This window comes from Oreochromis niloticus, linkage group LG11 (assembly GCF_001858045.2).
Source record: "Oreochromis niloticus isolate F11D_XX linkage group LG11, O_niloticus_UMD_NMBU, whole genome shotgun sequence".
NCBI lineage: Eukaryota > Metazoa > Chordata > Actinopteri > Cichliformes > Cichlidae > Oreochromis > Oreochromis niloticus.
In genome coordinates this window covers 11,397,999-11,540,662 of record NC_031976.2, presented here as the reverse complement: position 1 = coordinate 11,540,662, position 142,664 = coordinate 11,397,999, and the positions used below count along the sequence as shown (strand labels likewise).

Here is a 142,664-nt window from a genome sequence, read left to right as displayed (position 1 = left end):
ATATATATTGTATATTTTTTATGTTTTAGTTTCGAGCTTAAGGCCTATGAGTCTAAAAAAATTTTTGTTTTAGCTAATAGCAGCTACATTCACCTAGCGAGCTAACATGGTAACCCTGGCTAATGTTTTGAAGTAAAGAGGCAAAGAAACAATCAACTCTAGAATTTTTATAAAAGACATGTTATGTGTTGATGATACAGATATGTTTTTTAAGAAAGGACTGCAGTTATCAAGCAGTTTTAGGCTTACTGCATTCATGCCCTTAGTCACTAAAATCTAGGTTTTTCTTTTTGTGTGATTATGGATGAAGCCACATCCTGTTGTTCTCTATGGTGGTTCGTTTTCAGAGACACCACTATTAATGTTTGAAACACTGTTTTTTTTGCTGTAACAAGTCAAAATGGCTGAGAATGATCTAAAATATGGCTGTATGGAAGGATTTTGGTGCACTGCAGCAAGCAAGCTACACTTGGGTATCATCTATTAAGTCTTTTTCCATCAATGAAGTTTATTATTTAGTATTGATCGGGTATAACTGACTTTCAGCTTTTTATTTATAGTTGCACTGCTTTTCCTGTCCGCTTGCCTAATTGGTTGATAAATCACAACTACAGGAAGCAGTTGATTAAATTGGATGGTAGCTCACCAGAGCCTTATAGTTTCTTCAAGCTGTGATCCCTCTCTGCGGATGTCTACCCTTGTTTATGTGCGTTTAGAATAGTGGAGGATTTTATTCTCTACTGTACTTTAAAGTTAGCAAAATAGCACAGAAAAAAAGAGAATGAAAGCTAGAATCAGAACGTCGGAGAAAAATAGGACAGTCATCCAGAGGTGTTCTGTTACTCAGTAAACGTTTTTCACAGAGGACATTTTGACATGTCGGAAAAGCACAGGTGAGGATAAAAAAAAACTTTCAACCATTCAACTTCCTTGCTTTCAGGCGTCTCGTCTGTATTCAAACTCAAAAGTTTTCTTGACGTAAATGTGTGTTGTGTAAACAAACACCAGCCACACTCTACAAATCACGGCTAAATGCAGCAATTTCCTATTGTCCAGAACATGAACTGTAATAATACACAGCACACAAACCACAGCCTGCAGGCATGGAAAACATGTACAAACAACTGTGAAATTAAACATCAGTCGAAAAAAATGGCGGTAATCTAAACAATGTAATTACAGGTGATTCAACAAACTGCGTGTGTGCCATCTGTTTGCAATATTAGAAACGTACTCTTTTGAATAGTGTGGGATTTTTCACACACTGATATGATTTGGCTTTGTGGCAAATACAAAAAGGGGTTTAGATGCATGTGGGTGTACTGTGCTTTGTTAGGGAGCAGTAATGTCAGACATGTTTACATTTAATGTACAACTGAGCCACAACACAATACCTGTCTGTTATTCAAAGTGCATTCAAATATGCTTCTTTTTCTAGAAATCCGCTCCATTAAACAATCCTTTTTAGAGTGATTAATGAGTAAGTAAAATTAAGTTACAGTTTTATTGTCATTTGCATTTTTAATAATATGATTATTTTTCTTCATCAATTAATAGCTTATAACACTTGGTTAATCCATGAGAAAATTTAAGTATTGTGCATAAGTCTTGAGTCTTGTACTTCCATTGAGCCAGGCTTTCTTGTAATTAAAAAATAAAAAATAAACTTGAGTAACAGTTCTTCAGGCTTTCTCAGTGTCTTTCAAAGTTTTTCTTTGGTCTTCGGATACCTTTTCACTCAGTCCAGTCCCTGTGCCTGATCTTTTTCATGGGAATCTTGTTTGGACCACTTGAGACTGACCTATGAATCATTCAAGTATAAAAGCACCAGAATGAAGAGATAACCGGTGTTGTCTATCCATTACAGACATAGTAGTAAAGGCCTGATTTTAATTAAATTACATTTTTTTGTATCTTTAAGCACTTACTAGTTACTAGCAGGCTTTAAATTTATTCACATTTCTCTGTTTGAACCTATGAAAAATGCCAAAAATAATATAGTTTGGCAGACATAAAATAGTATTTTTGCAAAAGCCGATTCTCAAAGAGCCATTAGATTAAAAAGCTGTCGTACTTCAGCATGGTGTACAGTGGGTTTTTGAAAAATTTTAAGGAAAATTGACAAGTGGAAGACAATAGAAGAAGATGAACAGTAACTGAAACTCATGCCTTTAAAAAACAGGAGAAAACAGCAAAAACCTGGTTGGGTCACCTGAAACGACGCCTGTCCAGAAGCCATTCTCAAGGAAGGGAAACAGATAAAAGGCTGCAGTATACTAAATTACCCCATAACAAACAACAACTGGACTGGGAATCAGTGGTGAAGGGCGTGATGGAGTGGTGGTTCAACATTTGTTTCTTTGATTTTTTGTTCAAGTCAATGTCAAAATATACAGAGGAGGTCAGGAGAAAGAGCAACATCTAACCATAGTGGAGGCTCTGCTGCAGTTTGGGACTAAATTTCAGGCAGTGGTGTTGGAGATCTTGTCAAAATTGAGAGAAAAGTACCATCACACATTGATGCACCATGTAATACCATCTGGAAAGCATCTGACTGGCAACAGCTTCATTTTACACCATGATAATGATCCTAAACAGACAAACACATAAGGGAAAGCAAACTTGATAGAAAAACACACAATGGAGTTAAGTGAGTGGTAGTTCTCATATTTTTAATGTGACAGTCTTTAGATGTCTACTAAGCTTTATAAAGACTCAGTTTGTTTTTATTTTAGAGAAACTACTATAGTTTCTCTAAAGGATGAAGATTTAAGTCCTCACTTTATTCAATAATAGTCCTTTATTTTACTTTTTACGTACTGATAAAGCAGACACGTTTCATATGGCATCATCCAGATAACATAACATATTTTCACTACTACAAAGTTACCATGTATTTTATGTATTTTTACTATGTACCCACAGTTGGGAGCACATGTCAGAAGTTAGAAAATAACTGGTAAAGTTAACAACAACGCCAAATTAATTTAGAGGTCTTTTTTGTGTGTGGCCATTTTAAATCATTACTAACTTGTTTACCTTTCGGCTCTCACTCAGCCTGGCTCAAGTCCATCTTACGTTCAGTCTCCTCACCTAACAGCTGATCCGGTGGACTCTCCACAGATTCCTCGAGCCAACTGAGAATATTTCACAGACACCTGAGTGTGTTTCAGTGTGTTTCAGTGTGTTTCAGTGTGCCTGTGTGCGTCAGGTGCGTTAGTGCTAGCCTAGCCAAACCAGTTTGTTCAATTCTGAGTAAATCCGAGAGTGAGGAAGCGTGTGTGTGCATGTGTGTGTGTGTGCATGTGTGATTAAGCGTACGTAAAAAGGTAACCTTTAGTCTTGGCACTGCACAGCCTGGGAAACAACAGAGTGGGGTCAGGTGTGCTACTCCCCTGCCTAACTAGCTAACCTGGCTAGATATCTGTGTCTGTGTGTGGGGGTCAGCTGGGGTAGATGACCTTATATTTAGGGATTAGCTCAGATTTGTCTGGAACATTCACTGCTTACAGCATGGGGTTGACAGATGATGACAAAATGGCACCTAAGATCATGTCTTGTTCACAGTGAAGATGAGGTAGATGCTAATAACCGTGTTTTGTATCTCTCGTACTTTGTGTGGATGCTCGAGGGTGGCCGGATGAATCACGTTTGCACCGAAGAACCAATACATGACTGCTGTGTGACAACACAGTGATTGAACAAAAGTGTAGCCTGGAGTAACGCTGTGTACATGTGAGTGTGTGCGTGTCTCACAGACTGCATCGCTTGTAGATAACAGTCTTTTTGTTCCTCTTTCTGTTTAGCTGCCCAGTTTCCACATAACCTGAAGCCTTGTTGTTTTATCTCCTTCTTTCCATTTATTTATCTTTCTAGTTCTCTGACACACACACGCACACACACACGAATAGTTGTGTTTCCATAATTTCAGAGAACATTATGTTGGCTTACATTTATTTCCTGGAGCCTATAACCTTAACCATAACTCCTCATTGTTTGGAAAGGGAAAGGAAGTGATGTAAATGTATAAACAGATTTAGTTCCCCGCAGCATGTGGGATACACGTCCATGCATCCATATACACAGACACGCCCACACAAAGAGAAACGCACATTAAAATCCTTTCGTGTTGTCCTGATTCCCAAACAAAGTCCTGAAATTTAATTTAGCAAAATTTCCTGTCAGATTTATTTTGTAAAAGTCGACAAACTTGACCTGAACTAGCGTTATACTTCAACCCATCACCATGTGTGTGCTTGTGCGTGCATAACTGTGGATATGTGTGCAGTAAATCCTCGATAATCCAACAGCCCTGCCTCACTGTACTGTTGGCAGCACATCTGGATTGGCACATGAACTGGCACAATGGCCGATCCACCCTGAAACACCAGCCCACATCTGCTGGTTTCCACAGCTGTCAAAAAGAACTGATGTTAGCTGTGTTTTTCAGGGGAATCACTGTTTTATTCATAAATGCATTGGAACTAACCAAGCATGGACCATTATTCACAGCGCGTACAGTTACACATATGCACACAGAAACACGTGCCACACCGACTATAACAGCACACAACATGTAGGGTTATGAAGCAGTTAGGTTGCTTAACTTTTGCCAATGAAAGGAAAATGATGATATGTTCTCTCTTGGCCAAGCATACTTTGTGTAGATGGTTTTATATTAAATAAGCAGATAGTATTTCTTACAGAGGTGGTATAAGCGCCTCAGAAATAAAGTAACATGAATTCATAACAGATTGTTGCAAACAATCTTGGCTGCACTACAAAGCACCTAGTCACAGTACAAAAATCCACGTTTCATAATATGATTTATACATTCATACAACCTCTATTTAATTTTGATTGTTATTACCATATATCGCTATGCCCCTTAGCCTTGTGACATATTACACTAAATAGTAGCTGTTGCTAACTAACACTAGCAAAAAATTTCTAATAAAGTCCTGGCTACAATATTGTTTATAATATGATATTGCATAAATATCAAAAATTATATTTATATTTTATACATCAAACCTTTTAAGCATGCATTTGTTGCATTGGTATAGTGAAGACAAAGATAAATATGAATGAATTCACAAAGCTTTAAAATGTAAGACACAAAGGAAAAAAACTCGAAAGAGCAGGCAGCACAAGCATTAAGTATGAAAATCTGTGTCATCTGGGATCTTTTAAGGCAACTTTGTATCAAATAAACCATCAGATAGGCCAGTGAACTCACTAAGAGGACAATATGATGTCTGTGATTCCCTGTCTGAAACTCTCCCCCACGGACACAGGTGCAAACTGAGAGCTAGTGTTTCGGTGTGCATGTGTGTATCTATGCGTGCGAGTGTGTGTACGGGGAGCTGGAGAGCTGCTGTGGGAGAGAGTGGCACAGGTGGCACGGAGCCCCGGCAGTGCCGAGGGCATCGGATCGGCATGTGGCGCACGGCCAACCACACACAACATATGCCAAGGGAAGGCGAGAGAGAGAGAGCAAAAGAGAGAGAGAGTTAGGGAGGAAGTGTTTTTCTAACTACCACATGGGTCCACAGGTCTCCTGTCTTGCACCATATGCTGTCAGCGTGTCTGTCTACCTGCCTGTCTGTCTCCCCGTCTCTCTGCCAACAGAACAAAGTGCTGTCAATGGTCAAACTGTCAGTGCCAAGATGATGGGGCATGTGATGCTATTGGGGCGTTGTCTGCCTTAGCCCTGAACATCTTATACACAAATGCATGCACACACACACACATATATACACAAGCGCACATAGCCCTACATCTGAGTGTGCACACAAATGCCCATATGAGCACAGTGCCAGCTTGTGTCATTATCATATTCATCAATTATGTAAACAGTTATGTGAACAGAGTAGTAACACGCACATGCAGACGCACGCACACATATTCCCCATAACACATACATTTTAATGAACTGCCGTCGGGCTTGACATGACCTCCCTATTGCCTCTGCACACTAACACTCACATACATATGCACACACACACACACACAAACACACACATGCACACAAATACACAGGTGTTTTAAAGTGCATAGCTGAGGGAAGAAAGTGTGTCTTTGTGTTTGGATACAGGCAAAGGTTTCCAGTGTGAGCATTGGTGTGTATGCTCTTTATCTGTATATACAGCATAGAACAAGTGACAAATTAAAGGGGAAAAAAGCTCGCCATAAAGTGTCTTTTCCTCCAGAAGCCTGGAGGAAATTCTCAGTGTGTTGATTCTTTAAGTCTCTGCTGGAGAAATGGAAGACCATTCCAGCAGAAGATATGCCCTTGTGTATTGTTCAAGGATTCAAGGATTCAAGGAAGCTTTATGTCATTCTCATTGCATGTTTACATGAGATGGAACCCACGGTCCATAAAAACAACAGAATGACAAGTAATAAAAATAGTACTAAATAGTAATAAAATAATACAAATAAGTAATAAATAATACAGATAAATAAAATAAGATGGTGGTGGACTTTTTCAACACATCAGTTCAAAAGGTGATCCTCTGGGTTGAGATCTGATGACCGTAAAGCTTATAGCTTATGATTCCTATTGTTTTTAGACTCATCACATTATTAAGTGTATTGAAACATTCCCGTCCTGGCAGAAAGTGACTTTTCCCTCTAAGGGGACAAGTGTATCCCCCAATTTCTTTCCTGTGTGGACTCAAAGGGTCAGCTTTTCTTGTTAATTTGTCTCCTCACTTCCTCTTTTGATTTCGTTATTCACTCTTCTTCCATTCTGTTATAATGGCTTCTTCAGGCATTTTATAAAAGGTCTGTACAACTGATTATTACTTAAATCTCGTAATACACATATTTATTTGTGTCAGTACAGGAAAAACATCACCAGAGTGACTAAAAACCTGACATACCAACATGCACCATGAGTGAAAAACAACACCTGAGCTGGAACAATAGAGAAGTTTGTATCATTTGGCATGTGTCTAGCTGTGGTAGAAAAGTGCAGTGTCAGTGAAAAGTTGCTGTCAGATTTGAACTGGATGTGAGGGCTACTCTGACACCTGATCTTGCATCTGTCAGCTGTAGGTCTCGACAAAGTTTCAAGCTGACTTTGGCCAATAACTTTTCAGCTGTAAAGCAAAGACCGGTGTTACTTGGGGATAAAACCTCTTACAGATAGAGGTTTATCCTTTACGTATTCCAAGTAATGGCTGTTGGCCCTGATGCTAACATAACAACACTTATCTTGACATCAAAGAAAGATAAAGACAGGATTCCTTGAAGTCAGTGTTTCGGGGTGCTGCAGTTGAAGGTGTGTAAACCCTTTTAACCAAAGCTTGGAAGGTTAGATGACTGAGAACAGTCATCTCAGCCTAGATGACTGTAGATGACTGTTCTCAGTATTTTTTCCTTAACAGTCCCCCCCCCCCCCCCTCCGATGTTTCAGTGTTTTAAAGATCTTTTCACTAAGAAGCAAAAAAGGAAGTGTGTGGACACACCTGTCTGCACATCTACAGAAGCTGCTAAACATACATCAACAATAATCTCAACAGAAACTGAAAGAAATAAATCACTATCTTTTTGTTTTAGCTTTGTTTATGGTTTATCTTTCCTACGTTTATGCTTAGCACTTCATAGCCATACATATAAATACAGGGGTACCAGACTCACCTGTGCAAACTGCATTTTCACACCAGATAAAGGTTTTTAACATGGGGAGTTACAAAAATGATAAAGACTGTAGGACAGGGAAGCAATGTGGGAAGGAACAAATGCCCCTCGAACTCCATATTTCCAGCAGACTTCACTTGATATCGGGGTGGATCAAGCTAATCTTCAAAGCAAACCATTGTGCTGACCTTAACCACACACCGACAAAGTTTCATAACTGACACTTGCATGATTGAGTGACTGCCAAAGTACTCATAACTGCCTTTGTGGTAACTCCTGCCACAGTAGGTATCGTCAAAACCATAGTTTGATACGTACACATACACACACACAAAGACAGACTCACGGGGTGAAAATAACACCAGCTTCACTATCACAGCTGGTAAAATAACAGAATCGAGGGCTATAATTGAAGAGGCTGTTCCTCAGAGGGCCCAGACACATGTAGACCCTTTCTGTCCATCTACCCACTGAATTCTGTGGGGTTCAGTAAACCATGCCAGTGAAATGAGTAGTGGCCTCTAATGGGGAGCCAACTTAATAGCAACTATTTCCACAGGCGGTAAGTCAAGGCTATGGCACCCAGACAACATTTGGAGCCAACGTAGACAGGCAATTTAGCCAGCCATTATGACCAACAGAATTTTTCCATGATAGTTTGCTCCCTTACAGCTCACTGCGTTATAGACATCGATTTTGTCTGAGTTGCCAATCCAGTCCTTGCTGAGGGCAATACTGTCTAGCTATATTCCCCTGAATGGTAGTGATGGTGTCAAAGAAAAAGCAAACAGAAAAAGCAAACAGACAAATAGGACTTGATTTTTGGCAGTCTCCCAGTCCTGTGTGTAAAAAGGGAACAATGTGTGTTTTTTTTATAAGGTTTAGAGCCATCAGATTGTGCCATCTAATGTCTTTTGCAATGTTGACATTTAAAATCACAGAGATTCCCGAGATGCCGCACTGCTCAAGTCCAAGTTGGAAAACAACGCTTTGCAAATAAAAGCCTGAAAATGTAATAGGTTCAAAAAATGACCGGCCAACGAAAAAGGACAAAGAGATAGATGCGCACATAAGCAAGCGGGGAACACAGCCTTCAGCGGTGTCTCCTGCTTGCTGACTAATGAGTGAATAATTGAGTGCCGTCAGTCCTGCGCCTCCCTGATTAGAGTCAGACCGGGCCCCTGAAAAGACAGGAGTCAGGTCTTTCTTTCTTTCTGTATTATCTTCCTATCTCTGCTATCCCCTCCATCCTCCACTGCACAGATACTTATCGCGTCAGACACTAAATTATACACATTCAGATAATCCCTTACACATACAGTCACACGGTGGTACTGATTGCTGAAACAATATGCGGTCCAATCAGACAATACACACTGCATAATTGGCCCAGAGGACAGCGACAATGACATTAGCAGCGTGAGAGAGAACAGAATGGCGGATCAGGACTCGTGGTTTTGTTTCTGAAATCATATTTGAACAGCAAAAATGGTCTTGTTGGATCAGCAGACAAAGTCCTCGGAGGTTGAAGTGTCCCTGAAGAGTAAAAGTGTGGCGCTGAAGCCGAACGTGGAGAAAATAGCTGCCAGCTGTTATTCCACTGGAACCTGTTATGGCCCTGTTATGAAGGACAAGCTGTGGATGTGAATTATAACATAGTGAAATGAGCTAATTAACCAACAACTACAGACTTGTTTTTAGCTCACTTGCTAGGCCATGCACGATTATGTCAAGAATCTGCATACCTTTACAGGTTTACTTTAGCTACGTATGTGCATTAAAAGTTTAATCTTAATTAATTTCATTTCATGAGCAGAGGTAATACACTGGCTTGTGAGCGGTGTCAGCTTCATATGTCAGATGCCAATGGAAAAAGTTGATGTTTGAGGATCATTTCATATTCAGTAATTCCTGTAACTTCATGTGTCCGGCAACCTCTCTGTTTCCTGTCAGTACTGATGAACTCCTGGAGATGATTGTTTAGTTAGTTAGCATTTACTTTTTTGTGTGTGCACGAGGCAGGATGTGACAGGATTAAGACGAATCTTTAATCCGTTCGTCGTTCAGTCTCAAAATGCAGCTGCTCTTTGGTATTGCTTTCACTGTGTGCTGAAGAAGAAGAAAAAAACCAACTTCTTTATCTTAAGCGAGAGACTTAAGTGTGAACCACAACCTCGTGCAGTTATTTGAAGCAAGTCAGTTGCATCTTCCATGTGTGTGAAAAGGGCTGCGGTGTCTTTCACATGCTCCCAATTCTTCAGCATTTGACTCTTGCGGTGTATGAAAATGGAGAGAAGCAGAGGCAAACAGACACAGGCACAAATACACACATGGGCAAACACACATACAAAACCCTGATACAGCAGTGCCTGCAGCCACAGTGTAGTAACCGCGAAGGTTTATGTGTGTGTTTGCGGGACTAGTGCCAGTCTTGGCATGGCTGGATGCCTGCCTGTGAGCCTCCTGAGAGGGGACCAAGGGCACAACAAATTGGCACACTACACTCCTTTGTCCCACCTGCGTGCGTTTGTGCGCATATGTGTATATGTGTGGCGAACAGGCTAATACAGTATGTTTGTGTGTGTGGTTTTTTAGAAACCCTCTGGCTGAGAGTAGCATCAGCTGTGGAGATGAGGAAGCATAGGCCTCATCTTCCTCTCTTCCCTGCTTCTTGTCTCCGAACTTTCTTTCTCCATCTTTTACTTTTCGGATCACCCCTCTCTCACTTAGCCTTCACCCCCTCAGCCTTTACTTTGTCTCAGTTTGAGCCCTTCCACATATTTCTATTGCATAATAATTAAAGAATAAATTGGACATTTCAGCCAAACTAGCAGCTTTTATCTTATTTCCAACAAACCGTTGAAGAAAATACATCACTGTATATTTTTGGTTCACAGTGAAAGGGGTATAGCAAAACAAGTGCACATGTCCAAACCATCTCAGCCTTGCCTCTCACTTCCTGGGAAAATAAACAAACTTTTTTTTTTACCCATCATAACATTGGCTGATTGTTGTATGGTTTGGAGATGGTGGCACTAACAAAAAAGACAGGAGGCCGAGCTGGAGGTGGCTGAGTGGCGGTAAGATGGTCGTTGGGAGTTTGTGGGATTAAAAATGTGTTTATCAGAGGGACAGCTCAGGCTGAGCAGTTTCGAGACAAAATTAGAGAGGCAAAGCTGAGATGATTTGGACATGTGCAGAGGATGGAAAAGTGGATACACTGGGCACAGGATGTTGAAGATGGAGCTGGCAGGCAGGAGGAAAATGGGACGACTCCAGGGAAAATTCATGGATGTAGTGAAGAAGGGCATGCAGAGGGTTGCAGTGACAAAAGAGGATGCTAGAGACAGATTGGATGCAGATGATCTGCAGAAGAAGGAGAAGAATAATAATAAGAAAAATAATGTTTAAACAGTATGACATGCCTCCTTGTTTTAACCTTGTGGAAATACGCTGGATTTACTGGTAATCCTAAATGTAGGATAAGCTGTGATTCTATAACTGAAACTGAAATGACATATTACAGGTGCCCCAATCATACTGATGAACAACATGGAAAATACTTAATGGTACTTAATGGAAATTTTACTTACTTTACAGTCTATACACACTGATTGATGAACATAAATTTGCACATGTAATTAAGTATTAATTTTTCCTTTTTGGTCTGTGCAAAGAGCAGAGCAGCGGTAGATACTCAACGAGGCGTCAAACTACTGAAAACCTGTGATACCACTTCCCCACTCATACATGACCCTTTAGTGGGCAAATGCCATGAAATTAACAGCAAAGGCTGTTGGCACACTTCATGTTTCCTCTCATCCGCCATAATCCTTCTAAACTCCATCAGTCCTTCACCATTCCCACTCTCTTGCAGTCACTACTGTCCGATAAAGCCCAGGCACCGTGAAATGACCTTTTACTAAAGGACAGTCACGTTTCTTCATTACCACAAAGGTCAAAGTTGAAGATGCCACATATCCGCTTCACTTGGAGACAAAAGAAAGAAGTGAGTGTTTGGATTTAAACTGCCCTTTTTAATTCTAGTTAATGTACAGCTCGTCTAAAGTGAGGCTTGAAGCAAGTCAGTGTAGACGCCTCGTTTCCCTAAAGGCGGTTTCCATTAAAAAGGATTCACAATGTTACATTGGATGTTTCATCATATAGGTGTTATACAGCTGCTCTAGCTAGCCAGCGCATCACTCTTAATCACACGGTAATACAGTTTTTTTTGCTTGAGTTGACTGATCTCAACGATCCACTCCATCTCAAGATGACTTTTATTTTTTGCTCCAGTGACTTACAAAGAAGGAAAAGATGTTCAACGGCACATTAAAGTCAGCTGATCGAGAGAAGTTGGTCTCTTAAAGAGCCTCTGTAAATTATAATGCAGTTGATTATGTGTCCAGGCTCTGCATACTGTATGTTCAGTCAGCTCTGCTTGTCTTTATTTGTAAACTAACTGCATTTTCTTCTGTAGGGTATCGTAACATTAGTTTTCATCTTCCATGCAATTCAGAATGTCAATACCATGGAGTATGCTGAGTCCTTGTTGTCTACAAGGTTTTTCAAGCGTATGACTATCTTGGGAAAGAGTTTTTCACTTAAGCAGACGGGGAGCAGAGGGGGTAGGCAAGTGGGGATTTGATCCTCGAGGCAGAAGGAGAACACATGTGGTTGCAGAAGCAGGGGTCAGAACCTCTCATCTATCTCTTAGCATCCATGTCAGTAACTTTTACAATCACTTACTGAGCCTGTGCCAGCAAAGAAGTAACGGCAAATATTACATCCCCCACCAAAATAACAAACACTTCAGATCTCGTTCACCCATTATTCTTCCCAGAGTAAAGCGGCAGATGCAGCTTTAGTTCTGTCTGACTTTAGGTGTGTAAGGTGTTGGGGTCATATTTTGATATATTCCTTGGAGATAACGCCATTCTTCTCTGTTTTTTTTTTCTTTTTCTTTATCATTATTGCAAAGTCGCAAGGGGGTGCTTTTGCTTGCCTTCACTTCTACTAAAGTGAAACAGATCTCCTTGAATTCAAAGACAATAACTATCAACAAATAGTTGAATCAGCTCATTCATTAAGAGTGGCCTTGTGTGTGTTAAGTTTTAAAGCGTCTTCCTGAAATTCTACATTTTGATGAACGTGTGGTGAAAGAAGGCAAAACGTTAAAAGCACAATGAAGGACCGAGGACCGGGGAGCTGAGGTGAGAAAGCAGGGCAGGCTCACAGACGGAAAGACAGACAGAGTTTCAAGCAGGCAGACAGATAATCTGTGGACTCAAAGGAGGGGAATGTCATTGATCTCCCAGAGGACAAAACAATACACGACCCTCTATGCAGTGCTATGAGATCCACGCGCACGCACGCACACACATGCATGCACACACACACACCCTGAGGTTAGACCTTTCGGCTATGGCGGTGAATAGAGGTCCAATTCCTATTCAGTCAGTTGAAAGCTGTCTGAATCTATAGAGAGTCATTGTCAGGAAGCATTACCCAGCATGCCACACATCAGGCTATAGATAGACACGACACCTTCCCTAGGATCAGAAAAGTGAGAACTCCATCCCTTCCATTCATCCATTTACTTATTTAGCCCTAACCAATAAAAGAAATCAAGTTATTACAAGATTTTTGTTTATCATTTATTAATTGATGTATGTTTTAACTCCTAAAGGAATTAAAACATGTTAAAAGAAACACTTTCTAATCAATTTGTGTGTATTCTTTTAGATTTTTTTTTTTCTAAACTGTGTTCAAGGTTTTAGAAGATCACAAGACCACCAAGTTTTGGGCGGCACAGTGTTTGAGATTGTAGCCTCACAGCCAGAAAGTTTCTGGATCTCCATGTGCCTGCGTGGGTTTCCTTTGGGTTCTTCCCGCTTCCTCCCACAGTCCAAAGACATTCATGTTAGGTTAACTAATGGTTCTAAATTGGCCTTGGGTGTGAGATAGTTAAAGTGCTTAAACTATAGAGAATAAGGCTCTGAATGAAGGATAAATGTGGCTTGTGGTGCTTTATGAGTCCCATCCCATTCCACTATCCTTGTGCCACCCATCTTCAGTCTTCAGTATCGCTCTCGTGATCCAGCAAATTGACCCACTCTGTGTATCTATGTCACTGCTGACAGTCACAGTGCGTTTTAAAATAGAACCACTGCTCATATTAGTGATTACATTAGTTGGTGTTTCATTGTTCCTTCACAGGCAAGTCACTGCAATACAGCCATCATGCGCATGTACAGCGGCTTTTTTAATCCATCCATCCATCCATCCATCCATTTCCTCAACCCCGTATCCGATTCCCAGATAACCTAACCCATCTGCTCTAATGTCCAGAAACCATATTAGACTGCTAACACTGCAAGCAAATAATTATATTTAACCGAATAACCATTTACAGCAAATCAAACGCACATTAACTCTGACACAAGTTACGTTACCAGCAGTCTGTGAGCTCTCTTCACAGATAAGCATAACACTGATTATGCAGGGCCGCACTGAGATGAGATACAGTACTCTGGTCTGTGCAGACCTGTTTGATTAAAAGCTTTCTAAGTGCCGAAAGTCCGAGGGTATATCTCGACACGTATGTGGGCGTGCATTTCAGAACAGAAATTAAAACAAAGAAAAGCTAAAAAATGACTCTTTCTGAGGAGACCTTTAGACCTTGCACTGCGCATTCAAAGTGAAACCCAAAGACAGATTTTAAATGTTTTATTTGTATCTTCATGGTTTGTGACACTGATTGATGAATGGAATAAAATCAAGAAGGCCAAAAGGAGCAAAACATCCAGACTGTCTGCATGTGAGGATTTTTATGTACCGTAGCTGGATGCCTGAACAAGCCTACAGTAAAATGAAAAAATCAGACATGTTCCAGAAACATCGATTTTCTGCAGAAATCATGGCTTTCAAAAAAAACGACCCACCCTAAAAACAACAAAAAGATTTTTTCTTTTCTCCAGCAAGTAAAAAACAAAAAACAAAGTGTCTTTTGACAGCCATGTTTCCATGCATTATCAATGGTTTAGTCAGGCCCCATGTTGATAAAACATTTGCTACACATGAGAGACAATGTTGGCTGTCAGTTATTTAAAAGAAATGTTAAAAATCGGAGCAGCGGTTCTTGGAGACACTGATGATATAAATAATGAAAATCAGCTGGAAAAAAAAAAAGAAAAAGAGCCAATTACAGAGAGAGCTGGGAATGTAAGTGATCCCCGTCAATGGGAGGCAGAAATGGACAGAGATCGATCGGTGGGGTTTCAGTACATGTAAATATTTACAGCCTGTCTAGTCAATACAGAGGGAGGAGGAGGAGGAGAGAGGCAGTGGTGAGGAGCAGGAGAAAAACAAAAAAGCAGCAAACAGAGGAGGGGGGGGATGCAAGAAATGAGAGCTGATTGAGCAGAAAACAATGAAGTGATTCAGCGTGCACCCACTGAGACAAATACACACACTCGTGCACAGCCTACTGTGATAATGGTGACATTTTCAGTGTGCCCGTGTTCGCGTGCGGCTGGCTGATGGCCCGCAGAGATGGCCTTTAGAAGAGTGACAGGCCAGAATTACCATTAAAAGCTAGCAGCATTAACCCTCCGTTTTACATACACAGCACACACTCTGTCACACACGGTTCACTGCCATCTATTACACCTCTGTATGAGTTCAATAGCTTAATAACCTCTGTGCTGGAAAGATTTGATTGCTCCCTCCTTGTGTTCAGCTCACCTATCTTTCCTTCCCTCAGCCGCCCCTGCCTCCATTTTCTGTTCCATGCGGCTGGACATGCTCCACCTCCAGTCTTACCAATCCTCCAAACCATCCTCTTCCCTTATCTGTCTCTCTTTCTTACTGTATTTCACTAAATCTTTAAGTAGGAGTAAATTATGGGCAAAGTAAGTCAGTCGGTTTAAATGTGGTCTGCCAAAATGTAACTGTCTTTTTTATGCAACAGTATTGAGCCACATATAAAGCTGTCACACATTAAAGAACCGGCAGTTTTTGGACACAGTTTAGTGAAAACACACACACACACACACACACACACACACACACACACACACTTAATAGGAGCCATGTTGCTAGGCAGCGAAGGGGTTGTTTCCGGCCTCTGCTGGACGGAGACAAGCGAGTGTGTTCACAGTGTGGGCAGTAGTTAGTTGCAGAAGCTCTCTGGTAGTTTCATGTCATCCCCTCAGTAATTCAAGCAGTTCCACTTTGTTTTTTGGGTTTTTTTGTTGCCATTTTTAGATGAAAGGAACCTGAGATGTGTAGATTATCATATTAACGTTGGTATCACCAATTTAAATCTGATTTTTCTTTTACTTTTATAAAATTCAAGATATGAATTCAGATGGTTGGAAGAACCTTAGTCTGAATCTCTGGTCCCTAAAGCTCAATAAACATTTCAGTTTAAACTCAAGTGTAACATAACTGATGATGTAGAAATAACACACGTTACTCAAAATGTGTATCAAAATGAAGATGATTACAGAGCAGGGAGCGAGGCACAATTGTTGCTGTCTGTGAAGCAACTGGTCCTCTGTGACTAACAAGAGGAAGCACTTTGGTGTAAAACACTTCACTTTCTGTCATCAGAGCTCAGGGTACGAATGAAACCATTGTTTATCATAAAATGTGTTAGAATAGTTTTTTTTTTCTCATATTACTACCACAGCAATGATACAGGCTACTTCATATATAAAACATGTTAAAAAATGCTAACTGCTTTGCATTATATTAGCAGATTTTTCATGCATCACAGCACAAGAACTCTGGAGCAGTGCCTCAACTGGATGTTTATATGGTTTTAGTTGTTTATTAGTAGCAGCATGGGTGTGTTTCAAATTTATTTATTTTTTCATTTTTGTGTGCTTTTGCAGCATTTTTCAGTTTACTGGTGTTTCTTAAGTTGCAGTGCATTTGACCTCTCAGCCCCGCCGTATAGAAACCCTGTTTACGCCCCTGGAAACAGCAGCTTTGTAATGACAGCCATAGCATTTGCCACATACTTGACCAGTGTGTAGATCAAGTGAAAATGGTGGGATTGCTCCTCACAGCAGCAAAATCATGATGAATGAACCTTCCAGACCTCAGGCTGAAGAAGAACCCCACTGGTCATGCATAAGCAAGTTATAGTGATTAGCAGTGCTAACCAGATGCACGGTTTTACTTGTGTGCCACTGACATTCCTGTATCTTAGTATGTTAAATTTCTGGTTTATGTAGGACCTGTGAACAAGTTGGTGCTGTTCGTAATAAGCTCGGCTGAGAGGCGTTTCTGACTTTCTCTATACTTGATTATGCTACATGCTGCAGTGTTGTTTGGTGTGTGATTTTAGTCTGCTGTTAGGTGCTTGCTAGGCAACACAATGGCATTGTAATCTATAACACATAACTTAGCAAGGTTTGTGGACCTAAATTAGATGTTTCTGCCTTCAAATTAAAACAATACAATGCTATTATAGGGTGTTACTGGAGGATAGATACTACAGATGGGTAATTTTAGCCTGTGGGTTGCTAGGCACCAGGCAACATGAAATTTCAGAGTTAAATGTTTCAGAGTTGATTTATACTCTCAAACTGTAACTTTAATACATCCAAAGTTAGATGGTGTTCAGTTTTGGAGTTATTTGACAGAGCTGATCACACTGTTACTCCATCTCTGGAGGAATGTCATTAAACTCTACCCGAACATTTAATTTCTTTGGTAAGAGACGAGGGACAAAGTTGGTATTTTTACCTTTTATGCTTATTTTTATCCTTTCTTGTCTACATGTTTAGTGTAAAGTGGCCTTTCTTTTCCTACAGAGACCAGGACTCAATAACAAGGTAGAGTTTAGGTGACTTTTCTGTTATTTTATTGTATATCTGTTACTTAATTACGTTGATGTTGTATGAATGGCCATGAGGGAGTTGGAAAAGCTACAAAAAAGGGCAGATTCTGGCCTTATGTTTGATACCCTTAGATTAAGTAGTTAGCCAGCTATGGGGATTTAAGCTAAATCGCTAACTGAACAGTCTGACAGTTCACATCCAAACTCACAACAAAAACAAACAGAGCTTTATTGTTGTATAAATCTGGGTGGTGCTGGGTGTAATGTGTGTGTCTATGGGTGTGTGTGTGTGTATTTCATTTCACTGCAATTGAATTTGAAATGAAAAGTGTTCGAGTAGGCAGACAGCCCTCCACTTTAGGACGGAGCAGCCTGTTTATTTATTCATTAAATAAATTACTGCCCAGCCCTATAGCCCAAAGTATGCTTTTATGTGTTTCATATTCCTTTTATTGTCTGAGCCGAGCATGACAAGTTGTCCAATTTTTCATTTAGAAATGCTTCTATGATGCTGCAAGCCCACAAGAACATTTCCCAGCATCTAAAAACACTCCAGAGGAGGACACGGTGAGGCTCTGCAATGCCACTGATACTTCTCCTGGAGGTCCAAATATCCAGTGGAGCTCCAGGTCCGGTGCTGAAAGTTAAACATCTTGGATCAGACACAGCATGAGAGAGACCTTTCAGCACCATCAGAAACTTGATAATGAACCAGGCATAAGTGTCGATATCCTTTTAAACTTAAACCCAAGAATCCGGAATTCAAAAGGATCGGCAAGTTCAGAGCAAACATTCCGAAAAGCATTTCCTCAAATAGGAATTTAATATCTTCTTTCAGAAAGGTGGATCATAACTTCACTCTCCCGTTTGATGATGAAACATCCTCCAGGCTGCTTCAGAATTGGGACGTGTTCTTCAAGTCAAATGTCATAAAAGAGGCTTCGTGGCTCACTTCAGCACCAGAGTCATGTCGCTTGGTGTAGTCAACAGAAAGTCCCACAGGAGCGGGTCCAGATGAAGCAATAAGTGAGTTGTGTTTGTTCTGCTTGTTTCAGATCATTTGCTTCGACTGCAGTTGCATTCCCTTCGTTTGTTACTTTCTCAACTATTAGAGTGAGGAAAATAAAGATCACCTTTGCTTTGATTACTCAATTTAATTCGTTTGTTCTGTTCCTGTTTGATCTCTCTTAATGTCTTAATGCCTCCATCTTATAATTGAAATTGATGAAAGTGGAAAAGTTTTCATTTCTTGATTAAGAAATGGACTCCCTTCTTTTGCTACTACTAAGAGGACTGAAATCCTCAAAAATAGTGGATCTGATGTGGTAGAGAGATTTGTAGTCATTTGTAATTCTATTATTAAGGTGTTGAATTCGTCCTGTCAGCTTCTTGTCAAAACGTGGATGAAATCAGCCAGTGAGAGGATGTTTGTATAATCTTTTCTATGATGTTTTCTCTGTGGCTGCACAGTATTCTCACAGTTTTCTTACTTCGCTGGAGTCATGCTGCAGTTTGGAGCAGGGCTGGCAGCCATACCTCTTCCTCTGTCGAGCCTCAGAGAAGCCAGATCATCGACGTCTACGTGTATGTGTTTAAGCATCCCAGCTCATTCACTTTGAACAGCTGATGAATACTTAGAAAAAAAAAATCTGTCTCACGATGTCACATTGAAGTAGAACAATGATGTAGATAAAAATGAGTGTGCAGCTATTTAAACCTGGAAAAAGTGCTAAAATCTACTCTCTGAAAGTTGATTTCAACTCTCAAGTTTTTGCTTGATATAGATGAGAACCTTTTTAAGATTTACCTGAGTGCCAGTTTGGTTGTGTCAACCTGTAATTCACAGAAAGACAGATTTTGTGTATTATTGTAACGCACATAGGACACATGCTATCTGATCTGATTTCATTGTAGTTTGAGTATACTTTTTATCAAGGTTTAAGTCACCAAAACTAGATTCCTACCTAAGGTTTTGCAGTATTATAACCAACTCACATGTCCGAAACTGCTCTAGGTTTCAGATTTTAATCACTTTAATTCTCAGCACAGATTATAACCAGGCCACCACGCTGATCTCTATGCAGTGCATCAAGCAAAGCAACAATCAACAAACCATTTAACTTGTGTCATTCCCTGTCACCATTTAAGAAGAAAGCTTGATCATTCCTGATTAAGAGAAGAGGATTAGACAAGTTAAAGACTTTGTAATGCTCAGACAGCTCTAACATTTGCTTCTTCTACTTTTACTAACTTCTACTAACCAAAAAAAAGATGTCAGTCATTTGTTTTGAGAATCACTAGTCAAGCTTGGTGTTTCACTTTTTTCATCACTTTAAGGCTCATTGTGTCAACCTACGATTAAAGTGCATCATATTAAATGTCCATAGAGTTTCCTGTTTTATTTATTTATTTATTTTGTATATTTCTTTCAGGGAGCTTGTATAAAATAAATTAATCATAAAAAAAGGAAAACAAGTACCAGATTTAGCTACCAGCTAATTTCCATTTGCATCCCTGGGCAGGTAAAAAAAAAGAAAAAAAAAAGTAAGATGCATTTAAATAAATAAATATATAAATTTATTTATATAAATAAATTTACGCAGTTCGTCATTTTTTGTTTTATAGATATGTATCTTAGTTTTGTTTCTTTCCTATATCTTTGTTTTTTGTGTGCATTAAACTTTGAAACACTGGTTTTGAGAAGAGCTACAGAAATAATTCTGTTTACTGTGATTTGGACTGAGTGCTTTATATTCATTAAGAAAAGTTACTTTCTTCCACAATCACGTATACGACTGCCTGGTGAAGCAATACAGTATTTATTGGATTAAAAAAGAAGGTAAGCTGTGTTTTAGCCTTTACATTATATGTGCTTAACCCCACCCCAACTGCAGCACAAGGCTACAGGGATCTAGAAGCTTTGACTCTTACTTTTTACAAAACTGACCTTGGCAGCTGGGGATACACCATCAGGGCAGTAAATGCACAGACAGACAAATAGACTGGCTAATACTCAGCGGGCTGCAATATTTACTGGTCTGTAAAGTCAGCCTTGGAGAGAGAGGTTGTGTGTTGCCTCAGCATGTGTATCTGTGTGTGTGTGTACATGCATGTGTATGTACAGTTAGCATTTGTCTGTGTAAAAGAGTGTGAGAGTGTGCTACTGAATGCATGCATGTGTGTGTGTGTTTTATCAATCTAGTGCAGACTGTGCTGTCCAGCGGGGTGTGAGATGAGACAGAACGAATGACTTGCTACAGTGAAACACTAAACAAACTACTAATACACACACACACACACACACACACACACACATATAGGCACACAGGCAAAGGAGCCAAAGCAAAAAACCACGTATTACCATCCTTTCCAGTTAAACACCCATTTTTATTCTTATCTGTTGTGCCACACACACACACACAATCATTTAGCAGGACTGTGGTGTTATCAGAGTTCACTATTGGTCTCTATCTGGCAGGGGCCAAGCCAAGGGCGTCGATTTGGCATGGACGGAGGGGACACGTCCCCACCAATATCCAGCGATTATTGAATTGTCCCCACCAATAATTTGATCGCTTCTTGTAAAAAAAAAACAACAAAAAAAAAAAACGATAGAAAGAAAAAAAATCGATCTGTCAGCGTCTCAGTCACCCAGCGGTGCAGAAAGAGTTAAATTACGTTCTCTACTGGAGTCCGACCTCATGTGACAAATATGGCCAATGTGATTGGCTGAGCTTTTCAGGGAGCTCTGTTTAGTTTCAGCAGCGGCAAACCTGCGCTGCGAGGAGGAGAGGAGGATGGCAGCAACGAGGAAGAACGTGCATATAAGAAAGTATTTTTCAAAGAAACCTGTAAGTCACTTAAAGCCAAGTTCACTCATGAAATGTGTCCGTCATAATAACGTTACAGGCTATGCTAGGCTTTGGCCCACATCAGTCTAAAATTGTATGCAACCATGAATTACGTGTTTTGGACACTAACTGCACAACAAGCAGCTCTATTAGTTATCTCAGTCTCAGAGCAACATGTCTAATTTTGATTGAAACTGTAAGAAAAAACGGCAGCCTCGAGCAAGCCAGGATATTAGTTTAAAGAGGCTGTTAGAATTATATGTCTCTACGTTAAAATGTTGGTGACACAATAATTTCATCCTAGTGGCACTGACATATTCATAGGGTTAATTTTTGAGACAAAATATCATGAGGTAGTCATGATTTTGCAAATATTCCATACCACTTATTGTAGTGCAGTTTGCACTACAATTGTTTGGCTGCTGATGTAAATTGATTGATTAGTGTAGATTTGACAAAGAATCTGAATTGTCTCACTTTTTATATGGCACGAATCAATGTGTTATTTTATCAATATGTCCTAGTGCAGTCAGAGGGGAAAAGCCAGGGCCAAAGGTGAGGCACATCAAGCACAGAATAATAATTTTGTGGTCATCTTAGATGAGTTTTATGGACAAAAACCACCAGTTCATTTAGTGTTCTCTTAGTGCTAATGTATAAGAGAAGTTGGTGTACTATAACTGAAGTAATCGTGTTAAGATAAGATTACCTTTCATTTTGTCACAGCAGAAAGTGGACAGTGCAAAGTTATATAGCAAAAATTAGAATACAATAAGAATAATATACTGTACACAACTGTAAAGAATAGAATAAAATAGAATAAAATATACATTAGGATAAAAATAGAATACAAATGTTATATACACCTGAGTAAAAATACAACTTACAACGTCTTATGTGTGTTTGATCAGCTGCAAAAGTCTTTGTTGTGGAGTCTGACAGCAGTGGGGAGGAAAGACCTGCGAAATCGCTCCATCCCACATTTAAGTCCTTAAAGTCATATTCTTTTATTGTCTTGACTGTATTTGAAGCTATTTTTATTTTTGTATGATACCTGATTTATGTGGAATATGGCTGAAGTAAACTAAAGTCTGAAATACTTAGTCAGTCATTTGTTTAATAGTAATTTAACATTATATAATTCACATATAAAACTATGAATTGTAATTTTACATGTTTTAATAGCATGTAGAATAGCATATGTAGGCAAGTATATTTGTCCTTTTTTATCAAGAAGCAAAGACGAAAAGGAGAAAAAAAAAGAAAAAGGGCGGGGTTCGGTGGTTGAAACACCCGTCCCCACCAATGCCAAAACCAAATCTACGCCCTTGGGCCAAGCACTTGGACGTATAGGATGACAGAAATATCTGCAAATGGAAAACTAACCAGTTAGTAGCTGACCACTCAGCCTCACACGGTACACACTTACACACCACACGCTGTTAAAACTGAGTTAGGATCCAGTGTGGGAACCAGTAAAGAACAAGTCTTTAAGCCTACACAACTTCAACACACAGCTAAGGGTCAGACAGTCATCTGGAGCAGCAGTCACACTCCTGCCTGATCTGATAGCTTTGCTTTGCAGTGCATTTTGCTGCTGTGGTACAGAGAGACAGGTCACTACAAATTATGGAAACATAATGAAATTATGGCAACACTCCCTCACATGGTGCATGAAACTTAAATAACAGCCAAGTTGTTTTGGTGGTCCAGCAGCTTACCAAAAGTCTTTCAGGCTTAATTTAAGACTTTAATTTGTCATTTGTCTACATGTTTTTCAGTTACTTCACATTTTTTTTTTTTTTTACTATTTTCAACATTTATTGTCATTTCTTCTAAATTTTGGAACACTTTCTATCAAATTGTAATTACTGCCTTTGCACTAATTATTTAAACTGTGAGAGTTCTGCAGCACATCTGCAGATTCCTTTGAGTGTTTTTGTTCGGTATTAATGTGAGAAGCAATGTGGGCCTTTTCATTTTGCATGATGCAAACGCAACATGTTATTAACTATGAATCAGAGAACCAAACTGGGAACAGAGGCAAGAACTGTCTAAATGATATTCATTAAAACTGGCACATGATTCGCACAAAAACAAGGCCAGTGCAGCCAAAAAGAGACTACTGCGCCGCTGAAATCTGAAGCCCTTTCGCCTTCATGTGGTTGTATATGAAAAACAGGCAAATAGCAAAAAGAGCAAGGGAGGGTGTGTTGGTTAGATGTTAAAGAAATCAAAAACATACATTTTTTTAACAGTCAAGAGTTTTGTAGCAGAAGCAATTGAATTTGAACTCAAAGAAATCAGATTTTATTCACAGATTTCAAAAACGCAAATGGAAACTGTGCCTCTGCGCTGGTGACCAGAGATGTTTTGGGGTTGTCCTTCCAGTCTTTCCATTTGTACCTGATATTACTTGTCAAACTTCCGATAATTCTACAAATTTGGCAAAAATGTTCACCTGTACTCAGGTATGCACTTAATGTCAGGAATGCTCAGAGAGAATCGGAATATCTCTACCAAAAAAAGGTAACTTAGACTTAGAGGTGAAATGTTCTTTTTCTTGAAAGGTCACTGTGACCTCATGAACCACCCAATTATGACAGAACTTCACATAAATGGTGCAATATGACAGAATCATTATTCTGATACTGTTTTTAAATCCAAAAGGTCAAAGGTCAGCTACATGTAGCATCATAATTTTCTGCAGAAACACTTTGCTGGCTATTTTCAAATTTTCAACTCAGGAGCAGAAGGGGACATTGTGATCATATTTTTTCTGATACTGAACTAGTAACACTAATCTTTGGTGCCCACCAATGAAATTCCTTCAAGTTTCCATTATATGAGCGCAGGTTTGGCTCAGTTGGATGAGCAGGTGACCTTATACCGCATGGCTGAGAGCAGCCGGCGCGGGTTCAAGTCTGACCTGTGGCCCTTTTCCACATGTCTCCCCCTCCGCTTTCCTGTCAGTCTTCAGAGCATCTATCTAATAAAACTGAAAAACCCAGATATAAAAAATGATTCCATTATTACACATATATTTATACACACACTGTATTATAGGAGTTTACAGAGATCAGTGTAACTGCAGCTTTACTGATTGGAACAAGCATTCAACCTCAAGGCACCAATCCTTGTTCAGTATCATCATTAAAGACCTTGATATAGAAAGTGATGGAGAAAAACGCAACAATACAAATAATAAGGTTGCATTGATACACTACATCAAGGATATTAACTGGTTGTCAACACATCTGTTTAAATGATGTTTTCTGTCACCATTAAAATAGACTGAATTGCCACATCCACTTTCCTTTATAGGTTGAAGACATTGTAGAAGTCAAAATTTCTCCCAACTTGAAATAATGGCTCATCTTGCAACAGCCATACTGAGGAGTATTCTTTCATTAGTAAATAATCATAAGGCTTTTCAAATAAAACTGAAGGACTCAAGGACTGTTTTTCAATTGGATGAATAAGACATTCATTCATTCGCTTATTCCCTAAAAGTTTCTGATTGCAGACTCCTGCCACCCAAGGGTTTTGCTTATTTTGGATTTGATGCCAAAAATATGAACTCGACGGTGCTACACAGATCAACTCTGAATATTATTCAAATATATTTGACGTTCTCAAGTGACTTGTTTTAGTCAGGCTTTAAGTGTACACTTTCTAGACACATTTACAACAGTGCTTTTAAAAAAACCCAACTTTTTTGTTTTTTGCGTAGAAAACCAGCGCAGATCACACAGACTGCACCTCCAGGCAACAGCTCACCTTCACTGTGAGCTGTGCATCCAAATTTTGCATCGTAGCTGTGTGCAGCTTCAAGAAACACGAGTTATTGGTGATCAAGGGGATATTCTGGTGATCAGTCATTAGTGTTTATCATCGCCCCAATACACAGACCAGCTCTGGAGTCGCATACAAATCCACATGCGCTAATTGAAAAGATAAAAAGACGGCTAAAAAGAGACAGCAGATAAGGAAAGAAGTCGTTAAATTATTGACAAAAAATAGCAGTGTCTGACTGTTAAAAATCTATTAAGGTCTCCAGAGAAACTGTCTGCCTGCTGATATTTGTTTTGCTCCATTTGTTCTGTTTTTATTGCCTAACTACCCCGGGCCAAACCATCACAAGTGTCTAATGGGGGAGGTTGGGGAAGCGGCCAAGTTCAGTCAACACTCTGCTGCTGCCTTCCCAAATTTACATTCAGGAGCCATTTTCCTGGCTACCTAGAATTCAGTCCGAAGAGGTCTCTCTCTCTCGCCTTCCCTGTCTGTCTGTCTGTCACTCGCTCCATCTCTATCACTCACTACCTTATCACAGTCCACTCCATGGTAGAGTAAAAGGAGAGAAGTGGGGATGGAGGCTTTGGAAGGTTTCGAGGGGAGGAAGTGGAAAGAAGGAAAAGGTGAGAGACAGGGAGCGAGAGACTGACAGACTGAGAGCGAGGGGGTGGGGGGTACAGAGAGCTGTAGCTATCTGCTGAAATATTCATGTCGGTGCCAGCAGCTTTTCCATTCCCTGCTCAGCAGGGGGCTGCTGTTTGATACATCCATCGCCCTCTCTCTTTCTGCCTCTCTCTTTGCTCCCCCACTCCCCTCCTCCCCTCCCACCCTCTGTCTCTCTTAACTAGTGGGGCTAGTAGATAGTAAATGCTCTTTAAGAGATGGAAGGTCGCTCTCGCCGCCAACCTGGACAAAGCTTGCTTTCCTTTTGGACATAAACCAATCTGCAGTGAACAAAACAATCCTTCAAAGCGTAGCTTTCATACCTGTCTTCCAGGAAACAACCACAGTCATGGAGGAAAACATCAATTACATCAAAATGGTGCCGTTTGCTCTGCAGATTATAAACTCCTTTGAGGCAAATTAAGGATTTGTGTCACTGGGCTACATGTGTAAAACTGACTCGACATAGTCTGAATGGAAAAAGGTCCCAAAATGATGAGGTTTTACAGGCTAATGCTAGCTGCTACATAGCTGAACGATACATTATGACAACTGAAACTGAACAATCAGAAATCAGAAACACTGATCTGCTTATTTTATTCATAAAAAAGATTCTAAATGGATATTTCAGTTAATTTATGTTCATATAATCAAAGCCTTAAGCTTATATATTTATGACATGGGATTTTATTCAAGCTGCTCTCTCTTACTAGCTGTCTCTTCAATATGATCACTTTTTATGCCATTGCAGCGCTCCCGGCAAAAGAAGGCCAAGACAATATCTTAAATTAAAATTGTTTTTGACAAATATTAGAAGAGAACTTGAAGTTTCAGCCATTTTAAACAATATCACGGTCCCTTGTTACACCCTCACAAGTAATTAACATCGAGTCGAAAAGGTGAAAAGCAGACATGGCTTCCTCTCAGGGATTTTCTAATTAGGGCCGTGCATTTATTATTTCACACCGAGCTCCAATCTCAAATAGCTACTGGCAAGTTGAGCCTCACGTCTCAATTATTTACTGAAAAATTACTGTCAGAGCAGTTTTTACTTTAGCCAAACACATATGGACAGCAGCGCTCACAGGTGAGGAGAGAGTGAAAACTCGAGGTGGGGCCAGTGGGGAAATCAAGTCTTTAAAAGACAAAAACAGAGTGATGGTGCTAAGAGTGCAGAGGTGGATGAGATAGCTGAGCGCTCTGGTGAATCTCAGACTAACATTTGTGTCAGAAGAATATGTATGAGAAGGAAAAAGGAAAAATGTTAAGATCGAAATGAATTCTGGTAGACGGACGAGTCACATGACAGCCGAACTTTTTGAAAGAATTTAATTAATACAGTGCAAGTCTAATTAGAAATGTTTACTGGCACATGATCCTGTTCTGGAGGCCTTTCCACAGGGAAACACTGATGAAGACAAAACCCCCCCCAAACCCAGCAGTTACGGTCTCAGAGGGCGAGGTTGTGCCTTTCGGGGAATAACCACATCATTTTATTTAGAACTGATGTCAGGACTGGTGGTTAAACAGGGAGGGGCTGCTTTTATGGTTACACCGGGTATGTGCGTGTGCATATATGTGTGTATGAATGTGTGCATGCATTTCACCATAACATGTGTTGGAGGATGTGGCAGATGTTGCAGAGGCAAGGATTAGTGTGCGTGTGTGTCTTTAAGTGTGTGTTAAAAATATCTTTCCCACAGCGGGAAGCCACAGTGGCCAATTACAGCGCAGCATCTGGGCTAGCACACAATTATTAGTGCACGCGTGTGAGTGTGTGTGTTTCTGTGCATGTGTGTGTCTGTTTACAGAGGGGTTGTGGAGGTTCAGGCGGAGTTCAGGTTATTCACATCTCAGGATGTAGAGTTTCAGTAAATGGTGCAGCGTGTGTGCAACAGTGGTGCGGCTTTGTGTCACAGCGGCAGAACCTAAACACACACCACCACGAGGACGACGGAGCTGGGGAGAATTAGAGGCACGGAGATGAGTAAATATGGAGAAGCAATGGAGACAATGATGAGAATGGAGAGGACACTGCAAGGAAGTAAGGGCAGGAGAGAAAAACCAAATAAAAGCTCTAACATCTCCAGCAGAGATATGATACATTGCTCTCTTTTCTCTTTTTTTCCCTTCCACACTCTCAAAAAAGAAGGCAGAGCGAAAATACAAGCCCAGCAACAAAAGGTACAACTCTGCACATTTTTAGTGTGTTGCATAATTCCCTCTGGAGTCAGTGGAAAACTAATTCTGTTTGTTTTATTTTCTCATTTTCAATTAAACCGCTCTAAGATTATGATTACTTTTCAGACTGAATGTTTTGGATGCAGGTAAGCCGGTTGTAGGCCAGACTTCACCTGAATTTCATTCAAATTAATTAAATTGCTAGAGGCGGTTGAAATGAAACAGCAGTTGCAAAGTTTCTGCCCAGATATAGTAGCAAATTAATATTTTCCTTCAACAAGTCTTTTTAAACAAATTATTTATGCTGCTTTACTTCCATTAATTATTGCAGTCATATTGGGTGTTTTTTGAGTACTTAAGCTTAACAACACAAAATCTGATAATAACACGGATAGACTTCATTCTGTCTCCACAGCTAACACTGCCATTAATTAAACGAGATAATATCCAAGTCTAAGGTGATCAGAAACCTCCTAAAAGGAGGGAAGTAATCAATAATCACCTGTGGCCTTGTGGTGTTTCAGGGAGCTAAAGGAGAAGCTTTAACAAATTTAACTGAACAACTTTCAAACTGACTAATCACATCAGCTTATTGATAAAAAGAAATTATTATAACGCTGGCCAACTATGTCATATAATTATTGATTACATCCAGTGCATGTGTACTAGCTTTTCTGGTATTACAAGGTTTGTAATGTGTAGAAGATATTAATTAAATAATTACAATTTTTGCTCATTTTGCAAAATTCTTACTCACAAAACATGAAAATTAAAATTCACCCAGGTAAAGAAAATCCCATTCATGCTGGTCAGTACATTACAAGCAGTGTATTGTGACAATGTGTTATTACAAATGCTAGTAGGGGGACAAATGGGGGTTTGGGATGCAGAGTATTAGGGGAACGGTAAAAGAGTTAAAGCAGCAAATGGAAGTTGGATAACTACCACAAATACCTTTAGAGCAACAACAGCTGGTCATGTCACCAGTCATGGTTTCCCCACGTGTGTGGCTGAGGACAGTGTCCACTCTAATGTGAGCACATTGACAGTAGCTTCCATTATTCAGACATTCAGTGCAGACGCTGTGCTGACAGCACATTTTGCAATGCACACCTTAGCTCCAAAGCTTGCTTTTTGCATGCTGTATACAAGAAAACATTGGCTCTGTGGATTCACGAATACATTTCACGTGTGTGCTATGAAATGGGGATAAACTCACAGAACTAAAGTGATGATGCACTAAAATAAAACCATTTGTGTAAGTTTTTACTCATGTGCACAACAATATTCAAGAAATAATTGAGAGCATAACTTGAAATTAGTAAATGACATTCTGATTGTATTTCCATTTTTAATTAACAGACTGAAAGTGAAGTGACCCCAAAGCTATTGTGATAATTAGCTCTTAGACAGCTCATATAGAAAATCCATTGTCCTCAAACAAATACTAATGTGCTTTTGTGCCCACATCTGTCAATCCTACAGTACACACAGAAAAAGCCTCCACTCACTGTTAGTTTTATTGTTGTACTGGCTACATGTAGTCAGTGACTAGCTCAAAGAAGAAAAGAAAAGCTGCCCCATTGCTTCAGTAAACGTAGATAGACAGAAAGAGTAATGCAGAGTATAGATTGCTGCAGTGGATATATTGCTGTTCGGAGCAGAATGTGCCCAGCAGAGCAGAATTAGTCTATCAACTAGCATAAGATAAAGCTTGAAAATATCCAGTCAGATAATGCACGGTCCCAGATATTGACTGCAGCAGAGCACCACAAAGCATCCTAATGTGAAGGTTATTGGTCGATCTGTTTGCATCGGATGTTGGGGAGGGAGAGCTTGGGATCCAACCCAATGAACCTCATCCTCCTCTCCCTCTTTTATTCTGTTTCCCAAGAATCTCGTTGACTTGTTATTAATTTTGGCTTCATTTGAAGCCACCTGGTTATTCCAGTCACTTCTCTCCAATCACAGATTCCATTCTGGAGGGAACAGCTGCAGGAGCCAAAGACAAACATAAGGCGTACAGTGTGTACGCTTGTTTTATTTGGACAAAGTAGAGTATAGAATTGTTGGTAACATTTCCATTTAATGACGCTGGTTAGAAACTTTATTTGCTTTCCTTCTAAAACGCAAGCATGCCTAAGGGGTGCATGCTTCTGTGGGGAGAAAGCATTCATTTAACCAAATAGTGTTACCTTGACCGTACGACACAATAACGACAACAAAGAAAAATATGTGTTGAACAAGAAATCTACACACTCAACATGCAGACAATTAACCAGCCCAGTGAGCCTTGTTGGAGCTCCACCTTGTGCCTTTTGTCCCTGTGCTCTGCTATTTCCTCCGAGGCAAGGTTTTCTGCCTGTCTATGCATAACTACTGCCCCCCTGTGGTCAAAGTCATTCACTCACTTGTTTTACTGCACTGCAGCAGACCCACACTCAGTGTAGAATAAAACAGGTCTAATTAGATCCTAAACCTTTCTTCTTTCTGAAAGATAAGAATTTAATCAATACAGCTTCAAGATTTCCTGTTTAAAAGCACCTTCTACTCACTCGTGTACTTATTGCTTGTACATTTCAGCATTTGTGCTCTCCTGTGCTCTATGTGCAGAAGACACAGGAAAGAGTTTTTTTCATTAATTCATTTACAGGAAGTTAGTCTCTGATAAGTTTTGTAGTATATTATTGTGCTTACTATGCACTTTACATACTTTATGAGACCACAAGGAATTTGCCACTGGTAGAATTGCAGTTCTTTTTTGGTTTTTCTAAGATACTTGAAATTGTCTAGTGAACTAGCAAACATTTTAAGCATTAAACTAATCCTTGTTTTCGGTTGACGAATATCGAATATTTATGAAACAAAAAAAAAAAGATTATTTTTTTGTGGTTGATCAGTTCAAGCAAAAACTCAGAAAGAAACCATCGATTTGTAACATAATGTATCACGACTTAATATAAACATTAACATGCCTGATGTCTGGGGATTAAAGTGGGATAAGGCATGTGGTGGAACCCCAAGTTCAAGTGCAGCAGGGGAAAAGAATTATATAGAAATAAGTCACATAACTTGTTCAGTGAGCTCCAGTAAGTTTTTCATTGTGTACAGACTCATCTGCACAGCTGATATGTGCTGCGACTGCTCGGAGGCTTCCTGTTTTTTGTGGATTGAGTGAACTGAATTCAACAAGATATCAGATGTTACACAAACTGTGTGACTAATTTCCAAACCCCTTAACCATGAACATCACAGCTGTCCTGCGAGTTCAGGATTGTGCATCACTGTAAACTTCATCACAATGCTGCAGACCAAACAGTTCAGCCTGGCCCGTAGTGTACTAAAGTGCTTGTTTACTTAGTTTCACAAATCTTCAGAAACACATTGTGTTTAGGTCCAATATCTGATTTAAGAACTCTAATAATGAACTGCAACTTTATGAGAAAGATTTACATTTCTAGTTTATAAAATGTTACTTGCTCAGCAGGCCTTAAGTTTTGAAAATAATCTCCCACCTTCCTTACCTGTACCGCCTTACATGTTTCCGCATCTCTCTGTGCAACACATTAACTTTAAAAAAAAAATTTCTCTCTCTCTCTGGAGTCCTTCATTGGAGAACTCATCACATCAACTCATCTGCCTGCCCACCCCCTGTGACTCTGTTCGCTGGCGTAAAAACAGACTAGTGGCCATCATCCAAGGATCCTTCCTGGATAAACAGGAATCAACCTTAGTCACGTCAAATTTTATCCATTAAAGTGGTCTTCCAGTTTGCTTTAGCCCCTGATGACAAGACTTGTCAGTGCCCCCTCTTTCACCCCCTGCACCACCCAACCATCAGCCCAGCAACCCATCATAAGTCCCATTAGGATATATATTCCCCAGTTTTTGTTTTTCTAAATTACAAGAACTGATGAGCTTGAAGCCTAAATCACAAACTCTAGCTGTATTCTGCTACAGTCATTTCAGATTACAGTTGTCTGACTGAAACACACCTAAGTGACTAGAACAGTGGTCCCTCACACTGCTCTTCTTGCTATCAGCATCATATAGGCTGGGTGATAGTGGCTCAAGAGTTGGCAGTTTGTCTTATAATCGGAAGGTTGCCGGTTCGAGCCCCAGCTCCGACAGTCTCGGTCGTTGTGTCCTTGGGCAAGACACTTCACCCGTTGCCTACTGGTGCTGGTCAGAGGGCCCAGTAGCGCCAGTGTCCGGCAGCCTCGCCTCTGTCAGTGCGCCCCAGGGTGGCTGTGGCTACAATGTAGCTTACCATCAGTGGGTGGATGGGTGGATGACTGAATGTAGTGTGAAGTGCTTTGGGGTCCAGAGGGACTAAGTAAAAGCGCTATACAAATACAGGCTATTTACAATATAGTATCATCAGGACAAAGCAGTCGTTATCAATATGTCCTAGAGCACATTTCACACAGTTTTAATCACCTTAAACTATGAGTTATCTGTTTCCTTCCAATCTACACCACGTCCTTTTTTTTTACTGGACACAACAATATAACGACAATTAAAACCATAAAAAGAATCTTACTCAGCACCAGTGTAAACTTTTAAAAAACCCTAACACAGAGAAAAAAAGTCTTTCTTGAGTCAATCAGATGAGAAGAGACAATGGCATGCTTGTTTATAGTATTGTTTCATAGATGGGTGTCCTTGCTGGATTCCGGGAAAGGAACAAAACTTCCTCTGCTGCAGTCGCAGTCTCAGTGAAAGCAGACAGGCTCGCTGTGTGAGTGCATCATGGAGAGACCTGTTGCCGCGTCGGTGCGCAGGAGTCCCTCACTACCAGATTACAACACCTCAACCTCCACCTTGGCCTTTGACCAGCATTTCACTACAACTCTCAAAGGAATTCTCCTCCAGGCTGAGATAGTAAGTGTTACTTTTGAGTTTATGATCCTTGCAGATTGTACCATTATCAGCAGTGCTAAAATCAAGCTAATGACCAGAAGCAAGTGATTATTCATTCAGGAATCCTTGTCAGGAAGGGCGGTAATTTGGATGTTAACAATAGACATTAATAGAAATATAAAGCAACTTACAGTTATGGTAAAAGTGTACATTAATAGCACAGGCAGCTTGAGACTATAGACAGCTTGATAAGTGCTTGTTTTAAGACTCGAAAATGGGCCATATAAAGACAAGTCTTGAGTTATGTTTTAATAATGATTGTTTTTCTAGAAGTTTTTCTATTTACACATTTTAAAGAAAAGCTATATTTCCCTTGAATGTTTTATGCACAGTGAAAATAAAACTGAGTACTGTTTCTATGAAAATCGGAAGTTGACCAAAAAACTTCAAGCAAATCAACTCTTCCTCCTTTTTCTCCCTCTTTGTCCCTCTTCCTTTCTAAATCAGCTGAAGGAAAAAGTCAGGATAGCCTTTCTCTAAATACAGTCTGGCTGTCTGCCATTCAGAGGCTGGGAACGCCAGAACTAAAATAATCTGATTTGAAACCATTGCAACAAGGTTGTTAAAAAAAACCTAACAACATTCTGGTTGGGTTTATGTTTGCAGATTTAAGAAACTGTTCCGTGACCATACAGATTGGCATATAAGTTGCAATTTTAGATCTATTAGTTGCAGATAAAACTTGAAAATGAAACCATAGGAGCTCCTCTTTAACTTCAAATCCTGACCTTTGGCTGAGTGCAGCAGGTGCACTGAACCATTTCAGTAACACAACAGGTTATTTTGTTAAGTTCCCGAGAACTAAATGATTTGATTTCAAAGGAAGCCAAAACAGCTCACAGTCATGCTTCACACCAGAAAACAGTTTCTTCCTGTGATATGAAACATCCAGCAAGAATCTTTTGTCGTGGAGGGGAAGGGTGGGGATTGGAATAGTGTTGGGAGGAAGGAGATTTAGTTACTCACAACCACAGCACTCACCCACTCACTGAGATGGAGAATGCTGGGTGTTGAATCTTGACATTAAAGCGATTAAAGTGACATGAAATACAGTTAGAGTTATGGGGTTTAATGATTTTTGACTTAAAAAAAGCTGAAAGTCTACACATCTTGAATCCATTGTGGTGCTGTAACGAGACAAAACTACAAAGCGTCATCTTTGGCCAATGAATTTTCAGTCCAACTACACGCAATTTCTGGGGACATATCTTTATCATACATGAATTCAAAAGATACAGAGAAGGATTTGAGCTTTAGCCAGTATTGACTCTGTCTGCTCTCCTCCCCTCTCTTCTAGATATGTGGCATGTTAGTGTGGATTCTGGTTGGGGGTACAGATTATTTCCATCTGCCTGCTCTCTGCTGGGTGATGTTTCTTTCCATCTTGTTCTGGATTCTAACAGTTAGCCTGTTTATAATTTACCTCACTGGAGTCCACAACAGGATACCACATGTCCCCTGGACCACACTGGTAACTCACAAACACATGCAAATACTGCACAAACGAGCTGCTTTACTCTTTTTGATAAAAACTGTTTTCCAGAATTTTGTAAATAGTTTTTAAAACCTGTAATTCTCTTTGTCTCTATCAGTCACTGTGCATTAACTGCATTGCTACTGCACTATATCTCGTGACGGCAGTAGTAGATGCTCTCTCCGTCAACCAGGACGTCAGGGGGCGACACAACTATAACTGCTGGGCGGCATCAGCGGTAAGAGCACCTACTATTTTTTAAAGACAAAAAAGAAAGAAAGAATAGCAGAAAGCTATAAATGCAGCATTTCTACAAACACAGCGACTGTAACTACCATGGAGATTATTGGTCTAAAGTCTTGTTTTGTTTTGATAAGACAAAATACACTTTTATATCTCAAATGTTAGAGCTAGATCAGTAAGCATAACTTAAATAAAGTAAATTAAATTAATAAAATATGACAAAATAAGTAAAAATAGAATAAAACGCTGTGTAAAAAGTCAAATATGATACAGTACAATGCATTATTTTACCAAAGTCGCTTTAAAGATGGCAGCTGATTGTAAGTGGTCACATGCCTGAGCCGAGTCATCTCAGCAACCATTTCAAAGGCACCAAAATTACAAGTTCAATACACACAACTGCTGTTTTCCCCAGTGTGACTGTAGCATAACCCCACTTTTAATCTGTACATTAAGTCACCTGGACGGTGTGTTAACTTGGTGCTCAGCACTGAAACTGATAAGAAAGCTTGACCTGAAATTTTCTTGGTATTTCTCCACCAGAACTTTATATTCCTAAAATGGAAAGATTTTAAATTTACATGTATGTGGGAACATAAATAATGGGCTGTACTGTAGACTGTTTCTGGGTGCTGTAAATGGAAGTGAAAAAATGTATTCATTATATATATATGTATATATATATACACACAAATATTATATCCAAATCTAACTTCAGCCTGTTTTTGTGTCTGTTTTGTTTTCCTTTTTTTCTCATCTCTTCGTTCACCTCTCAGTTCTTTGCATTTCTGACCACACTTTGTTATGCAGGAAGCAGTTATCTAAGCTACCGTACATGGAAAACCACAGAAGAAGAGCAGTAGCGTCATTGCCTCTTTTCTTACAGCAACATCCTTCTTTTCTCTGTCAACACGAGCTTTTGTGAATTCTGTGACCAAATTCTAACGAAGTAAAGTTCAGTAGAAAAATGAAAAACTTGCTGTGACGGAGCAGCCACTTGTTTTCAACATGTTTAACCTTGTTTGTGTGATGCAGCCGTGCAACCAGTGGTCTACATACAAGCAGTTTGAGAAGATAAAGCAGTGAAGGACGTAACACAAAAATGAACTGAACCATGTGTACCCATGTGTACAAAGTGCGTTTGTTCTAATACCGAAAATGCTTTTTATTTTGTGTATTGATTTTTTTCTTGATTGCCACCAATTCCCAAAAAGATCAAGTCAAAAACCTGCTGCTCACAAAACACTGAACATTATACAACTCTATCCTTCAACCATTAAGCATAAATAAAAATGGTAAAATCATTTGTATAAGCTTTGTGTGATTTTGATTAAAAGTGCAAAATGTCACAGCTTCTTCACTGCTGCAGATGCAAAATGGTTTTCACTGATGTCTTTTCATTCAATACCCAAACCCCCCCCAACTGTCATTAGCACATATTATATATTTAACCCCAGCAACAAACTAAACTTAAGTTTGTTCACAGCAAAACAGTAAACCACAGACCTAATCTCAAAAAAGAAAAAATACAGTGCACCCACTCTGCAATTTTCTTAAGAGATTTTTTTGTTTGATTTTTAATCAGTTCAGTTTTATTTATATAGCAACAAATCACAAAAAGAATAATCAGTGTTTCTGTCTTTCATTAATAACTTTATCTGTATTGCTGCCTTAATGAGTGAACACCACTCCCCAGTGAGCTCCCAGGGATGTAATCCCATTGCCATTGAATCGTCCGCTCAGCAGTCTGAGCTCTGCATCAGGGTGGTTCGGGTAGAAGTTAAAGGAGCCCTGCAATGCAGAACCAAAGGTCAACACATGATGATGAGTATTAGCATTGCACATGTCAACAAAGAGGAAATGTAACCAGTAAATGTAACCAGACCTGAGTGGGCTGGCCGACAATCAGAGAGCGCCCTCTGGAGGTCCCAAATATCACCTGATAGATGTAGTTGTTATCAAATTTCCCAGAGATCTGAAATGTAGGCAAATAAATAATTTAAAATGGATTAATGATATAGGTGATGATGAAGCGAGTAGAGTAGAATACAAAGTAATTAAATTAAAAACTATACACCACAAAAAAAATAAAAATCTGTCAATAAATATCAAATTAAAATAGGTTAAATGATTAAAGAACTCTTCACATGGTTATAATGTGAAGCTAATATTTTAGCATCAAATGTCTCTGACCTGATCAATGGCCTCTCCATCAAACAGTTCCATCTCTTGTGGCGTGTCATAGATGCGACCGACCACGTCGGCCCAACTATTATCGTAGCGGAGCTGAATCCTGGAGCGCAGAAACAAAAACAGTGCTGTGACGCATACGTTACAGAAGAGGAAGAAAGCGCTTTTTAATTTTGACTCTGTTTGAACTAGAAGTTTCTTTGGTCTGTCCATTCCCCATATTCTCCCTAAGCATATTTTCATTTATTAAAAATAATTAACCTGCAAGAATGCAACAAGTATTGTATGTCTAACTGTGTATGCAAACAAATACTAACAAATATGACAATTTTACAGTTTCAAAAACGTAGGTATAGCCTCAAAATAGAAATGTCACGTATTATTCAAGCCACAAACTAATATTTAAGATAAAATAAAAAAGAATGAAGACTAACCCTGTGATGTAGGCACCATATATCTCCCAGACCCGGATTGCTGTTATCCTGCCCTCTCCTTCTGTGGAAAAAGAGCTGCCACTGCCACCTCCAACATCGCGAGAGTAGGAGTAGTGGATAAAAGTAGCTAGACAAGAAAAAAGTAAATAACAGGAAACAATGGAAAATCTATTACAGTCAAAACTTAATTTTTTAAAGTGAAGTTTTATGAACAAATGCGTCAGTAGAGTTAGCAGAGTTAACTTCTTACGTTTTGCCAGACTGCTGACACAGAGCACAGCAAACAACAGAAGGGAAAACATTGTTGGTCCATCAGGTAGCCACAGAGAAGAGCGATGTTGTAAAATACAATGAGTTGAAGTGGAAGTGAGTGTTAGAAACAATGAAAAAAATGCAATCATTATCGATAGTTTGTTGTTTTTTCTGTATACATCTTCCCACTCTGTTCCAGCATATGAAAATAGCATAGCATCTTGCACATATAGCGCTGTGCAGTTGAGATTTTGGAGGACTGCACAGGAGCAAGGCTCTCGGTAGGCAAAGACATGCAAAACATACACAATGTCATATTTTGGAATGTAGCAAAGGTGATACCCTAAATGCAAGAAGCTAAGAGGCAGAGGCAGGAACAAACGAGAAGCTATTTGTTTAATATGGACTGATTGTAACATACATAGAAGTAAAACCAAAAACAAAGGGAACAACACTGAGGAGCAGAAAGAAAGCGACAGCCAGGTACACAGGAGGAACCAATCAGGAATAACCAGACAAGGAAGTAAAATCAGATACATGACACAAAGGACAATAGATACCAAAATAAAACAGGAAGTAACATGACAAAGGAACATCTAACAGAGACAGGGACACTTGTCATGACATGATACAAGAGAACATGGGGAGATAATAAATTGAAACTCAAAGAAATATAAATATAAAAATAAATTTAAATATAAATATAAATACATATATAGCACACAGCAGAAACTAAATTGCAAAAAGGCAACAAGATTAAACCTAAGAAACATATTATTATCATAATAAAACAACCAGAAAATAGCTGCTGTGTATAAAGCTGTGTATAAAATAGAAATCTCAAGGCACAAAACCCACGGTCCATGACACACAATCACAGCACCACGGCTTCTGGGCTCATGCCTGCTGGGCTGTTGAGTCCGCGTCCGCAAAGGAGTATGATCAAGGCATTACATATCAAAATACTCTGATTTTTAAGGAACTCAGCAATGATGAAAATTTTTTGCATAAATAAAAATAACTTCAAATATTAAAAGTCGAACCTTTTCTGCTCTAATAAATCATAAACATGCAGATAGTGGCTTGAGTCTCCTGAGGCTGTCTCTCTCCCTCAGTATATATTATCTCTCTCTCTCTCTCCCTTTCTGTCACACACACACACCCATCCACACATGCACACACACACACACATGCACACGTTCCTAACTGAATACCACAAAAGCAGTCTTGCTTCTATTTTCTACCTTAAGGTTCCAGGAAGAGAAAAATATTTGATCATTACTGGAAAGACAGTTACTAAATGACATGAATATGTGTTTCATAACCATTTTCACTTACATTCACACTTATGGACATTTTAAAATCACCAGTTAACCTAACCCCACTAACTGCATGTCTCTGGGCTGTAGGAGGAAGCCGTAGTACTCAGACAGAACCGAGTTTGTAAGTTCTAACGAGATTAAAAGTCAATATTTTGTGTGACCACCTTTATTCTTCAACATATCCTGAACCCTGGGAAAGCTTTCTTGTAATTTCCTTAAGTAGTCATCAGGAATAGTTCCTCCTTCTTCTTGAAGGACATTTAAAGCTCTTCTTTGGATGTTGGCTGCCTTTTGTTCTATTCTCTGTCAAGATGATTTCACGGTGCCTCTGTAACGCTGAGGCTTTTCCTTTGAGAAGCAAAATATAAAGAAATGAGAGGTAGCGCAAGACTTTTGCATAGCACTGTAGTTTTGAAAGCAGATCCTCTCATGTGCTCCAGACAACTCCAGGGTGGCAACCTCAGTTTTAGATTCACTCGTCTGACTCCCTGCTCTCAACTCTTCCTTTTACCTGTGTCTGGGATGGATTCCTGGATTGGCCTCAACCCGACTCGATTCACCACTCTTGCTGAAATGACCATCAGGGCTGTTTTCCACTTTTCCTTTTCCATCCTAAATGACCTTGGGTCCAGTGAAGCCAGCAAATCTGTGTCTTTTTCATATGATTTATTCCATGTTAAACTGTTGGTCCTATCCTTGCCTATAAAGATTTCTGTGGATTGAGAAGTAAAAATAGTTTTTCCAGTAGAACCAGTCAAAAGCATGCCTCAAACCTGTGGAATTTAACTTGTGTTATTCCCTCATCTTAATGACGGTTTTTACATATGCTCAGCTCATACTCTATTTCATCAACTCACTTATTATTTGTATTACGAACAACTTGTTTGTAATACACACAGGAGCTCATGGCTGTCACTCAAAGGCAGGTTGTAGATCACAAAATGCCTTTTGCTATTCCCACACAGGGCTCTTTTCTTAAAAGTAATGCAGGATGCTACTCATTTACCCCAAGGAGAAACTACTACTTGTTACATTACATTTGGGCCTGGCTGCTGGGTTGGGGTCGGCATTCACTCAGCTTTAACATCACTCTGGGTTCTTGGCTAGTTTAATGTTAGCATGCTCGCTGTGTTAGCAATAAAATTATTATTAGCAATAAAATGTGGAAAATGTAATTCCTGTTTAAGGAATTCAGGGCAAATCTCATCCAACCCTCAGGCGCTGCCACCAAGGGGTTGTTTAATTTCCTCACTGGCCTCATCTGCAGTAATGAGGGATCATCTCCAGACTCTGCTTCCTCTACAGGAGGTGTGTCAATGAGACTGAGGAGATTCTTGAATGACCGTAAGCACAGATGACTGTCTGAACCCATTCGTGACCCAAAGGCACAGAGAGACAACCGTCTCGTCCACCAGGCAACACCCAGACATACAGGCGGTGAGCCAAGACAATCTCTGAATCTTTTTCAAATACGCATGAAGGAGTAAAGCCAGTCACACTGTCACGACGGGGCTCACTGGGGTGTATAAGAATTGGACCCAAAAAGCAGATACGGATATTGTGGCTGAATATCATAAACATAAAACAAGGGAAAAAACTAAACTAAAACCTATACTGGGATAAACTAACATTATTCATGAAAACTGTGACAAAAACATGAACATGAATCAGGAAGGAGCAAGAAATAAACCTGAGACCTGGAGAAGACAGATGACTTAAATACACAGAAGGATAATCAGGGAAGTGTAAATACCTGGGGAGACACAGCTGACACAAATAAACAAGATGCCACAGGGGAGAGTAAAACAAAACACACTGAACATGGAAACACTAGACTCTTCAAAATAAAACAGGAAACATGGAGAGACGTAGAGATGACAACACAAGCTTGACATTTAGAACATGAAACACAGACCGTACACACACACTATCAGTGATAGTAGTGAAAGGACCCTTTATTCGAAGACAAGTAGAAACACATGTTCTCAGTCTTGTATCACAGGTCACGGGATTGCTATCTTCCAGAGATGGGCATTAACGCATTACAAGTAATGCATTACTGTAATCCGATTACTTTTTCAGGTAACGAGTAAAGTAAGGGATTTCTATCGCAAAAAAAAGTCATTAGGTTACTGTTACTTTCCCGTAAGCACACTAAACCGCGATTTTGTTTGTCAGAGTGGCTCATCAAGAATGGATTATATGGAGTGCGGGAGAGAGTACGACCATGCAGCATTTAAGCTTGGAAGTAGTTACATTACTTTGAGTCTGATTCCGTAAAAAGTGACAGAAACATTAGTGCCCGCTGTACATTCTCTATATGGAAATAAAACTGCTTTCTACAGCGAAAAATTAAACTTCAAGTCTGAGCAAGGACCTAGCATGCTGCCACAGGAATGTGAAATTTACAGAGAAACCCCCGGATCCTCCCACTGACATGACCGCTGCAGCACCGGGGAAACCTCCACCTGCCCCATTCCTGCTAAACAGATGAAAATAGATTTAAGAGCGACAGGACTTAGTGCTGCTGAATCTTTCATTTTATTTATTTTTTGCTGTGTTACACTTGCATCAATTTGAAAAAAAATTATTTTATTTTATATGCTGGAATATGCAGAAATGTTCAACAAATTTCTTCAAGTCAAAGACTGTTGTATATAATGTAAATTTTAGTTGATGCAATGTGCATAAAGTTAACAGATTAAAACTCATAAAGCAAGTTTTCAAAAGAGACTTTTTCATTTGATTCAATTTAATATGATGGATTATGCAGAAAAAAACTAGAACTGGGCTGAAAGGTCTATTGCTTTATTATGTATTCAGGTTGTGTATCATTTTTTTAAAAAAGTAACTAAGCAATAAAGTAACTAATTACTTTTGAAAATATGTAAACCACAAAGTAACAGGATTAGTTTTTGGAGAAGTAATCTGTAATTAGTAACTAAATATTTTTTTCAAGTAACTTGACCAACACTGTTAACTACACAGAACAATATTCTAATATATATGCTGTCCTCTGCGTTTGCATCTTCATAGTTTGACAGGAGCTTACACTATGCACTTTTCTTGACTTTACTGAAGCTCCCAAAAAGTAATTATCATCTTACTATAAAACTGCAAAAAAGCATAAACATATTGCAAACATCATTACTGACAACACTGTTTCTCCACTTGGCACAGACCAAATGGTTTGACTTGAATACAAAAGGAAACAGATTTACTTCACACCTAAACATCAGTCATTTTGGCTGCAGTTACATTTGACCAGAACTAAAATATCAATCTTAAAAAGATTAAAAACACAGTTACTCAGTTTACTCACGGACAGATAGTTTCCAAGGCAAAAGTGGAAGAAAATAATCCACAGCAGAACTAGCTAGTCACACCACGTGATCTGCCATGGGTGACTACAACTGACTGCCAGAAGGTGGCACCGTGGTTCACAAAACCTCACAAACATTTAAACGCTCTCAGACTGAGAGCAGAACACTACATATGAGTGTGACTTTACTGTACGACACAATAGTTGATATACTTTGACATTATGCTTTTTCCTATGCATATGGTGTCAGGAATGAAATGCGACAGGAAGAGAATGAAATGACAATTTTCAAGACAGTAGTAAGACGTAAAATGAAAGTGGCACTGACAGAGATACGTAAGGCAGAAAGCTGGAGGTGGTAGAGTTGAAGCTATGATTTTTGTCAAGCGTGGACACAAGGGACTCTGCCAGAGGAAATGCTAATTACACATACATATAATACACATACTGTATACATCCTCTGGCCACTTTATTAGTTACACTTAATAATGGGTTGCACCGCGTTTTTCCTTCAGAACAGCCTTAATTCTTTATGGCAGAGATTCAGCAAGGTTCTGGAAAAATTCCTCAAAGATTTTGCTCCATATTGACATGATGGCATCACGTCCTTGCTGCAGTTTTCTCAGCTGCTCGTCCAAATGGATGCAAGTTTTTTTCCCCCATGTGAATCACTTATCTCCCCAGTAGATGCCCTCATTGAGCTTCTAAACAGAATATGAGCGGCTTAGCACATATCTTCATACACTGATGAGCCGTGTATAATGGTACATATTAAGGTACAGCTTTAGCCTGAATTTGTTAAATTATCGGAGCTAATTCAGCTTTGCTTTTGCTATTGTTGCTCATTAGATGCTGATATCCCACTGCAGAGGACTTATTTTTATCTCATGTGTGCTGAATTTGTTTAAACTACAAAAGCAATAACCCCCGTTATTTTTGATAATCATAATCAAACAAACCTTTTTCCAAGAAATAAATTTATTTAACATACAAAAAGTAATGATATTTTTTTATTTCATGTAAAAAAAACCAAAAAAACAGCACTTTTTTCAATAATTGGTCTGAACAGGTTTTTGTGCTGTTGCTAAGAAAACCATCTAACATGGAATAGTTTTAGAATATACAACATTAGATTATAATACATAGAATCTGCAGACATTGAATCAAGGAATCTATGTTATGAAGTAAGTGATGATTCATTTTAAACATATATTTTAAAGCCATCTCTCCATTTGTTAGTTTATGGTAATTTGATTGCAGACACATTTTAGATCCGTCTTGACCTTTTCAAACAACAGTGTTACTGCTCCCAGCACCACTGCTTCTCAGATAGGTGCCAGTACTTTACCAAATCCATTGAAAAACCCCAAATGCGGAGCTTAGTTATGAAACAGCGTCTCTCCTTGTGTTCACTTTGTAATAATCTCAGTTGGTTTCTGGGTAAGTAGGCCCTGTTCTTAGCAGTGAGCAGAGATTTCATAATTGCTTCCTAATTGTTTAACTGTTATTAAAAATATACCTCCTCGGTGTATATAAATAATGAAATGTATAAAACTGTTTGATAAAACTTCTATATAGGGGGTTTTAGTTAAACAACAAATTTATTGAAGATAAATGCAAACAATAGCATTGTCTTGTGAACTCCACATCCTTTTTTAAAGACAAAAATTTAGGGACTATTATGTTCAGAGTTATTTTTAATAATAATATTTCCCAGACAGGAAATTATGCAACAGCTTTCAGAGGCTGGGAACTTCCAGTGGCCTGAAAAATAATCCTCGTTCAGCAAGAATTTACTGGGAATAGATGTGTCCCTAAAGCAGCTTCATAGTGGACGGTGACCAGTATTTGCCAGTAGTTTCAGTCTCACATATGTTTGAAAGGAATCCCAGCAAAACAGAGTTTTATTAGATGCTGGATTCAACATGCATATTTCATTCTTGCTTAAAATTTTTGAGGTGTATCTTTTCACTTTTCTGGCAAAACATATTGATTTGCAATCATGCATCTGGATGAACACATCATACTTCTGGAAAGGCACTGTGCAGTACTGGAACTTAAGCAAGGATGATGCAAAAATGAACTTTTGCATGTAAGAAGACTTTCTCAGCTGTTTTTTTTTACTCCACATAATGACACACTTTTCCTCTGATAAGCTTTTGTGAGTTTAAACTGAGTGCAGTAACACCAATACTGTATGTGAACTGCGTGCAGTGATAGTGGAGCAGAATGAGCTGGCAGGATAGTGAAGCTGGCTTTTGACTTCGAGTCTGATACGGGGGATGTGTGTCCCCCACACAAAGAGGAATAAATTTCCAAAGTTTGTTCAGCTCTGAGTCAGCGTTACAGTAGGTCACAGACCCACACAGATTCCAGACCACATAACCCTAGGACATACACCTTTAAACTTTAATATTAAATATAGTATAGTATGTTTTTAATGTTTAAACAAATTAAAAACACAATTGCCCTGCTTATTAAACTTTTATATTTGAGAGGTTGACTCTGTAGTTCTAGTTTCATATTACTGTTTTACTGAGCAAATGACTAAACAAGTACGTTCTTTACATATCCATGCTGCACTTTATTCCTACTGCATTTTAGTCATTAATGTACCTGGCCTTCTGCGACATTGAAGCTGTTACTTAGACAAAAAAACCCCTTTAGATTACCTAACTCACTTAACAATGTAAACTGTTGCAGCACTTTTCCACTGGGTCATTAACTTGTAGAAAGATGCGTGTAGTTTTTATGGCTGTCTGTAGAAGACTGTACTGTGACAGCAAAAATTGACAGGGAGCACAGAGGTGGCCTTGGATTCTGCTAAGTAAAGTGCAATCTGGTCTAAAGTGCAAAAAATGTTCACTCTGCTAAGTAAGTATTGGTTTTGGCAGGCCACCAGAACCTGTTAGCCTGAATGCAGGAAAAGAGCCAACCTTTGAAATGAACTCTAGCAGACTGTAGCACAGGCAGCACATAGAAATTCAATTCAATTCAATTCAATTCAATTCAATTCAATTCATATAGGTCCCAAAAACAACAACAGTTGCCTCAGTGATTATTTGCAATGAATTTCTAATGAGATACAAAATGAAAATTGCTGTGAGTGTGCATCCATAATGTTTCTGCATATTCACACAGGCATTATGCACATAATGGAGGAACTGATCACTTGTGCATGTCTAAGTAAAATGTAAATACTCTCTAAGTCTTTAGAAATAAGCCACACGACGACGCCAAACAATTTAGAACAAAGGGTGCGACAAAGATGACATCAAGGTCTTTCTGTTGACCCTTAATGACGAATTTTGACACCTCGATATACATCAATAAAGATGTGGTTTGACAACTGTTAGAACAGGTTTTTCAACAGTAGCTGCTCAGACAGAAAACCACTCTCACTGATATCTCAGTTGTTTTGTTGTATAAGCACGGTATATATGAACAATATATATGATTTCTTTTTTATAACACGTCATCTAATGTTTGTTTTGATATTTTAAAAAGTAAAATTAACAGCAAGACAATTCACTTGAATTTCAGACTTTAAGTAAGCAAGAAATGACGCATGTTTTCTCTCCTTTCATTTTTTAACCACAAACATTTCCCAGACATTGACGCCCCAACTGCAGAGGAAATCTCACTTTGGTTTCTTTTTGTTCATTGTGCTCAGTTGCTGTAGACTGTAGCCTTTTTTAACCTCTGTGCCCATTAGTGTGGTTTTGCATGTAGGTCAGTGGAAGCTGTACTCATAGAAACATCACTGATTAACCTTGAGTTGGGACACCTAGACCCATTACACTGTCATCAGCCTTAAACCTGTCCTTTATCGCCTGTTACATCAGAGTGTCATTAAATGCAGTTAAAAGTAAAATGTCTCAGCTACTTAAAAGTGCTGAACAAGCACTTTCCCTTGGAGTAGGTTAAGGGGTTGTATGAGATGAAATATTGATGTCTTACAGTCACATAGGTTTATAAGGTAAAGGTATGGACTGTATTATATGCTGACATTGTAGCTTCTGACAGAAACACACAATGAACACACTGACTAACAGTCTATGAACTAGTACAAACCAGTTTTTGTAAACTATCAGATTTGCTGCAGAAAAAAAAGGGAACAAAAGCATGATTGTGTTAATCTGGTTATGTGTACTCAAAGTTACCAGCAAGAAGATTTTGAGGAAAGGAAAATCAAAAACTAAAACAAAAAGGAAACCAGCTATGGACCGAACAAGATAAAATAATGTAAACCCTAAAACATGTATAATGTAGTTAAAATGTAAATAACCTGATCATTCATAGACTTATAGAGAAGATTGGATTAAAATCTTAAAAAGTATTACAATTGTAATAAAAATGTACAATATATAGTCTAGTAGGTAAACCAGACTGAAGTCACACACTTTCACCAAAACTGTGCGTAAACTGTCACTACGCTTTCCACAATGAACTCACTTACACACAGACACACTGTGGGCTTGCCTACTTGTTCACCCACACACAAACCACTGCTGTATCAGTTTTGTAATAAACTGACAAATGAATTCTGTGCCGAAATTTCCCCGCAACCTACACATGAATCAGGATGTCTCTACAGTACACATGTCAGACATAGATCCTGTATACAACACGCTTCATGACCATGAAGCGTGTGCTAACCCTTAAACTGATTTCTGAATCAAATCAATCCTCATGTACAGTTCAAACTATGGTCACTGCATTTTTCTTATATACATATGACCTGATTGAATATGATTTCAGCACAGACTCAAAACAAGTTTCTTCAGTTGCACGCATACAGAGCTTCACTTTTTCTTTAGCAAGACTGACTAAATTGTTGTTACATATTAGGTTTAAGTAATGACAAACTGTCAAAAACACATTTTTACATTCTGTATAACTGTTTTAGGCCCGACAGTGATAACTGTCAGCAGTCCCTTTTATGTTATTGTTAGTTTTTGAAGAAAAAAAACCCACTACAGTGACTTGTAGATGTTTTTTTTTTTTTTTTTTACGACAAATTCTTTCCAAAGAATGTATAATGTATCAATCAGTTCTTCTGCAAACTGTGCATTGATTATATCGGTGTTGCAGTCTTCTTCTTCTTCACTGCCATTGTTGGTGTATTCAGATGGCCCCTTGTGTAATAACAAGTGCTCACCAGCACTAAAGCGTAACATTTACAGCACTGACACACTGTTGTGCGTGTGAGTCCTTCTGCATATAAATACAAAAAAACTATTAAGTATTTAAAAGTATTGCTCTATAAAAGTACTGATGAAGATGAGTGTGCTTTTTGCATTTTCTTAGCATTGCCCAATAGCTGCTGCTCTATTGCCAAACCACAAATACTTTGTCTACCATTACAAAAAACACAGTAATAAGTATAATTAGTGATGACGTCATGTGAAAATGAAACTGCCAGCTTGTTGAACGTGTCTGGATGAGTATCAGTGTATTTTGTGGGAAAGGTTAAGTACACCATTGGTAGTAAACAACATCACCCCCTTAGGCAGAAATGACTTATAAGCATAACACAAACTGAAAACTGGCCCATGAATAACGTCTCTGTGCCAGAGTGTTTAAGGGTTTTCCCTCAAAGGTTTAATGGGATTTTTAAAAAGGATTTCCTTCATCTTTTTTGATACTATTTAGTTATCCTGAGATCTCTGAATAGATTAATTGAATCGTTAAGTCAGTGACTGCAAACTGACCATTTCCTCATCATGCTTTACAGTTAATATATGAGGCCCATTTCATTGAAAGCTACCTTTGGTCTGGCGAATATATGTCTTTTTCACTCATCTGCACAGATCATTTGACAAAACTGTATTTTAATTTAGGGGCGTGATGGGCTTTCCCCTATCACTTCTCATGAACAACAACCGGTGAACTAGTGAAACTGGCTGTTCTGCATGAGTACTTTTATTTTAGGTAAACTCATAAAGCGGCCTTTTAACATTTAGCCTACATGCACTTGAATTTCACTTCACATATCTCTATGCATACTATACTTTAATATAATACTGTGTACAGTGCAATCTACATGAAAAATCGTGCTCAGTGTTTTTTTTACACCCATCATCACTCTAATGTTGCTCGTGCTGGAAAACCGGTCGGTCACGGTCAGCACGTGCCCGTGTTGTGCAACAAACTCCCTACTGTCTCCTCCCGTCTTTGTACCTTCAAGACATTTTGCTGTGGACTGTTTACTTCTCAGCACTATTGTGAATGCAAACGAGACATTTCCGGCTTTTCTTGCTTCAAGTTAAAAGCTTTGAAATGGTGATCCAGCTTGATGCTTTTATTGTGAAGGAATTATCGGAAATGCACACAGGCGTGTTTGCCGAACTTCAATAAACTTTTCTTTTCTTTTGTGCTCAGAGCGGGTGAAAAACACGGGCTGCACGTAACCGAAGCTGCTCACTGCAAAGGTCGGTGCTGGTAACCAGACCACGGAGGGCCCCCCCCGGCTCATACAACTTTTTTGTCGTCTAGTCTTCACCAAAAACCAAAAAAACTTCTACAGCTAGTACAAATCACTAAAATCATTTAAATCCTACACTCCTCTTGCCGGATTGAGGAAATAGTTCGTACGGGCATGCGTGCCAGGATGTTTTATGGTGTTTGTGTCCTTGTGTGTGAGGCGTGTGCATGCGTGTGATTTGGACTCAGTAGGATTTTTTTTTGTGTGTGTGGTTTTTTGTATGTCTGACTGGAATCGTGCAGGGAACAGACAGGGTTGAAGAAGAGGCGGAGCAAGAAATGTTCTAGACAGTATTGCCAAGGCCAACGTGTTCTTTCTTCTGAAAATCCAAACCTCGTCTTTATAGGATCTCAGGATGGGCTGTGCACACGGACAGCTGTTTTCAACTGTGATGAACCCTATCACTCCATTATCCCACTGTGCAAGACTAGTTTCTTGCACGTTAACTGTCCTAAACATGCACGTTTCAGTCAGCACAGGAGAACTACATTCAAAGCACGATGTCAGCATCATCGGGGACATTATGAACCTCACATTAAAAAAAAAAAAAAAAAAGTTCCCCTTTCGAGTCGATTATAACAAGCGATATTCAGGAGCATGCAGGAGGTAGGAGTGTTCCTGCAGGTGTGTGCACACGTGTCAAGCTGACATTCCTGACTGATGAATGCATCAGTTGTGTGTTTTTGACAATAAGTGCATGCATCTGCTTGTTTGCACGTGCATTTACTGTATATGCTCATATCTGGGTAAATCTATGTTTATTGATCTGTGTTTACTAATCAATCACAGTGGACACTGACACTGAATTTTTATCTCTTTCGTGCTATTGGTTTTGTGTAAGAATATCAAGGCTGATTGCTGACCCCAGAATGTACCCATTGTAATCTTCTAACCTCTTTGGCTGAACATGAACAAACCTATGTCATTATTGCTGAAGAAAATTGTGGAAAAATCTGGTCAAGAAAGTGAAGTTATTTGGAAAGTACAAGCTCAACTCAGCTCTGAACAAATAGGATTACTGAATCAACAGCTCAGCATGTTCAGATCATTTGGGGCCCTTGAAACATTTGTTTGTTAATCTAAATGGTCAGCACTGAAAACTCATCTTTTCTAAATGGTCAGTACTACAGTTGAGGTCCTTTTTGTCAAGACTTTATACCAGTCTTATAAGAAATGGGAAGGATAAGATAAAAAACCCCCCGTCTCAAATCATAGGTGCAGGCAGATGTATGTCATTGCAATCATCAAGTCATTCAATATAAAAATGTACTGAGGTAGCGTAACCCCAATAACCCTGTTCTAACTCGGTGTTTTCTACAGACCACCTTCCTTTAGGGCCTCATCCTTCCTGATTTGATGCCAAGCTGTTGACCATTTTCCCTTTTATATTGTTCAAAGGAAACCTGAGCGAGCCAGCTGCAAGAAAGTCCTTGTTCACTGTCATATTCTTATATATAATTTCTTATACATAATATCTTATATATTATTTGACTGTTTTACTGATGCATTTACACATAAGGAGCTTTTCAGTATCTGGTGTTAACTTTGCTATGCATGATTCATTTTAATGTTTTGGATCATTTTGCACTAGTTCTTTAAAATCTTCATCTGCGAAGCTCTCATGAAGTGTAGCTGTAAGATGAATGTATTGGACTGAAAAGTGCAATAGTGGTGTCATTCACCAGAATTCAGCTGTGCTCCAGCTAACCTTAACGGTAGAGCTGCAAAGCAGGTCAAGCTAATGTATCACTAGCTTTGGCTTTCAGGCGCTGTTGTGTAATCCCTGCATGAATACGTGCAGCCCGTGTAAGCTGTGTGAAGAGGGAGAGGGAGGGTTAATGTTCGCTGGAGCTTGGCTCAGCAGTTGTCCTGCTCATATAAAAAGCGGGAATGGCAGAGACTCACAGTTCAAACGCTTCATCAGCACTGAGAGTAAACGGTCGAGTCCTGACTGCTTCTTTAAGAGATTTTTATCTGGACATTCATCTCCATTCAGCCATGGGAGTTGCATATAGCGTTGGAGAGTAAGTAGAACAAATCAGTAGATCTATGAGCATTGTTATGCTGGGTGCTGGGTGATTATGGTGGTGCTAACTGCATTTGAATCAGACACAGCTTTAGTTTGTTTCAGCTAATTCAAAGAAGTAAACGTGCACTTAAAACTGCAGAAACGCAAAAGATTTTGATTGCACGTCAGATTTCAAGTGCATGCAAAAAGAAACTGTCATGTGAAAACGCTGAGTGTTCGTTATGTTGGATGCGTACATTGTGACATACATTTAACCAAAGGAAGCAGTCTTAGTCATTGAGTCACTGAGATTTCATTTCAAGAGTTTGCTGGCTTGCAGCAAAGAGTCTGGCATGGTAAACCAGAGAGGGATGGAAGAGACTAAAGGGGATTTCTAAACTGCCAATCATAACTGATTGAAACTGTAGACAAAGCAGACTCCAACATGGACAGGTGGGAATAGTGATTTCTCATTCCCACACATGTTCCTGGATTAACTCCAAGATGAGTATTGCTCAAAACGTTTAAAACAACTTTAACTTTTCTGCAGTTTATTTCCAGGTACATCTTAGATTGCAGAGGCTTTTCTTTAGTTGTTATTATATTTTAACTTCATGGAAAATGGAGAAAATGTAGCCTGTGTTGCTATTCAGTATGAGTAACTATTTAGTTTTCTGATATTGCTATGCCATTGTGCTTCTTAGCATTTTACTTGATCTCAGGAACCCTATAAACACTTTATCTAAGGTATAAGAAGTCAACTATCTACAGCTATATAAGTATACTAGTAACCTAAAAAAAACCCCCTAAATTTTATCACTTTTATTTTTACAGGGTTGACCACCTCTACACATTCTTTGCGCAGTGGTCACCAGAGGTCTGCCACAAAGGCGACAACCAGTGGAAACCGCATTATGTCATCAAAGACAAAAATCAGAACCACATTCTGGTTGTGGAGAAGGACATCGCAGCGATCAATAAGATCCTCAGCAAGCCCATCAACACCGCCGCTAAAAAGTGGGAGGTAAGATTTACACAAAAACACGCATTAGTATATCTCAAAGGCTAAACACACACCCTGCAGAACTCTCCAAGAGTCAGCTCTCTGATGCTCAGGCGTTCTAACGGTGCTTAAAAATGTTTTAAAACCACCTTTCATTAAAACAAGAAAACCCAAATATTTTTGAATTTGAATATTCATGGATAGTTATACTTTAGCTTTAAAAAATCTGCATAATATTCATATTATGCATTATTCATTTGCACATACTGGTAGGTTAACAATTACAGAAACATAAAACATGATTTTGTTAATTACCAATACTGTTAATTTAGTGCGGCTGTGGCATAAACCTCATAATGGGTGGTGGCCTGACAAATTTGTTGGCAGTTATTGTTAAACATTAAAAGCGAGGCTGTGGGAATGCCCTCTGTCTATATATGGACATCCTCTTTCCTTCTACAAACCTAACCGAGATTTCGTTTTCCTGTTTAGTGAGAAAAGAAACTGTTCACTATCAGAGCTGACCAATGAGCGTACGTCTGCTAAGACTTCAGACATTGAAAGGGAAAGTAACCCAGTGTATATAAAAGAGGTGCTGGATGGCAGTTTGGTTAGCAGATATGTGGTACAGCAGAAAGCAGCGCTTGACAGAGAAATCAGGAGCTATGAAGCGCCTACCAGAAAATATTAAGGTGCTTTATATTGCCAGTGACTGTATGGAGCCTTATGTTGAGGTAAGATATTCTGCTGAATGTATTCATATATATGTTAGGAGGTGTAGTGAGGTTACTGTGGAGGTTCAAATGTTTTTCTGTCACCGTGCTTTGTTGCTTTGTTGCCATCCAGTAGTTCAGTTATCGTTGTACTTGTGTTCAGTTTTAAATAAATCAAAACTTTTAATATGCAAGGTCTTTAAACTTTTCTTGAATAGCAAAAATGCGACATGTGACAGTAAGCAGGGAGTGAATTTTTTTCATGACACTGAATATATCTTTGCAATTTTCTGCTTGCCTCACAGATCATCACCGTGAAAGACTCCAAACGCCGCCAGAGTCTGTGCAGCTCAGATGACTCTGAGGCAGAAGAGCCCAGTTACCTCGATGTTCTCCCTGTCCTCAGCGACCACAGCCATCTGCTAGATGAGCACCACCTGGAAAAAGTTAGTAAAACTAACTTTCACATTAAACTAGCTGGACATTTGATCACAACCGTCAGAGGTTTTTCTCTGAAAGTATTGAGAAAATTCTTATTAGTCTGTCAGGACATAATCTAATGAGTAACTCCTTTGTCAAACAGCTTGCTGCTCACATGCCAGCAAGGACCCATGGTTATCAATGGCAGCTGGTCTACAGCACAGCCATCCATGGGAGCAGCCTGAAGACTCTGTACAGGAACATGGCTGAGGTGGACAGCCCTGTGCTGCTGGTGGTCAAAGACATGCACAAAAAGGTTTGTATCCTGCTCCCTAGTCTCCATTTTCTGTACCAAGAAAATTAAACTGCTTCCTCCATTACCAGCATCTCCTTTAACAAACTGGTGTCTTGGTGTATTTTCAGGTGTTTGGGGCTTTTTCTTCAGATCCATTCAGAGTCAGTAAATACTGCTACGGTACAGGAGAAACCTTCTTGTTCAGCTTCAATCCCGACTTCCAGGTAAGAGTTGAACTGTTGTTAATGTTTTACCTCTAGTCTATTTACAGGATGATTTGTCATGAAATAATTTCACTTATTGTAGAAATCTGCACAGGGTTTAAGATGTTTTTATGTCTTTGTTATCTAGGTATACAAGTGGAGTGGGGTGAACTCGTACTTTGTGAGTGGAAACTGGGATTCATTGCAGCTCGGTGGAGGCGGGTAAGTTATACAGTTATTTATTTATTTTCCTATCAATGAGTTTTCAAAGATCTGATATTAACGTGCTATTGTTTTCTCTGTCTTTAGGAGTGGCTTTGCCCTGTGGCTGGATGCTGATCTGTACCGCGGTTCAAGCTTTTCCAGTCCGACTTTTCACAATGCACCTCTCTCCACAAATGAGGACTTTATTGTACAAGACCTGGAGGTCTGGACTGTGCAGAATTGACTGTGAACATCTAAAAAGCCGAGCTAAAAACAAAGCAGGACCTGTTGTTCTGTGTGGATCTCTCAGACTTCAAGGCATGTGTGCCGTTTAGTCACTACTGTACGTATCCTGATGGAGCATCTGCTGTCGTCTGTGCACGTGGTTCAGAGTTCCTCTTGTACAGTATGAAGCCTGCTGACGGGGCTCTCGGGCATTCTGCCTGCTGGAGCTGTGCCTATTGAAGACGAGTGCCTTGCTGAAATCGTGTAGTTCAGGGTCATGCCACTTCAGCTACTGGCTGCTCACCAGCACCTCTGTGCTAAGCCCAGTCAGTAACTGGCACCTGAAGCGCAAAGACCTCCTAGACTTTCTCTCTGATTAAAGAGAGCAGCATTGAATGAAAAGTTTGTAGCTGCAGTAATGAGATTCAAGATTTAAGAAAGAATCTATTTTTATTTTATTTTTACATCAATGCATATTTATAAAAAGATGATTTTAAAAGGATTTTTTACAGTTTGCATCTTTGTTGAAGTGTCAATGTGTTGTCATATTAAATTAAATATTTAATAGTAAAATCACTGTAACACTGGTAGGACCAAAAACAGCCGATCTGGTTTTAACATTTTTCATGTAAGTGAGGACCAAAATAGGAGCGCTGAAAATAATAAGGACAACATTGCACTACAAAAGCTGATTGTCTGCTAGATGTACTGCTTGAGTAAGAAGGGACCTTAACTGAAAAATGGAAGTTCTGCTTTATGTAAATGAAGCAACCAGCCTGTGAAAAACACTTTGAATAAAACGTCAAACACATGGATTTGACGTCAAATAGACAGATGTTTATCATCTGTGTATTTAAATACGCTATTCAGGAAGTGGCAAAAATTTGTGTATGACTGTCAGGCAGTGCTGGCACTGCCACAAGAATCTTCTTGTGAAATCACATTAAAAGTTTGTGTTTCCTGTTATACTCGAGTAGAGGTGTCATTTTTCACTATAAGCACTTTCACCACATCACTGAGTTAGTTGTTATGAGGAATACGAAGGGACTAAACCTTGTGTATCATTTTTAGGTGATTTCCTTATTCTAATCAGAAGCTGAGCTTTCATGCAATATTATGAATGAATAAAACCAATATTTCCAACTGAAGAAGCCTAAATGCATGTTTAAAATATAAATCAAACTTGTAGTCTCACAGATATAAAAAACTTCAGATACTTAAGAAAGCTTATCAATCCAAAACATTTTGTACAGTTTTGTAGTACAATATACTTTTAATGGGAATTTTAGTCTCATTTCCAGCAACATCAAAATAGTTTCAAGCAACAGAGAAAGGAAGAGATATTGTGGTTTGACTGTTGAAAAAAAGGTAAAATCCACTCTTGGCTCAGAGGGAGGAACTGTTTTTCAGATCTGTGGGCAAAAATTAACCAAAGTGCGTATTATCATCATTACTGGAACATTAGCTAATATTTTAAAAGTCTCCCTTATCAAGTCTGTTTTATCAGCTGTGGTGTTGATGTCAGACGTCAGTGTTCACATACCCACTTATGATTCTCTATGTTTAGTAAAGTTATCTCAGTCGATGACATAATAGTCCCATATCAGTCTTTCTGTGTTATTCGGACTTATTTCACATAAGCAATCTTAACTGCCAGATGTTGGTTTTCCATTTCTTCTTTTGTTTTCAGCAACCTGATCTTAGCTCAGCCGAGATCAGGGATGTCAAACTCATTTTAAATCAGCCGCCACATAGAGCGCACTTTGATCTTAAGTAGGCCAGACCAGTAAAAATCCCCTTTTTGTCAGTGGAAATAAGTTTAGCTACACAGTCGATCCCTGTGATATATGAATATAAGAAAAGAAGTGCAATTTCAACAGCATGTCTCAGTTTTACTGCATAAATTATGAAACATAATGAAAGAAATTTGTTTGGGCTTCATTTGTAAACAATACATCTGTGAAATTACAGAAAAAGTTCTGATAGCTCATTGCCCAGACTGCCTTGTAATCATGAAGGAGTAATAGCCTATCTACCTTCCTATAACGATGTTGATTTACTAACAAATCTTTTTACTAATCATTGTCTTTATATTTTAGACAATATTTGTCCTGTCAAAACCAGACTAGCTCCTGTTTTAAAGTCATCCACCTGGATAATTGACAGCATTCTGTGTTTAAAGCGTTAAAGTTGAGTAATTATGGAGGAAAACTCATTTACATCTTCATCTCCTTCATTTAAAGGACCTTTTCGTTTTATTTAACACTTCAGTTTGAGATGCGAGGGCTGCCTATTTCTCAGACTTGGTTTCAAAGAGCAGAGGTAACCCCAAGGTACTATTTGACACTGTTAGTGATATCGTTGCTCCTGCTCCACCTGTTGTCCCAATTTCATCGAATGAAGATTGTAAAAACTTTTCCTTCTTTCTTTGTTGAAAAAGTTAGTAATGTGAGGAACGGTATCTCTACTTCTGTGTCTCTGCTGTCAGCTCCAACTCAAGCTAGGCCTGTTATTTTAGAAAGATTTTTACCTGTGTCCTCACCTGAGCTTGTTAATTCTTAGTTAATTCGATGAAAGCATCCTCTTGTTCTCCTTATATTTTAGTTGGATCTTTGTTTAAAAATGTCTTTCGGTCTATCGGCCCCTGTGTGCTTACAATTATCAATACTTCTTTGGTTTCTGGTCAGGTCCCTGTTTACTGTAAGCATGCTGTCATTCACTCACAGTTTAAAAAAACAAGCTTGACACTTCTCTTCTTAGCAGTTATAGACCAATTTCAAAACTACCATTCATCACTAAGACTTTAGAAAAGGTTGTGGCTAACCAGCTCATAGCTGTTCTGGATGACTACAGCATTCTGGATAAATTCCAATCTGGCTTTCGTACAGCTCACTTTACTGAAACTGTACTTCTTTGAGTCTCCAGTGACACCTTGATGAGATGTGATGCAGGGGAATGCTCTGTTCTGCTGATGTTGGACCTGACCTATGCCTTTGATACTGTCAGCCATCACATTTTGCTAGATAGGCTGAGACACTGGGTGGGTATATCTGGGTCTGCTTTGATTGGTTCGCATCTTATTTGTGTGAACGATCCTTTTCTTTGGCTATCTCTAATGTCTTCTTCTACTTCTTTTGCATATTCTGTGCCACAAGGTTCTGTATTGGGGTCTTTACTGTTTTTGTTGTATTTACTCCCTCTTCAGCACCTCCTGAGCACTTTTAAGGACATTTCTTATCACTGCTATGCAGATGAAATTCAGTTGTATATCTCCTTTAAGCCCCAAGATGTTTCCAAGTTACAGATGTTGCATAGGTGCATAGACTCTATCAGAGGTTGGATGGCTGACAACTTTCTTTAACTTCTCGCCTCTGTCAGTGCGCCCCAGGGTGGCTGTGGCTACTATGTAGCTTGCCATCACCAGTGTGTGAATGTGTGTGTGAATGGGTGGATGTCTGGATATGTAAAGCGCTTTGGGGTCCTTAGGGACTAGTAAAGCGCTATATAAATACAGGCCATTTACCATAACTTAATGAGGAGAAAACAACAGTCCTTGTATGTGCTCCTCATAAACGTTTGCCCAAGGTTATGGAAAATTTAGATCCTCTTGCTACATTTGGCAAATCTTCTATCAGGAATCTTGGTGTAACTTTTGACTCAACTCTGACTTTGGATGTGCATGTTAAATCTCTGGTTTGCTCCTGTTTTTATCACTTCCCCAGCAGGTCCCTGAGATCATGTGATCAGGGAATGTTGGTTGTCCAGCACACAAGGCTGAAATCGAAAGGTGACAGAGGAACTGTGGCCCCCAGACTCTGGAACTCTTTTCCTTTGAGCTTGAGATCTGTAGACTCAGTGGTCTTCTTTACAAATCAGCTAAAAACTCATCTTTTAAAACTTGCTTTTGGTTAGTTTTTGTTTTTATGTTTTAGCTTCTGTGAAGGACTTTGTGATTTTTATCTTGAAATGTGCTATGCAAATAAAATTTTACTTACTTTATTGTGCGTCACACTGAACCTATATGACATATATAAAGTTATAAAGTTGTCGTACTGCAGGAGTAGATTTTTTTTAATTTAAAAATGTTTTTAAGGACAAATAAACAAAAATGGAATGTAGTAATGTTGTATTACAGCAGTATTATTGCCGTATTATACAAAGTGATGCTACTGTATATTAAGACTTTTAATTTTCATATCCATCAGTATGTACTGCAATATGATTAACAGTATTTTGCAAATACAATAACATTTTCTGGATATTTTTAAAATGGTAAATCCATTTACTTTGTGTTTGAAAAAGCCATCTTACAGCTGATATAATCAAAAATAAAAAGTTAACTCATGTAATTCCAAACCCATTTGCTAGTTTAGCGACAATTTTTTTTGACATTTTTTAAAAATGTATATCATATTTGTCCTCGTCAGTCGACTGGCCCATGTGTTATGTTTTGGTATGTTTTTCCATGTCCCGGTGCCCTGCTTCTTCTGTGTTTATGTCTGTGTGTGTGTGTCCAGCATGCCAGTTTATGGGCAAACATCAGACCAGGAGGAATTCCCGTGCTGAAGCCAGCCACACCTGTGGTCAATCGGCTGCTGCTGATTATTTGCATGAATGGCTCACCCCTTAACAGTGTGGCTGAGCTTCATTCGACGCTGGATCGTTGAGTGACATAGTACAGCCCTGACTCTGACGTGAACCTGTCTTTTGATTGTGTCTTTGAGTACGCCAAATTGATCATCATGTTTTTTCTTCATAGGAACCTGGAAAGGAGTGTGTCACGGGAGCGGAGCTGTTTGGAATTATCAAGTGTTGGAGTTTCACCTTTCACGCCATGGACCACGAGCACTGTGCAGGAGTCAGGAGTACCACATAGGAAGCTACGCCTTTGCAAACGGTTCACTTTATTGTTCTCTATTTCACTGTAGTAAACTCATTATTGCTAACTGGAAAGTCGTGCATTTGCATCTTGTTCTTGCACTGAACCTGACGATAATATTACAGTAAACATGGAATAAAAGTACAAGATTTCTGACATAAAATCACATAGTAAAATCCAATTAATAAAAGTACTTTCCTGAAATTTTAAGCCTCATTAATTGCATTACAACAGTATTGGACAAAATTATTAGGTAATTTCACTGATTTTACACATGCAAATAAATTTTTTAAATATAAAAATCTATTTATCCTAAAGTTATTATCCTATTAAAAGCACATGAATTTACCGTATTTTTACATGATGGCAAATTTAAAACATTTTATTGTTTTTTTTTCTTGCACCCAAGTTGCTGAAATCCTACCACTTTTTACAGTTTTTTTTTTCTTTTTTGCTGATGTACATAATGACTCTTGGATTTAAAAATTCACTCTGGTGGTATACAGATGCAAAATTATAAACAGTTTTGTTATTGAATAATTTTTTCCTGGAAATAATAAACAAAGGTCTTCCAAAGTATATATTCTCAAGCTCTCTTACACTCAGGCATTTTTACACAGCAAGCCCTCCTCAGTAACTTACAGTAAGTGCAATCACAGAGCTTGGTGGTTATCCCTGAGCGTATAGGGTCTATATATGGACATCCTTTTCCCTCTACATCCCAGAACCAGACTTCACTTTCCTGTTTAGTGAGAAAATAAACGGTTCACTGTCAGAGCTGACCAATCAGCAGACATCTACTCAAATGTCTGACCAATAAGGCTGCAGACAGAAAGGGAAAGTCACTCATATAAGAACTGCCTTCATGGCAGTTTGGTTAGCAGACATGTGGTACAGCAGAGAGCAGCGCTTGACAGAGAAATCAGGAGCTATGAAGCGGCTGGCAGAAAATATTAAGGTGCTTTACATTGCCAGTGACTGTATGGAGCCTTATGTTGAGGTAAGATTACTCTGCTGAATGTATTCTTGTTAGGAAGTGCAGTGAGGTTACTGTGGAGGTTCAAATGTTTTCTGTCACCATGCATTGCAGTTTCTTGCTATACAGTAGGTCTGTTGTTTGTGGTTTATGTACTCAGTTTTTACATGAATTACAACCTTTGTACTTGAGGCCATTAAACTTATATATGCAATGCAGTAAAAACTTTCCAAATAACAAAAAAGGAGAGCAGTGAATAGCGGTGTAACATGATGCCACTTTTTCTGCTTGCCTCCTTCAGATCATCACAGTGAAAGAGTCCAAACGCTGCCAGAGTCTGTGCAGCTCAGACGCCTCTGAGGCAGAAGAGCCCGAGTACCAGCTGGAAGTCGATGATGATCTCCCTGTCCTCACTGACCAGAGTCATCTGCTAGATGACTATCACCTAGAAAAAGTAAGTAACACACATGTGTATATATGTGTGTGTGGATCACAGCTATCAAAAGTTTTTCTCCTGAAGAACTGAGAAAATTGTGGTTAGGGTAATTCATCTCAAATCATCCAATTGTTTAGAAGATTTTCTGTTTCACCATCTCAAAATTTACAGCTAAAATTTCACAATGATTTCATTTCAAAATAATTTCAATGATTATTTATGACATAAGTGGCAGCTCTACCTGGAAGTTGTGCTCACAATGTAAAATCTTTATGCAAATTGTAGACAGTCAAGCAGAAGAACCGTGTTGATTTTAGATGAAATGACGCATTAGTTTTGTCAGGACATGATTTGATGAGTAACTCCTTTGTCAAACAGCTTGCTGCTCACATGCCAGCAAGGACCTATGGTTATCAATGGCAGCTGGTCTACAGCACAGCCATCCATGGGAGCAGCCTGAAGACTCTGTACAGGAACATGGCTGAGGTGGACAGCCCTGTGCTGCTGGTGGTCAAAGACATGCACAAAAAGGTTTGTATCCTGCTCCTTAGTCTCCATTTTCTGTACCAAGAAAATTAAACGGCTTCCTCCATTACCAGCATCTCCTTTAACAAACTGGTGTCTTGGTGTATTTTCAGGTGTTTGGGGCTTTTTCTTCAGATCCATTCAGAGTCAGTAAATACTGCTACGGTACCGGAGAAACCTTCTTGTTCAGCTTCAATCCCGACTTCCAGGTAAGAGTTGAACTGTTGTTAATGTTTTACCTCTAGTCTATTTACAGGATGATTTGTCATGAAATAATTTCACTTATTGTAGAAATCTGCACAGAGTTTAAGATGTTTTTATGTCTTTGTTATCTAGGTATACAAGTGGAGTGGGGTGAACTCATACTTTGTGAGTGGAAACTGGGATTCACTGCATCTCGGTGGAGGCGGGTAAGTTATACAGTTATTTATTTATTGTTCTATCAATGAGTTTTCAAAGATCTGATATTAAAGTGCTATTGTTTTCTCTGTCTTTAGGAGTGGCTTTGCCCTGTGGCTGGATGCTGATCTGTACCACGGTTCAAGCTTTTCCAGTCCGACTTTTCACAATGCACCTCTCTCCACAAATGAGGACTTTATTGTACAAGACCTGGAGGTCTGGACTGTGCAGAATTGACTATGAACATCTAAAAAGCCGAGCTAAAAACAAAGCAGGACCTGTTGTTCTGTGTGGATCTCTCAGACTTCAAGGCATGTGTGCCGTTTAGTCACTCAGATGTGCAGATGGAGCATTAGCGAGTTTTAAAAAAACAGCGTTGAATGAAACGTCTACAGCTACTGTAATGACATTCAGGGTTCAAGAAAACCTTTATTTTTTTATTTTTATATCAATGCATATTTATAAAAATATTTTTTTTACAGTTTGCATCTTTGTTTAAGTGAGTATGTGTTGTCAAATTATATTAACCAGTTATTGTTAAAATCACTATAACACTGTTTGGACAAACAATTTTAACTGGTTTTAATGTTTTCCATTTAAATCTGTGGCTGCGAGTAAGGACCAAACTAGCTGAAAATAATAAAAGGACCACAATGCACTACAACAGCTGCTGGATAAGCTAGATGTGCTGCTTGAGGAAGAAGGGAACTCAAGTGTAAAATGAAAAATTGCGTTTTTTGTAAATGAAGCACCAGCTTGTCTATTTGGAGAGAAAAATACTTTGACTAAAACATGAAATACACACACATGCCCAGTTGTTTATTATCTGCCTTTTAAAATACACTGTTCAGGAAATGGTGAAAGTTTTACTATGACTGCCAGGCAGTGCTGGTGCTGCCACTTTTTTCTTGTGAAATCACATTAAAGGTTTATGTTTCCTGTTGAAACTGAGTAGAGGTGTCATTTTTCACTACATGTTACATCAGCAAGGTATTTAATAAGAAGCACACGTTACGAGAAACAAGGTGAGAATGCCACACGTCACATCTGGGTAATTTACGTTTCAAGCAAGGTTTTCAGCTGTGTTTCTGTGTAATACTATGAAAGAATAGAGAAATATCGAGAAATACTCGCAATGTTAAAAATATATGCTTATCAAAACCCGCAGTCTCCCAGACATTAAACAGTTCACTTATCCAAGAAAAGTCATCCATCCAAAAGTTTTCGTGCATTTTGAAGCTTCACAGGTTTGAGATGATACTGCTCAATGACCTGCACTCTTCAGCAGCAATCAAAATAAAAATCCTGAGACAAGAAAAAGAAAAAACAACAACATTATTCTGTATATTTGTGGGAGATATCATCTCGTTTCCAGCAACATCAAAATAGTTTCAAGCAACCAAGGATAAAAAGAAGTTGTGGGTTGTCTGTGGAAAGGAAAAAGGTGACACAGAGTGATACAGAGGGAGGCGGCTGTTTTTCACATCTGTGGGCCAAAACCAAAGAAAGGTTAATGTTACTTTAACATAAGCTAAAAAACAAAGAAAGTCCAATTATTCCAGTCATTCAGTTCACTGTCTTGCTATCATTTGCGGTGTTGACGCAGCCTTGTAATACCAAGTGTATCATATTTGATTCATGAGTTTTTGTGAGTTTTTGAGACCTCTACATCATGTGTGTCTGTCTATCCTCTCCGTGCTATCTTGCCATATTTCTCTGTTTTCCTTGTCCTTGTTCGCTACCTTGCCTCTCTACTATTGCTGTGTGTGTGTGCCGGTTTTTTGTGTCTTAGTGGGACTCATGCCAGGTTCATGCCTTCCTGATTCCTCTCAAAGCCTCAAGGGATTGGCTGAGATTCAGTCTTTGCAGGAATGTTAAATGAGTAACAGTTACCAAACCCCCTGCTCTGGTGCTTATTGGGTTGCTTCATTTACTTGTGTGGAAAACTTACCTGTATTTTCTGTGTGTAGATTTCAGTGCAGAGAACCTTTCCATGACAATCGTGAGCAAACAGGGTCTGGAGAAAGGGTATGTGGGAACAAACAATCAAGGAGATTCACAAGCACTTTGAAACCGGGACTGTCACTTTAAAGGGCTTTGTGTTGAACTGTTTCGCACTTTTTTCACAGATCTAATCCCAATTAGTTCCAAGAGTCTCCGTGCACTGTTTACCCCTTCTGTTCGAAAAAGCAAGGCATGAAATTCTAAAATGGCAAGTGTCTCTCCTGCTGTGTTGTCTTCAACAGTTGAAATCCATGCTGCTGCTCCAGCAAATAAAGGTAGTAATGCTCTCACCAGTCCTTCTCTATCTTTGAGATAAATTGGTTCTTCTGTTGTTGTCATATGAACTGATGTTGCTTCTTTGCCTCCAGTCTAGTCCAGTGGACACGGCTACCTCTGCTGATAGGTGCAGGTAATTCTTGATAGTCAGTTTCATCCTCCGTGTCATTTTTATCATGTGCTCTCATTTTTTGTCCATTTCCTTCCTCTTGGAGCCTCCTAATTTCTTCCTTCCATTCTGAGCATGCTTGGTCATATTCTTCATTAGCTTATTTCTCTATTTGGAATATGGTTGCACTCCTGGGTATGGGCTCCCCAAGACAAGATGATATATAGCCTTCCTTTTTCCAGATCCCATCTCTTGTTCAATTTCTTCTTCATTGTACATCCTACTTTCTTATCTTCTATACCATCCAGCATGACATATTTTTCTAATTGACCCAAATTCTCCATTGCAGGTGAAATAGCAATGCCCGCCATTATGGTTTTATTTAAATTCTATTTTAATTTTTATAATTTACTTTCAAGTTTCTATCCCTTTTTCTTTTTAAGTTTTATGTTTTATCTCTTTTTTGTTTTGGGTATCTTCTAGGAATAAGGACCCCTTTACTCCCAGGTCTAATTATTATTTCTCTTCAATACGTTTTTCTTTTATTCATTGAAACCACAAACAAATTCAACTTCACTAATTACTCAGAATTAGACAATCAACCTTTTTTTGAAACAATGACAACGCAATGCTTTTTCTTTTCCCGAAACGGCAGATTTCAATTTGACCAAAAGTAACTGTGAAATAAAACTGCAAACTTAATGATTCTAAGCAAGCAAAATCATAGCTGCTCAACCAGCTGGTAAATAATTCAAAAGCAAACACATATTATATTAAACTAATAAAAGTTGGATCAAATATGTCAAGATTCAACTTTCGGAATTAACTTAAAATTAATCTCTATCAATACTTCAATTTAAGGAATTGACTCACTTAATTAACTATATATTAAACAGATAAGAGTCAGTCAAAGAAAATCATATGGCATAAACAGAATAGCAGTTCATTTTAAAACTGTTAACGGTTATCAGTCTGACAAAAATCAATTATAAGATCAAGCTTAGATCAAATGTAAAAGCGAAACAACTAACCCCAAGACTATTAACTCGTCATCAGTCAATAACAAATTAATCTAAGATCAGCTGCTCAGTTACTAAGATCAACTGCAAAGATCAGAAAAAAATAGCAATTACCCTAAAAGTGTTAACTGATAGCTCGATTAAAAGATCAAGATACAAAGATCAGATGCAAGAACAAATAGCAGTTAATCCTAAGAGTGCTAACCGTCATCAACCGATAACAGAAATCAATGTCACGATCAAATGCATGGATCAGAAACAAATACAGTTAAATCTATTGCTGTCAGTTGATTACTGACTGATAAAAAAAATCAATTAAACCAAACAATATTCCAAAACAGGCACAAAAACAAAAATCAGTTAACTTTTTAGCTGTTTCCTGATATCCGAGATCAATTTAAGAGAGAATCAGAATACAAAACCAATTAGTAGTTTACTCGATAGCTGTTAACTGATCGCAACTGATAACAAAATCAATTACAATGATCAAAGTGCAGAGACAAATATAAACAAATACCAGTTAATTCTATACCTGTTCACTGATATCAGAAATCAGCTCAAAGGAAACTCAGAATACAAAAGCAATTATCAGTTAACTTCTAAAGGTATTAACTGATAACAGCTGATGGCAAATCAATAGAAGAATCAGAATGTAAAATGAACATAAAACAACATAAAACTCTCCCTTAGCAGAAAACTACACTGAGAGCTCTCTCTCTCTCTCTCTCTCTCTCTCTCTCTCTCTCACACACACACACACACACACACACACACACACAGGACGTTTGATAACAATCACCTTGCGATTTGCAACCGGTTTTAATCCTGTTATTCACCTTTATTTTATCTAATTTAACCCGCTAACAAAAGGTTAAAACTTAACCTTTGACCTAATTCAAACTGGTTACATTTCTCATTAATTCATACTCTTGATTAATTTCCTAGTTTAGTCTATTATTTCCTTATCCTTATTTAATCTCTGTTTAAATGTTTAACCTGTTTTAATCTGCCCTTTGACATATTAACTTTTAACTTAACCGTACCCTTGTTTTGACTTTTGACTTATTTTTTCCTTGTAACCAAAATAAACCTCTTTTCTTATATTTTCATTTCATTACATGCTTGTAATTTTCTTATTTATATTAATCCTTAATTTAACCTTTGACCTATTTCCTTAACTGTAATAAGACTTTATTTATCTTAAGCTTATTTTAACCTTTGACCTATTTCCTTAACTGTAATAAGACCTTATTTATCTATTTCCTTGTTAACCATAACCTAAACTTGTAATTCCAACTTTATGCATTAAACATGTATCATATCATATAAACACTTTATCAATTTGACTGAGACAACTTCGACAACTCACCGCTCACATTTAAATTTGGTATATATCCAATTTTGCAAATTTCGATAGAAACAGGCTCTGCTTACCTTTATTTTGAAGGGCTTCTCTGAGCGTGACCGGAATCAGTTGTCTCTTGAGTTCTACCGTCTGACAGCAACTCTGTCAGGAGCCTTCCCAATTGTCCTTTTCTCCTTTCCAACTGAAAACATCTCATCGTTGTCACCAGTTTGTTGTGTTCAATTTTTTTCATAAGGAAGTACAGGAGAAATATCTGTCGCTTAAAGGATTTAATTTCCTTTGGCAGTTGAAATTACAATTTACAGCGCTGGACGTCTGTGTGAAATCAAGCATCTGTCTTCACACAAAGGATGGCCCTCATGCAGTTTTTATACTGCGACAATAGCAAATGATTATTATACAGTCCTGCTGTCTCCTTACAAATCCTCTCCATTCACGTCTGCTACTTGTCGACCTCCTATCTGCTCCTTTTTCCTGGAATCAGAAAGACAGACACAAAAACACCCCCTGCCTAGCCTTGATTATTTAATATTACTGATTCTAATATCTAGTTCAGGACATTCGTTTGGGCTCCCTTGGCCCAGAGAATATCCTTCTAACGATTACCAAGTGTGATGTGTAAGCATGCTGCAAATCCCTTTGCGCTACTACGTCAACCCCCAATATTTCAGCCCAATCGTAGTGCTGGACGAAGCTTTTGACCCTAAATACAGGGAACGCCAACACATTTATGAAAACACACATCGTGTATACAAAAAAATAAAAAATAAAAACAGTAATTTTACCCCTTCCAAAACAAAACTTTTGAGTGTCCTTCGTAGTCGAAAGCTGGACTTCGTTGTGTTTTTTTCATGACATATATACCTGTATACACTGGACATATACTCATATATATACTATATAATCATATATACTCGTATACACCTACACTGGAGTGTTTTATATAATGGAATCACTGTGATAAGCATTTAACCTACACGATCGAATCACAAGAGCCATGTATTTAGGTCAAATATTATCTACAGTTATATTAATGAAGCTTGTGCCACTTGTTGTACAAGCACGTGTTGATTATTACTGTTTGAAATGTAGTGATTAGGATTAATAAGTAACCTTTGATGGTGTTATGGCCAACGGTGACAAGTCCAAACATAGATTTAAATAAACTTGGTCCTGCTAAAGATGCACCTGGGAGCCTCTCTGCCCGTCTTTGCTGCCAGAAAGTTGTGAACCACACTTCTTTAAGAAATATAGCAAACAAACCTTGTTAACCCTTCCTCAACGCTTAACTTTTATACTAGCCTATCCCTGGCAGCAAACCCGACAAAGTTGGATTAATTGTTTTTGTTCTGCGGTCGGTTTGATGTTTATAGTTTTGGCCATAAAACTGTCAATTAAAAATGATGGCTGCTGGGAATAGTGCTTGGAAAGTTGTGTAACACAAGTGTCGGAAATTAAAAACGAAACAAAGTGCAAACTGACAACTGATTGGGAGAAATTATTGAGAAACATATTCCATCGATAATTGGGGTAATATTGACATTTGTAGAGTTGATAAAATACTAGATTATACTGGAATTTGGACGCGGAAATCAACTTTCTTCTAACCTGGGCGGTGCTTGGAGAATCTTTCAAAATTTGCGACTCGACAACTTACTACCTCACATTTTCAACATATTCTCCTGTGTGAGAACTCTTAAACAGAATGCATGTTGCAGGCTGCCATGGATAGGAAATCCCATTTTCCCCTCACAGGCAGGCGTCCAGTATGGCAGCTGAAAAAAAAATCCCACAACTTCACAGCCCTAGTGTATACAATATTTCTTGTCCATAATGGACTTCCGGTGTTATCATTTTGCCTCTGATCAGGCTGCTCAAAACCTGGTATCAAGGGCGTCGATTTGGCATGGACGGAGGGGACACGTCCCCACCAATATCCAGCGATTATTGAATTGTCCCCACCAATAATTTGATCGCTTCTTGTAAAAAAAAAAAAACGATAGAAAGAAAAAAATCGATCTGTCAGCGTCTCAGTCACCCAGCGGTGCAGAAAGAGTTAAATTACGTTCTCTACTGGAGTCCGACCTCATGTGACAAATATGGCCAATGTGATTGGCTGAGCTTTTCAGGGAGCTCTGTTTAGTTTCAGCAGCGGCAAACCTGCGCTGCGAGGAGGAGAGGAGGATGGCAGCAACGAGGAAGAACGTGCATATAAGAAAGTATTTTTCAAAGAAACCTGTAAGTCACTTAAAGCCAAGTTCACTCATGAAATGTGTCCGTCATAATAACGTTACAGGCTATGCTAGGCTTTGGCCCACATCAGTCTAAAATTGTATGCAACCATGAATTACGTGTTTTGGACACTAACTGCACAACAAGCAGCTCTATTAGTTCTCCCAGTCTCAGAGCAACATGTCTAATTTTGATTGAAACTGTAAGAAAAAACGGCAGCCTCGAGCAAGCCAGGATATTAGTTTAAAGAGGCTGTTAGAATTATATGTCTCTACGTTAAAATGTTGGTGACACAATAATTTCATCCTAGTGGCACTGACATATTCATAGGGTTAATTTTTGAGACAAAATATCATGAGGTAGTCATGATTTTGCAAATATTCCATACCACTTATTGTAGTGCAGTTTGCACTACAATTGTTTGGCTGCTGATGTAAATTGATTGATTAGTGTAGATTTGACAAAGAATCTGAATTGTCTCACTTTTTATATGGCACGAATCAATGTGTTATTTTATCAATATGTCCTAGTGCAGTCAGAGGGGAAAAGCCAGGGCCAAAGGTGAGGCACATCAAGCACAGAATAATAATTTTGTGGTCATCTTAGATGAGTTTTATGGACAAAAACCACCAGTTCATTTAGTGTTCTCTTAGTGCTAATGTATAAGAGAAGTTGGTGTACTATAACTGAAGTAATCGTGTTAAGATAAGATTACCTTTCATTTTGTCACAGCAGAAAGTGGACAGTGCAAAGTTATATAGCAAAAATTAGAATACAATAAGAATAATATACTGTACACAACTGTAAAGAATAGAATAAAATAGAATAAAATATACATTAGGATAAAAATAGAATACAAATGTTATATACACCTGAGTAAAAATACAACTTACAACGTCTTATGTGTGTTTGATCAGCTGCAAAAGTCTTTGTTGTGGAGTCTGACAGCAGTGGGGAGGAAAGACCTGCGAAATCGCTCCATCCCACATTTAAGTCCTTAAAGTCATATTCTTTTATTGTCTTGACTGTATTTGAAGCTATTTTTATTTTTGTATGATACCTGATTTATGTGGAATATGGCTGAAGTAAACTAAAGTCTGAAATACTTAGTCAGTCATTTGTTTAATAGTAATTTAACATTATATAATTCACATATAAAACTATGAATTGTAATTTTACATGTTTTAATAGCATGTAGAATAGCATATGTAGGCAAGTATATTTGTCCTTTTTTATCAAGAAGCAAAGACGAAAAGGAGAAAAAAAAAGAAAAAGGGCGGGGTTCGGTGGTTGAAACACCCGTCCCCACCAATGCCAAAACCAAATCTACGCCCTTGCCTGGTATGTCCTTCATCTGAACTCTCACCTTCTTGCTTTGATATCTGGCCCTCTTCCACCTCATCTCCTGCCAGCTCTAAGTGTGAGTCCACTTCCACACTTCCGAGTAAAATTCCTTCTACCTGACTCAGCCAGCATATCATTCTGTGATAAGACAAGACCTAATGTCCACCTCAAGGGACAGAAGATAAAAAAAAAGAATAATGAAACAATAATGCATCATGTTTCTTTGATATACAATACTTAGATTATCTTAAAAAAATTTAACTATCAAAAAAGTTTTTCAGTTGAATACAAAAATTGAGGGTTTAAATAAACCAAGGCTGATTAGGAAAAGAGGAACAGGTGGATAAACAAAGCAGGTGTAACCAATGAGCAAGCAAGTAAAAGCAAACGTGAGACACAAATTAGAAAAAAACTACCAAAGTAAAGCAAGAACATGAGAACAACAGAAAAAGACACTGAAGGAGAAACACAAGGGAGGCATAAAATACAAAATGTAAACAAAACTTTGAGCAGGAACTAAGAGCTTGAGGCTAATTATAAAAAGGAAAATACACAAAGAAAATAGAAACACTAAGCAAACTAAGACTCATCAGAATATATTTACATGAACCAAAACTTGAACAGAGAAAAACACTGAATCAAAGACTCAGAACAATCAGGCAGTTATTGACTGTAAAGGATTTTCATTCAAGTATTTATAAAAAATAATTAGATTCAGTGTGATGTTCGTTTGTACAATTACTTTTGAGCCTCTTGAAATGACTTTTGCACCTTTTGCAATGCAAAGTTGACCACCTCGACCGCTTTTCAACCACACCTTTAAAAGCTGGGAAGTAAGATTTACACCAACCCACTCAGCTAAATGTGGAAATAATAAACAAAGGTCTTCCAAAGTTTATACTCTCAAGCTCTCTTACACTCAGGCATTTTTACACAGCAAGCCCTCCTCAGTAACTTACAGTAAGTGCAATCAGAGAGCTTGGCGGTTATCCCTGAGGCTGTAGGGTCTATATATGGACATCCTTTTCCCTCTAGATCCCAGAACGTGGCTTCAGCTTCCTATTTAGTGAGAAAAGAAACTGTTCACTGTCAGAGCTGACCAATCAGCAGACATCTACTCAAATGTCTGACCAATAAGGCTGCAGACGTAGAAAGGGAAAGTAACCCAGAGTATATAAGAACTGCCTTCATGGCAGTTTGGTTAGCAGACATGTGGTACAGCAGAGAGCAGCGCTTGACAGAGAAATCAGGAGCTATGAAGCGGCTGGCAGAAAATATTAAGGTGCTTTACATTGCCAGTGACTGTATGGAGCCTTATGTTGAGGTAAGATTACTCTGCTGAATGTATTCTTGTTAGGAAATGTTTTCTGTCACCATGCATTGCAGTTTCTTGCTATACAGTAGGTCTGTTGTTTGTGGTTTAAATGAATTACAACCTTTAATACTTAAGTAAACTTATATATGTAATGCATTAAAAAATTTCCCAAATAACAAAAAAGGAGAGCAGTGAATAGCGGTGTAACATGATGCCACTTTTTCTGCTTGCCTCCTTCAGATCATCACAGTGAAAGAGTCCAAACGCTGCCAGAGTCTGTGCAGCTCAGACGCCTCTGAGGCAGAAGAGCCCGAGTACCAGCTGGAAGTCGATGATGATCTCCCTGTCCTCACTGACCAGAGTCATCTGCTAGATGACTATCACCTAGAAAAAGTAAGTAACACACATGTGTGTATATATATATATATATATATATATATATATGTGGATCACAGCAATTAATGGTTTTTCTCCTGAAAAACTTTAAAATTATCATTAGAGTAATTCCATCTCAAATCCTCCATTTTAGAAGATTTTCTGTTTCACAATCTCCAACTTGCAGCTAAATTTTCACAGCAATGATTATTTATGACATAAGTGGCAGCTCTGCCCGGAAGTCATACTCACACCATAAAATTTTTATGCAAATTGTAGACAGTCAAGCAGCAGAACTGTGTTGATTTTAGATGAAATGACGCATTAGTTTTGTCAGGACATGATTTGATGAGTAACTCCTTTGTTAAACAGCTTGCTGCTCACATGCCAGCAAGGACCTATGGTTATCAGTGGCAGCTGGTCTACAGCACAGCCATCCATGGGAGCAGCCTGAAGACTCTGTACAGGAACATGGCTGAGGTGGACAGCCCTGTGCTGCTGGTGGTCAAAGACATGCACAAAAAGGTTTGTATCCTGCTCCTTAGTCTCCATTTTCTGTACCAAGAAAATTAAACTGCTTCCTCCATTACCAGCATCTCCTTTAACAAACTGGTGTCTTGGTGTATTTTCAGGTGTTTGGGGCTTTTTCTTCAGATCCATTCAGAGTCAGTAAATACTGCTACGGTACAGGAGAAACCTTCTTGTTCAGCTTCAATCCCGACTTCCAGGTAAGAGTTGAACTGTTGTTAATGTTTTACCTCTAGTCTATTTACAGGATGCTTTTGTCATGAAATAATTTCACTTATTGTAGAAATCTGCACTGAGTTTAAGATGTTTTTATGTCTTTGTTATCTAGGTATACAAGTGGAGTGGGGTGAACTCGTACTTTGTGAGTGGAAACTGGGATTCATTGCAGCTCGGTGGAGGCGGGTAAGTTATACAGTTATTTATTTATTTTCCTATCAATGAGTTTTCAAAGATCTGATATTAACGTGCTATTGTTTTCTCTGTCTTTAGGAGTGGCTTTGCCCTGTGGCTGGATGCTGATCTGTACCGCGGTTCAAGCTTTTCCAGTCCGACTTTTCACAATGCACCTCTCTCCACAAATGAGGACTTTATTGTACAAGACCTGGAGGTCTGGACTGTGCAGAATTGACTGAACATCTAAAAAGCCGAGCTAAAAACAAAGCAGGACCTGTTGTTCTGTGTGGATCTCTCAGACTTCAAGGCGTGTGTGCCATTTAGTCACTACTGTACGTATCCTGATGGAGCATCTGCTGTCGTCTGTGCACGTGGTTCAGAGTTCCTCTTGTACAGTATGAAGCCTGCTGACAGGGTAGCCACTGTAATGGGATTTAAGAAAGAGTCTATTTTTATGTTATTTTTGTATCAATGCATATTTATAAAAAGACACTTTTAAAAGGACTTTTTAAAGTTTACATCTGTGTTTAAGTGTCAGTGTGTTTTCAAATTATATTAACTACTTAACAGTAAAATCACTGTAACACTGGTAGGACCAAAAACAGTTGATCTGAACTGGTTTTAACATTTTCCATGTAAGTGAGGACCAAAATAGGAGCGCTGAAAACAATATAAGGACAACATTGCACTACAAAAGCTGATTGTTTGTTAGATATGCTGCTTGAGGAAGAAGGGACCTTAACTGAAAAATATAAGTTCTGCTTTATGTAAGTGAAACGCCAGCCTGCCTGTTTGGAGAGAAAAACACTTTGAATAAAATGTCACATCCATTGCCTAGTTGTTTGTTATTTGTTTATTTAAATACACTTTCAGGAAATGGTAAAAGTTTGTATATGACTGCCAGGCAGTGCAGGTGCTGCCACTTTTTTCTTGTGAAAAAGTTTCCTGTTGGTACTGTCGCTGTCATTTCTTATTATAAGAACCTTTACCAAGTCACTGAGGTAGTCAGCAGTTATTACGAATAACATCAAAATACCATGTTACTGATAGTCTGATACTGCCTCTGTTCCTTTGTTAATTGTTCTTTCTTTCGAAGAACTACATTAAAGTTTTTTCTTCCCTCTTGCAGTTGTTTTCATTTTTTGCTGTAACAAATTTCACCATATCACTGAGATACAACGGGTAAACAAGTATTGAACACGTCACCAGTTTTCTCAGTAAATATATTTGTAAAGGTGCTATCGACAAAAAACCCATCCAATCCACACATTATGTGTAATCATGGGGAAAAGTATTTAACACGCTTACAAAAATCTATTCAATACTTTGTACAAAAGCCTTGTTGGTGACTACAGCTTCAAAATGCCTCTTACATAAAGACAAACTAGTCGCATACATTGCCTAGGTGTCATTTTGTCCCAATTCTTCCACACAAACAGTCCTAATGGTTCAGTGGACCCCTTCCGTGAACTCTGACCTTTAGTTCTTTCTATAGAATTTCATTTGGATTCAGGTCAGCTGATTGGCTGGATCATTTTAGCAGCTTTATTTTATTCCTCTGAAACCTCCTTGGCTGTGCGTTCGGGATCACCAGTCTTGAGGAAACGTCCACCCTCGTTTCATCATCAGCATCCTGGCAGCGGATGCATTTTTTCTTTCATCCTTCCTTCAGTTATATGAAGCGTGCCAGTGTTGTATGCTGATACGGATGTTGATGTAGTTACCGAAACATATTTACTTAGAAAACTGTTTGACATGTTCACTATTTATTTTACCTGCTGTAAATACCGGAAGAAAGCACTTCAGATATTTAAATGAGAATCCATCCAGGAAGGAAAATGGTTCAATGGCCCGCACTCTACAGTTTTGAAAAAAACATAAAAAAAATAACTGAAAAAAACTGTGGACTTTGAAAACTGACTAAACTAAAATAAAAATATAAGGGAAATATCCTTAACTTTAGTATCTGTTAATTTAGTAAAACATATTTCCAACTTGCCCGATGAGGCACTGCTAGGCTTGATTATTGAGACTCAGGATGTCTACAAGTCTGTGAGTCAACTGTTTGTAAGAATGCATGTCTTTTTTGTAATACCTGTACTTGACTAATTTTTTCCTCTGACATAAAACTTCTATATAGTAATATTTGAAAAATAAAAAAAAAATAAACTAAAACTGATACCGAAACTAATAAAAACTAAAACTAAAACCAAAACCCCAACCTAATCATTTTCAAACAATAAAGTAAAGTAGAAACTAGAATATCCACCCTGGAAATTAACTGAAACTAAACTGAACTAATAAAAAAAACAATATGAAATAAAAATAAAAAGTAATTGGAAAATACAAAATCATGCTAACTGTAATAGTTGTCAGTCTGTCGCAGGGCTAGCACATTGAGACAGACAACAATTCAAAGTTACAGCCAGTTTAAATTCACTAAACAGAGAACACACACACACACACACACACACACACACACACACACAGAGGCCCGAGCCTGGCATTGAGCCCAGAACCTGTGCTGATCACCACGCTACAATCATCAGCCGCTTCTGTTCCAAAGAAACTAAACAAAAGCATTGTGAAACAAAAGCCATGATTAAAAGGTACATACAGTAATGGCTAATGCTTTTATTTTGTTATTGTGTTGCAGAGAATACATCAAGCCCAGCCCAAACCGGCTTTCAAGACCCCCGGAATCAGAAATCACAGCCACAGTAGTACCGTGACTGACAACTACTAAACAAATAGCCGACATCTAAGTCATTAACACCAAAATGATTAATCAACCATTGCATTCTGCCACCACAGGTGCACCAAATGCTGTTCGATTTTTAACAGACATTCTATTGACGTCAGATACGCTTCAGTTATCATAGCAAGGATGTTAAAAAGGAAACTGTAAAAATGTTCCTATTCACATATTCAAACAACCTCCTGTGTGTTTTTAAAACGGCCAACTTCAAAACTACGTCAAAACAATCAAAACAGCCCTGATCCATTGAGCCAAAGACTCCTCTAGACTCCTGAAGGTGTTCTGTGGCACCTGCACCAAGATGGTAACTGAAGTCCTGTAAGCTATGAGGTGGGGCTTCCATGGATCAGAATGATTTGTCCAGCACTGCCCACAGTTGCTCAAGTGGATTGAGATCTGGGGGATTTGGGGGCCAACACTTCAGACTCACTGTTGTGCTCTTCCTTAACCATTTCTGCTTTGTGGCAGATTGCGGGAAGGCTCTGCTGAAAGAAGCCACAGCAATCAGGAAATGTCGTTTCCAGGAAAGGGTCTGCAACAATGATTAAGTAGGTGGAACGTGTCAAAGTAACATTCACATGGACCTAAGTTTTCCCAGCAGAACATTGCTCAACACCGTGAAAGAAAAGAGTCAGACCAGGTCACCTTCTTCCACAGGGCCGTGCAGAGACGTTTATAGGGGCGGGTGCTCAAAGTTAAAAAGGGGCACATTGAACCAGGGTGAATAACAACAACACACATTCACCAAGAATCTAGTATGGGATCGCATCATACTATATCACTGTTGTGAGGCAAAGCAAACGTAGCCTATGTTTTACGTGATGGGTACAATGTTGCTGTTGAGGGGTTGCTGCTGCTCCTGCTGCTGATAGTGCTGGAGGGCAGCTTACCAACGTGTACGTGATAAGCTAATACTCCTGTGTGCTTTAGACTACAGTGTGCGCTGTACAGCTACTTACTGGTTTTGTCGCATCAGTCTGTGTCTCTGAGTTAATTTGTGTTTCTCCTACAGCTCCGGACCGCAAAAAATGCGCGTGCTCTTTGTGAGCTCGTTCCCGGCTCGTAACCAGCGCGTTCTGCCGTCAAGGGCGATCATTGGTTAATGGTGATCATGTGACTGATGCAAGCCAGATCCTTTTATTTAGCAAAAATGTGATTAATAGTTAAATATTATTGTTGAGGGGCACAGACAGGACTCCACACGCACACACACATTAAAAAAAAAAAAAATTAAAATTAAAAAAAAAATTGCCTCAACAAAAGGGCACTTTGGGCACCCATCAGGAAAGGGGCGGGTGCTCAAGCCCCTTCGGCCCCCCCTCTGCACGTGCCTGTTCTTCCATTGCCAGTATGGATGTAATATATCCCACCCACTAACAGGTGCCGTGATGCGGAGATGATCAACATTATGCACCTGTTATGATATTAAGCCTGATTGGTGTATAATAATATCATGGAGTGCTACAGCTCACTATGTGATTTAGTCCAAAGAAACACTTTTTTTCTGCAAAATTCACATTTTTGCCTGTGAAGAAATCCGTCAAGAAATCCGTCTCATATCACCTTGAACACCTTGAACTACATTCTTTATCCTTGCAGCATAGTTTAATGCAGAGGAGGCACACTTGTTTGCAAACACCTAACTTGTTCACAACAGACCACAACGTATATGTACCCATTGCATGTGTCACAGGGGAAAAGAAAAAAGAAAGACCAACAGTAAAGGAAAACCACGGCTAACCACACTGAGTAAATGCAGGGGCGGGTTGGTAGGTGGTTAGTTTTGTTTAAGTTACATAGTGGAGCTGTTTAACTGCAGCCTTGACTAACAATACAGCATCACTTAACGTCTATCTCAATTATGCTTTGTGCTGTTGACTTTAGACCTCAGAGTCTTTAATGCAACACTTCCACTTTAATATTCTCTAGCCTGAGCAAATTAACCCTTAGTTATCCCTTTATATTTGGATCATATAGTAAGAGAACTGACTGGTTTTGTTCTCTGACAGTAAGTGTTGGGTTTATTTTTATTTATTTATTTATTTCTGTGAGACAACCATCCACAGAACAATAAATTCCTACTGCAGTGTGGCAGTGTTGACTATTCAGAGAGTACTGAAAATAGTTATAAAGTTATAAATGAGGACCCTTCTGTTTTCATCAGAGAACATGAAAGGTACGTTTGACACAATTGCTAGCATGCAACAGATTTGCTAAGCAGGGTAAGTAGAAGATATGTCGCCCTCTTCTGACAATTGTGTTCCCTTACATCTGCAATAAGGATCGACGAACAATCGATCTTGTTGCGTTCGATGTTCTCTTGGATCAACCCAGCATGCCTGATTGTTGACAGCTCCGTACACCACAATGGCCGAAGTCCTGGATAAACAACCTCCTCGGGTTGATATTTCCAAAAGCAGCAGCAATGTGCCAACCGACGGATATGATAAGAAATGTATTTTCTGCAGGATTGTAAACAATGAAATGGGCACAGAGCTTCTTCACTGTGTAAGAATATTGTAATAAATTATTATGAATGCGTTGCTAGCTAGCCTAAGACACTATTAATTGTCAATACATGCGTTTAGAAGTAGTAAAAGCTCTGAAACTAGTCCGTCAGAAACTTTTAATTTCCCTGTAAACGAGTGTAATTGAGTGGTATTGTAGCTAGTTAGTCCCATAGCTGTAGAGTTATTGATTTACTGTGCTGAAAGGCGTGGCTCACCGCCGACATATACCGAAGGCTGGTTGGTTAAACCGTAGAATCAGTTCATATTAAAAATACAGAGAATAATAAGCACATATTTATACATATACATAAATCAGACTCCAATAAATTACATTATATTGAGTATACTAATTGCATTCGGCATAAATGCTAGAGGCATTCTGTAATGTCGTTCACGTTTAAAGTGTAAATATGTGTGTGTGTGTGTTATGTTGTGTTATTACTGCAGGATGAAGAGATCTCATGTTTCAGAGACATCAAACCTGGAGCCCCCCATCACTACCTTGTTGTCCCAACCAAACATGTAGGAAACTGTAAATCCCTCACTAAAGAGCACGTGCCATTGGGTAAAGTTTAAACTGCATACTTTTTAAGTAGTGCTTATGGATTTTCATTTTATATCAGCTCAGACAATATTGCTGACATATTACTGACTAATGCTATGGATGGTTGGAAAGTATTTTTTAAAAAAGTAACTGCAGATGTTTAAAATGGATCATCTGTTTTTGTTTTTTTATGTCCAGTGAAGCGGATGGTCGACAAAGGGAAGGAGATCCTGGAAAAAAACAACATAACGGACCTCAGTGATGTCAGGTGGGTTTCATTTTGGTTCTTCACAGCTCTCCATGGTAATTTACATTAGTGGGTTATGAATGTATGAGCTTCAGACAGTTTTAGTAATTCATCTTTTGTTGCTAGACAACCAAATATTCACAGTTTTGGGGTCAGTTTTGTTTTTTAGTTACCAATTGAACATTAGCACTTAATCTAGTCAGAATTATAGTAGATCATTTGTAATGCAGTTTAATTGCTGATGACTAGCTTAACCTTAGTAACAATTTGCTTTGTTGTTGCATCAGCTAAAATGAGTTAAAAAACAAAAAATAAGTAGTATCTCTAAAACCCTTTTCTTTGTCTGCAGATTTGGTTTCCACTGGCCTCCATTCTGTTCTGTCACACACCTCCACCTTCACGTCTTGGCACCTGCCAGTCAAATGGGCTTTATGTCGCGTCTCTTCTACAGACTCAACTCCTACTGGTTCATCACAGTAAGCTCCGTACTTCAGTACTACAAGTTACTGTGTAGAAATTTTATTAACTCTCTGTGTGGAAATGGAAATTTCAAATGAAATGAAATGTAGACCAGTGTCAGTCTCTACCTTGTTCTGTATAAGGACATTGCTGTGTAAACCTGGCTTTAAGTAACTTGACTACATCAGGGAACTACCCTCTAGATTTGCATTGTCAACACATTAATATATTCAGTTCAGTAACTCCTAGTGGCATCATCTTAGTTTACCCAGGTGACGTTTTAGGGTCTTACAGTAAGACTGCTGACAGTCTGACTTCTGTTCTGTCTGCCTTTGTTAATGTTTTGCAGGCAGACCAGCTGATTGAGCTTCTCAACTCTAAAGGAGAGACAAACTGATCACTTGGATCTTGCCATACGTGACTGACTGCACTGAGGTGAACTGCAGATCAGGCGTCTTGCAGATGTCATATTGGAAACTACTTTGCTGACTGTTTGGCAACAGCTAATGACAGTATTTTAAACAGGTGATATACCTGCGTGAGATTTTGTATCCTAAGTAGTATGAGACTTAAAGCCTTAAAGCCTCTTTTAAAATGCATCACAAGTGCTGTAAGGAACACTGGAGTTTTGACAAGATAGGTAAATTTATTTAAATCTGCTCTAATAAAATTGTATTGCTTTTAGGGACCAATGAGCAATCAACTTTGAATTCCTATAAAATAGAACAGTGTGTTCATTATCATCCTGTTACAGAAACACTTCAGTACTCTTTGCTTCCTACTTCCTTCTTATATTACTGTGTAGTGAGCTCAGTTAGACAAACACACTTGGGACACTACTTGTTTTTGCACTATTTAAAGGTACTAGAGATTGTTGGCTAAATATAAATACTGACATGAATGTTTGTGATAAGTCCATATTATACCAAGCATATTTCAGCAAATTAATGTAACGTCTTTCCCTCTTTCTTTTAAACTGACTGTAATTTTTCCGTTGACACAGTGCAACATATTATACAACGTGGGTAATGGCCAGTGGTAGGTTGCTACTTTCTGTGAGGCATTATGGGCTTCTTAGAGTGCCCTATACACACTGACACAGAGAACGCACAGAGAGATACAGAGTAAAACCCACTGTATAGTGAGTGTTCTGGGATTTCAGATGTCTCACAGGCCGTTTGATTTCCTGTCTTGCACAACTGCTTTCATGCCTTCTATGTCTGCTCTATAACATGAAACTGCAGAAACTCAGTTATATTGTAAATTTTTCAAGAAAAAAAAACAAAACGAAAGTTTGCATTATTGATATTAATCATATATAAACTGATAATCTTGGCTATGGGTTCTTGCATCAAGCTTGCAATATGTGAAAGCCACTCAGTAATCCTCTGATGCTGATAGTAATGTTAATTTATTTTGTTCTTCATGACCTCATCAACCAGTGAACTACAATGGGGGGGGGGGGGGGGGGGGGGGTGTTCGATGTCATGTGGACAGATGAATGAAAGTATGTGCTGTGAAATGATGCTATACTTTAAAATGGTAATTGGAATAAAACCACCAACAACAAAATGTACTGTACAAAAGGTATGCACTTTAAGAATGGCTTTAATTTAGAATAAACAGTATTCTGTTGCTTCTCAGTGCCTGTGTAGTATCTCAGTGTGGTTTACATACAGACCCTCTTCCAGTTTCACTCTTAACTCACCTGCAGTAACACTTTAACACACTCTTGTCTTTATTATGATACAATTAGGAGACAGTGTTAATCTATTAATGCTGTATGTTTAAAAAAAAAAAAATATATATATATATTATTACTTTACTTTCAATAAGAGCTGGTACTCAATCTATAGTTCCTTATGATATGGTTCTTATTGCTTTAAAGCTGCACTATTAGTTTTAAATTTGGAACTGTAGCAATATTGTGTCATTGCAAAGCACACTTAAAATAAATACACGTTGAAGCAGTCAGGCCAAGTCGGGTCAAGTTCATCCTATAGCACCATTATGTCTGTCACAGGCAGCCTCATGTTCTCTTTGGCTTCGGTTCAGTCTCATTAGCAAATCTGATGTCATCTCAGCTGCTCAGTGCTCCACTTTCACCTCGTCAACAAGCTGCTGGAGGGAAAAAAATGCTCAGGTTTGAACATTTACCTTTTCTCATTTTGACTGACATTTAGTGGTTTCCCCGTGTTCTTGTCTACTAAAGCTGCCACATTAAGTGCCCGTGTACCTGCGTGTACTGCACGCACAGTGAATCAAGGCATCTAATCAACATTTCTGGTCACTGCAACAAAGTGATAACTACGTGATCATCCTTCCCCTGCCACAGCATCTCCCCCTCGAAGTCAACCAGTCTCTGTTTCCTCGCTCGCAGAAGAATCCCAACCAATTTATTCGAGATAGTCACATAATGCTCAAACAGCTTTCCAAATCTTACAGTAATCACTTTCCCATCGCTGCCGCCCGACTCCCCAATGCTCCTTATGACCTCACACAGCTCCTGAACCTCTCTGCTGATGTGTGTGTGAGCGTCCTTCCCACGTTGCTCTGTCAGGGAACCCTGCAGGGGTTTCCCATACTCATCCCCTCCCCTCGGAGGGACCACCACGCTCGGTCTGGTGTTGTGACTGAAGGGATTGTGCTTCTGGTACTCCTGGTGTTCGCTGGACCACTTCTGCCAGTTTTCCTTCAAGCCTTTCACAGAAACGATGCACGCCGCAGGAGTTTGGGCGTTCTCCTCTGTTTCCATGGTGGCGCTCTGGCTGTTTGTTCCCATGTTTGACTCTGTTCAAGACAAATTTAAATATCCAATCATTTCTCGACAGAGAAACATAGCAACTTAATGTTTTTCATGTTACTTTATTGTTTCCAAAATTCTTTAAGTCTCACCTACTTATTTTTCACACAACTGTTCTTGTGATCCAGCTGTGTGTATGACTCTGGTATTATGGCACATCAGGTGTGACTGGCAGCCGCAATCTAAATCGTAAATTCAACTGACAGCTCATTAAGACGAAATTGCTTATTTCCCACAGTTAATATAATCTCATTATCAAAACAACAAGGAGTGAAACATCTAGCTTTGTAAAGTAACCTGGAAGTTTTCAGTCCTCAGAATCTCGTAGTGAGTATAAATAGTGACACACTGACCTGATACTCCCTTCACCTGCAGTTACGCTTCATTGCGACCAAAGAGCAAGAGTCCTGGTTACACTGTTACTAAATAACACAACTTAACAACACTGCAGCAGTGCTGACAGAGGCAAGAGTGCGGGTGGATGCCTTTTTGTCACCAGACAAAACCACTGTGATGAACATCAACTTCAGCCAGTGATACGGCAGAGACAACCCGGACAGCCAATCAGTAGGAGGGGCGGGCTTACAAGACGGCTCTGATGTAAAGCAGATTACAGACTTTATCCACACATGTATGACCAGAATAGTAAAGCATACCGATGTGTACTGATGACAAAAATTTGCTTACATGTGACATTAAAAAGACACATACACACAGATTTATGAAAAAAGTGATAAGGAGTTTTTTAAAGCAAAAAAAGGTTGCAAAATAACATTAAAAACGAAGTATTCACCTATGCTTATGTATGATAATGTTAGCATTATCATACACAAGCGGCAGTACAAAACTTAAGCGTATCATAGCTAAATGAAACACAGTACCTATTTTTTCTGCCATTTATAGAAATACAGTCCCCAAGCGGTACTTTGTGTCAGAGTTCGGTTTCAAGCCGGACGTATTTTTAAACTGCGACAACAATGGCTGCCTTCAGTAGTCGATCATGCCTCCAGTATTTATTGCATCTTGCTCAGGATAATCTGGACTTCAGGTTACCGGTAACAAGCACGAGATATTTTCGGTTTCTCTTTGGTTCAGAGTGATTAACTTCTTCGTGTAAAAAGCGGTAATTTGCAGACTGGAGTCTCCTCTGACTCTTGGTTTGTTATGGGCTCATTCAAAGTGTAACCGCCCCCCCAAAAAAGTAACCTTCTTTTGGAGACGAGATGTCTATAATTTGATCACAGCAATACATGAAACTTGAGAAATGGTCTGGCTGATAGAGCATATTGCGTTGTTTTTTTGGCACTATTTTATGCCTACATCACATAGAACCAGTTTGTAATCATTTAATTTTTTTTAGTTTTCCGTGTGTGAGTGCATTTTATCTGCCATATTTCATATGTGATTCTTCTTTTCTGTATAACATTAGTATTCATGCTTTATATGCCGTCTTATCCAGGAAATAAAAGCTCTGCTGGCTCTCAGAGGGAAACCATTTCGTCCCTGTGAAAACTTCAGAGAAAAGGTTTGCATGTTGACGGGCTTATTCTAATCTGACTCTCTATTCTAATCTAAGACACTGATGACTGGTAGCAGAATGGTGATGTTTCTCGTTAGTAGATCCCACATTTCCCTGCAGTCACTCCACATCTCTCCTCTTCTCCGTAGTCTCCTTTCTGGTGCCTGGATGGTTTGTCTGAGGAAGATGTCCGCAGCATCATGGCCAGATCTGTGTGTGCAAAGTAAGTGTTTAAGCTTTGCAGTTAGGAAGGTGATAGAGTCACATCTCTGCTGATGGAATAACTGCATGCTGCACAGATTCAAAACTGGTTGAGATGTGGCTTTAGTTCATGTTGGGTTGTCCTTCTAGGTCTGCTTTTGAACTGTGGGGCCACGGGCAAACACACAGTGAACTCAGAACATCCCTTCTGAACTTCCCCTCAGACATCATGGTTTGTTGTTTAGAGTTTGTATCATACTGTTCTGCTGGAAAGACAGATTTCTGCAAGTGTATAAAATTTAATTTCAAATGTTTACGTTGCACAATGACACGTTTCATTTCTGTTTGTGCTCTTCATTCCCTGCAGAGTCCATTCATGCACAAAGACTCCACATACAGGATAAACGTCTACACATTCAACAAAACTTTGCTGTTTACAGACAGAATCAAAAGGATCGATGTAAGTATTTAGATGTGCGAGTGCATGTAAAAACATATAAATATGCACATAAAATAATAATAATAGTAAAATGCAATCTCAACAGGCCTTGGAGTATCTTCCCTTTGAGGGGACAGTAAGCCTTAAGAATCCCCAGCACATCTTCTGCTTATTAGAAGATTACGGCACAGACCCCAACAATATCCCCGAGCATCCCATCTACATCTACTTCGGCAGATGGGTAAGATGCATTTTTCTACTTGTGTACATTAAATGAATGTGGAACGATCTACAGCTGAACTCTTCCATTTTACAGATAGCAGACGGTCAGCGTGATCTGATTCGCTCCCACAGTGTGAAGAACAGACACTTCATAGGAAACACCAGCATGGACGCTGGCCTCTCATTCATCATGGCCAACCATGCCAGGGTCAAACAGGATGACCTGGTTTTTGACCCATTTGTAGGCACAGGTAAGTTAATCCTGTCGTTGCTTCCCCCCGCAGACAGCTATAGACAGCAAAATAAATACTTTCTTTAATGTGAGTCAATGTGTTTTAGGGAGCCTGCTGGTTGCGTGTTCTCATTTTGGAGCTTATGTATGTGGAACTGACATTGATTACAACACTATTCACGGGAAAGGTAAGCTCTGCTCATTAGAGATTACACGCTGCAGCAGCTGTAGTCTTACAGGTTAAGGATTGCAGTTTTATTTTATGCTGTTTTTATATTTGAATCAGATCAATCCCCTGTTCAGATTTGCTGTTGGTGCCTTTTGTCTTTTAGGTCGGTCAAGCCGTAAAAACCAAAAGTGGCGAGGGCCCGACGAGAACATCAGAGCCAACCTGCGGCAGTACGGGACACAGAAGATGTACGTGGACGTGATGGTGTCTGATGCCTCCAAGCCTGTGTGGAGGGATGCTGCTCTGTTTGATGCTATCATTACTGACCGTAGGTCCTTTAGTTCACCCTAACCAGACCACAAAGGATTTAACATCTCCTTTCATTAAATATCTCTGTTATTCTTTAGATTTGATTGTTTCTTTGAGCTGTTACAAATAAATAAAAAATGTTCTGAAAATATGCAATTATCAGGATTCTGACAGTGAGTGAAAAGCTTTAGCTATGGTTCACACTGTAATTTGAAAATTATGTGCTGCTCATTAGTGTCTATTGAACACATTATTTCTGCCAGTTTCATGGATCGTCTTTTTATGTTTTGTGTGGCTCTTCAGCCTACAGACACTGCAAGATTTTTGATGTTTCTTTAGAATTTGAGTAGCAGTACTGCAGCTAGCATGTTCCTCAGCTACATCTATTCTCTGTGTATTCTTCTTAAACAGGAAGAAAACTCTTCTTGTTTTATTTTTTTGATACTCACTGTGTGACTTTTCTTGTTAGCTCCATACGGTATCCGGGAAGCGACGAGGAGAACAGGCTCCCACAAAGACATTGCTAAACCCGCTGAAGGGGTGTAAGTTCATCACATATTATACCAACATCTATCTATCTATCTATCGATCTATTGATCTATCTATCAATCGATATATATAAATAACTGGGGAATTAGTCCAATGTTTAGTGCTGAGGAAACTAGTACATGAAACGGCAAATAAAACCACCGAGTTTTGCCATCACTGCTCTGTTCTAAATGTTGTATTTCATTTCAATCTTCTGCACAGTTTTGAAGAGTCTCACGTCCCAGTCTCACAGGCATATCACCTGAGTGACATCTTCACAGATCTGTTAAACTTCTCTGCCCACCACCTGGTCATGGGAGGGAGGCTCGTCTACTGGCTGCCTGTCTACAGACCAGAGTGAGTAAACAGACTTGGCATCATCACCTAGTCATAAACATTTTCAGAGTGATGATAAATCTGTTCAGTGTTGGAGGTAACTTACCAGTTAACTTGTCAGTACTTAAATTTGTAGAACTTTGTTATTGTTAGCATTTTGGGGTGGCGTCAGGAAGACATCTGATGCCAATTTCTGAATAAGAGGCGAGCTGAAGGCTTCTGCTTTTTCAATGCATTCAAAGCAAATATAATATACAGCAGTGTTTCTGGGTCATTTTCACATATTTTTGCTTCTTTGCATGATAGAGCTTTAACCTGCATTTATGGATGGCACAGCTGACTGTGTTTACACATAATGTTTTTAATGCAGTGTCACCTGAGGGCATCGACAAGCTAATATTTTTTTGAAATAGTAATAACTAACTAATAAGCATCATTTTTGCTTCTTGTTTATGCCCTATCCTGTCATGAATATGTCCTTACAACTTGTTATGTGCATTTTGATTGACATATATACATATCCATACACATGTGCAAACACAAAGTGTGTAAATAGTGGGTCAAAGCCCTAACTTCTCGCTATACCTTGTAAAAACCATATTTTTGTACCTCTTTGACTTAAACTGAGTCACGCTGGCACGTTACTTCAGTTCAGCAGCTCCTTTACTTTCTCCCACAACAAAAAATATTTGTATCCATTTGCATACCGTTTCTAAACTACAGCATCTGTAATCTCTGCGACTGATTCAGTTAATGATGGTGATGTTAATCTGAATCCATATTGACCGTCGGGGAGTAATTTAAATGTATCTAAGAATTTGTCGAATCGGTTATTGAACAGTTTTTCTAGAAGCTTGGAGAATTGTGGGAGTTTAAAAACAAGCCTGTAATCTTTGAAGTGGTGTCTATCCTCAGTTTTTTAAAGCGACACAATTTAAACTATTTTCATATTGTGTGGACTTTTATGTGGCTCTGAGATGCTTTTATAACCTTCTTAGCAATCTTCATATCAGTATCATTACAGTCAGTGGATGCTTTGTAATTACACTTATTTACAACATTAGTAATTTCTTTTTCCTTTATTCCCCTTTTCACTGCTGTAAAGAACACCGAGTTAGGATTTCAGGATTCACTGCAATAATCTTGTACTATAACAAGTTATAAGGAAACACCCAGGCTGTGTAAGGTGAGCTGGTGCGTCACTGCCAAGATAAGATGGCAACTGCATGTTTAGTTATTGTTGATTACCAACAGTTTTGAATTCGGACTCCAGATTTTAAGCTCAAACCTCATTATCTCAGTTTGGAAATAGTCTTGTCTTAAAAGCTGCCTTTCTTTAAATAATGATCTGTACAATAGGGGGCAGGCTTACACCATAAACCAGAAGTGCACAATGCTGGCCTGTTGTAAGCACAACTGACAAGGTTTAAATTTGTTTTTGGCCTAATTAATTACCCAAATAACCAAACAATATGAAGCAAAGAGGGAATACATAGCAGACACTATTACATTTTATAAAAATGACTGATTACTGCCTCTAATTAAAACTGGCTTTGTTATTTCATTAAGGGAAAAGTGAACCTGAGAGACAGACGGCAGTGTTTTACTGGACTTGTACACACACAAAGGACCTTCTGCTATCTTAGGGTATTTCCCTTTATTCTGATTCCCGTGTCTAACCACCTGCGTGGATTACAGTAATGTTCAGGTGTGCCGAGGCTTTCTTGCCCATACAGCTGGGCCACGGCAAACCACAACTGACAGCAGTGTGCGCTTTATATGCTGCCTAAGACGGCTCATCAGAGACAAAGTTGCATATTGTTAAAGGTTCTGTGCGTTTGCAGAAAGCGAAGTGCTGACTCTCAGTGCAGGTGTTCATTTGTGAAGGTATGAACCACAACAAACTAAGGCAGAAACGGACGTTAGGCGAGGAAAAGCGCCACGGGGCTCAAACTCTTTCTGGTCACTCATTAAAAGACCAGGAAGCAGATGGGATAATCACGGATCCAGTCACCGGGCTATTATTGTATCCTTGTGACTGAGAGACATCAGTTTGCAACCCTTTGACTTTTATCCATTTAGCCGCTTTGTGTTTCTGCACGCATCGAAACATATGCACGAATGTGTGTGTGGTCCCGTGTACGAGCACGTGCACACGTTTGTGTCACCATGTTCACACATTCGTCTTTGCTACTCATCTCATCGGTGCTTGACCCGATGCCTGTCAGAGCGCCGTGCCAAAATAAACATCTGAGGCCAGGCAAGTCACATGTATGAACTATGTCTCTATGGTGTGCAGGCTGATCTGCGAGTGTGTGTGTTTGTGTTGTTGGATATGTGTGTCTGTGTGTATAAACCCAGACGCAGCCTGTCTCCTGGGTCTAATCTGGGGCTCTACAGGGGAGATATCAGGTTTCCAATACCCCCACATACATGCGTGTGTGTATCTGCGGCAGTGGCTGTGATAGAAACAGTGGGGACTGTGTGTGTGTCCGTCTGCCTCGTGAAAATGGGGGGCTGTGTGCGTGTGATGACAGGGGACACAGAGTCCTGTCAGCAAAAGACAGAGCCTAGAACAGGTCAGACCGCTTAAACTCTCTTCCTTTTCTGCCCTCGAAAAATAAATGAAGAAAAAGTATCGAGACGGATGATGTGTTATCCATCATCAAAGCCATAAAGTGAGCTAATTACAACATAAATAAGGGAAGTAAAGATATGAATCAGCTGCATAGTCAGAAGTAATATTGGATGAATAAATCAGTAGTGGTGACATTTTCAGATTGTAATTTCTTAGTTGAGTTTAAGTTTCCGGAGAAATCGTGTAGCAATAATTAAGCTTTTGCATGCTTCTACATTATGAAAGCAGTGTGATACAACAGTACGGTTGTAATTTTTAGTTAAACTGTTGAACTTAAACAGCAAGTCTTCTCTGCCAGTTACAGTAAAGTAGACACTCGGAAGCGATACCTGTAATCAGCGTCATGTCACCTATTTGTTTGTGACGAGTGCTTGGGATCGACTGAGAAACAAATGGTGGTGACTTGTCAATCTCAAGGTTGCTTGACTCTAAATGGGCGACACTAGTTAAAATGGCCATAGCTGCCATGATGTAAACTGTTGCTTTGTTTTGAAGCTTTGAGATGAACTTTTTTCTTGGGGTTTTGGATCAGGATGTGGTAAAATGGTTTAAGGCACTTCCGGCTTAGCTTTTCATACCCAGAAGCTGTGACTGACCTGTGACCTGTCTATTGGCAACGTGAACATCAGTCTGTAAATAAGAAAGACTTGCAACTAGCAACTCAGACCATAAACTCATTCTTGGTGATAGATTAAGGGTGCAGCACTGAAACGGGGCAAAAAAATGTGTCAGTGCAAACTCCATATAGCTCTCATAGGTGTGGTTAGTTTTCTGGTTGATTTACAGAAGTTGTGCTGTTTTCTAAGCACAGGCACGGTCGGTTCATTTCAAAATCAAGCGCAAATAATGAGACGTGTTTTTTTCTGTTATAATTAGTAATAAATTCTGTTTTGCAAACATTAGTAAATAAGTTTGCGCACTTGGTGCAACAGGGTCCGTCACAAAAATCTGAGTTTCCACCATTTAAATGCAATTTTGTCTTTATAAATACCAACACTACTTTTTCTTCTCTTCTTTTTTTGTTCGTGCTGGTGGAGTGTTAGTAAATCTGGCCCGGACCCGGAAGTCTACAGCTATTATTTATATACAGACTGTGTTTGGACTGTCCATTTGTTCACTCTGTGGTGCTCTTTATAGTGCGTGAGCCAAATTGTGATACTGTTTAAATCTATTGATTTTTTTTAAATAATCTTTTTGTTTATTTACTAATTTATTACAGTTTCCCATTAGAAATGTGGGAAATCTTAATGTTGATAAGTCTCGAACCAGTCTTACTGTGAATCTTAAATACCTGTGCAGACAAAACAAGAATGTCAAACACACAAAAACGTCCATGATAAGAGTTAAAAAAATTGATGTAAAAGGGGAAAAAAAGAGCTAGGGCAGGAGATCAAAGCCATCTCATCTTTTGAATCTGAGTTTAATGGTCAATAATTAAGAATAAGTCATTTAAAGGAAACAAGTCGTTAAATAAAATAGGCTGTTAGTAACATGGTATGTTGTAATTACAATTTATAAGAGAAATAGTGATGGAAAAACAAAAAACTCATCCTTGTCATGATGCAGTTCATTTGTGCGGTAGAAATACTGAGCACCTGATTGGCAGCTCACAATTGCTGCCTGGCTGCATCACCGCCTAGTCACCATGACAACCAAACATCCCATTACCCCAGAGTCCCAACTGCCGCCATAGCAACAAGGCAAACAGTCATGCACAAATCAGACTGAGTCGGGACTGTTGCTGGCGTGACGGTAGTTCGGAGAAAGTGCTACTGACACAAATATGCAAACACATACATCAGCTGCCGTTAATACGCCCTAACCCGGCCTGGCTGGCGATGACAGAGCCAGCAGCCAACCCGACAGGTCACATTCACTTTTTCCACCTTCATCTTCACACAAAACGAGGTACCTTAGCCTCGCCGGCCGTGGTCGCACCGAACAGCTTGAATGTTTCGTGTTTATTTGAGAAACAGAAAGAAGCACACGCAGAGCAAAGAAAGACATTAGAGCGGGCTGAAAAAAAGAAAACAAAGAGCTGGCAAAAGTTAGGTAGTAATCTTGACAGAATTACTCTGTGTCCTGGCAGCCTTTTAATGGCCTCCAGATGAAATCTGTAGCGCATTGTTATCACAAGGGACTTACACTTCCTCTCATTCAGACTTTTAGATGCGTACAATCAAAATTTATTAGAGTCAGATGATGGATATTGGTTTAGCTTTATATTTCTGTCTCTTTGTTTCCTCCTCATTTAAACTGATCTGTAGCATGTGTGTGTGTGTGTCTGTGTGTTTGTGGGGCCTCTTTCCAGGTACTGTGAGGAGATGGTTCCTCTTCATCCATGTCTCCAGCTCATCAGCAACTGTGAGCAGACACTCTCAAGCCACACGTCACGGCGTCTGATCACCATGGAAAAGATCAAAGAACCAGAGGTGTGTCCATGTGGGCGTTTGTGTAAGAGATGAAACAAAATGAATCAGTTGCCTAATTTACAGAGAAGGAAAATATGTTCCAGTGCCAGTACGAGGACATGTTGTTTGTCGTAACATGATAGCAAATGCAGTAAATCAGGCTGCGTTGGATGCTGATTAGAAGAATTAAAAAGATGGCATTTGTCATTATTTTTCATTCTGTTAGCTGTTTGCTTCAGGTGATGTCATTCATCCAGTTACTGTCCAGATGAATCCAAGTGCACATTTTCATCACAACTAGCTAAATATATTGTTTTTAGGTTATCTATTGTGGTTGCATCATTACAAATGACCTCATATCTGCACAGCAGACCAAATTTGTGTGCGTGCTGCAGAATTTGTTTATGTGTGTGCATGAAACACACATAAACTGATATAACTTCTTTTTCTTCTAGTAAAATGAGAACATGTGTTCGCCTGCCTGTTCCTTCATGCATTTAATGTTTTTTCATGTTTTTTTTTTTTTCTTGTCATGAACGTACGCGTCATGAGCACGGATGTAGTATGTGCGTATGTGTGTTCTTTTACATGTCTCCTGCTGGAAGTGATGGTGTCTCTCTGTCTGTCTCGGGTAAATCCTCACCATCTGGCTGTGGTTGGCTCATTTCTTTTATACTGGAACCCTAAAAGGCATAATCACACATTGTATGGAAAACAATCCATCTTTGGATCTGACATCCATTCCGCTTCAAAACCCCAAATTGCTCCCATAAAGCGCCCGGTATGACACGCACACACCGAGACACAGTTGTGTGAGGTTATCTGACTGGTATCTATAGCTCAGGTTTGTAGAGTTTTTTGGTTTTGTTTTGTAGGGTTTTTTTTCAAATTGGCCTCTGTCTGCACCTATCTGCACGTGCTCGTCAGGATTCGCAGCCTGATGTGTGTCAACACTTAAAAGCTTTTCTATGCGTGTGTCCAAAGCTTCCCGGTTTTGAGAGTGAAGGAGTTGGCCTAATTGTTTTGAAGGTTTCCTGTAAAGCTCCATAAAGAAACCTCACTTCTTCTTATTTATGAGGTGTTAGAAAATTTGTTTGGTTACCAAAACCGCTTGTCATTCACCTCATTTTACATTCAGTATATGTAACTCTCCACCTGAAAGAGTAAAGAACCACTGTTTTCTTCTGTGCCAATTTTGTAGTCACGTCTTTTTATCCTCATCACTCTGGGGTCGTGCTTATGTTGTCAGTCTTTTTACCTTTTAAACCTGAATCTTTTCCTCAGAATGGCAATAAAAAAATGTTTCCAGGTTGCTTGGCAGCATCGGCAAAGATGCTGCCTGTAATTTGTCTTTGACAAATTACAGGCCCCAGGATTGGAGTCATCATTTCTCAACTCACCTCATTATTTCTCCACCCTTGATTAGCAGTTACCTTAATAGTGGAGGTAAAACTGAGATTCACAACAGCTGATTTTCAGCTGCGTAACAGATAAATGGTCTTGTGTGCTTGTGAAGCACTACTGGAGGGAGCAGCCATTTTTCCCAATCTTATTCCCTCAGTTGGTGTTTTGATGATGGTGGTGGAGAGTTGTGTCCTACGGGTGTTGAGTTGGGTTGAGATTTGGTGGCTGCAAAGGCCACAGCATATGATATGCATTATTTTCATACTTAAACCACATTCAGTACTCTCTCTCTTTTGCTGCATGGATGGGGACATTCTCATCAAGGGGGAGACCACTGCAATCAGGACGGAAATGTTTCATTTATGTGATAAAGACGATCACTCAAAACAAACTTGGGATGATTGATGTTACAGTAGCGTAACAGAACCCCTCATTTTCAGAGTTGAGCAGCATTTCGGGGCTGTTTATGATTGCATGCACTCCTCAGCAGTAAGGCTGCCATGATTAGTCGACTAGTCACGATTACGTCGACTATCAAAATCGTCGACGACTGATTTAATAGTCGACGCGTCGTTTGAAGCTTTGTAAGATCACAAAAGACGCAGGAATAAGTAGTAGGATTTAAGAGTGTAATAACGGACTGAAACAGAAGATGGCAGCACTGCATGTACAAGGATGCCAGCTGCCGTTAAACTCCGAAGAAGAAGAAGAAGCAGTGTCCCAGAATTCATAGCGCGGCTCTGCTCAGTTTTCAACAATGGCGGCAGCTAGTTAGTTTTAATATTACTCTTATTATTCTTTCTGGGTCACAAAATAAACGTTTAACATATTTTCAGGTGAGAATGTAGCTGTGTAAACCTCAAATATCTGCTCAGTTTATCAAGACACCGCATATTTTCAAAAGCGCTCCGACGTTTTCTGAGACGTCTGTTACCCACTAGCTCGATAGCTAGCCGGGGGCAAGGCTCACTAGAGCCCGTGACAACACCGGACTCCCGGCAAATCGTTTTCAAACCCACCACCGTCTTTCGCTACTCAGGTTAAACATATATAAGTCACTTAGATAACTTAAAAATGTTATTGTTTGGCCTTTTTTTAGTGTTTTATTTGTTCCTGAGTAAATCGGTTTGGCTGAGATTAAAGTTATAGTTTATACACGGCTAAATAAACGTCAAGCAGACAACTGATTATCAGAAGTGTGAGATGTTTGAGAATATACTCCGGTGTCCCGTTATATTTTAGATAGCAAGGAGTTTATTAAACTTCACCGAAACAATCTGCAAATCTCATTAAATTTAATAAACTATCATCTTGTCTTTATTTTTAGTTAGCACATACCCTAAACACTTAAAGCTGTAAGCTAATGATAGTTATATAAGAGCAGATGCATGCTGGTGCGACAAGCTGTACGTTTTACGTCGACTAATCGCAAAAATAATCGGTGACTATCAAAATAATCGTTTGTGGCAGCCCTACTCAGCAGTATGGTTAAGGATGCCTCACAGGCTGTCAGCACTTTTTCCACGTGCAGCTTCTTTTCTTTTCACAATAATATCTAATGTCATTAATGCACAAGCATCACAAAGCCATAATTTGTTAGCCACCATGTACTCTTTCCTGTAGATCTAAAGCCACATACCACTTTCGTCACTGTTCCTGTTAAAACACTGCCCACCTGAGAAGCCTTTGAGACTGGCACGCTTGCCATCTGTACCTTAGAAAAATCCAATTTTCCAGAAGCATTTAAGTCTTTCCCTTCTCCCATCCATACGAAACCTGGAACACCTGCTCAGCATTATTATGCGTGCCACGAGGCGTCTCTGTGTGTTGAGTTTTCCACATCTCCTTAGGTTTTTCCTTTATTTCATCACCTGTGTGTGTATTATTAATATACGCATAACCCTTCCTATTCTATAAACATGCCAGACATGTGCACACCTTGTGAGAGAGTACTGTGTTGATTTGCAGTAGGAATTTAGCAAAGCAAAAATAAAAGCTGCCTTTTATTCAGGTGTTTCTGATTTTGTTCATTTATTTGTTTATTTCATTTCTTTGTTTTCAAGATGTAATATATGTTATTCATAATGAAAACTTTATTAGCAAGATGTCATGTTGGTTGGAGCAGCAAGAATATTTTAGTAAACTGAATAATTTGTTTTAATATCTGTGGGAAACTTGTAGATTTTTAAGTTAAGCAGGTTCAGCACAGTAACCTCTGCATCTCTTTCCAGGAATTTGATTGCCTGGCTCATCTGTCAGATCCACGCTTCAGTGCCTACCAGGGTCACAATGCCTTCAGAGAGAAGTACTTCTGTGGACTTAACAAAAAGTCCACCAAGGAGAACAACAAATCTGACGTCAGCGGGGACTGAACGCATCAATGGGATGAAGATCACCAAATTTCCTCAGTGTCTTATCAAAAAAGATGAAACTTTTTAATCAGTGCATTGTTGTCAGTGCTCTCAAAAGAAAAACAAGTTATCCCATTTTTAAAAAAATCTTTGTTTTTTATTTCTTTGCAAATAAACCAAAAATGTGCGTGTTCTTTCTGAGTGGTACTTTTGAGACTCTGAATTGCGGTGCATCTCTAAAACGAATATTTTCTAATATAACATTTATAATTTAGCTGTTAATTGTAAAATGTGGTAATTTAGAATTGACCAGACTCCCAAAACATGGATCCATGGTTCCGTAATGCAGGTTGTGCAAAGTTCATAATGTGCATTATTTAACTTTCTACCTGGAAGACACCAGTGTCTATGTATGTCACATGCTCAGATACTAAAAAACCAAATATAAGATTGCTGATGTCATTGTCATAACACAGCTCTGCCATAACCACATGCATCACTCCAAAAGTTTTTTCACTCTCTCCGTTACCTAGCAACTGGTCTTCATGTGTAAAATTGATAAGAGTATATTTTTTCATATTTACTATAATTTTACCCCCATATGATGCGAGTGCACCTTATACGGATGAGGTCAAAATGATTACCCGCCCTATAAAATTGAAATTTTCTGTCAAAATTTTCATCAAAAAAGTGTTTTTTTAGCGTAGCATTCCTAAACATACTGATTTTCCCCAATTATTTCAGAGAATAATTCAGAACAAACGAAACTGACCGGGATCAACATTATTAGCCCCCTGAGAAACTGACCGTTTCACTGAGCCATAGCACAACCCACCACTGTGTCTAAGAATCCCAAATTAAACTGGGATGTTTGGAAAACCTGTCTTAAAAATGACTTGCTCTGTTTAACAGCGCTTTGGAAATCCTTAAACCAAAAATTTAAATTTCATAGGGGTGCTAATAATTCTGTCCTCATCTTTACATTTGCTCTGTCAGTTTAACCGACTTTAACTCACATATTGAACAAAACAGAATGGACATTTATATCCACGGTTCTGCTTTGGCTCAGAGTAAGGGAGCATGTTTAGGTGGCCTCCCTGTGCAGGCAAGAGCCCAAATCACAGGGCGTCCCCACTTCTCCACCACTACAGTTAGTCAGCAGCTTTTGTTGTTTTCTGACCACAGTTTACATGCAGCCTGGCTCATTATTCATCTCCTGAGAGCGACGTAGCAGGCCCCCATGTACATTACCCCTTTGCTCTGTTTATCAGTTGGGCCTCTGCCTTTCCACCACACTTCCCCTTCGCCCTGCTTCACAGGGAGAGTTCCTGGCACCATCACATGATACCCGGCTCACCATCGTTTGCGGTGCGTGTTGTTTACAGTTCCCACAGCGGCCTTTTGTTGTCCATCATCATCAAGCGAAATCAAATTATTCCACAAGACAGAGACCTCGGCTTTCCTTACTTTTCACTTCTGCCCTCTCGCTCTTGGTATTTTCCTTCCCATGTTCACCACAACAGAAGAACACTGTTAGTTGGAGATGGTAGTTTTAATGCACATGCTGTCTATTACTGTGTGTGCTTCCATAATACAGTGATAAAACAAGTTCTCAGGAGCCCTCAGTCTCCAGTGATGCAGACTATAATTAGGGAGAGAGAGGGAGGGTATGTAGGGGGGGTTCCTCTCTACACACCACGTAATGCTGTCCAGACGCTGAGGAAATTCTGTTTGTGCCCATGTTTATACATGTGTGTACTTGCGAGATCTGGTTTTGTTTTATGTTGGATGCTAACTGCAGCAGAGCAGTTTCCTGATGTCGGTCTGTGATAATAAAATGATTCGAGACCTAACTTGTAAATATAATCATACTCCAAACACTGGTTGGATTGATAATTACAGAGATGCCTCCTTCTTTACTTTCTCTGTTTTTGGTGATTTACATATTATTTAATGGGGTTTTAAGCAATGGTTCTCTTCCTGCTTCATTCATCTCTCTATACTAAATCTTTTATCCCTCCCTTTTGACCTGTAGCAGTTCTTCTCTTCAGCTCCTCATTTGGTCACCTCTGCCCCTTTCCTCCTCTCTTTTGTTTCTCAGAGGGGAACCCACCGAAGGAGGGGAGGTCCACTGTTTTGGAACAATGACTCCTGATTAAACTCCCTTCAGTCTGAAAGTGACCTTCAGCCTGCTGAATCAGTGACAACAAACGGCACACTTAGGACACTTGCATACAATCGATGACTTAAACCTAATTATTAGCATCAGAACAAACTGGCTCCCAGGTTCTCCACACAATAACAACTTAGAGAGCAAATTTTGAATCCAAAGGAGAAGGTGAATGCAACTGGAACTAAAAAAAGTTATTTTTTAAAGTTAAAGTTATTTGACTCATTATTGCTATCACTATTATTATTGGGATTTTCTTTTGTATGCATGGCAATAATGTCATTGATTGTGGAATTAAAATCCGATGCCTTTGCAGCCCCTAAGTGGGACACAGTAAAAATGAGACATTTCAGTCAAACTCGTGGCCACAGCAAGATGACTACATGAAATGGCAGATTCTATTTGTGACCCAATAAAATACACTAGTTTCAGTTGTCTGTCTAAAAAATATGAATTAACTCATAAACAAAATGTTTTGTTGTACTGTACCACAGTGTAAGACTTGAATCTTTGTAGAGCCTACAACATAATCTGTGTAAGTGGCCCACATTTTTGCTCGCATTCATGGTTGTGCGGGTGCTTTATGTGTTAATTACCATGTGGGTTGCTCTCCAATAGGAATTTGCTGACATTTGTGAGTCCTTGTGTTGATGCTATCAAAAGGATTCCTTTTATTTAGACAATTATTTTATTCTCTCACTGATAAATTCAAAAACTGCAACGAAAAAGTAGCCAGAAATGCACAGGATGGTGCTAAACAGACCAGTCACAATTATAGAGAAATGCACGTCAGGTAACACTGTAAGTTGCAGCATAACGTTTCAGAGGGGTTTGCAGTTAAGGACTGGTAGCTCTTGCATAGATTTCCCGCTGAAGCAGGAAGTGTCCAGCACATAACAATGACATTTCCTTTTTACCCATTTTTTTTTAATCCACTGAGCAAATGCGTTCTAAAATGTTAATAAGAGACATCTAAAGTGTGGCTGGAGGGCTTAATTTTGTTAGCTTTGTTCTTTTCACTTTGTTCCCTCGTTGTTTCAACGTCTTCCCATTCCTCCTGATCCCTGGTCAGAGGTCACAGTATTGTCTCATGATGTCCTCATCAGATCTGACTTGAAGATGTGTCACGCCTTTGTTTGCTAGTGACAGATAGCAAGTGATTATACACCTACTGACCCATGACACGAGCTAACACGTTGGCCTTTTTTCACAGAAATGTGTGGAGCACCTGATGCATGAGGGCTTCAGTATGTATGTAAATCCTGTGTGGGTGTGTGCGCTTCAGATGGAAGGGGTGATGAATGTGTGAAGGCGAGAAACTTCATAGTGCACAGCTGGTGTACAGGATTGCCCAAGCTAACAGACATGCACACACACACACTAACATATGTGGTGCAGGTGCTGTGCACCTGTCCATAGCCAGGGGAGTTTGAACACCTGCAAGTCCTCCACCCTTTCTCGCTTTGCATCACCCACCCTCAGGTCAGCTTGGTGCCCTCATCCACACCGTGAAACCAGGCTTTGCTCTTGTAGGTAATCATCAAGGTAAGGTGAGAACTGTCATCTTAATGTCTGGGAGGAGAAGCACAGCAGAGGAAGAGCCATTATAGTGCTACAAATCACCACCAGTCCCATCTCACACAGCTGTGTGAAACTCAAACCATGCTCAGAAAAAAAGCACAAAAAACCCCAAAAAACCAGAGGAAGGAAGGCGGGAGGATAACATCGTGTGATTAAAGATACGCCATTATTTTGCAATCAAGGATACAGCACATCCTGTGTATTTTCCTTCTCACACTGACTGAACATGGTGCCACTAGATGACAGCCTTGAGCAGAGAAAGTGAAAGCGATGGCCACAGTTCCTGTGTGTTATATATGTACTGTACTCTAGAATGCAAACTGTTTTCTGTACAATCAATGGTCTGCAGCTTGTAAACAAGCAGTTCAGAGGCGTTTGAAGTGATAGAGCTGTGGTTGAGAAAGTGCAGAGCAGCTCTGAACACATAACATCCTCTTTAAGACAATCGCATGGAAGTGATGAGGGTTGTCGACCCAGGAAATAAAGGGGGTGACTGAACGTCTTGTCACACAACTTCCTTGTCCTTCTTTCACCTTTCCAGAGTTCACTGTCAGCAACCACAGCCGACTGTGATATCACGATCATCTGCGGTTCTATCACACATTAAAGCTCACTGAAGCTATACTCCAAAAACTCATGCTTAACTTAGAAAAACCAACAGAAATTCCAGTTTGTGGTTTGGGTAACCCCTTGTTTTCCTGCATGTGAGCCTCTAAGTTCTTAAGAGGACTTCACACATGCATTGTTGTTTTTGCGAAATGACTTGTTTTTCTTTGTGTGCACTTTTACAGTGGTCTGAAAAAGTGTTTGCCCAGTTTGTGATTTCCTATTTTTTGTATGTGTGTCATTCGTAAATGTGTCAGATAAAACAAATGTACTTATTAGACAAAGATGAACTAAAGATAACAAACCTACATGGCCCTGTGTGAAGAAGTGAATGCCACCTAAACCTAATAACTGGTTGGGCCACGCTCAGCAGCAACAACTCCAATCAAGCGTTTGGTATAACTGGTAATGACTCTTTTACAGCAGTTTGGAGGAATTTCGGCCCACTCATCTTTGTGGAATTGTTGTAATTCAGCCACATTAGTGGGTTTTCAAGCATGAACCTCCTTTTTAAGGTCATGACTTTGACTAGGCCACTCACTTCATTTTGTTTTTCTTAAGCCATTCAGAGGTGTACTTGACTTACTGGTGTGTTTTGGATCATTGGTTTGCTGCAGAAACCAAGTGCTCTTCAGCTTGAGGTCGCAAACAGATGGCCGGACATTCTCCTTCAGGATGTTTTGGAAGACGGCAGAATTCATGGTTCCATTTACCACAGCAAGTCTTCCAGGTTCTGAGGCAGCAAAACAGTCCCAAGACCATCACACTACCACCACCATATTTTACTGATGGTACGATGTTCCTTTTCTGAAATGCTGTCATTTTTATGCCAGATGCAATGGAGAGACACCTTTCAAAAAGTTCAGCTTTTGTCTTGTCATTCCACACGGTATTTTCCCAAAAGTCTTGTGGATCATCAAGATGTTTTCTGCCAAAACTGAGACGAACCTTTATGAACCTTTTGCTCAGCAGTGGTTTTCGTCTTGGAACTCTGCCATGCAGGCCGTTTTTGCCCAGTATCTTTCTTATGGTGGAGTCATGAACACTGACCTTAACTGAGGCCAGTGAGGCCTGCAGTTCTTTGGCTGTTTTTCTGGGGTCTTTTGTGACCTCTTGGATGAGTCATCGCTGCACTCTTAAGATAATTTAGGCCGGCTGGCCACTCCTGGTAAGGTTCACCACTGTTCCATGTTTTCGACATTTGTGGATAATGGCTCTCACTGTGGTTCACTGGAGGCTCACAGTTTTAGAAATGGTTTTATAACCTTTTCCAAAATGAGAGATCTCAGTAACTTTGTTTCTCATTTGTTCCTGAATTTCCTTGGATCCCAGTGTGATGTCTGGCTTTTCAGGATCTTTTGGTCTACTCCACTTTGTCAGGCAGATCCTGTTTAGGTGATATCTTGATTGAGAGCAGGTGTGGCAGAAATCAGGCCTGGGTGTGGCCAGATAAACTCGGGTTTCCAAAGATGTGATCACCACAGTTAGTGTAGTGTTAAAAAATGCAAACTTCCTATACAAAAAATGGGAAATCAGAATGGCAGCAAACATTTTTTTATACCGCTGAATGTGTTTGTGGAGGGCATCACACTTATTACCACCAAAAATGAGAAGGGAGGGGTAAAAAGTGTTTGTACCAAAGAGCAGCAGGGAGCAAAGGGAGCTAAAGACAAACAGGCAATGGTTATGTGTGTGTGTTCTTGTGTTTGTCAGTGCTGTTCTTCATTAATGACAAGTAACCACTCAATGGCTCCCTAACGCCCTTTTTTAATGACTCTTAACAGCCAAGTGGGTACTCACATTCCCACAAACACACATGCAGCCAACATGGCAAACATGGTGGCTGTGACACATTTCCTCTTCTACTCTTGCAAGGATCATAAAGCCATAATGTTGCAAAGCGAGCCTAATATAAGACACCAGTGAGGATGTATCATGAGAGCATTTTTATATCCATTCATACAATTTCCATTGATAACTAGAGATTCTCTGAGCCAAAACCAGCATGTACCAAGGCTCAAAGCATGGAAACAACCTCGACAGGAGACTAATCTGCCGTAGAATAAATACAACCACACACCCACTCACTGACATTCCCACTAACGAGCAAATTTGCGTCTTCAGCCTCAGCAGACCTGCATGTATTAGCAAAGTGAGAGGAAATGGACAGGCCAAAGGAAATATGTGCAAACACAGCGAGAATTCCACGGAGAGGAAATATTAACGTTCTCTGCTTTACGTGATTTGCAGGTGTTTTAAAATCTGCATTTTTAAATGCACTCTGTGACTCCTGCTAGAACACCTCTAATTGCACTTTTAACTGCTGCATTTTCAGACTTTATCGACCACACGCTGATTAGGAAAAAGACCCAGTACATGCCCATTCCTCCATGTTGTTCCTTAAGGTCCCTTCTTTATCTGTCTTCCACCTCCAGCCCACTTTGCACGGTCCCTGCATCTCCCACATCATCCCTCTCCCTTAGAAATTACATCTTTCAGGATGAGCTGCTCTGCCTCTCAGCAGTGAAGTGCTGTCTAAGCAGGGCTTGAATTTCAACGATGCACCTCAGTGCCTCTTGGGAGGGTCTGATTGAGGTGTAGGGGTACTCTGTGTATGTGTGTGTGTGTATGCTTGTGTATACCGGCAGGTTGTGTGTCTGAGAGCATCCCTTGCCGCGTATACACTTTGCCGAAGTCACTGACAGCTCTCATGGCTGTTTAGCTGAGCGGAATTTGTTATCCATGGGGGTGTGCGTTAGTCGAGGCCAGGATACAGGCATGACGCTCAGATGTTTTCTCCTGTGGGGCTATCACACCCGTATGCCTGCTGGGTAAATTCGTGAGGTGCCTCCAGGCTGCCAACACACTCACACCTGTCCTTTCTGCACAGGTGAGCTGGCTGAGCTTAATTACGTGCCTGCTGGTCTGGCTGTGTGTCTATGTGAGTCAGTGAATGTCTGTTTGTGTGTCTTTTTTGTTTTGTCTTTGTCTGGCTGCACCTTCTGTCACTCTGCTTTTGTTCTCTTAAACTGCTGGAGGAATAAACTGGAGCCACTTGGCAATATTTATTTATTCACACACAAAATAATGTGTCTAAAGATGTGGAGCATCTTTAATAAGTCAAGGCCAAAGTAAAGATACGGGATAGAACAGGATCCCCTAGAGTCTAAGCACCAGTTTTCATGGAAGACATCCAGCGGATGTCTAAGAGAAACTTTCACCTGCAAGTCCCGGGATGGAGGTAATGTGGGGGCAGGGAGGAGCTTGGTATAATGTATTTAAGAGCAGAAAACAACCAATACCTGTCTCAGAGAACATGGGCAGAAAGATCATAGATCATGTTTTAATTCTAAATGGTGGCATTTTGAAAATGTGGGAAAGTAGCATGACAGAGAAGCAGAAAAGCAGCAAATATTTAAAAAAAATCACTCACAGAGGAATGAAGGAAGAACACGAGGACCTGGATCTTTGCTCATCTGTCACCAAAGGTCACAGCTATATGTTTTGTCGATAGAAATAAGAAATGTACTTCAAAATGATGTTACCAGATATCAGACTATTTCATCTAAATGCCAAACGTAAGTGCATCGGGAAATGCTTCCAGGGGTTACTGGAAATTATACATAAAGTTAATCATATTTTTATTATATTAAATAAATAAAAGCTACAAATTTATAGATGAAGCCACAACCAATAATAATTGTCCTTATTTTCAGTATTGCAAACAACTTATTTGGAGATAATTTATATGAAATTCAGGAACAAAACCATACCTCCCTTCTTCCTTTGTCTATATATGCTGTCCTGTGCTCCAAGCTGTTTGCTCTAATTTTCGTACCCTTGTCCTTTTTCAATTCATTGACCTCTCATTAGTACATGGAGATCTGCCTGGCCCGGGAGCTGCTGCCGGTCCTCACTGAGACCTTCCCCAAACCGCAGCCTCAATTCATGCTTACTCCGTTTGTCATTAACTACTAGAAATGCTGTTAAATCAATATGGGGACGTGGCCTCAGCTGTTGAATGTCTTCTTTTGTTGCTATCACCTTTTTGATCTGACAAACAGTACACATGAAAGCAGTTGGGTGAAGCGCTTCTCCAGCTTCATTTTCCCTTTAGCTCTGCTGTGAGGCCAAAACCTCCTTGCCAGTATACGGACAGTGTGGATCTCAAACCAAACAAACCTGGTAGATTTGACTTAGTGCTTGCTCTTGTTGTTACAGCTTTTCGCCTTGGCGCAGGGCAGTACCCAACACGGACTCTCATCCATGTAGCGTTGAGAGCTGCCCGCAGCTGTAACTACTTTATTATATTTTGCAATATGGCAAGAAAAACTTTAATAGTCTGAAAGATATATCCTTGTTGCCAAACCCAAACATGATAAATAAAAATCTCAAGGCATCTCAAGCCTCAATTGACTGTAAAAAGAAATTTAAAGGGACTGATACAACTTGGTCTGTCAGGCATAATGCTGCAGGTTTAAATAGCTGATACTGAATTAAATGTTATGGGCGGATTAACATAAGCACATCGCGTTCTCCAGCAAACCACAAGAAATGCTGTTTATTTTTCTTCCTTTCTTATGATTTTTAAACAATGTTGCTATGCTACTTTGTCTTGCTGTAACACCATAAACAATTTGCAGACCGCACAAGACCCTGCTGGTGGCTGAGGGCTTACTTGTTTGGTTGCCAGGTTGCTGGGATATCCAGTACATATAAAATACAGTGTCATATAAAAAGATTTTGTTGCTTTTGCCCTTCGATATTCCCATAATTCTTTTCCTACACACTGACTGGAGCGATGTCGAGGCCAAAGAACTACAGGAAACCTTGAAAGAGCCCATTAAAAAAATGCCCTTGATGTTGAATGTTGGGTGCATATTACAATCTACATATAGTGTATATACAGTATGAGGGCGAGGGGAAGTTGGTTTAATTTGTTTACCTGGTGTGTTTGGATATTGTATGATGGAAAGTTTGTTGTTGTTGTTTTATTTCATTCTTGCTTAGCTTTTGTTGAATATTTTGAGGTTATATGAATCCAAATAAATAAGAAGTGTGTTTGTGTAAGCTTCTGCGTGTGCATGCGGGTCCATGTTAGTTTGTGTAGCAGCCCGAATACCCACAACAGCGTTCGCACGCCTGTGTAACTTTACACTTTATATCATGGGGGCTTTCCAGAACATCTTTGTATTTGCTTGTACATACTTCCTCCAGTTTGCACACACTGGAATCTACACTGTGCACTACCTCCCACCTGCTAGACCTGTGCAATGATTCAGCAACCACGGAAAGCTCAAACTTTCTACCCATTTTAAACTATTTCAAGTTTAAGATTAAATTGTGTGTTTCTTTAGTCGGTAATTGTTATATGTTATAGTGGATCATGTGTTCATATGCAATCGTTTCTATAACAAAAAATCATTTTATCCGCTTGCACACTGTTACATTTGTTTAAATCCCTGAAAAAAAGAAGCTGTTAATAGCTGTTAATATCTGCAAACTGTAACATAGACTAAGCTTTAGTTATTGTAGTGTTTTTCTGCAGACCTTTAGCACCATACACTAAAAACTGCTGCTGGTTCTTTTGAATAAAGCCAGATGGCTGGGGGATTTCGGCAACCCAGCAGGGCGCTGAGAGAGACATCACAAAAATTTTCAAAGTTCTCCAAAACTGGTGATGTTTGTTTACTTACTTATGATAGGTACCCCAAAAAAATGAATTCTCTATTTGGGGGTTGCTAATTTGTGTCTGGTAAATAAAGATATTAACTAGCCTGTGTAGTAACAAATTAAATCTCTTTGTCAACTCTTAAAATTGGACCACCAACGAGCTCCCCACTTTCTCATACCATGCCATAAACACAAGATCTCGCAATGCAAACAACAACTGGAGGTGGTCGCACTTTGCCACCCATTCTGGTAATGCAGTAAGCAAACGACCAACTTGGCTTTTAGATGCTCGGTTTAGTTGTTTAGAATAAACAGAAACTGAAACGGGTCTATTGGCCATCTGACTGCCACTCGGGTAATTCCTTGGTAAATGGTTAGTCTCTGATTGAGCTTACTAAAGGAGTATAGAAAAAGCTGTATACTGGCACCAGGAGTTTTATCTATCCCTTTATTAGACTCTTAACACTTCATCAGAACTTTCCAGATATGGTGGTGGTTAAAAAAAATGACTGGAGGCATGCCAACCTGCAGCCACGGTAAGTATGACTAGAAGGTGTTGGTGAGTGTTTCAGTGGCAGTTCCTGGAATGGGCCACACTTTACTGGGAACAGTCTGAATCTTTTATACCATTATCTGGAGGTCAAGGTTATTTGTATCAGTCGGCTAAATTTAACAGACTTGAGATGGCAGCTATACTCCATGTTTGCCTTAAAGTATTAGCTATTTCATAATATTTGAAGAAACATCCATATTTTCTCCACACTGCCTGCTTTCAACCAGATAAATTGACTAATATACCTTTCAGTATCTTATTGAAACTGGTCTCAAGAGAACCTTTAATTCCTACCTTTTCCACCAATAAGGATCAGACCTCCGTCCCTCCGATTCTCATCAAAAGGTACATGTGCCCGCATTGTAACACTGTGTGCTTCCAACAGTCATTTATCATCATATACTCATTTCCAAAAAAGAACCATTTGGGCAATGAAAGCTTGGAGGGGAAAAATGGGAGGGGAAAAAAAAAACTTTCAACCTGTAATAAAAAACAGACATGCCATGTTGGAGGCAAGAAGCCGACGTCTCATTTGCTGCCAGCACTCCCCAAGGTGGTGGCGGTGGAGGGAAACGTTACATTATAAGGAATGAATTAAGGTTTGGATGCAAAGAAGGCGCTTTAGATGCTCTTCACTTTCATGAAGCCACAGGCAGAACCGAATGCACACTGTTAGGCTGGCTCTTAATAGTTGAATGCTCTTGCAAAAATGGCATCACCATCAACTGCCATGTTCCCAGAACTGAGGTACATTTTTCCACTGTTAAGATGTCCCCAAACAAATTTCGAGACTGCAAGCCCAGCAGAAGGCAGATGTCTCTGGAAAGTACACTGAGAAGCAGAAAAAGTTGGTGATGGAACATCAGAAAAGAATTAATGTTGATATTAGACACTAAATATATATATATATGTAGATCTACATTTTGCATTTTAATTTTTTAAAAATCTGTGACTGTGCAAAACTAGAACTTACATTTGAAAAACGAAACAAGATTAAGAGCTAAGCTGGTGTATATGGAGAACATGTCAGTACCTTGAGCTTAGTGCCAATGCTTTCCATGCCTGCAGTGGCAGTGCTACAATGCTAATGCTACTGTTAGGCTCATGCTAACTGAAGTGTGGTTTAACTACTAATATTTACTCAGTCATACAGTGTACAGTGCTAATTCCAAAATAACACCTTACTGTAATCATATTGCATTTTTCAGTAAGGTTGTAGCGTAACACATTATTGTACTAAATTCAGTAATTACATAAAGTTACAATTATTTCATTACTTTTGTTACAACGGTTCTTCAGTTAACGAGGAATGTGGTGGAGTGGTCTACAGTGATGCAGCTTTTAAGGAGTGAACATAAAGACATTACTTTTATTTTAATTGCACAAAAGAACACGAGCACGATGGTAAAGTGGAAACTGCATCCACGACAGACAAAACGGCATTATGCTGCTAACACAACTTTGGCTACAAGCATGCTAACTCAAAGCTAGCAAAAACCCAGAGTGGTTTTAAAGCTGTGATTGCTGACCTCAGTCCAGGGGCCAGAGCCTGATCTTCATCAGGTAACAAAAGCAATGATGAGCAGTCAGGCTGTAGCATCCAGTTCTACCTTTGTTTGGTGATTCCATGTTTCTACCATGGAACCACCGTGGGGATTTGTGTTGTCGGCTTTGTGTTCAAGAATGATAGTATGTGTCGTCATTAGGACAGGGGTTTGTGTTGGTGTGTGAAACTGCTGTTGCAGGTTTATATTATTAACTAGTAATTATGAGACGTTTCAGGCCATTTTATGGAGAAACAAGAACATAATGTCACAAGTAGTGTAACTAATTACTTACTAAGAAAAGCAACAAATAATGTGTAATGCATTCCTTTTCTTGAGTAACTACAACACTGCTGGTGATATATGAAACTATTGTCGCCACAGACAGTTCTCACCATTAAGAATGGGTCGTCCTAGGACCTGGAGATCCTCTTTAACTGCAAATTGTCACCTTGAAGCTGTCACAGAAAACAAGTGTAACTCAGGTCAGAATACGCATGATAGCACACGGAGTGCAATGTTCAGAGCAGGAAAAAAGTCTCAACTTTCTGAATCCATCTTGCATGGTGCAAAAGTGTGAAATTTTGAGTAAGAGTTAGAGGAAGCAGGGATGTGATGTAGAGGAGACAGGAGTGGAAGAACAGGTCATTCTCATAAAAGTGGTTTACACTTAGGTCAGTGCAAACAGATGTGCAGCACTGTTTTTGTCCTACATGGATTTCTAAGCTCCATTAGCTTAGATAATCCTAAACAGGTGAGCAGTGGGTTCTCTTTAAGTGTTGCAAAATTTGAACAATAGGCTTAGCGAAGCAGGTTCTTTTTTATATGGAGACCTCCATGAAAGACTGCAGGATTTTTTTAAATATATGTTGAGATGAAACACTTTTACCAAATCTCGACAGATAATAAAATACTATTGTCATTTTTCATTTTCAACTGTTTCCATTCATCATGCTTACTAAGCCAAGTCGGCAAAAATGAAATACCTACAGTATTTTTATGTAGAAAGAAACCACCTAAAATCAACATCGTTCCTGTTATTATAATAGTGAAGAAAAAGATTTAAAGCTGTGACCAAATGGATTATTGTGCTGTATTTTTTTATTGATAACAGGGAAAGACATTAAAACCTCTGTGACTTTGTGTGCATTTAACTGCCAGTAAATGGACAGTAATTGATCATTGATGTTATTTATTGACCAGAACACTTTCAAAATTTAGCCAGATCATGTTTTCTTGCATAATTCTTTTGTGCATGTGGAGAGAATAATATCCATGAACTTCAAAAATATATGAACGTTATATGCAATATGCAACAACTTGCAGTTTGAAGGACAGGTTTTTGGATAGGGAAGAATAAAAGTCTTTTTTATGCATGCTTTATGTGTAAAGCAGTCATGACAAGCAAGGAAAGCGGTGCTTGACCACTTAAAATATTACCAAAATGAAGGTGATTTTTCTTCATAGATTTAAGAACAGCTCCAGGACCATATGTAAATTACTGCCATCTTGTTGCAGATGGTTATTATCTCAGGAAGCTACCTCAACTACCAGCTGTGAAATCTGCCATTTTTGTGGATGTGTTCGTGTTCCACTTACAAACCTTAGAGCTCAGAGTGGAAGTTCGGCAGTCCACAAGCAGACCTGTAATGGCACTGACAGCATGCTATTGTACTAGTCAAGCTGCCCATGGCTTAGCTATGCCCTCTCTGACATGAGTTATAATCTGCACAGTATTATACAGGTGCACAGGTGTGTGTGGAGGTAGCAGTAACAAATATACAAGGAAATTACTGTGATTTATCATCTTAGCAGATCTAATCTACTAGAGCTAAGCTGATCAATGATGAGATAACCAAAGTTAATGCTGAGTGCGAAGCAGCTTTTAATAACTCCCTTAGCACCTTAGCAAATAAAGCTTTCTGAGAAGATTCAGCTAATGGAAAGAGGACGATCAACACAGGCAAGTTTAACATGTGGAAGCTCCATCGCACATCTCCCCACATGACAAATCAGCTTGACTGAGAAGCTGTGCTAAGCTTAACCAACTAATTAGTGGATAACACCACTTTATCTTCTTATTTATATTTTTAATGCTGAGTAGATATTGACAGTTGACTATGCCACACAGGATTCAAGTCTTTTAATTCTTTCACTTTATAATTTTTTTTATTATATCAGAATATTTTAATATACTTTGGTATTTCAGTCTGGTATTTGTCTTGGAGTGTTAAACAGTAGGATTATTATTATTAATAAGATTTTTTCTTTTGTTTGTTTGCTTGTTGTGTGTGTATGTATGTATCTTCAGGCTAGCATGCTACTGGTGTAAACTTTACGGCATGCAATCTATTGTATTTTTTGCACTAAACATAGTTTGTATATGTGAGATACAAGATATTCACAGCTGCTACTCTGTTTATAGTCCATCCATAACATCTAAGTTTCCCTTGTTTAATTTTACGTTCCAACTTGCTAATCATAGTAATCATAATCACCGGAACTTTATTCTCTGCTCCCAATTATTTTCTCCTTTATTTGTGTTTTATTTCCTGCTGCTGTCATTATGGATAATGAGGAAGTTAAGAGAAGCTTACTGATACTGTGAGGCAGACTCAGTGTTGCTGTTAAATTTCTTTAAGTGCAAATTGCAGATTATTTTAAGCAGTTGAAGGTTGTTCCCTCAGTGTGTTGTGCGTTGTTACAGGCTGATCATAGCAACATTACATGTATAATTGTAGAAATCAACCCACAAACAAATGTGTAGCGGAGCTCAGTATTTCGGCTTATCAAAGGACTTTTCATTGGAGATTATCTATCTGAATTTCAGGAGCAGGACCACGCCTCCAAACACGCTCCTTCCGGTTGTCATCTATATAGGTTCCCCCAGTTCTGCAAGCTGTTCATTCTTGTTTACGTGCCCCACCCTCCCTCCCTCCTTGTTCTCAATTTTCTAACTTCGTCATTTCTATTTAGTGCATGGGGATCTGGCCATCGCCAGTCCCCTTCGAGGCCTTCCCCAAACCGCAGCTCAATTCATGTCAAAGCATTCACTTTTACCTACTAAAACGCTGTCAAACCTAAAATGAGGACGTGGGCCCAGCTAGTGAATTAAAAGTATATGAAAAGACACAAAAACTGAAGCCTCTTCTGCATTCTCTCCCCTTTGCCAGTAATTCAGTAGACATATGGTAAATATATTTTTATGCTGTATGGATCAGAGGATTAAATTACTTATAAGAAAAATGAGTAATCGAATAAATCACAGATATGATGTTTTGCATTTAAGTATCTCGTATGTTTCTTTTAAATAGATAGCCAGTTAAATAATGAGCTCCTGCACATATGAATCCAACTGAGGAGAAGTAAACAAACGATAACGATCAACACCAACATGGATTAAGTTTGAATGATGTGACAACTGATATATGTGGAATAAAGGCTAAATGCTACATCCTGAGACATGTTTGGTTTCAGTTTTTAAACACTACAGCTAGCGCCAGGCTGATTGATGAAACATTTATGGTGTATGGCAGAAACTATTTTCAACTATTTAACATTCTCACAACATTTATCATTGCTTGATTGATTCCACGATCAGTTAATCTTTTTATCCATGAAAGAGTATCTGTCATATTTGCCAAAAAAAGTTCACATCTATCTATCTATCTATCTATCTATCTATCTATCTATCTATCTATCTATCGTTTTGAACATTTGGCAGGATGTAATGTAATACATGGATGGGTGCAGTAGATATGCGTGCACACACTTGGAAGTGGAACAAATAAAGGCCCAAGGCCTCAAAAGGGAGAACAGGTAATATATTAGAACAATAAATGTCTTATTTATAACTTCATAGAAATTTCCTCCAATGGGAATGAATCTGCACTTTGGATATGGTTCATGTCATTCCAATTACATATTTGAGAGCTGATGATGCCACAGATAGTGTCTGAGAAACCAAAGCAGACGTTGGATCAAGTGAAGATCAAAAGTTGCAGAACGTGCCAGACTCTATCATGACCAACTCTGCTCGCTGACCAAGTGGAAAACATTACCTCAGTTAGTTTACGAGTCTCACAACATGGTGAGCAGATATTTATAACAAAAAAAACAGGCAAACCACAAAGACCACGTTGGGCTCTCAACCAGCTCCACAGGTGCTCAAACAGAATAAAAGTAAAAATGGGAAGAAAACCAAATTTGTCTCTAGGATGGAGGATAGAGAAAAAACTCTGTGTTCATTTGTGTGTTTATATTTCTTTTGGAAAGGGCGAAAGCAAGAAAATAACAAATTAAAAACTAGCTACAATTTCACCTGCCTTGGCTACACTCCAGTGTTGCTCCTGTAGGCCACACCTGCAGGAGTAACCAGATGCAATCAAGCAAGCTGATCACGGGCAAGTCTTCTTATGTCAAAAGAAAACAGAACATAATAGTATTAGTAACTACAGTAATATATAACAAAACAAAATCGAATTATACATGCATAACTTTCGAAACACTGGAAATTTTCTTTTAATTTAATGCAAGTATCATACTGTATATCTGCTTTACTTTAGAGTTTGAGTAATGATAGGAATCCAGTGGTGGTGTTTTTCAAGGAATATCCGAAAAAGGCAGTGAAGTGTTTGAAGTGTTTGTGGCGAGTCTACAATCTTTGTTCTGTGTTTGCACAAACTTAAATCCAAAAAAGTTGGGACACTGGCTACAAAAACGATGATGATGATGATTTGCACATCTCAATAACACATGTTTTTATTAACAATGGACCACAGAAAACATATAGAAAATATGTCAAATGTTTAAATATTTAAATGTTGAAAATATACTATTTTAATCCATAAGAACCCACGTCACCACCCCTTTAAAGTGACACTGACTCTCTGAAAGTTTTCCTGACAGTAAAAATGTATCTGGGCTCTTATGGGTTAAGCTCGTTTTAAATTTAATGGCAGCAGCACATCTCAAAAAGCTGGAACAGGTCCATGTTTGCCACTGTGCAGCATCCCCTCTTGGTTTAATAACAGTCTGTAAATTTCTGGGAACTGAGGAGAGCAACTGCCAGACTTGTTAGGTAGGACAGGATACTGGATTCTAGTAGGTAAGCAATCCTGGGTCTTTTTTGTCATATTTTTAATGTCATGATATCACTTTCTAGTCCAGGGATAGGCAACTCCAGGCTTTGAGGGCCGGTGTCCTGCAGGTTTTAGATATCACCCTGGGTAAACACACCTGAATCAAGTGATTAGTTCATTACCAGACCTCTGGAGAACTTCAAGACATGTTGTGGAGGTAATTTAGCAATTTGAATCAGCTGTATTGGATCAAGGACACATCAAAAACGTGCAGGACACCGTCCCTTGAGGCCTGGAGTTGCCTACCCCTGGTCTAGTCCCTAAAAAAGACTTCATCTAAATGGGTTCATATATTGCTCTAAAACCTGTACATATTGTTCAGCACTAATGGTGCCGTTCCAAGCTGCCTATTTCATAGGCACTGATGCATCCTCATGCCATCAGAGATGGAGGCTTTTAACTGAGCACTGAAAACGAGCTGGATTGGTCCTTTCCCTCTTTAGCGTGGAGGATGTGGCGTCCATGAATTCTAAAAAGGATGTCAAGTTTGGATTTGTCTGACCACAGAACTGTTTTCCACATGTTCGCATATGGCTTCTTCTATCCGTCAGAGAGATGTAAGCAGCATTTGTGGAGTGCTTGGAGAACTGTGTTCACAGACATTGATTTCTGTAAGCGTCCCTGAGCTCATGCAGTGATTTTCATGACAGAATCATGGCTTTTTTTTTAATGCAGGGCTTGATGATCGCAGGGAATCCTATATTGATTTTTAACCTTGTCCCTTGCAAACAGAGATTTCTCCAGATTCTCAGAATCCTTTGATAATATTATTTACTGTAGCTGATCAGATCTTCACAGTCTTTATAATTTTACAATGAGTAACATTATTTTGAAATTGCTCCACATTTTGTAGATGCAGTTTTTTGCACATTGGTGAACCTCTGCCCATCTGTACGTCTAAGAAACTCTGCCTCTCTAAGATGCTGTTTTTATACCCAGTCATGTTAGTAACCTGTTGCCAATTAAGCAAATTAGTAGCAAAATGTTCCTCCATGTTTCTTTTTAGTACTTACTTTTTTGCTTACTGTCTCTTTGCTGCCCCATTCCACTTTTTTGAGACATGTTGCTGCCATCAAATAAAAAATGACCTACTTTAAAAAAAAAAAGAAATAATAAAATGTCTCAGTTTAAACATAGGATGTGCTTCTTTGCTCTATTGCGAATAAAATATGTATAATTATGAGATTTGCAATCATTGCATTCTGGTTTTATTAACATTTTACACGATGACCTAACTTACTGCATACATGTGGTGTTGAATCCAGAAAAAATGTGAAGAACTGTATGTAGCCAAAATTTGCAAAAGTCAGAGTAAGGGCAAGTCGCTACAGTCATTTGTCAAAACTCTAAGACATTTTTACTTGTGAATATATAAAAGAATTTGACGTTGTATGAAAGGAAAAATAGATTGATGAGTCGGAAAATGCTCTAGGTGAATCCAGCATGGATGTTCACATCAGGTTTGACATTACAGAAAGTTCATCAGGTTCAACTTTATGATACAATGTTAACAGAACCTAAAATGGAACAAGCACGATGTTGGCACTGACTTGCAAGTGGGGTGAGGCATGATTTGTTTTCATTTGCACACTATGAGGTATCAGCCCCACATAAACACATCTGACCTGTATCACTCAATCTCTCTGACATACTGAGCTCTAAAAAGCACAGAGGCACTTGGCCTTTTCAAGCTTGGTCAGCATTGTTATGATCCTCTGTCCTCATCTGTAAGCAAATGAAAAATTATAAATGAATTATAAAATGAAAATGTCAGCTGCTTGGCTCATTGTCTCAAATGAAATCAGCACATCATCTTTTTTTTTTTCAACTCAGTGCTTTCTTTGAGCTAAAATTTTTTTAATGCTTTGGAGCAGCAAAGATGCATTTTCTTTGTAATTCATAAAGATTGCACTGTTTCTCTAAACAAACCTTGGTAGCGTGTTGCTCTGCATGCCATGTTTGCAACTGGTGTGTCGAGCATATATTGGCTGATGCTGTGATGCACCTGGCACATGCTCTCTGGCTTCCTAACAGGGCCTGACAAGTCTGCTTCATGCAGGTCCAGAAGAGGAAAATGCTGTAGCTATGATGAAATGGCAGGTCATTACTAGTATCTCCATGGGATCTGTACGTCAGCCAGAGGCCGTATAAGGGAACACAAAACTCAACCTATTTAAGTACTTACATGGCAGTAATATCCAATTCTTACGAGATCGTGTTCTTGTTTTTCCCAGTAAGTACAAATTTGTGCTAGTCTTAAGATTAGAAGGTGAGAGTGGTACATACACACATATGTACACATAAATGTACTGTATATAAAAGCTCACTAAATAACAGCATGTGGTTTAAATAATGGAGAAAACTGATTTGTTGCTGAAGTGATTGCGAGAAAAATGCTGATGCGTTATATAATTTCTGCTTCTACTGCACACTATGTGTCCTTCTGCCCGGTGTACATTTGCATGCAACGTACGTGTGCACTTAAAATGTCCTTGCATTTTTTTATGCTTTTCGGTGTGCGTACGTGTGTGTGTGCATGCATTTTGCACTTTTGAAGCACCCCTCTTTGATGTCAACTACCTGAGCTGAAAGGGTAACATGAGAACTCAGGAGCCACAATGCTGCTCTCACCTGTGTCCTTTGATGATAGGACAGAGGCTAAGTAGACCAAACCATGAATGTCTCTGTCATGGAATACACACACAATCATGCACACAAGAGGAGATATTCTCCATGACCTTTTATTGTGGTGAGTGGACAGTTCAAACCACTCCAACTGCCTTTGTTGGCTGCAGCTCTGATGCGCTCCTGTTACGGGGGTGAATGGATGGGTGTCAGGGAGAGGTAAACGCTTCTCCTCTCTCCATCACTCACCTCTTGCTCTAAGAGTCACTGAAAACTTTGGATGATACTTCATGTCTTTCTGTTTCTTTGTTGAGTTGAATTTTTTTATGATTCACTTCCTGCTTTCTTTCATTTGAAGACTGGCTTCAAAAGTGATCGTTACAGCAGCATTATCATGATTATTAGTTGATTCCCCCAGTCGCACATATTTCAGCTGTAATACATAATTTCTGCTACAAGAGGGTGGTGGTGGTGGGGACTGTGGTGCTTTTTGACAAAGTCATAAACTGTTTTTCGTAAACACAAATAAACCTTATCTTGTGCAATATATATTCACATTTTATTTAAGTTAAATGGGCAGCGTTGACACTTGGTCATGTGGGACAACTTTGCCCACAGGAGGGAGCAAAAGGGACATTTGTCATTATGATCCTCAAACCTTGTTTTGGTTACAGTCTTTTTAGTTTGTTTCCTTTTGGTTTTTCAGAATCCAGTTAAGTGAAGTGTGTTCCTATACCATCTCATATTGGATACTTTTTTAATGTTCTGTTTGTGTTCTGCACTGAGTCCGTGGTACCACTGGTGATCAAAAGGTTTGGGGGGATTTTCAGCAATTTAAATCTTTAAATACTTCTAAAGGTTTAAGGTTTCGTGAACTATGTCACACCTTTTCCCAACAAGTTTTACAATACTTCATTGTTTCCAAAATGAACTAGTTGCTGGTCCTGAGAGTGACAGGACTGAGAAGATCCCCTATGGACATTTGAACCAAAAACTGTGTCAGGTCAGTACAAGGTCAGACCAGCGAGAGATTGTGTGTGTGCATGTGTGTGTGTGTGAGATAATACTTCCATGAGGTAACAATTCGTAATATCTCTCTTCTCTTCTGTCCCTCTGTATCAGTCCTAACCCCTCCTTTCATACACAAACCCACCGTTCAGCAGGCAGAAGCAACCCATTGTCAAGCCAAACAGGCACTGAAGGGTCCTGTCCTCCAGTTGCTTCATCCCTCCAGTCATCCCTCCACCCCTCAGAGGGGGTGACAGTGACCTCTGTCTGAAACAGAATAGGTGCTGCACCTGTGGACAGAGGAAGTCTCATACAGGCTACTTTGAGTCATTCTTCTCTTTGGCCCTCATTATCAATGTCATACCAGGTTCCAAATAGAGCTGCAAACATAAGCCGTTTTCACACATGCACTGCAGCCCAAAGCTTTTCTAGACATGCACTGACAGAGATGCATGCGAGAACACAAATGCTGGACTTTAAATTATCTTTAAGTTTGTGTGTTATTAAAAGTCCTGTGAATGTAGTTAGTGAGTCTTTGTCCTTTGTCCTGCCTCCTGCACACTCTAGTCAGGCAGCTCCCTCAATTAAATAAAACTATTTCCAGACATGAGAACAAAAATTAAGTGGACTATCTCCTGCTATGAGCCTGAAGCCTTATTCATTGCCCTTCCAATTAGTAGATGACCCACTCTACCGCCGTCATTATAGCCACCCCATAAAGGCAGCTTATCACAGTACCACACATTAATTCAGTGAATTGGTGCTTGATCATGGATATCTATGGCAACAGGACAAAAAACACCTGAATTTAAAGATTAAGAGACTGTGTGGCCCTATACTTTTGTCCATATAGTGTAAATGAATCCAACCAATGTCTTGAAATGAATCCATTTCGAGTGAATCACTCATTATTTCTCAGCTGGACAACATGATTTCAGCCCTAATTCTGTCATTCTGTCAGTGACCCTGTCTGAAACAACAGAGCTTTAATCACAGGATGTCCTCTCACTGCTGGTTGACAAAGCATGATCAGCCCTCCTCTCCACATGAGATCTGAATCACAAATTCAGATCTCACGTGGAGAGGACGAGCACACCACATGAAGAGAGAGTGGAGGACAGGGAGAATGACAGAGATACGCACTCACACATGTCATATAATGTCTGTGCAGTCAGGAAGAAAGAAGTAGTTGTCGTACGAAGTGAGCGAGGTTTGTGGCAACATTTTCCTCGTAGCTGACATGCTGTCTGCCATCTCCCTTGTAATGCTGAATTCAGGCTGCAACATCAAAACAGTGGCTTAACAGATGAATCACATTGCATTAAAGGGCTAGAATGGATGCTGAACACAGTGCATTGTGTTTTAATGTAAAAAGTTTCTTTGTAGTCCAAATGTATTTGCAGCGTCTTATGGGTTTCATCATTGAATGTTTAGGTTTCTTCAAGTTGAGTTACTAGAAAGAGGTAGTAGTTATTAATGGGTCTGATCATCAGCCTATCAGTCAGGCACCTGTTGGTGCTATAAATGAGGTAGGGCCCTCTGAACTAAGAGGCTGACTTTGGTAGCACTGCAACACAGCAACAGAGCTCAGAACATGCCTGGTTACTCTTCACAGTTGCCTATAACCTAGTTATGAACAACCATTATTCTAAACTCTTGAAAGGTTTCAGGTCATACTAGTTCAACCAGAATGTGCACACACTATTTTTTTTTGCTAGTAATACATTATTACATCAAGTCTAATGAACTTATTTAACCATCTAATAGATGTGTTTCTGTATGAGTATTGTGAATGTATATTTCTCTCTGTATGCGCAACAAAAATAGAGCCTGATTCTGATTCCCTGTTGGCCAAATCCTGAGAAACTGAAACTGTTAAACTCATTTTCAAGAAGCATCTGTTCAGAGTCAAAGCTCAGACATTCTGTCATCAGATAATTATATTACAAGTATACACAATGCTAAGATATTAAGAAGTATTAAAAATCACATTCAGACAGAACCACTGAGTCTTCCAGTAGCTTTGTGTCGGGACGAGATAAAGAACAGCGCATCTGCTTAGTGTCAGTAATCTGCAGCGGCAGCGGGTTGGAGGGATGATCTGGTCGAAGGGAGTGTGTGGCACTGGTGGGTGATTTAAACTCATGAGGTGATGGCTCTGCTTTTACTCTTTCCAAACGGGGGGGAGAGGCCTAAAAACATTTATGATTTAATACACACCTCCATACTGTCTTAGCGGATCAGGTTAGAGCCAACATATTCTTCCTCTCTTGTTACATACTGACACTTGGTCAGGAATCCTTCTTCTTTAAGACTGGAGCGCTATTTTAAAACTATAGCACTATTTTCAAGTGTGCAGGGTATTTCCTGAGTAAGCCATTTTGCCTCATAGTGATAAATAACAACTGGTAGAATTCAGAATAAAGAGGGTGGTTGGGATAACAGGAAGACACGAGTTGGGCCCTTTGTGGAGATGACATGTTCTCTCCACAGTTTTGTGAGTTTTCTCCAGCAGCATGGATTAGTTTTGTTTTCTATTATTATGATATGCTGGTATTTGTCATACTGCAAAATTTAGTTTGCAACAGTACAATAAGATAATACAACAATACACTTGACTCACAGTAACCATATCCACTGTGGCCCCTTAGCACAGTTGAGTGGACAAATTTAAGCAAATTGACAAAGACTACAGATTTCCTGTGTGTTTTTGTGAGTAAGGTTTGCAAGTGCACAATATGATTTCACTTTTTATGTTCCTCTAAAGAGTAGTTTTTATTGTACTTTCAATAAACTGAAGTGTTTTTTTCCACACCTGGATTTAGTTTTTAGTTGAGTTATAGTTAAGTGTTTGTAGTCAAAACCTGCTTATATTTAAACATTAAGTTGATGATTTAAGGCTAGATGATAAGCTTAAATTTTAAATCATAAGAACAAGGAAGGAGGATCAAACATCAATAACTGAGCCATGTTGAACTAATTAATGTTTATGCCCATGTCTAATAGTTCAGTGACTTCTGTGATTAGGTGCAGTTAGCAATCACACCAACACACCAAGTGACCCATACCTGGGCGAGGGTTGCCAACTTTTTAATTATCAAATAAGGGACACTCCGGAGAACAATTCATAACAAGCTGGGAACAGTGTAAATATGTGACATTGCAAGAAACAATCAATACATTTAAGGTAGAATAAGGGATGAACCGATTTTGCTCATTATATGGGACATCCCAGCTAAAACGGGACAGTTGGTAACCCTAGCCTGGGCCCACCTCTGGACAGGTTTTGTTCTGAGGGTTTTGGACCAGGTGAATTAACTGTGCCCTGTCTCAGTCATGAATAAATGCACAAATGTAGATTCCTACAGTGATTGGTGTCCTTTAGCCCTGAAGAAACAACTGAAAGAGACCAAAATTAATCCATCGATTTTCTACTGCATATCTAATTCAATGGGGGTGGGTTGGGGAAACCTGTCTGACAGACCCAGACAGACTGCCAGTCCTAATGTAAAAAGACAGACAACAAGTCATACTTGCATCAGCAACTATGGCCAATTTAGAATCACCAGTATGGATGTCTTTGGGGTGTGGGAGGAAACAGGAGTATCTGAAGAGAACCTACACAGGCTCAGGAAGAACATTTAAGCTCCACACAGAGCTTGCCTATTCGAACCCAGAATCCTTTTACTGTGAGGTGACAGTGGTAGCCACTAAAACACTGTGAACTATTGTGTTCTAAATAGTACTGGGTTGGGGATTCTGTTTAATTTCCTTGTTTTGGTCAGTGATCACAAACAATAACAGTCATCTCAAGTACAGGAGATGTCAGCCAAAACCCAGAAACCTGTGTTTATACGTCACTCTGCATTTAATCATTATTTTTTTTATATTAATCACTGGCTCTCTTCCACAGTCTTCCTTTTATCCTGTCTTCCTCCGCTCACCCCCAACTGGTCATAACAGACGGCTGCCCCTCCCTGAGCCTGGTTCTGCTGGAGCTTTCTTCCTGTTAAAAGTGAGTTTTTTCTTCCTACTGTCGCACAGTACTTGCTCAAAGGGGGTTGTTTGATTGGTGGGCTTTTCTCTCTAATAATGACAGTCTTTACCTTACAATGTAAAGCACCATGAGGTGACTGTTAAATAAAAATAAAACTACAAATAAAACCATTGTAACAACACCCTAAATTTTGTGAGTTTTTCAAGAACTGCCGTGATACTGCACTGAATATTTTAACGGAAACAGAAACAGAGATATCAGGTAAAAGCTAAGAAAGAATTTTCTCGCTGTTTTCCTCTCTGGTCTCGTTAACCTACCAATAAGTGTATTTCTGCCTTGCATAATAGCTCTTAAGAATGACACTAAAAGCCTCTTTCTCTCTTCTTCCAAAGCTTACTTCACTGCATTTCTCCCTCTGATTAAAACCCTTTGTCTTAGCTCTCATTAATACCAGTTAATTATTTGGGCTCATATGTTTAAGTAATTTTTTTGGTCTTAAAAATGTCTGTGAAGATGTTATCATTTTATGAGTATCCTATTCTTTTCCTTAAAATTCTTTCTCTGGTTCATCATCTGTGGGTGTCTGCATGAAAGTATCTACTTAGAACTAGAATAATGGTTCTACTTTTGGGCAAATTTCTTTCCATGTTTCTTGTGTGTTTTCTAGTACAGTATAGCATGCATGCATCTCTGTGTGAGTGTTTATATGTGCCTGTCAGTGTGTCAATGTATGTGTTACCTGGGGTCATAACTTTACCCAGGACAGTTTTATAAAGTGTGGTGGAGCCAGCAAAGCAGCAGTAAATCAGTTTTATTTGCTGTGTGTTGGGGGTCAGCTCTCTTGACACCCCAGGACCCTGACACCGCAGGAATGGACTGGCTGGCTTTTGCTTTTGCAGCTGTGTTGTTGCTGGTAGTGAAGGGGGATTTATTTTTACATAGACGTGGTTCACCTGAGGAAATGGAACGGCTGCTAATGCGTTTTTGCAAAACTGAGTTTGGTTTGGAAAGCCTCTTACAGGAATGGTTAAAAAACATGCTTATTCATTTTATTGTGAAATACAGATGAGAACCTCTGTGCTGTCAATTCAACAGAGTGGAAATGGAAAAAAATAGCCTTGCTGTGTCCAGACATAAATCTGTCTATCATCACATTAAACATGTTAGTGGGCTTCAAAAGTGCTGCTAGGATTTTTTTTTTACCTTTGAAGAGAAGCGTGCTATTTCCCCTTATTTCCAGACTTTATGCCAAGCTAAGCTGCTGCTGGCAATAAATAAATATCCACCCATCTTACAGTTATCCAGTTCCTAACCTATCCTGCTGTCATAGGGCAAGATGCATGGTACAACCTGGACAGGTTGCCAGTCTATTGCAGGGCTAACACACAGAGACAGGTGACCATTCACACTCACACCTTCAGTACGGCTACAGGACCTTCTTGCTGTGAGTTTATTGCATTAATCACTGCACCACTGTGCTACTCCTATGAATAAATCTAATAAACTGGATTCAAATAGACTGCGCATCAACAACCCTTTCTCTCCACTGCAGTTTAGGTTAATTACTGCAAACCATATTGTAAAAGAAATTTCACACCAAATAAATGTCATCCCTGTAAATGTGAGTCAAAACTGGTCATGTTATGACTGCAAAAACAGAAACTTGGAAGTTTTATTCAATTCAATTTTATTTATATAGCATCATATCAATAGAGAACCCCCCCCCCCACACACACACACACACATACACACATAAACAGTCAGAAAACCCCCCTGTGAGCACGTGGTGACAGTAGAAAGCAAAAACTCCCATTTAACAGGAAGAAACCTCCAGCAGAAACTGGCTGAGTGACTGGCAGCCATCTGCTACGACTGGTTTAGGGCAGTGGTTCTCAAAGTGTGTGGCGCACCCCACTGGTGGGGCGCAGAGTTCTGACAGGTGGGGCGCAAGTTACCTGGCAGAAAAGTCATGCGGAACTAATGTTTTACATCGAAATCACTTGTACGGTGGAACAAAGAAATTTGCGGCAGTTACATTAATAATATGCGCATGTTTGACCACATGTTCGCACTTTTCAGTACACGTCTTTATTTGCGGCTGTCGACTTATGCACGCGGCTGCAGCTTTTCGGCTACAGCCTATACACATCGACAACAACAACAGGACCTAATTCATTCTGTTTTAAGCCGGCGAGGCCGGATTGGGATTGACGCTGAGTAGCTGCCCCGCAGCCGTGCCGCAGGCCCCGCCACAGCTCTGCAGTTAAAAACAGGCTCACTGCAGCCACTAAGAGTGAAAAGTATTAAACTCTCACTAAATTATATATTTTTCATCTCTGTTCACAAGTTCCTGGATTTCTTTTTTTTTTATAAGACTAAGACTGAACTTTATTTTTCCATGTTTGGCAATGTTCACATTCTGTTTAACTTGTTGCTTTTTTGAAGAAGTGGTGCAGACGAATGAAGCAGTCTAGTGACAAAAGTTACAAATAGCTGTTTGAAATTAAAGTTGTCTGTTTAAAACAAAAATTACTGAAGGATTCATTGTGAATAAGTTTATCATCTAAATAAAGTTGCAGCTTGGCTTTTCTGTCATTGTTTTGTTTAGATGGGGTGTGAAAATATTTCTTCCTGCCATGTGGGGAATGATGTAAAAAGTTTGAGTTTAGGGTGAGGTGAACGGGTTTGGGGAGAGATGAGTGCATATTCAGTGTTGGGAAGGTTACTTTTAAAATGTATCCCACTACAGATTACAGAATACATGCCCCAAAATGTAATTTGTAACGTATTCCGTTAACGACTCAATGGGAGTAACGTATTCTGAATACTTTGGATTACTTAATATACTGTCATGCTTTTTACAACTACATGAATGTACTATTGCTGTGTAATTTATTACTATTACTGAAGGTTACTAGCCATAAAAATACCAACTAGATTTTTAAATCTTAATATAAAAGAGTAACAGTAGGGTGGACATTAGGTAAGGCTTCACTTTTTGCAGTGATCTCGTATAGAAAACTATTTCTGTATCATTATTATGTTTTCTTTTTGCATGCTTTCAGAGCTGCACATGACAGCGAGCAGGTTGTTAATGCTATCCATCAAGTCTAACAGTCTGCAGTCTATGAACTAACTTCAGGTAACGCCAGCTAACAATGTTAGCTCGGTGACAAGTAGCCTTCAGGAATAGTAATAAATCACACAGCAATAGTACACTGAAGATACTGAAGTGGCACATAACCCGAGTAGCTACCACAAGTAACACAAGGTAGTTGCAGTAGGCTAATATTAGTTTTTAAAAAAGAACTTACTTCCAGATGTTTCTTTAGGTTGGAGGGGGAGTCTTCTGACGCTGAGAGCAACTTGGTTGCTGGTAAACAAAGTTTGCATTGCACAGTCAGATTTGTCCCATCTCTTTCTTCTTTAAATGTGAAGTGGTGTCGGAATTTCCACGTAAGAAATGCATTCCTGCCCATGCACTGCTGGCTCTGTTGTGCTGACTCCGGGTCCATTGTGTAACTGATGCCACCAATATTAACAGGACGCTTACATTAGAGCCTCTTACTGCGTGTTTTTTTGGGGGTTTCCAGCAATGTGTTTAATTACCAAAATTAGAGAGGAGCTAGCCTAACATATGAATCAGGAAAAGACTGCCGTGTAATCCATTCATGTCAACAAAGTAACTGTATTCTAATTAAAACTTTTTTAACCTCCTAAGCCCCGAACTCTTTCATGGCATGCATTTTTAATTTCTCTTTGCTATTTGGGCTGATTGGGATCTGATGAATGTAAAACCAAAGAATGATCTTTTTACCTGATTTTGCTCTACAAGGGCCTGATATCCACATATGAGGACATTTGTTTTAAATTTTGATGGAACAGTGGCAGTATAATGTTCTCATAAGTGGATATCAGGCCCTTGTAGAGTAAAATTTAGTATTGTGGTCTAGACAACGCAAAATGTGATGTATGTGGACGCCAGGTCCTAGGAGGATTAAACGTTAACTGTAACGGAATACAATTACTCATATTTTGTTTTTTTAATATGTAACGCTGGTACACGTATTCCGTTACTCCCCAACACTGCTCATATTGATATTATTTCAGCACAGAACAGAGATACGGTCAGGCTATCTTTTACAAAGTAAATCAGATCATTGCAATGAAGGAATTAACTGCAATTAAAGGATATATCTTTAACCATCAACAGCAAATTTGTTTAGCTGACATACACAGACTGATGAAGCCACAAGCTTTGTTGTTGTTGTTGTTTTTTTTAGAACATAATCAGCACTTTTCAGCTAGTTATATTTATGTTGGTTTAACAAATCAGCCTGTTACAAACATTCTTTTTTTATTCCATCATGTCAACATCAATGTCAACCTCAGTGATGGGTCAGGCTAAGCAAAAAGTCAACTGGCTCATTAGGATGAGAAATTTGCTTGGAGGTCTAGGCTCGTGAGTATAAATGAGCATTAAGTGAAATGTCTCAATTATGGCAATTGTAATGGTTACCTGCATATCCAAATATCATTAACGTTCTCTGCATACACACTTCTTATAGATGTGCACAAATTCCTAAAGAGCCAGGCTGGCACGCACACCCTTGATATAAACACTGAAGGGGAATGCAAACAGACTAGTTCTGTGAGTTCAGCAAATTCCTTTGCAATAGCTCATTCCTAAATCTTGGTTGAAAATTTACAGTTCTTTTGAATGTCTCTTAAGCAAACTACTGTTTTATTTTGCAAACTGACTTCTCCGTTATTGTTTGAAAATGCAAACTGTGGCTTGAAATGAACCATTGGCTGTATGTGACTGAAGCAACTGCTGGTGAAAAGATCTAACCAGTCTAAAAACACATTAAACTGATGTCCTGCCTGTAATGACACCTTTATTTTTTTAGATAGTTGTGTTTGTTAGAATAATACAAATCAAAGTAAAAGCTAAGACCAAAACTCATACTTTTACATTCAACATTTGCCAGCTGTGCCACAGGGAAACAGGTTCAAACAGTACCCACACACCTCTGCACATGTGCTTTGGTGTGTAGATTAAGATGCATTGATATTCAGCAGGATTAGGAAAATTCCCCTTCACACGTTCTGTCGGAGTCTGGGGGCAATTTCCCGTCCACGTATGTGTGAACGCGCGTGCGTCTGTATGTATTTGCATGCACCTGTTTTATGTTTCATTGTTATCAACCGTGGAGGTCTTTCTAAGGAGGTTACAGAGTCCAGTAGTCAACAGATGCCTCCTCACTGAGTGAAAATTTGCCTTCAGGTTGTGTGTGTAAGACAAAAAAGCAGAAAGAAAAACCGACAGAGACAAAATTCTTTTTCGTGCACCTAACTGACTAAAGTTTTAGTTTTTATTAGATATCATAAAGTTATAATTTAAGCCTTGTTGCACAAAAACATTTAGTCAGTTTGTTTTGCTCAGATGTTAAATTAATAATTTCTGAAACTGTTAAAGCTAAATCTAGATTGTGTGTTGTGTCTTGAACTAAAATCTCATCCAAAAGCCATCAGTTGGTTCTTTTCCAGAAGACATGGACTCATTTTAATGCAATTCGATCAAGTCATTGCCCTATTACAGACTGACCCTGTCGCTCACCCTATGGCAGCTGGGACAGGCATTAGGAAAATGGATAATAATAATAGGTTTAATAGGTTTAATAGGTGATAGGTTTTTATATCTCAGAACTAAAGAGAGTGACAAGACAATGAAGACAGTGTTAAATCATGTTTGAATTCAGAGAAACGTGTCATTTAGATATCTATAATCTTTGAATTTTTAGAATGAATTAGAATGAAATGTTTTGTACAGAGATACTCTGTATGATAAGACATGCACCTCCTGCAGGGAGCAGGTCCTACTTACCACTGGCTTCATTTGCATTTTGAATGTTTATTAGCCACAGGCTGTCAAGGCAGGGGTACTGAATGAAGTCAAATTACTACAATCATATTTAAACACCAAAAAATAGCAAAGGTGTAAAAAGTATCCCCCAAAAATATTGTCTAAATAGAGTGCAAGTGGTGTAATCATTTAACAAGTCACATTAGTATTGTTTAGTAACTGAAAGTGTAAGTTTAAATATTAAGAAAGCGAGTTCGGACATCTATGAAAAAATGGGTGTGTTTGAACTGGAATCATTTTTTCTGGGTCAGCGCAAAATCCAGCAAAATTCAGGAATGGTGTCAAAACTGGCAACAGCCTAGAGTCGTTATGGCAGCACTTCCTGGTTAATGGTGTATGAAGAGCCTTTGATCGCCTTTCAGAGCCTAAAGCCACCATCAGCGCAAAGCAGGAAGTAGAAAAATGTGTTGAGGCCAGCAAATGACTTGCTAATTATCAAAACTACCCCTTTTTTGTATTGTGGTTATCTACAAAATGAGTTTAAAATAGTTTCCGTGGCCTGTCCAAACACATACTATGTGAATGAATTCAACTTTAACAATCCCTGAAGAACATGCAAGACTGTTTTTGATCTTTTCTTCTTTTTTTTTTTAAATTTTCAGTAACACGGCTTCATGGAAGTGCTTTGAGTCTCTGATTTACGCTATAGATAAAACACGAATAGCAGCTGCTACCAAGCTGCTCTTTTCAAACTGAGAAACTAATTTAGAACATTTCCATAAGCTTTCAGCAGGAATATGGTACGTGATATCATCTGTGGTGTACAAATGGATTTAAAAAGAAAACAGGTCCCGTGATTTTGCCTGCTTGAAAGTTGCAACCACATCAAAAGCAATAAAACAGCATGTATGTCTAGCGGCTGACAAATTATATTAAGCCACTTAATATCTTCAAAAACGACATCAAATACACAATTATATGTAGTCTGCATGCAGTTTACACTGACATTAATTTAAATAATGTTAAAACAGAAGTACCAAGTGCTGGTATCAGTGAATCTTAACCATAGTTTTGAAAGTTTTCATGCTTCAGTTGTCTTTCCGTAAGAGCATTAATGTCTTATCAGGTTTGTTATCATCCGCTGTTGGTATGCATAGCTGGAAAATTAAAGTCACACTCAAATTAACCTCTTGACAGGCATGCTCACTCTAAGCTCAGTAATTTATGAGCGAAAAAGTGAGGAAGAAAAAAAACGCCTCCTGCTCCAGTGTGTATTTTTATTAGTAAATACGATGTATTGTGCCCCAGAGCTCCCTCTCTTTTATTCCAGCCTCCTGCCAAACGTCAAAGCCCGGGGTAAATTAATACAAACCATGAAGCCATGTGCTATTTAACTGGACACAAAATCCTGGCAGAGCACCAGACGTCCATTATTATTTATTAATTTATTTTTAATTCTCCAAATGCTTTGCAGATGTTTCGCATACCTCATGTTTTTGAGAGACGACGTGAAAGAGTAGTAGTGGTATCTAACATGTGCTGAACGTTTGAGAAAGTCTGCAGCGGCGCAGTCTGTTTTAGTTTATTTTCAGGTGCGCCTCTATCTGAAATTCCTGCACCATCTGTGGTTGTGTGAGATAGAATTTGTAACAACCATGAATCATCCCGGCTTTTCTTTCTAATCTGCTTCTTTGTATTTTGGACAGGGGAGTTTACATAAACACACATACACACACACACAGAGTTCATGAGTATGTCATGTAGCTATAAGACATCTTATTTTCATTGTGTTACAATCCTGGTCTAAAGACTGCCAAAGCGGTAAAAACATGGTGCTCGGTGACTACGCGTTGTGTCACCACTGTGTTGCATAGGTCTGTAAACCATCACTCCTCTTCCAAAAACTTTGATTGAGTCATTAAATCCATCCGGCAGTGAATCTTTGTGCTTATATGTAAGTACAAAAAACACATTAAAGCCATATACTGCCTACACAAACACACAGAGCTGCACTTAGTGTACGGTACAATCATAATGACTAACTTTGACCACATTAATACTGAGGAACACCAATAAGACCACAACAGTCCAAACCTCAGCTGTTTATAGAGACTTACTGTTTTCTCCTACAACAAAGCATTAGACTGCTTCTGTAATGGGGCTTGTTTGAAGTCTTTAATTACTTTTTAATGGTATAGGGTAAGGTGGATATTAAGTACTACACGTGTGGTTTTATGGTTATTTGCCATTGCAGTACTCTGTGTGCTATATTAAGCCGTGCCAGATGCACTTATTGTGTAGTGTGTTGTCTTAAATAGCAGTCTAACGATATTAATAAACAGGTGCTCTGTGAAATATTTCATCTTTTGTGAAGCAGAATCTGACATTACCTCATGCTAGAGCCGCAACTGGGTTGCGATATTGTTCTGGCGAAACAGAGTCTGTCTGTTGCCATTTGTAGCCTTTAGTGAGGTCTACAAGTTATGTGGGTGTTTTTGTCCTCTGTACATATAGCCTGTTTGGTGGAATGGATCACCAGTGACTCACGTTTTGAGATGTATTATATTTATTTCTAATGTGGTAAAAGTGGGCTTTGTTCTGCATGTATATGTAGGTGCGTGTCCACTGTCTGGGAGGGGACACCTCGGTCTTACTGGAATTTTGTGACCGCAGTGGTTAGCGGTCACTCAGTCATTGCACAATAATAAAACTAAGTCTGTGCAGCTTTGGTAGCATTTTTGAGAGACTGTACAGCGCTCCTTTGAGCTAAATGGCAGCTTGGCCTCAATGATGATGCTAATCTATTTAAAGCAGTATTATGAAAACACTTTCTAATTATTACTATACAAAAAGTACAGCTGATTAGTTCAGCAGATCAAAAAAGAAGAAGTTTTGAATGATTCAAACATTAGACATCTAAAGTTTTCATCTGATTGCATTATCAGTAAGTTAAAAGCTAAACTCAAGATGAAGCGTTATGGAAGCGATGGACATGTGTACCTATTAAATACAGTACCAAATCGTCACTTATATTCCTTAAATTATCCTGCCCAGCTCACTTTCTGACTTCCTCCTTTATTCTGTAATGAGATGAGTGAAATTCAAATAGGGCCAGCTGGCTGGACTTTATAGGCCTTGAAGTAGAGACCCGAGTTACAGGTAAATGGGGACCCTGTTTGCAAGGTGCAGTGCTTTACAGGGGTCTAATCCAGCAGTAAAGTCGCAGAAGAGAAAAAGAAAGAAGGGAAAAAAGAGAAACAGTGAGTGTTCCTTTACATTTGCCCACTCTCTTTCCTTCACATTTGGTCTGGAATCCAGTAACATAGGTTTCATATATTTTTCCATGATTTAATTGGCATGGGTATGCCTCCAGTTTTTACACTCATTGGGGTCATGGGGTTTGTTATAAATGTGGTAAAAATTATCCACTGTTCTGCCACATACATGTGCCTGTTAATACCTGGTGAGACCTAAACTTTTCAGACATAACTCTTGCTTATATGCATGAACAAAATCTGCAGCTTTCAGTGAAAAAACAAGCAAACAAGCATAACATTCAGTATTAGTTAAGTTCAAATTTGAGGTGAGTTGTCTGAAAATTACATTCAGTGTCAAAAGTACTCGTGTCTTAATTTATAATTTCAGTGTTGATCAGATTTCATTTTGCAAGCACAGAAACTAAAATTCTAATCTTCCCCATTAAAATTGCAAAATACTCAAGAGGTCTCATGAAGGAAGTGAAAATGGTGTAACCCTTAAAAATGGATCAAGCTTTGCAATGTTGAGCACTTTTGTTTGATGCCTGTCCCGTGTTTTCTATAAGTGCCAGGCTTTCAGAGTGGTGGCAGTGGCTTTGGGCTCATTGTGTTGTTTTCCCGCTGCACTGGCATGGCCTTGGCCACGTTTGATGGTTGATTGAACGTGAAAACACTTGACTGCATTCTGGAAGCTGCTAAACTGTCAGGTTTCCTCTCCCCCCGTGAACTCAAGTCAAGACTGACAGTGGTGGAGAGACAGATGATCTTCTAGACCTCAACACTATAAACTTGATCTCTTGTTGACAACCAGTAGAGAAGTGCTGAGTGATAAATGGATGAGTTTTGGGAAATGAGAGTAAGTTTACTTGTCCTGGTATTTCACATCCAGCCGTGCCTCTCTACATGTAGGTCAACGGTCACACCTAGGTTAATGAGAGCTCACTCAGGCCTTTGTGCTTATTTATTCTTTTATAACAGGGCTAATGGAAAGCAGTGGTGTGCGTAGGATGGTTCTACACATTGTAGCTGAGTGTTTTTTATGTGCATTACTATATATTGCACTCGCCATGGTAGTAATTCTCCATCACACTTTCATCTCCATCACACTTTCATGGCTACATGAGAATAGACAAAATGGGGTTTGTTTCAGTAGAAGCTATTCTTGTCACTCATCTCACCTTTCAGCCTTCATCATATAGTTTAATAAAACACGTGCCAAAAAATTACCTTTGATTTGATGGTGTAACTCTAACCAGGCTCCCAGCTTTCATTATGTCAAGCCAGACTAAACTCTGCTTTGCAGCCAGCTGTTAGGTAAATATCCAGACACCCAGCGATGACCCCACAATTATGAAAATGAAGTATTAATAGCTTAAAATTGCACCCAAATGGCTATCATGCAGGCACACAAGGAAAACCTGTTTGTTTTTACTTTCCGTTGAAATCATTAGCAGAGTTTGGAAAATTTTCTTGGATGAAGTTCAGAGGTATTCTGGACATTTGCAGTGTGTTAAAATAGGGAACGTGTGTGTGTGCATGTAAACCTGTCCATTTTTTAGTATCTAACATCTCAACCTTAAAGCTCAGTCTGACAAATATCTGGCAGCTACACTGTTGCCAAGTTATTGTCATAGCCTGTTTGTATAATTCGTGGTTATATGTGTGTTTGTGCATGTGTAATCGTGTGTGCAGTCACGGCAGGGGGAGATCTGTAGAAAATTTACCTGAACTCGCGCTATGACATTATCTAAATAGTTTCTCCATCTGTTCCGTCCAATAAGCTCTGAGACTAATAAACGTTTACATCTGATAAGAGGAAGGGATGTTTTTGTGAATTTGATGGCTAAATGAGAAAGTACTGCAAAACCAAAAACAACTGTGTTCCACATTTTTGTCTTAAAATGTGAAATGTGAAGACCTTTTCTTATAAATATTGTCTTACTTCTTATTTTATTTCGTTTATATCTCAATTTATTCTGTTTTGAGTCAATTTCAGTTAGGTTTACTCAAAAGTAGGGGGAAGAGAAACCAAAATTAAGAGTACTTGAAAAGCCTGAAAACACTGAATAAGTAATGGAGCACACTCCAATGGTTAAAATTCAGTAGAGGTGTAGAGAAAAACTGCCACAACCTTCAATTTTTTGGTCAGATCCTTTTTCTTTTTGTCTTGTGTGACTGATTCAAGGAGCAGTTTTGTGTCTCTATTTTTACTGTACAAAGTTGTTAGAGATACTCTCCAAGTACTTTCATTTGTTCCCAAGGTGTCGTCACAGCAGGCAGATCCACATGGTGGATCTGGTACAGATTTTACGCCGGATGCTCTTCCTGACACAACCTTCTCATGGGTCAGGGCTTGGAGTGCACTAACTTGCGACCACCTGACGCTGAGTTTGCATCTCCTCCCGGACTCGATCATCCGTTCACAAGACCGATGTGTTAACTACTACAGATGCCCCGCTCTGACTGTCTACATTGAAAGAGATTTATTATTTATTCATTTTTGTTAAACTATAATTTATAAAATAAATTTTTAATGATTACGTCAGTCCTGATTCCTTTTGTACCCTGCATATGAATGAAGGTACTAAGCACAATTTTGCTAATATTTGTAAAAAGTAACGTAGATGTAAAAAGACAAATCCCATCTAGAGTGTTTCCTTTTTGAATATTTTCCTGAATATATGTACTATGTGAGTATTAGTCTGTGCGCTGTATGGAACCTGTATAAATTTCCAACCTAACCAATGAGCCAGAGTCAAATCAAAGATGAAAACAACACAATTTCCACAATTTCCTTGTTTAATCCCAGGCTGAGACCAACAGTGGGGAAATCTTGCATCTGTGTGTGTGTGTATGTGTTTGTATCTGTCTTTTTGTCTAGCTTTAAAGGTTTACATTTTTTAGTTTATTGATACCTAGCATCCAGGAGTCCCTTTACAGTCAGTTAATCTAATTTAATTACAAATATTAATGTTTAAAGAAAAAAAAGACAGTTTCAGGGAGTTAGATGAGGAGATGGATACTATAATCAAAATATTCATATCTGAAAATATTAATATTAATAGTCATATGAGAATTATTTTACATTTTAAAAAAATATATATGTTAAGGTATCCACAGCAGCTGGTAAATGTTAGGGAATGATTTTTGAACTGAAGAGTTAGTTACATTTAGTCAACACAAGAAAATTTACTAATCTTAACCAAAGTGCTTTTGTTCCCAAAATCTAACCACATTCAGCTGTGTGCATGTCTCTGATGTGAAAGATCAGTGCTGTGCCTCTTGCCTCCGTTCCTAAGCATAAAAACTCCACCTGAGACGCAGAGATGTTTCCCACAACACACATAATGTTCAGTTTGCTTTAGAATTCCTGTTTTGAATGTAATTATTTAATTCTTGTGAGGTTAATATAGTTGATTAATCCACCAGTATGCACAAGCTCTTTAACTGAAAAATAAATATAAAAAATATAATTATTGTTGTTATCCATCAATTTTCAGATTTACAGTTTTACAAAAAAAAGCAGAAAAATAGTAGAAGCACATTCTATTTTTTGACTAATATGGCAAATAACAGCTATTTAACTGTATTCTTGAACACACACAAAAAAATGATTTTTTTATGTTTTTTGTATAAATTAATTGTAGTGATTGAATGTTAATTCATTCCAGCTCAAATTTGCCTACAAAAAAGGTGGATTTGGTTTGTAATTAGCCTAATAAATATCAATATAATTTTAAAAATGTAAACAGTTTTTTAACAGATTTGTTTTTTCTTGTTTTTCTGACAGGGTACTCTAATAGATTTGTTAAGCACTGTAGCTGACTTTATGGCTCATTTCATAGTCTTTTGTGCTCTTTCTTTCACTTTTTGCTGCAGCAGTTCAGAAGAATGTTTTGCACCTTGACGAGCACTGGCTGTGTTATCTTCTTACAGGAGGAATTATCTCCAGTGTGAATAGCCAGACAGAAAGATTATGTTTCCAAAGCCTATATTAATTTAATCGTGCAGCATTGTTAACAGATGTCACTGCAGTGTGCTTGGCCCATTGATCCTTCATCAGCATGTGTTACTGCAATCAATACTCTCATTAGCGAGCTGTCGGGGCCAAGGAAATGCTTAGAGAGAAGTCTTATTTCATGTTCGATTACGCTGTAAGCGCTGAGCTGCTGTCCAACTTTGGTGCTGGCTGAGGTCTGTGATTGTTTCACATCACATGAGGGAGTTTTCTGAAACAAGAAACCTGATTTTACATTTGCTGGAGAGTCTGAGAAATGGATGATGTTTGCAGCCATTCTGTGGTTGATTGTAATGAAGTCTCCTGTGATTACCAGTCTCAGACATATGCATTCTTACCCAAACTTCTCCCACATGTACAAAGTATTGGAAGCGTGGCTTTAAAAATGTATGCCGCTGCAAAATTACAGAAAACATGTCCTTAAACGTAGCTTTAAGATACTTGTTAGATTACGTTACATAACATAGTAAAGTTTTAAAACTTATATTCCATGTAAACGTGTGGATGATTGTAGGCTGCTACCAAAAGTATGTAAACCACTCTAAATCTAATCATTTCTGGAGTGATACACAAAACCAAATGCAGTGTTTCTTTAAATGTACAAATTAGACAAAATTGTGTTCTTTTGATACTTGCAACAGAAACTTGCTATTGGATAGAAACAGTTTGCTAAAAATATAGCACTTACCATGTAAACTAGGTTTTCTCTAACTCGTTTGTCGTTAGCTACACCTGCTTCATAAGCTAGCTGCAGTGCTGACAGTGCTAACAGTCTGGCCTCCAATCAGCTAGCAACTCAGCTATGTCACACACTTAATTAAAAATAATATTTCTACATAGTCTACGGTGTGATTGGGTACAACGGGGTATTAGGGCCACATTAAGAAAAAAATATTATTGATCATTTAGAGAATAAAGTTGAAATTTCAAGAAAAAAGTCAAAATCTGGAGATTATAGTTGGTTTTTTACAGACTGTTTTTTTAAATGGCTGTTATATCCTCTACAAAATGCATTGTGTAGATGAGTTAGTGAAATCATATTTCAGAATCGGTTTTAGTTACAAAGATATTATTTGTCTTTTAGCAAATAAATACAGTGTGGTGATGAGTATAAGGATGTTGAAAAGATGGAAAAAAAACTTGGAAGAGTTTGTTCAATTTGTTTCACTAACTCATCTACACAAGGCATTTTGCAGAGGGTATAGCATAGCAGCCGTTGCAGTATTTTTAACTGTAATCTTTACTTTTTTTTCTTCTAATAGTACTTTTCACTTTTTCCTTGAAATAGAATTATGGCTTTAATCTTGAAATTTTGACTTTATTCTCAAAATATTAAATAATATTTTTTTGTTAATGTGACCGTAATACTCGTTTGTAGACCAGGAGACTTGTAAGAAAGCTTTTAAAAAGAAAAAAAGAAAAATACGCCCTACCACAAGGTGACAAATTATAAGTAGTATCTGGATGAAGCAAGCAGCTTTATTTCCTGGCAAGCAGAGGTTGCACTCCACTGTAGTGCTGCAATCTTCTTTGCCCTTTATCTGAGTGAAATGATCCTTGAATTTCCAGGACAGAAATGCATTCCTGCCCTGACTGTGTACAAATTCCATGCTCTGGTGTTGTGTGTGGACAGGTAGGCTATACTGCATGTAAATCAAGGCCTTAAGCGAACTTAGCGACGCTTTGAACTGTGCATCGTACTGCGCATTCAAAAGCGAATAATGGAGACTGAAAGAAATCGACCAGTCTAAGTGATCTATTAATTTTAAGAATTAATCTATTAAGAGTGTATTTAGCTGAAGTTACTTTTAAATTTTAGCTATTAAAAGCAAAGCTAGTTGTGGAAAGCAGCCAGAGCTAAAAAGATTACTGGAGATCAGTGTCTTTTTTATGCTTGAACGCTGCCACATTGGAGGATTTGCAAGCATAAACTACTCATTTTAAGTTTCACTGCAGCATCTCACACTGATGTTTCAAAATGCAACATAGCAAACCCAACATTTTTTAAATTACCACAGATGGACAAAAGACTTACAGCTCCATCCGCCTGTATATAAAGATTTAAAAAATATGCTTATGTGCACACACTCTTAATTCCTGATGGACATTATCAGACTTGCGTATCTCCACAAGGCCCTATCTGCCCACATGTATGCGTGGATTTTTCTCATATTTGATAGCTGCTAATAAACAATTTATGGCGCTAAACTGGGGTAATATATTATATCCTGAAATACTGTTGAGTAACCACCTTGATTTTTTCTCATCTTCCAGTTGTGGAAAACAAAATACTTGGCGCTCATCCACAGACAACACTGAGGCCCATTATCTTCAGTATGCTCGCCAAGCCAGCTTTGACAAAGGGGAAACTCAGCGTGGCCTCCTTTGTTGACCAGGTATTAGGTGTTGAATAACCACTACAATTTATGAATTTGCAGACTTTTCAGCAATTGCATTGATTCTGTGTAAACCCTGATAATTTTTAAGCACATCGTCCTAATATTAAAGATCATTTTACTTCATGACATATGAGACACAGCTTACAAATGAGAACATATTCCTTCGTGAAGTTTTGGATGATAGAGGGTTCTAATGCTATATAGTAATGATATGATGATGGATTGCATGGTAATTTAATACAACTGAGGAAGTCCAGAGGATTAAGTGGTGAGGGTAACACGTGCAGTTTAGCTTTTTGCTTGCACCAGGGTATGAACAAGCATGCCTGCACAGAAACAGTCGCAAACATGCACATAACCCATTCAGCACTCTCTCGCATGTCATATGGAAAACAAATGATTCCCCTTCTACTCCCCTCATACACACATTCACACACACTCCTCTGGGTGCTATCAGTCCTGTGTGTCTCTCTAGAGGGAAACTGTATCAGACAACGAAGGTCACGTGACCTGGGGAGTCAGCCTTCCTTAATCCTACTGTCAGCCCTAATTGGGCAGTAGGGGATTGATCTACTATGCCCTCTGTGTGTGTGTGTGTGTGTGTGTGTGTGTGTGTGTGTGTGTGTGTGTGTATTCTAGCTGGCCTCTTATATGAAGTTCATTTACAATTGGACTCCTGACACCATGTCTAGTTTGACAGGGTGAAAAGAATGAGAGGTTTTTGTCATTTGATCATTTTTAAAAGGGATAAGTAATAATAATAATAACTGCAACTGGCTGATCTATGTTTTTAACACAAAGCAAAATAGAATAAGAAAGGTTTCGTTGACAGGGAGAGAGATTTGTGTATCCTGGAAGGCATAAATATATATTAAAGTACTATAAGACAATCAATTCTGAATGTTTTCACCATCACGATTTTGGAACATTATTACTAAAATCAAAAATGTAAAACACTTCACCAGTAGAGGGCAATACTGTGAAAAAATACAGTGATCATTGCCCAACTCCCTCTCAAATCCACACATCACGTGCATCATTTCTGTTGTTTAATGTAGGTTTAAAGTATTGCTGTGAAAGAAGTCATATAATCATTGAACACCAAACTGTAAGAGATTAAGCCGTGATGTGTCTTGTAACAGCAAAAAAGAGACAGGCGAGGTGGCCATTATCCATGACAAGCCTGTCCCAACATTGCATTCAAGGCCATAGGAATTCATTATTATAGATTATTTTTATTCTCACCTCATGAACCTGCACCGCCTATTCATTTCTGATCTCTTTACTTTGTTACGGATGTGACTATGAAATTTTGCGTCTTTACAGAGGTGAGAAGCAAGGAATGAAGAAACGAATCACTTTGGCTGTGTAGCTCCCTACAGACATCAATCGAAAAAGTAAACTTCTTTTTTTCGTCATTTGCCTTTTTTTTTTTCTTTTTTTTTAAAATTTGGCTGTATAACTAGAACAATAAAGTCATGCAATAAACTTCAGGAACACTGTGCTTGCTGCACTCCCACCTTCATGTTCATTTTGTTTGATCGTTTTTTTGGCTTACAACTTCATTTCTTTTGCTGTTTTATTTGGTGCCGGCTAAGATTCAGCTGTAAACCCTGCTGAAAACAACTTGACCAGTGTTATACATTTTGACTGGACATTAGAGGCCTGTCCTAGTTACCAGCATAACCAGGAAAGATGAAGACCATTTTGTATTTTAGAAACTGAAAAAATCTTACACTGTTCACTGAGACTGTGGAAAGAAAAATCTCTGTACTTAGATACCGTACAATAAAACTAAAGACAAATAAAAAATATTAATAATAATAGCAAATAAATCTAGGATTTCTTGCCAGATATTCTGCAAGTGAATCTTAGGTCCCTGAAGGTTCTCATCTATATTGATGTTCTGCTTGCACCATGTTGCCTAGCAACCGCCTAGCTGTGAGATAAATTGGCATACTTTTACCATTTATGCACCTATAACACTATATATGAAACCATCAAATCATTTTTATTCAGTGTATAGCAGTATGTTTAGCAACCACCGAGCACAGGCTTAAATGACCTGTTTTTTGTCTTTATGCAAATACAACACCATGTAAAAGCATCCTATCATATTAATTTTACATCAAACAGCATCATGGTCAAACAGTACCAGTGTTATTAATCTGTGCTTTGCTCATAATGGAAAAAAAGCTGAAAAGAAATTTGTTCTAGGACTTTAAGTCGTAGAGAGTCTAAACCTTTCCATACAATATCCAGTTCAGGTTGGCAGAGCAGCCTTGAACATATCCCAGCTGTCACAGGGAAAGACACATGGTACAGGCATAGTTTACCATGGACAGGTCACTCTTTCATCATAAGGCTAACAAAGAAAGACAGGCAGTCAGTCAGACTTACATTCACACCAATAATCAATTTAGAATCACCATTAACCTAACATTCATATCTTTAGGCTTTTGGAGGAAACCAAAGGATGTGCAGAAGAAGAAATGAAGGCCACACCAGTTTAGAAGGTTGAAATATGGAAGCTTCTTGCTGTGAGGCAGTGCTAACCACAGCACCACCTTACTGTTCCTGACTCTAAGTTGTAGTAGTATTAATTATTGCATTTATATATTAAATCAAATTATTAAATATATTTATTATTATTATTATTATTATTGTTATTATTATTTTGGCAAAACAAAAAGCTATCATCCCCCTGTATTCTATAAAAGTTTTTGCATGACTAATATACTGTTCTGAGTCTTCAGAGAGCGGTTGTTTAGACAGGTAATGGTCTGAGAGAAACATGACCACAGAAACCGCAATTACACCTGATCTTGTTGAACAATAATGTGTGTGTATGTGTGTTTGCTTCTGTGTCTGTGAAAGCTTGTGTGTAAATACCAGCATGTCTTTGCAATATCATCCAAGTACTGGCATGATTTTTCATACATTTTTCACACATGAAAAATGGTGTGTGTGTTTGTGTTTCACAGTAACTTATAAGGTTAGAGTGCCTCTGTTTATTTATTTACATAGCAGATGCTCTTATACAGGGCACTAGGCTTTCGAGTCATTTAGCTCATTCACATATTTACACAGCTGGATATGAAGTGATCAAGCAGTTTAAAAAGGCAGAAAGGAGGTCAGACCTCTTACTTTTTAACTTTAGTACACAGTGTGAGTGATACTAGGAGTGTGTTCCACATACTCATGTCCCTTATTCATTTTATTTCTTTTTCATCATCATCATCATCATTATTATTATTATTATTATTATTATTATTATTGTTATTATTATTATTATTATTATTATTATTGTTATTGTTATTGTTATTATTATTATTATTATTATTATTATTATTATTATCCATCCATCCATCCATTCTCTTTCATCCTTATCATGCTGGAGCTGGAGCCTAGCACAGCTCCATAGGGCATACACCCCGGATAGGTCACCAGCCTGACGCAGGGCTAACACAGAGAGACAGACAAGCATTCACATTCACATCTATGGGCAATTTAAAACCACCAATTAACCTAAGCCCTTTATTTGTATGTCTTTGGACTGCAGGAGGAAACAAGGGGGAGAACAAACAGACTCCACACAGGCCAGGTGGTGAAGTTGAACTCAGGACCTTCTTGCATGCTGCCTATATTCTATTCGATTGGGGTTACATCTGAATATATAAATTTATATAGCATTTCCGATATGCAAATTATAATATTCATTTTATTGCATTGAATATTTTTGAAGGAATAACTACTTTAATAATATTTCTTTGAAATGTGGGTCACAAAGGTGTTGGCAGGATCCATTTCTGTGTCGAGATAGGCTCCAATAATCTGCAATACACTCTAAAAAAATTTTTTGATTGTTTGTTCACTGATTTTTTTCTGCCTCTTGTCAGCCAATCAAATCAATGTGCATTGCTGTAAGCAACCTGAACCATCCTGGTACCAGCTGTCAGCATCAAGGAGGAAAGCTACTGTGTGTCTACAAACTGAAAGAATCGCTTTCTGTTCTGGAAATTCTTTTTTAGAATGTTCATTCTGAAAACACCTCTAACTTCATTGTATATAGTATAACATGCTTATCAGTTGTGAAACAACTTAAAATGCTGAAATAATGAACAACTCGGTCATTTCTGCTTTATTGCTTCAAATAAGTGACCCTCCCAGCACTGAACTTTGCTTCACTGCTATTTCAGTGCCTAGATGCATTTCATTCCCATCATTCTGTCTTTTATTCTCTCCTGCCTGTTACTTCCCCTTCTCTCCATAGTTTGTTGCATAATTCTTCACACTCTTCCATCTCCATGCCCACCATATCAACCTCAAACTCATTTCTGTTCTACCTTTCTTTTTCCACCTCCTATATCCTTTACTCCTCCTCCCTGTTAGACCCTCCCTCCTTCTTTTTTTCCATACATACAAAAGCCACATGGAGGGTCTGCTTCTAATCTCCGCATGCTGGGGTCTTCATTTGTTTTGCTTGTCCTGGGACCCCACAATGTAGTTTCCACACCCAGGACCCACTGAGTGCAGATTTAATTAGAAAAGACGAATGGTGGAAGGAGCTAGAGAATTGGAATTGGACATGGGGGCTTTACAAGGAGGGCTGGTCTGTCCTTGGCACTGCATGTGTTCAACACAACAATGCACTTCACACTGAGAAGGGCAATGAGAAAGTGGAAAAGAAGTAGAAATGAAAATGAAGAATGGAGATGACATACTTAACTCTACCCTTGTAGTAAGGCTCTGTTCAACCATTGTGCTTATAGCCTATGCTCATGGTGCCACAGCTACTCATGCCGCTCAGCTTTTAGGCCTAAAAGGCTTAAAACCATAAAAATGCCAGAGGAGAACATGTAGGGCCTTCTATGGCTTTAGAACGGGCTAAAATATCAAGATTTTAAAGTTATTTATTTTTTAAATTGTTATCTCTATGTTTTATAGACATGATCTATCAGATCTGCTTCTGAAAATATTGCTCTATCATGAGTGAGACCAAAAACTGACTTTCATAAGCATTTGCAAAGGCTGCTGCTACTGTCTTTTATAATTATCATGACCACAGCATCAGCTTTTCCCTGTTGATTTTCTTTGAAAAATGCTACAATGGTGTGATGTTCACAATGTGGAGTATGAATGTTTGGTTGTAACATGAATAATAACATTTTTTGATTAGCTTTCTTAAATTTGGCATCCACTTGTTATATGTTATTTTCACCTCCCAAAAAGTTGATTCTTTTCATCTGGACGTAGCGTTTTTACTCATCCAAGTAACTTCTTCAGTGTCAGCTGACTGCAGGTTTCCCCAACTTTATAAAGACTACATTTGCATAATGACTGAAACTAGCACCACTGGCAAACAATGGGCTGTGAGGTCAGTCTCTTGATCACTAATATGCAAATTGTCAAGACCATTGATCAACAACTACTTATCAAAGACCATTGAGTACCATTCATAGAGAGTTGGGAAATGCCTGCAATCACAGCATTGTAAGATAGTGAAAGATGTACCCTTAGGCCCCCTCCTTGATTCAGAGATGGTCTTTCCCCTTTCACGTAAATGGCCTCCTTGACTTGACAGGCGTTCCTTCCTGTCCAGGATGTATACATCATCACTGACCAAGAGTGTCTACTGGCCTATAGGTGTAAACAGACTGTAGAGTCCTGGCCTGACGAGGTTGCTCTTCTGTGTTGTGCCATCCGGTTAACCAGAGGTTGTTTGGTTTCCCTGATGTATAAATCATGGCAATCCTCCTGGCACTTAACAGTTACACTATATTACTCTGTTTGTGTTGGTGGACCAATTTTTGGCGCAGTGTTTTTTGGGGTTTAAAAGCCAGAGAGATGTGGTATTTAGAGAAAATGCATCTCAACTGTTCTGATACTCCTGACACCAGAAATCGCTTAAGGTTTTTGCTTAGACGGCAGTTGTCCTTCTCTCCTTGATCACCTGGAGCAGTCTTTATGTGCCTTCCCAGGTTTGACAAAAGTCCAGCTGGGATAACCACATTTACTCAGGGCCCTCTTGATATGATGTTCTTCTGCTTCCCTGGCCGCTGTGTCTGTGGAGATGGTGTTCGCTCTGTGTTGTAGCGTCCTGATGACACCCAGTTTGTGCTCCAGTGGGTGATGAGAGTCAAACCTCAAATACCGATCTGTATGCGTTTGTTTATGGTACACATCAAATTTTAAATGTCCCTGTGGTGGGGTGAGGTCGGCGGTGCCGTGGCAGGGAAGGCGGATGCATCTGCGCGGCATCGCAATCACGCCTTGCCAGCTTAAGAGCAGTGTAGGGTCCTGTTGTGTTGTTGTTGCAGATATGTGTGGCTGGCAGCAGGGAGCTGCAGCCGTGGAAGTGTGTGAGCAGCAACCGAGTGAAATAAAATAAAATGTTCCAGAATGCAGAATCGTGGTCGCGTCATGCCTCATTCCTGCCACAGTCCCCCATCACCAGTGTTGGAAAGGTTACTTTTAAAATGTATTCCACTACAGTTTACAGAATACACGCCCCAAAATGTAGTTTGTAACATATTCCGTTAAGTTACTCAATGTGAGTAACGTATTCTGAGTACTCTGAATACTTTGGATTACTTAATATATTCTTAGGCCTTTCACAACTACATGAATGTAGCAATCACATCCTGCAAATTCTTGTTTGTTTGTCTCTACCAATTGGCTTTTAAACCCACATCTCTCTGAATAGACAGTATATTTACTGTAGAGGAGAAAAGACTTATGTTAACATAAGTTAACATAAGATGTTAACCTACATGCTACTGTGTTCTTTTTAAAGACAAGTTTTTTTTCTGGCAATCCTTCCACACAAGCCATATTTGTTTAGTCTTCTAATAATTGTACTGTCATGAACTTTAACATGCTAAGTACATGACCAGCAATTTGCCAAAACTCCTGCTTTGATAGAGGTGCTGCTCGGTTGATGATCAGTTAATCAAGTAAATTTGTTTAGCAGCACCTGGCCACTACTTACCCTCTATGGAAGCGGTTTTTCACATGGTTGCATAGAGTCCTGTCTGACTGTATTATAAAAGCAAGCTGGCCAACCTCCAGGCTAGCATTTTAACCTCATTACTATCAAGACAATAATGATAATAACTTTGAATAAAACCTTAGCCTAGAGAAAATAAAGTGTCACGTTGACCTTTTAACAAGGGTCTGCAAAAGAATTAGCAAGTGTTTTTTAAACCAATGTGACTAATATAAATCTTAGCCAGAGAATGACGATAACCAGCATGATTCAGCTGGGTTTGATTACAGAGCACTGACTGTCCCAGACAGTTATTAAGATGATTGTTTTCACTATTCCATTTAATTTTGTTTTTCGTGATTCTCGAACAGAATCGATCTTCCTGTTTTATTTGTAAGGAGTGCAACACATTGTCACGCAAGTAAGATCCAGATAAAGTGACATATTTGATACTACTCATTGTTCCAGTCATTTCAAACTCTTCCTGGAAAGCATTATTGGCAGCACGCGTAGTTCCAGTTATGTCTGATGAACAGCCCACCTCGCTGAAGAAATGTAATAACTTCCCTTGTAACTGCATCACTGTTGTGATATATACTCTCTGAAGCCTATTGATGAAACTGTTTTCACTAAACAACACACAATAATGTAAGTGATCAAAGGTTTCTTCGTGTTAAAATTGAATTTTTTTCCCCCACTGTTGCCAAAGTGATTGCTTAAAGGAGGTCAAATGATTGTTCAGGTTTTCTCTGTTTTCTTTGTATTATTGTACGGTCTTTACCTTACAATTTAAAGCACCTTGAGACAACTTTTGTTCTGATTTGGCACTATATTTTTGTGCCATACTATGTTTGGCAAAGTCTAAAGACCTTATCCCTATTGTTCTCAACCACCTTTGTTGATGTTTTCCATTAGGACAACACAGATGTTCTGTATGCTATCCTGGTGTCTTGGTTGTACTTCTCTGTGTATGCCATCCCAGGTTAACATCTTACATCCTGTTGCTACTGTATGTGTTGGATAGTCTCTGGGGCACCTTTACACAGTCTTCAACCTGGGTCTTGTCAGTTATGGCACACTCCTGCCTTTATACTGTTGGTGCTTATGGCTTATTCTTGTGAGTCTTAAAATTACTGACATCTATCTCCTCCTCTGTCCAGCGTATTATTCCAGCTGGGTATCTGATGATGGCTTGGGTCTTACCTTCTGGAGGTATTTGGCTGTGGCTGACCTTTGTGCATCTTTGTCATGGTTCCTGTTGGCCTGTGGGATAC

At 39.0% G+C, this 142,664-nt stretch overlaps 8 protein-coding genes and 3 long non-coding RNA genes across 21 annotated transcripts in view; 8 read left to right on the top strand and 3 right to left on the bottom strand.

The window, feature by feature from the left end:
- Window positions 1–17,367: 17,367 nt before the first annotated feature.
- LOC109204132 (uncharacterized) lies at window positions 17,368–19,865 on the top strand. The gene is made up of 3 exons (XR_002063689.2): window positions 17,368–17,495; window positions 17,996–18,526; window positions 18,971–19,865. It is a non-coding gene; the product is annotated as an uncharacterized LOC109204132 (long non-coding RNA).
- Window positions 19,866–26,411: 6,546 nt separating this feature from the next.
- cmtm8b (CKLF-like MARVEL transmembrane domain containing 8b) lies at window positions 26,412–35,934 on the top strand. 2 transcript variants are annotated; one of them, XM_025911546.1, is made up of 6 exons: window positions 26,412–27,853; window positions 27,959–27,993; window positions 32,646–32,874; window positions 34,211–34,384; window positions 34,506–34,625; window positions 35,407–35,934. In XM_025911546.1, the coding sequence occupies exons 3-6, from the start codon at window positions 32,743–32,745 to the stop codon at window positions 35,491–35,493; spliced, it is 513 nt and encodes a 170-aa protein (XP_025767331.1). In that variant the 5' UTR covers window positions 26,412–27,853; window positions 27,959–27,993; window positions 32,646–32,742; the 3' UTR covers window positions 35,494–35,934. The 2 variants fall into 2 exon arrangements, with proteins under 2 accessions (XP_025767331.1, XP_013125913.1); XM_013270459.3 differs by having other exon boundaries at window positions 32,633–32,874.
- Window positions 35,562–42,238, bottom strand: LOC100698396 (zymogen granule membrane protein 16). 5 transcript variants are annotated; one of them, XM_019364875.2, is made up of 7 exons: window positions 42,151–42,213; window positions 41,238–41,310; window positions 39,340–39,540; window positions 37,255–37,381; window positions 36,824–36,923; window positions 36,516–36,605; window positions 35,562–36,421 (listed from the first exon to the last, which is right to left on the bottom strand). In XM_019364875.2, the coding sequence occupies exons 3-7, from the start codon at window positions 39,437–39,439 to the stop codon at window positions 36,302–36,304; spliced, it is 537 nt and encodes a 178-aa protein (XP_019220420.1). In that variant the 5' UTR covers window positions 39,440–39,540; window positions 41,238–41,310; window positions 42,151–42,213; the 3' UTR covers window positions 35,562–36,301. The 5 variants fall into 5 exon arrangements, 4 of the variants coding, with proteins under 4 accessions (XP_019220420.1, XP_025767330.1, XP_003443670.1 ...); XM_025911545.1 differs by lacking the exon at window positions 41,238–41,310 and adding an exon at window positions 37,505–39,176 and having other exon boundaries at window positions 42,151–42,212; XM_003443622.4 differs by lacking the exon at window positions 41,238–41,310 and having other exon boundaries at window positions 42,151–42,206.
- Window positions 42,239–50,503: 8,265 nt separating this feature from the next.
- Window positions 50,504–54,674, top strand: ncoa7a (nuclear receptor coactivator 7a). Of its 2 annotated transcripts, XM_019364876.2 has the most exons (7): window positions 50,504–50,661; window positions 51,480–51,669; window positions 52,667–52,807; window positions 52,945–53,097; window positions 53,205–53,300; window positions 53,428–53,501; window positions 53,589–54,674. In XM_019364876.2, the coding sequence occupies exons 1-7, from the start codon at window positions 50,528–50,530 to the stop codon at window positions 53,725–53,727; spliced, it is 927 nt and encodes a 308-aa protein (XP_019220421.1). In that variant the 5' UTR covers window positions 50,504–50,527; the 3' UTR covers window positions 53,728–54,674. The 2 variants fall into 2 exon arrangements, with proteins under 2 accessions (XP_019220421.1, XP_019220422.1); XM_019364877.1 differs by lacking the exons at window positions 50,504–50,661; window positions 51,480–51,669 and adding an exon at window positions 51,676–52,382.
- Window positions 54,675–59,440: 4,766 nt separating this feature from the next.
- On the top strand, window positions 59,441–73,009 carry LOC109204233 (nuclear receptor coactivator 7). Its single transcript, XM_019364879.2, has 7 exons — window positions 59,441–59,587; window positions 59,865–60,017; window positions 60,378–60,530; window positions 60,638–60,733; window positions 60,861–60,934; window positions 61,022–61,234; window positions 72,192–73,009. Exons 1-6 carry the CDS (start codon window positions 59,453–59,455, stop codon window positions 61,158–61,160), a joined length of 750 nt encoding a protein of 249 aa, XP_019220424.1. The 5' UTR covers window positions 59,441–59,452; the 3' UTR covers window positions 61,161–61,234; window positions 72,192–73,009.
- On the top strand, window positions 70,452–72,721 carry LOC100697863 (nuclear receptor coactivator 7). The gene is made up of 6 exons (XM_019364878.2): window positions 70,452–70,597; window positions 70,829–70,981; window positions 71,336–71,488; window positions 71,596–71,691; window positions 71,820–71,893; window positions 71,981–72,721. Exons 1-6 carry the CDS (start codon window positions 70,463–70,465, stop codon window positions 72,117–72,119), a joined length of 750 nt encoding a protein of 249 aa, XP_019220423.2. The 5' UTR covers window positions 70,452–70,462; the 3' UTR covers window positions 72,120–72,721.
- A 3,946-nt stretch (window positions 73,010–76,955) lies between the features above and the next one.
- Window positions 76,956–80,045, top strand: hint3 (histidine triad nucleotide binding protein 3). The gene is made up of 5 exons (XM_003443675.5): window positions 76,956–77,150; window positions 77,600–77,717; window positions 77,895–77,964; window positions 78,293–78,419; window positions 78,752–80,045. The coding sequence occupies exons 1-5, from the start codon at window positions 77,010–77,012 to the stop codon at window positions 78,797–78,799; spliced, it is 504 nt and encodes a 167-aa protein (XP_003443723.1). The 5' UTR covers window positions 76,956–77,009; the 3' UTR covers window positions 78,800–80,045.
- A 290-nt stretch (window positions 80,046–80,335) lies between these two features.
- Window positions 80,336–81,697, bottom strand: LOC102082530 (actin-binding Rho-activating protein). Of its 3 annotated transcripts, XM_005450607.4 has the most exons (4): window positions 81,559–81,697; window positions 81,298–81,387; window positions 80,846–81,192; window positions 80,336–80,520 (listed from the first exon to the last, which is right to left on the bottom strand). In XM_005450607.4, the coding sequence occupies exons 3-4, from the start codon at window positions 81,182–81,184 to the stop codon at window positions 80,491–80,493; spliced, it is 369 nt and encodes a 122-aa protein (XP_005450664.1). In that variant the 5' UTR covers window positions 81,185–81,192; window positions 81,298–81,387; window positions 81,559–81,697; the 3' UTR covers window positions 80,336–80,490. The 3 variants fall into 3 exon arrangements, with proteins under 3 accessions (XP_005450664.1, XP_025767488.1, XP_025767489.1); XM_025911703.1 differs by having other exon boundaries at window positions 80,411–81,192; XM_025911704.1 differs by having other exon boundaries at window positions 80,411–81,192; window positions 81,302–81,387.
- trmt11 (tRNA methyltransferase 11 homolog) lies at window positions 81,670–94,158 on the top strand. Of its 3 annotated transcripts, none has more exons than XM_025911702.1 (13): window positions 81,670–81,805; window positions 82,665–82,730; window positions 82,874–82,947; window positions 83,076–83,157; window positions 83,293–83,385; window positions 83,471–83,605; window positions 83,681–83,837; window positions 83,926–84,006; window positions 84,151–84,315; window positions 84,766–84,838; window positions 85,047–85,181; window positions 90,110–90,230; window positions 93,845–94,158. In XM_025911702.1, exons 3-13 carry the CDS (start codon window positions 82,925–82,927, stop codon window positions 93,983–93,985), a joined length of 1,206 nt encoding a protein of 401 aa, XP_025767487.1. In that variant the 5' UTR covers window positions 81,670–81,805; window positions 82,665–82,730; window positions 82,874–82,924; the 3' UTR covers window positions 93,986–94,158. The 3 variants fall into 3 exon arrangements, with proteins under 3 accessions (XP_025767487.1, XP_003443667.1, XP_013125833.1); XM_003443619.5 differs by lacking the exon at window positions 81,670–81,805 and adding an exon at window positions 82,119–82,260; XM_013270379.3 differs by lacking the exon at window positions 81,670–81,805 and adding an exon at window positions 82,269–82,328.
- Window positions 94,159–97,070: 2,912 nt separating this feature from the next.
- Window positions 97,071–99,034, bottom strand: LOC112848111 (uncharacterized). The gene is made up of 2 exons (XR_003222053.1): window positions 98,908–99,034; window positions 97,071–97,706 (listed from the first exon to the last, which is right to left on the bottom strand). It is a non-coding gene; the product is annotated as an uncharacterized LOC112848111 (long non-coding RNA).
- Window positions 99,035–134,283: 35,249 nt separating this feature from the next.
- Window positions 134,284–142,664, top strand: part of LOC112848171 (uncharacterized) — a 10,681-nt gene continuing 2,300 nt past the window's right edge. Inside the window, exons 1-2 of the long non-coding RNA XR_003222135.1 lie at window positions 134,284–134,399; window positions 142,551–142,664. The exon at window positions 142,551–142,664 is cut by the window's right edge and continues 4 nt beyond it. This is a non-coding gene — a long non-coding RNA (uncharacterized LOC112848171). The remainder of the gene's footprint in view (window positions 134,400–142,550) is intronic.

What these genes read in the sequence shown, in the direction of transcription:
- cmtm8b (XM_025911546.1), top strand. Translation starts at nt 32,743, where the DNA reads ATGGAGAGACCTGTTGCCGCGTCGGTGCGCAGGAGTCCCTCACTACCA. An exon ending in TTCTCCTCCAGGCTGAGATA is followed by an intron (nt 32,875 to 34,210) that starts GTAAGTGTTACT and finishes CCTCTCTTCTAG; the next exon opens with ATATGTGGCATGTTAGTGTG. An exon ending in ACTGCTGGGCGGCATCAGCG is followed by an intron (nt 34,626 to 35,406) that starts GTAAGAGCACCT and finishes TTCACCTCTCAG; the next exon opens with TTCTTTGCATTTCTGACCAC.
- LOC100698396 (XM_025911545.1), bottom strand. Translation starts at nt 38,102, where the DNA reads ATGTTCCTTTGTCATGTTACTTCCTGTTTTATTTTGGTATCTATTGTC. An exon ending in TGTCAGCAGTCTGGCAAAAC is followed by an intron (nt 37,382 to 37,504) that starts GTAAGAAGTTAA and finishes TTTCTTGTCTAG; the next exon opens with CTACTTTTATCCACTACTCC. An exon ending in TATGGTGCCTACATCACAGG is followed by an intron (nt 36,924 to 37,254) that starts GTTAGTCTTCAT and finishes TCTGCGCTCCAG; the next exon opens with GATTCAGCTCCGCTACGATA.
- ncoa7a (XM_019364876.2), top strand. Translation starts at nt 50,528, where the DNA reads ATGGCAGAGACTCACAGTTCAAACGCTTCATCAGCACTGAGAGTAAAC. An exon ending in ATGAGCACCACCTGGAAAAA is followed by an intron (nt 52,808 to 52,944) that starts GTTAGTAAAACT and finishes TTTGTCAAACAG; the next exon opens with CTTGCTGCTCACATGCCAGC. An exon ending in TCAAAGACATGCACAAAAAG is followed by an intron (nt 53,098 to 53,204) that starts GTTTGTATCCTG and finishes GTGTATTTTCAG; the next exon opens with GTGTTTGGGGCTTTTTCTTC.
- LOC109204233 (XM_019364879.2), top strand. Translation starts at nt 59,453, where the DNA reads ATGGCAGTTTGGTTAGCAGACATGTGGTACAGCAGAGAGCAGCGCTTG. An exon ending in TCAAAGACATGCACAAAAAG is followed by an intron (nt 60,531 to 60,637) that starts GTTTGTATCCTG and finishes GTGTATTTTCAG; the next exon opens with GTGTTTGGGGCTTTTTCTTC. An exon ending in GCTTCAATCCCGACTTCCAG is followed by an intron (nt 60,734 to 60,860) that starts GTAAGAGTTGAA and finishes TTTGTTATCTAG; the next exon opens with GTATACAAGTGGAGTGGGGT.
- LOC100697863 (XM_019364878.2), top strand. Translation starts at nt 70,463, where the DNA reads ATGGCAGTTTGGTTAGCAGACATGTGGTACAGCAGAGAGCAGCGCTTG. An exon ending in GTATGGAGCCTTATGTTGAG is followed by an intron (nt 70,598 to 70,828) that starts GTAAGATTACTC and finishes TGCCTCCTTCAG; the next exon opens with ATCATCACAGTGAAAGAGTC. An exon ending in GCTTCAATCCCGACTTCCAG is followed by an intron (nt 71,692 to 71,819) that starts GTAAGAGTTGAA and finishes TTTGTTATCTAG; the next exon opens with GTATACAAGTGGAGTGGGGT.
- hint3 (XM_003443675.5), top strand. Translation starts at nt 77,010, where the DNA reads ATGGCCGAAGTCCTGGATAAACAACCTCCTCGGGTTGATATTTCCAAA. An exon ending in GCACAGAGCTTCTTCACTGT is followed by an intron (nt 77,151 to 77,599) that starts GTAAGAATATTG and finishes TTATTACTGCAG; the next exon opens with GATGAAGAGATCTCATGTTT. An exon ending in ACTCCTACTGGTTCATCACA is followed by an intron (nt 78,420 to 78,751) that starts GTAAGCTCCGTA and finishes AATGTTTTGCAG; the next exon opens with GCAGACCAGCTGATTGAGCT.
- LOC102082530 (XM_025911703.1), bottom strand. Translation starts at nt 81,184, where the DNA reads ATGGGAACAAACAGCCAGAGCGCCACCATGGAAACAGAGGAGAACGCC.
- trmt11 (XM_003443619.5), top strand. Translation starts at nt 82,183, where the DNA reads ATGGCTGCCTTCAGTAGTCGATCATGCCTCCAGTATTTATTGCATCTT. An exon ending in ACATCTACTTCGGCAGATGG is followed by an intron (nt 83,606 to 83,680) that starts GTAAGATGCATT and finishes TCCATTTTACAG; the next exon opens with ATAGCAGACGGTCAGCGTGA. An exon ending in CTGCCTGTCTACAGACCAGA is followed by an intron (nt 85,182 to 90,109) that starts GTGAGTAAACAG and finishes GCCTCTTTCCAG; the next exon opens with GTACTGTGAGGAGATGGTTC.